The sequence below is a fragment of the Pelophylax lessonae genome, assembly GCF_965119305.1.
Source record: "Pelophylax lessonae genome assembly, chromosome: 11".
NCBI classification, from domain to species: domain Eukaryota; kingdom Metazoa; phylum Chordata; class Amphibia; order Anura; family Ranidae; genus Pelophylax; species Pelophylax lessonae.
This window is the reverse complement of record NC_138778.1, coordinates 163703120-163847298: the sequence shown is the minus strand read 5'-3', so window position 1 is coordinate 163847298 and position 144179 is coordinate 163703120. Positions and strand designations below refer to the sequence as shown.

Genomic DNA, 144179 nt, shown 5'->3' with positions numbered 1-144179 from the left:
AAATGGTGCCAGGAAAAACTCAATGATGGTAGTTCCCACCACCTCCGGACCACAGACTGCGTTTCCACGGCACTTCCAGTCAATGCCTCCTTCCAGTCCTGACGTCACTTCGGGTCACCGCGTAGCCACGCTCTGGCACGCTTCGTCACGCTCCGACATGTTTCGTCACATCCAACGTTGTCACAGGGGATGGCTACATGGTAAGGCAACAACATTTACATACCCTCCTTCTCCAAAAACTAACACCTCACCTGCCATGCAAAAAATAAAGAAGTCTACACTACTCCATGCTTTCGCACCAAGCAGTGATTCCCTCTTGGCAGTTATCCTATGTTGTACCAAACAATTTAATAGATCACAGCGGACCCTAACTAAAGCACTACCAAAAAATAATTGTGCCCAGTGTATACAACAGTGGATTTTGTAACCAATGTGTATAATAAACAATTCCTTAGTGATAATATTTAAAAAATAATAAAATTATTAAAAATAAATATTTAATCAAAAATAAATAATAATATAATATTTTATATATATATATATATATATATATATATATATATATATATATATATATGTATATATACATATACATATATATATATATATATATATATATATATATATATATATATATATATATATATATAAAGAAAAAGGAGGATTTATTAGGCATTCACTATCTAATTTACATATTATAACATACATCTCATTACACAGGTTAAAATAAAGAAAAACTCTTGAAAAAAAGAAAACAAATTCATGGACTGCTATGAATTACAATATATCACAATTTTCTTTTTAGATTTGCATATGCTTTAACCACTCACTGATGAGCCTAATGTACCTGGATTTGGTTCAGGCAAGTTTGACAATTATGATTAAAGTTTGGGTGCCGTTTCTGAACCCCGTTGAAGTCAATAGGAGCCGAATGTTGAAGAAAAGTAAAAAGGCCATGTTCCAGGATATTGTGCTAGGAATTGTCAAACAAATTAAACTGGGTATTCTGACAGCTGCTGGTGCTATCAGGTAATTGAAGTGCCATATCAAAATTCTGAGTCTGAAATGAAGTTTATTCCAAATATTAATTGGGTACAGCAGCCAACGTGTTTCAGGGGCCCAACATCGCCCCGTTCATCAGGGCTTAAAAGAATATGAAGTTAATAATCTGGGACTCGGAGGTAACTAAAGAATTTCACAGCACAGTGACCTTCAGCTTCCCATTTGAGAAAAAGCTGGTTGGGTGGTAGAGCTGTATACATTTCTGAACTGAATGGACAGAGATACAAATTATTTGGCCCGTAAAACAGCCTGCATACAGTGGGGAAATAATTATTTGATCCCCTGCAGATTTTGTAAGTTTGTCCACTTGCTAAGAAATGAAGGGTCTATAATTGTTATCATAGGTGTATTTTAAATACCGCATTTATCGGCATATAACACACACCTTTTCCTCCTAAAAATGGAGGCAAAAGCAGCAGTGCGTGTTATACGACGATATAAAAAAAAAAAGGGCAGGAAACATCGCCGAGAGCAGAAGGGGCGGGCCGGGCCGAGGAGAAGGAAGGACGAGCTGTCATAAGAGCAGAAGGGGGCGGGCCGGGTCAAGGAGAAGGGAGAACGAGCGAGCGCAGTCATCGGAAGTCCCGCCTATGACAGACGTCACACATCTCGGCAGAGGAGGTGGGACTGCCAATGACTGCTCGTTCTCCCTTCTCCTCGGCCCGGCCCGCACCCTTCTGCTCTTATGACAGCTCGTCCTTCCTTCTCCTCGGCCCGGCCCGCCCCTTCTGCTCTTGGCGCTGCTTCCCGGCCTTTTTTAAAACAGATTTGGATAGTTCTAATGGCGCTTGCAAGGCTGCATAAATGGACACTGCACTTGCGACTCTGCATATATTGACACTGCTGATGAGGCTGCATATATGAACAGTGCTGATGAGGCTGCATATTGTATATGGACACTGCTGATGAGGTTGCATATATGGACACTGCTAATGAGGATGCATTACTGGACACTGCTGATGAGGCTGCATTCATAGGCACTGGAGAGATGTCATTTGATTAAAAAAAAAAAAAAAAATTCTGAGTGTTCAAAGCTGTTTATTTTAAATTTAAGCTTTTTTCCTGAAATTTCTCTCCAAATATTGAGGTGCGTGTTATATGCCGGCGAGTGTTATACGCCGCCGAGTGTTATACGCCGATAAATACGGTAATATAGATAAAATATCAACCAAAAATCCAGAAAAAAACACAGTTGCAGTTCAGTGAGCAAAATAAGTTAACTTAGTACTTGGTAGACAAACCCTTGTTGGCAAGCACAGATGTAAAACCTTTCTTGTAGTTGGTTACCAGGTTTGCACACATCTCAGAAAGGATTTTTGTCCACTCTTCTTTACAGATCTTCACTTAATCCTAAAGATCTCTTGGCTGTCTCTTGGCAACACAAAGTTTCATCTCCCTCCATACATTTTCTTTAGGGTTAAGGTTTGGAGACTGACTAGGCCACTCCATGACCTTAATGTGCTTCTTCTTAAACCACTCCTTTCTTGCCTTGGTGGTATGTTTTGGGTCATGGTTATGCTAGAAGACCCATCCACGACTCAATTTCAGTGTTCTGGCAGAGGGAAGAAGGCTCTCATCCAAGATTTTACAATACATGGGCCTGTCCATTGGCCTTTCAATGCGCCAAAGTAGGCCTGTACCTTTAGCAGAGAAACAGCCCCAAAGCACCATGTTTCCACCTCCATGCTTAACTGAAGGGATTGGTGTTCTTAGGGTCATAGTGAGAATTTTTCTTCCTCCAAACATGGCGAGTCGAGTTAATGCCAAAGAGCTCAATTTAGATTTCATCTGATCACAACACTTTCTCCAATCCTTCTCTGAATCATTTAGATGTTCATTGGCATGACTGTACATGTGCCTTCTTGAGGAAGGGGACTCACTATGTTTGAAGGAAGAAAAATGCTCACTATGACCCAACTCTGAGTTGGCAAGCAACAGCCAAGAAACCTTGGCAAAAGCCAAGAAAGGATTTAGAGAAAATCTGTAAAGAGTTGGACCAAAATCCCTCCTGAGATGTGTGCAAACCTGGTAACCAACTACAAGAAACGTCCTACCTCTGTGCTTGCCAACAAGGGTTTCTCCACCAAGTACTAAGTCATGTTTTGCTCGGGGATCAAATATTTATTTTACTCACTGAGCTGCAACTCAATTTATAACATTTGTATCATGTTTTTTTTTTTTTTGGTTGATATTCTGTCCTTATTATTTAAAATACACCTATGATATAATTATAGACCCTTTATTTCTTTGTAAGTGGGCAAAATTACAAAATCTGCTGGTGATCAAAAAATTATGTTTACCACTGTATAGTGTATGTATTTCTTTTTGTATTTACTTGGAATCTCCATTGATCTTACTTGCTCTATAATTTGCCCATAGACACTGCCCAATCTGTGGTCATACCCCAGGATAATGCTCATGAAAATCCAGTTGAACATGTCTGATCTAGCTAGGCTTAAAACAAACAAAGTAAGACACCAAGATGTTACTACTACCTCCACTATGATTTTCTTGACAGCACTATTTAAGTGTAGAAAAATGATTTGTTGAGGCCAGCCCAAGGAAGCAGTGTGTCAGGCCATAAATTCTCAAAGGAAATAGCTTGACAAGGCCTTTCACATTAACAAATTTATTGCCAGGCATGCAGACGGTGCTGCCCACTTCAGAGTTTGACAAATGATGGAATGATCAGAATTTCTTGCTGCTTTAACACACCAACATTATAACTGCGTATCCAACGCTTACAGTAAACACACGTAGACATCTATTACCACCCCACACAAGACAAAAAGACAATAGGTGCCATAACATTAGAGATTAGTAAAATATGTTGTACATTTTTCTGTTTGAAAGATACAAGTTGTTTTTTTTTTTCTGAAATGTCATATACTGTGAACATTTTCAAAAGATTTTAATGGTTATTTTAGTTTGTAAAAACTGTGTGTAGGTGGAAAAAACACCTTATTTAGAGCTTATGATTTGTAAAAGTCACACCTGCCCCACCTTACACAGGCATCCAACGGAGCATTTTACATTATTTCACAAATACAGTCTCATATTGGCAATCTTAAACTGAAATATGGGAAAACATTAAAAAAATGACTAATGTGATGTAGCCTATCAATAGCATTAACTCAAAAGTTTTTGTTTTTCTGATAGTTTTTACCAGTTGATCTTACAAACAGATCTGTTATCTTTTCACTTCCTTTAACAAGGTGACAAAGCAGTGAACTCACACTGTAGTATTGTCTTGGATAGGATAGTCTCAGATGGACACGTAGTTTTAAATGGATTTAAATTAAGAGACAAACACTCGTGGAACCACGGTACGTGACGTCATCATGCTACTAGAAGTGATCTTGGATTTGCGAATGTCCAGTTTTGATATTGATAATAGAACAGTGAAAAAGGACATTTATGATATAGCCTATCAATAGCATTAACTCAAAAGTTTTTGTTTTTCTAATTTTTTTATATTGTTTGTAGCACTGTGATTCTTTTAACTGATGTGAATGCAAATGTGTTGCAATATATGTATTTATTTGTTTTTAATAAATTAAAATACCATATTTTATCCTAGGTGTAGAGCTGGTCTCCTTTTTTTCTTTGAGTAATAAGGGATCATGGACTTGAGGACCTTTATTGGGTGGTGTTCCCTGTTGGCTGCTCTTTTGAATATAGTTTGTGTCCTGCCTACATGTTATTGCAATTGTGACATCATGCCCTTAGATGACTTCTCTTTTTTTTGAGAGTCATATCCCTCTGGTAAGCCTTAGCTGTGCTTTCTTTGTATTGGAGTGGGATGCATCACTTTTGAGTTTATATTATTCTGAGTTGGTTTTTCGCATTCGTTTATTGATATAATATTTTATGTTGCACAGACATTTGATACAGTGTTGATATTGTAGACTAATTAGGCGTAGCACATCTGGGTATGTTTTTTTTTTTTTTTTTTTGAAAATTCTGTTTATTGAGTTTAAACACATAGAAAAACAAGGCCATAAGGGGGCATACCCCGGCCAACAGACAATAACATAACCCCAGAGAACCACCCAAAACAACCCGCAACCACACTGCTCAGCACCCTCAATCAGGAATCAACATTAGCAAAACAAACCAATACTTAGACAGGAACACCTAGTCTCTGTTCTCTCTCCCCAAGATCCCACCAGAGTTTAAGCCGTGTCAGACTCGGAGTCTCGCTCGTCGACTGTGGACTTGGAATCCACCCAGGCTCGCCAGACCTTTTCATATTTTTTAGGGCAATTCCTGGAGATATAGGTCGCCTTGTATAGCGGAACCACCGCATTAACCAACCCTTTCCAGAAGCCTAGGGTCGGAGAATGGGGAGACTTCCACTTGAGGACTATAGCCTTCCTGGCATAAAACAGCAATATTCTGATAAGGGTCCTTGTCGCCCTGGCCGTCCCCAACTGGCCAAGAAGACAGACCCCCACAGTCGTCGGAACCGAGAAGGATGTCAGACTGGACACAAAACGGGTCACCTCCAGCCAATAAGAAGTAATCTGCGGGCAGTCCCAGAAAATGTGCGAAAAATCTGCAGAAGTGCATGTGCATCTCCAGCAGGAGGCCGAGACGCTAGGATAGATACGGTGCAGCTTGTGAGGAGTGTAATAAATCCTATGTAGAATTTTAAATTGGATCAGCACGTCCCTGGTCGCTATGAGCGGCTGGAACAAGCTATCCCAGATGTCCTCCCAATCCTCATCGTCCAGACCCTCCTCCCCTGCGCTCCACGCCGCCCGCAGTCCCGTCAGTCCAGCATGGACCGAAGGTAACAAGACCTTGTAGATGGTGGAGAGCGGCTGACGCATACCAGGGTCCCATAACTGGGACTCAAAGTCGCTGCGCTCTAGACCAGCCACAGGCACGGGAAACTGCGCGCGGTAGGCATGACGGAGTTGGAGGAACCTGAAAAAGAAGGAGTTAGGCAATGGGAACTTAGCCTTTAGGTCATCAAATGTGGCCAGAGTCCCGCCGACGCTGATGTCCGCCAGGGACTTGACGCCCCTAGCGGCCCACAGGGCCGGGTCCGGGATGGAGAGAAATTCCCCCAAGTGGGGGTTGAACCAGAGCGGAGTGTCCGGAGACCAGCGGGCCAACTTCCTCTCCGGGGCAACCACCAGTTGGGTCCACACCCGCACCACCACTCGCACATCTTGGTATGTTTATTCATTGAGAAGTGTCCCTTTGTGCTGTGGCTGGTCTTTTAGTTGAAATCTGAAGTCTGGGGGGGGGCGGATAATATGATTAGACTTATCATAGACACTTATCAAGAATGCCATGCCTACTATGCCTACTCTTTCTGCCCCCTGAAAAGCACTCTATGAATGGAAGATAAGCTAATAAATTAAAAGTCCACCTCCTCCATTCATAGAGTGCTTTTCATTGATGGAAGCTATAGCACAACTTTTATGAATGCAGGAGGGGTGAGGAAATGGCAGGCATAAATTGAATGAGTACCTGTGAGTTTTTTTTTGGAGAAGACATTTAAAACATATTAACAAAATCTGATAACTGTAAGCATCCCTACTGGGGATAAATGCCTTTTTCCTACTACGCTAACTGCCAAAATTGCTGGACCGCTTGGTCTGCTAAAGTGGAAAATAATGGATGTAGGTAAACAAGAAGGAGAAGCGCAATTTTAATAGAAATCTTGCGATTGGCAACTAACATATTATCAGATAAAAACAGGCACATCTTATGATATGGATATCCCAAAGATCATCAGTAGACATGGAGTCCATTCTCTAGTAGCGCCATGAAGACCTTGTGTAAATAATGGATGTACCAGCAGGATTACAACAGGTGTGTGAAGAGCTCTTGAGAAATATAAAAAACTGGCAGACGGTTTAATAATAAGGCACCCACCAAAAACTGAAATATTAGCTTTGGAGGACTGACCTTTTCAAGGAAAACACAACATTTTGAAACTCTTGTCACGTACTTGAAAGGAGACCAAGATAACAAGGGCATCTTCTCTTGTATCTCCTGCCCAAGCAACCCTGAAAGTGAGACAGAAGGTGCAAAGAGACAGGAGGAACATAAATGCTGGTGGATCTAGTTTGAAGAACCCCAAACTGAAGATGCTTACCAGGAAGATCCAGTGGATTGTGCCACCAGGAGTGTCAGGCAAGGAGTAAGCAGGATAACAAGCAGAGGTTAAAAGGGAACGCTGGCTTTCCTAAGGATTCAGGATCAGAGGGCTCACTGATGACACTAGCAGACATGTAGAAGGACCATACATAGAAGTAGCAGTTCGATCAGAACGTTGGAAAACTGGCGTGGAGCAGTAACGGGGGCAAAAGTGAAGTCACAGATCAAGCTGAGGTCCCAGGGAGGCGTGGGACCCTGGATTATGGCAAGTATTAGTGTGTGTTAGTCCATCTCTTAGAAATAATGAGCAATGGATTCTTCATCAATTGGGGTAGGCAATTTAAACTATTTTTTTCATCAACTGGAATTAGGTTTTTAAATAATGCATTTTCCTGGTTCAGGAATTCAGCTTCCCATGTCTCCTCCTTATTGGACATTTAATCAGGATCATCACATCGAGCGAGAAGGAAGCTTACCTAAAACAATGCTGATGCAGGAAGCAGTAATATCACTGAAGGTAGCAGGAGCCTACCTGCATGGACCATCTGCAGAAATGCTAGAGTATTATATGCTCCCCTGCTTCAGGGGTTCATCACCCCCTTACACACTTTTTATGGACTGAGCTTAGTGAATTACAGGACAAGGACTCGGAGTTGATTAAACATTTCCACCTGCACTGATTGATGACCCTGATAAAGCAGACACTCTCCGGGAAACGGGTAGCTGTAAAAAAAAAATCTATTTCTAGCTGTAATGTATGATGACAGGTTTTACTTGCTGTGATTTACCCAATGTTGTGTGTGATATTTTGTTGACGTTGATTTTGGAAACCATATCAGCTGGTAAAGATGCATCAGATGTGTCATAAATATAGAAATAATGTTTTTATAATAAAATGTGTTTTAATGATTCTTTCATTTAAGACAAGAAACATGTTGAAAATACTGTAAACAGTATTTATTGTACTTTGTGGTATCTTGAGAAGTCCCACTGGGGGTTAGGGTGGGGGCTGAGCTAGCTGCTAGCCAGTCCATTGGTTACCTGAAAGAACACACATGGAAGGCTGACAACACTCCTGTTAAATGCAAAAAAAGTGACTTAATGTGGTTGTAAACCCCCGGGTACTGTTTGCACCTATCGGTAATCCTATGATAAGGCTTACCTATAGGTACTGTAAATATCTCCTAAATGTGCACCTTTATAGGAGATATTTACATTGCATGCAGCCGATGATGTCATCGGCACATGTGCTCTGAAGGAACGGCTGCCCCTTGCCGTTTCTTCAGAGCCCTGTGCCGTAACCGGCGGCTCCCGTGTTGCAAACTAGCACATTATGCATTTACAGGTGGTCCCCGGGTTACAAACATCTGACTTACAAACGTTTCCCACTTACAAATGAAGGGAGACAACAGGAAGTAAGGAGACATCTACCCCTAGGAAGAGAAATTCACTCCTGTAAGAGTTATCATGGGAAAAAGGTGTCTCCACTGAAGCTTTATCACTAATCCTTTTTCCACAACAACCCAAAATTTTCAAAATCCAGTTGTCATAAGGACAGAAAGTGAGGATAAATCTTCTAAACAGGGGTAGAGGCAGCAAAACAACAAAACAAATGTTACAGGGGTGTTAACCCTTCCCTATGCTATCCAAAAAACTTATAAATTATTCTTTTGGCTGAGGCTACACTTAAAAAATGTACCTTTTCCGACTTACAAACAAATTCGACTTAGGAACAAACCTACAGTCTCTATCTTGTTTGTAACCTGGGGACTGCCTGTACTTTGCAGGTAAACAAAAATATTTTTTTTTCTAGACTTTACTCCCTCTTTAATGCTGTCAGCCTGTAGCAGGAAGTTCTATTTCTGGCAAGAGTTCCATTTAGGAAGCAAAAGATTAGAAAAGACAACTGTATCCTCTGAGACATGTTGCCAAGCATATTGAAAAAAAGATTTGGGTTTGCTTACACTTTAGTTGCTGTGTAACAATCAAAGGTCTCCAGACACACATAAACCTCAGGACAAAGGATCATTTAAAAAAAACTCCTCTACTACATATACTTTTCTGCACACAGAATACAAAAATGTTTGTCTATACCTACATTAAAGCAACTCTCTCAACTCCTCTTAAACAAACCCATTGGTCATGTTCTTAGAAATGTGCATTTATTGCAGAGATGTACTGCAAGTGTGACATCATCCAATCAATACACCTAAATTGACATAATGGTGATGACGGCGCATGTTGATCTCACCATGTTCATCATGAAAATGGGAAACAACAAAAACACTGGAGATGGTAAGAGTGTTAGTTTTATAAGAGTGTCAGTTTTATCTAACAAGGTGTAATATATTCAGAATCTGCTCAACCATGGAAGAGTCTGAGGTACACGTGTACATGCAAATCTTTAGTGCTTTAAGTATAAAGTTTGCTCAGTAAAGGTTGCTGCTGAGATCATTAACCCAGGAGTTCAGTCAGCGGACATATGAAGAAACCCTTCTAGGAGCATCAAAGAAGGTCAAAGACACAGCAGAAATAGTCTCACCTAATGAGGTTGCTAAAGCATAATAATGTGCTCACAGCAGATTTAGGGCTCTTTCACACGGGCGTTCCTTTTTTTTTGCCCGATCAGGTCCTTTTTTTTTTTTTTTAACGGACACGGGTGACACTTGTGTCATCCGGTCCGTATGTCCGTTTTTCATCCCATCCGTTTGCGGATGAAAAACTGACATAATGCATGTCTATGTAAATACGGATGTCTGCGGATGACACCACTGACATCTGTTTTTGCTTCAGTTCCGTTTTTTGAAAGGAAGAAAAAATAGGGTTCTCCTCCGTTCAAAAAAACTGAACTGAACTGAACTGACAAAAAACGGATGTCAGAGGATGATCATCCGATGACATCCGTATTTACATAGAGATACATTATGTCAGTTTTTCATCCGCAAACGGATGGGATAAAAAACGGACATACGGAACGCCCGTGTGAAAGAGCCCTTAGGCTTCTTTCACACGGCCGCTCCGTGTGTCCGCAAATCATCCAATCCGTTTGCGGATGATTTGCGGACATAATGTAAGTGAATGGCACTGCGGGTATCAGCGGAATACCATCCGCTGACACCCGATTTTCCTCCTGTCAGTTCTGTTCCGTTTTTACGAATGGAACAGAACCCCATTTTTCCTTCCGTGTAAAAAACGGAAAGGAAGGAAAATCGGATGTCAGCGGTGTCATCCGCTGACATCCGCAGTGCCATATACTTACATTATGTCCGCATATCATCCGCAAATGGATGGGATGATATGCGGGCACAAGGAGCGGATGACACAAATGTCATCCGCTCCGTGGAAAAAAAAAAAAAAAGTCCCGCAGCGGACCTTTCACACGAAGCGGCCGTGTGAAAGGAGCCTTAGTATTTCAAACAGAGAAACAGCAGGACCATCATACTTCTTTTTGTTCAATAGAAAGTTATGATTTCCACTTAAAAAATTACTTTCTTTGATTTGGCATTTCTTTAAAGTGGATTAGACTTCACCATACCAGGTGAGACTGTTCAAAACACTCTTGGCTATTACACTCCATGACCTTAAAACTACACTCCTTAAACAATATTACACAAACCCATGGAAACTTTAAATTTATGGGTTAGTATTATGATAGTTATTATATATCTGCCATATGTCAGTGATCATTTCCAATAAAATTTATGTTTATGAGCTGTGTCAGCAACGGTCATAGCCCGAGGGGGTATCATATGAGTACGCCGTGCTACCTTGTGCAACTTGACAAAGTTGGAGAAGCACTAATACTGGTTAGAAAAGGATTTTTAGAAAAAATGTGCGGTACTTAAATGCTGTGTAATAATGTGTAATGTGACATAAATTAGTGTTTAGCTGGGATTAGAAAATTCTTAGTGATATAGCTTACACTGGGGCATTGCTGTTGGAGTATTTTCAGTGTCTACATTATTTAGCACCAAGTGGTGAAGGGGTGGATTTACTAAAACTGGAGAGTACTAAATCTGATGCAGCTCTGCATAGAAACCAAGGTTTTATTGTCAAAACTTATTTGAACAAACTGAAGTTAGAAGCTGATTGGCTACCAAGCACGGCTGCATCAAATTTTGCTCTCTCCAGTTTTAGTAAATTAACCTCAAAGTCTGTTGTGCTTTGTGCAAAAGTTAAACTGGTCACAGACCTTACAACCTGAATGTACCATATCTTTTTTGATATGTCAAGAAATATGTAGCACTAGGATTGACTTCATTGAATATATTGAACTTTTTATTAAAATATTCATGAGGTTCAGATAACTCATCTCTACTGCACACAAACCAGAACATACACTTAGTTTACCTTAAAGTGTTACTAAAGTATTTTTTTTTAAATTAAAATAACAAACATGTAAGAGCCGGTTCACACTACCCTCAAGTCGCCCCAAGTCTCTTGTCATCACAAATTCAATGTAAATGAATGAGAGCCGTCTTAATATGCACTACTGAAGTCGATCCGACTTCAGAAAAGGTTCTTGTACTACATCAAGGCGACCTCTATGCGACTTGTGCACATAGACTTCAATGGGAGTCGCCTCTAAGTTGGATCCTTATCTATTTTCAAGCGACTTGTTATCAGACTTTCCAGGAAGAGATTAGCCAGGCATTCCCCACAGACAAAGTCACCTATCATGTAAGTCTCTTCAAAGTAGTGCACAAGTCTCTTGTTCCCCAGCTGTGTGTCCATTGACACACACAGCAGGACTTAACCCCGCCTTCACTTCCTCCTCAAAGATGCAGCCATGTACAGCGCTGAATCTCTTCTTCCCAACACAATAGGATGTACACTGCAGAGGAATGGCATACAGCGGTGTTGTTCACAAAGGAAGCCTCTCCTAAAGCCCACGCACAAAAAAGCCCACCTAGAATTTGCCAGGGCCCATGCTGAAAAAGAAGAAGACTACTGGGATTATGTACTCTGGAGTGATGAGACCAAGATAAATGTTTTTGGAACTGATGGCTTCAAAACTGTATTTCGTTGCAAAGGGGAGGAGTACAAAGAAAAATGCATGGTGCCTACAGTGGAACATGGTGGTGGCAGTGTCCTTCCGTGGGGCTGCATGAGTGCTGCTGGTGTCAGGGAGCTGCATTACATTGATGGTATCATTAATATACAGATGTACTGCTCTGTATTGAAAAAGGAGATGCTACCATCACTCCGTGCCCTTGGTCGTCATGCACTTTTCCAACATGACAATGATCTAAAACACACATCTAAGGCCACTGTTGCATTTCTGAAGAAGAACTGGGTGAAAGTGATTCAGTGGCCAAGTATGTCTCCTGATCTGAACCCAATTGAACACCTATTGGGAATTCTGAAGAGGCAAGCTGAGCATCACTCTCTCTCCAGCATCCAGACTCTAAAAGAGGTTGTTCTTGAAGAATGGAAAAAGATAGATGTTGCAATATGCCGTCAACTTGTTCATTCCGTGCCTAGAAGACTTGGTGCTATCCTTACAAATCATGGAGGTCATACAGAATACTAGATGGATTAGTTTTTGTTGTGGGGCGTATTAATTTTTGCATCAACTAATTTTAGTAAAACTGAAGATTTTGTATTCTAAGTCATATTATTAGCCTTACTGTAATAGATCAAAACAAATGTTCTATAAAAATCAGTTTTTTCGTTCCGGCGCTGAAGATGGCCACTTAGATCTTCAGCTCCGCTCGGCCACCCGGGACATCGCCTAACTACAGCCTCCACAGCGGGATTAGAAACCTCCACGCTCTCAATACTACCTCCGGTCACCATGAGGAACAAGAAGGGTGCCGCACAATCGCAAAAAACTGGACGGATTCCTCCTTTCCAATTCGGCGGGACTCAGGCAAGATGGCGCAAGATGGCGCCGCACGCTTCTTCCCGGCAAGGGAACCAGCAACACAGGTCACAGCCGCTCAGGCAAGTAGCCAACCCAGACAGCGGGAACTCCTCCGGCGCATCCACCCCTCCTTCTCCCTCCTCGAGGAGCCCGGCGAAGCAGCGCCCACGCTGGGGCTCTCCCCCCCCCCCGATCCCTCTCAGCCATGCGGGATGGAGCAGGCGGCATCCTCTCCCTCGGAACCCGGAGGCATGAGCACACTGCCTGCAGACCCCTTCGCTGCTTTCCCAGTGGGAGACCACCCGATCTCTGGTACACTCTTGAAAGGCATGCTTCACTCCCTATGGTCCTCTCTGCACACAGACGTGATGCAGAGCCTTGCTCAAACAAGAAAAGATGTCCAGCAGCTGGAAGTGAGAGTGGACAATGCTGAATCCTCCATGTCCAAATGCACCTTGTCTCTCAATACCCTCATCACAGCCCATAATGATCACACGGATGACATTAACTGGATCAAAGACAAACCGGCGGACCTAGAGGACAGGTCCCGAAGAAATAACTTGAAATTAAGGGGCATCCCGGAAACTGTCCAACCCCAACACCTGCGAAAGATGGCTACAGACCTCTTTTCTGCACTGATCCCTTCCCTGACTGCGTCTGAACTGGAGATAGACAGAATCCACAGGATTCCTAAGCCTCACTTTGTAGCTCAGGACCTGCCTTGGGATGTCCTTCTCCGTGTGCATTTTTTTCAGACAAAGGACAAAATCCTAATGGCCTCAAGGCAACTTCAATCTCTTCCTGGGGACTTTCCGCAGGTTCAGATTCTGCCAGACCTCTCTAGGCACACGCTCCAGAAGCGTAGGAACCTTGCCACCATAACCAAAGCCCTGAGGAATCACCACATAGTGCACAAGTGGAAACATCCAGCTCAACTATCCATCACCCACCAAGGCCGCACTGTCACGATCGCTTCTTTGGAGGAAGGAATGGCCCTTTTACATCGCTGGGGAATCATCCCGGAGCCTCCATCCGCCTCGTCGCGGTCTTCCAGATCTCCATCGCCACAGGCCCTCTCGGATGATTGGCATGTTGTGTCCCGCAAAAGGTCTAACTCTAGACACTCCTCACCTGGAGGTGAACACCAGCACCCGCCTAAACCTGCTCAACGCTAGTCCCTGGCCAAGGTATCGTTGACCTACTGGCCCCTCTGTCACTGTTGCAGGTCGCACCTGCCTCTAGACTCTTTTTTACTCTTTGTCTGGCTCCCCCAGCCTCCCTGCCTTCCCTTCCCTTCCCGTTTTGGTGCTCCAGTCGGATTAATGGACTTGTGCTTATTGAAATGCCTGCACTCCCCACGGCCCTCGTCCAGATGACCCGTTTTGTCTCTCTGTAGATACCATGACCATCAAGTTCCTTTCTCTAAATGTAAATGGTCTAAACCACCCAGTCAAGCGATTCTCCCTGTGGACAGAGCTTAACAACAGTGGGGCTGATGTGGTATGTATCCAGGAGACCCACTTTAAGCAGGACCACCAGCCTAAGTTCTCGCATAGGAACTTTCCTACTCTTTTTTTTGCCAGTGCCCCCGTGAAGAAAAGAGGGGTGATGATTGCTCTGAGAGACTCGATTGCCTTCTCGCTCCGCAACCTGACTCAAGATCCTGACGGCAGATTTCTCATCCTTCAGGGTGACTTTAACGCAATGCCATTAACCCTGGTGGCGGTCTACGCTCCCAATACTCACCAGAAACGTTTCCTTTCCAGATTGATGAAGGAAGTCTCCAGTAATGTCTACAGTAACCTAGTGGTGTGTGGTGACATGAACTCTGTGGTCGACCCAGGGCTTGACACCTCGGTGCCCGCCCGGGGTCGACAAATTTCATTGAGCTCTCTTTGGCTTCGGAACAGTTGTTTGATGTCTGGCGCTGCCAACATGGTTCGGAAAGGGACTATTTTTATTTTATTCCTTTAGACACAAATCGTACTCAGGTATTGATATGTTCTGGGCTGACCTCCCTTTACTGGGAAAGGTCTCCTCCTCGGCCATCAGAAGCATCACGTGGTCTGACCACGCGGCTGTAGAGATGGTTTTAGAGGAGTCCGGTCCCAGGGAACGGACGTCGGTCTGGCGATGTGATGTTAAGGTGCTTCAGGACCCAGCTGCTGGTAAGTCAATCCGAAACCAACTTTCTGAATTCTTTAGCCTCAATGTTCCCTCTGTGTCAGACCCCTGGGTGCATCCAACAGACAGCTAAACTCCGTAAGGCATACAGCCGCAAGCTCACGGCTCTCCTAACCGAGATCCGTGACCTTGAGAAAGTGCACAAATCTTCTCCCACCCACGACCTAGCCTCACAGCTCTTCCGTGCGAGGGACTCTCTGAAGTCCCACCTTATGGAACGCTTCGACCGTCATCTGAGGGTGCTTAAGCTTAAATACTATGCGCACGCGAATAGGGCTGGCAAGTCTCTAGCAGCCAGGATTAAGCAACTCAGGGTGTCCACGCGTATCTCCCATCTCTCTCAACGACAGACTGGCGCTAGACTGACCCATCCCAGGGACATCGCGAATGAATTCGCCGACTTTCATGGGTCCCTATATAACTTAGCCCGAGACCCCGACACTATCCAACCGACTCCAGCTCTCATACGCCAATTTTTGGACAAATTGCACCTGCCCTCCCTGACAGATGAACAGAGACAGTCCCTGTCATCCCCGTTCACTCTGACTGAAGTTTCCAAGGCCATTAAACTACTCCCCAATGGGAAATCACCAGGTCCAGACGGACTATGCAATGAATATTATAAAATCCATAGCGACACCCTGGGTCCACACTTGGTAGTGGTATTCAACCAGGCCGCCCGCAAAGCTGCATTCCCAAGTGAGATGTTGAGTGCCTACATCACCACTATCCCTAAACCCGGCAAAGATGATAGCCTTCCAGCAAATTACCGACCCATCTCTCTATTGAACAGTGACCTCAAGATTTACGCCAAAATTCTGGCGTCCCGACTTCAGCCCCTCCGCCCTCTGCTTGTTAGAAATGACCAGATGGGTTTTATGCCAGGCAGGCAAACATTGGATGCTACCCGGCGGATCATGAATTTGGTCCACTTGGCAGAGGTCTCTAGAACGCCTTCTCTCTGTGGCGGCTGGTGCTCAAAATTTTTGGGGGGGCGCAAAAAGAAAAATGTAATAGGTATTGCTTCGCGTCAAAAAACGCAGTAAAAAATTGCGTGACTTTGAAGTCATGGTACAGGCATGGCACAGGTGATGGTATAGGCATGGCATAGGTGATGGTACAGGCATGGCACAGGTGATGGTATAGGCATGGCATAGGTGATGGTACAGGCATGGCACAGGTGATGGTATAGGCATGGCACAGATATGGTATAGGCATGGCACAGGTCATGGTACAGGAGATGGTATATGCCCCCTTTCAATGCAGTGACCAGCGTACATGCCCCCTTTCAATGCAGAGACCAGTGTACATGCCCCCTTCAATGCAGAGTTCAGCGTGCGTGCCCCCTTCAATGCAATGAACATTGTGCTGTGCCCCCTTCAATGCAATGAACACTGTGCTATGCCCCCTTCAATGCAATAAACACTGGGCTGTGCCCCCACAATGCAGAGTTCAGCGTGCATGCCCCTTCAATGCAACTGTGCTGTGCCCCCTTCAATGCAATGAACAATGTGCTGTGCCCCCTTCAATGCAATAAACACTGTGCTGTGCCCCCTTCAATGCAATAAACACTGTTCTGTGCCCCCTTCAATGCAATGAACACTGTGCTATGCCCCCTTCAATGCAGAGTTCAGCGTGCATGCCCCCTTCAATGCAATAAACACTGTGCTGTGCCCCCTTCAATGCAATAAACACTGTGCTGTGCCCCCTTCAATGCAATAAACACTGTGCTGTGCCCGCTTCAATGCAATAAACACTGTGCTGTGCCCACTTCAATGCAATGAACACTGTGCTGTGCCCCCTTCAATGCAATGAACACTGTGCTGTGCCCCCTTCAATGCAATAAACACTGTGCTGTGCCCCCTTCAATGCAATGAACACTGTGCTGTGCCCCCACAATGCAATGAACACTGTGCTGTGCCCCCTTCAATGCAATAAACACTGTTCTGTGCCCCCTTCAATGCAATAAACACTGTGCTGTGCCCCCTTCAATGCAATAAACACTGTGCCCCCTTCAATGCAATGAACTCTGTGCTGTGCCCCAACAATGCAGAGTTCAGCGTGCATGCCCCCTTCAATGCAACTGTGCTGTGCCCCCTTCAATGCAATGAACACTGTGCTGTGCCCCCACAATGCAGAGTTCAGCGTGCATGCCCCCTTCAATGCAACTGTGCTGTGCCCCCTTCAATGCAATAAACACTGTGCAGAGTTCAGCGTGCGTGCCCCCTTCAATGCAACTGTTCCGTGCCCCCATCAATGCAGAGTTCAGCGTGCGAGCCCCTTTCAATGCAGAGCGCCACAGCATTGTCCCCAATCACTGCAGAGCGCCACAGCATTGTCCCCAATCACTGCAGAGCGCCATAGCATTGTCCCCAATCACTGCAGAGCGCCACAGCATTGTCCCCAATGATTGCAGAGTGCCACAGCATTGTACCCCAATGATTGCAGAGCGTCACAGCATTGTCCCCCAATGATTGCAGAGCGCCACAGCATTGTCCCCCAATGATTGCAGAGTGCCCACAGCATTGTACCCCAATGATTGCAGAGTGCCACAGCATTGTCCCCCAATGATTGCAGAGTGCCCACAGCATTGTCCCCCAATGATTGCAGAGTGCCCACAGCATTGTCCCCCAATGATTGCAGAGCGCCACAGCATTGTCCCCCAATGATTGCAGAGTGCCCACAGCATTGTACCCCAATGATTGCAGAGTGCCCACAGCATTGTCCCCCAATGATTGCAGAGTGCCCACAGCATTGTACCCCAATGATTGCAGAGTGCCAGCATTGTCCCCCAATGATTGCAGAGCGCCAGCTTTGTCCCCCAATGATTGCAGAGTGCCAGCATTGTCCCCCAATGTTTGCAGAGTGCCAGCATTGTCCCCCAATGATTGCAGAGCGCCAGCATTGTCCCCCAATGATTGCAGAGTGCCAGCATTGTACCCCAATCGATGCAGAGACCAGCGTGCGTGCTCCCTTCAAACTTACCTGGCGGCGGGGCGGCTCAGCTTCTTCCTCTTCTGCGGCGGGTCGTTCTCCCTTGTCTCGGCGGCGGGAACCGGCGGGCAGCCTGCTCCCTTCAAACTTACCTGGCGGCGGCGCGGCTCAGCTTCTTCCTCCTCTTCTGCGGCGGGTCCTTCTCCCTCGTCTCGGCGGCGGGAACCGGCGGGCGGCCTCTCCTTTTCTCTGAGCGGCGGTGACGGTGAGTGACTGACGCACGCACCGGCACCGCCCCCATTGCGACGTCAGCGATATCCTGGCGCCCCCTATGCACGGGCCGCCACTGCCTTCTCTGCTCCTCACTCTGGATGCAGAGAAGGCGTTCAATAGGGTGAATTGGCTTTTCATGCGACTTACACTAGAAAAATTTGGCTTCTCGGGTGACATACTCTCTGCGATTCTTGCCCTTTACTCGTGCCCCTCAGCAAAGGTCCTTACTGCTGGTATAACCTCGAATCCGTTTAAAATCACTAATGGCACCCGCCAGGGGTGCCTCCTTTCACCTACGATCTTCAACCTGATGATCGAGCCCCTGGCGGAGGCCATTAGATCAGATGATGAGGTGATGGGGTTCCGGGTGGGATCCACATCCCACATGGTCAACCTGTTCGCAGACGATATCGTAATCGCCCTCACAAACCCTACTCGCTCACTTCTGGCTGTCCATAGAATTCTCTCTGAATTCAGCTCAATCTCTTACCACAAGGTGAACACATCAAAGTCATTAGTATTGAATCTGGGAATTAATACACGGGACGCTGACCGCCTTCAGAAAGACTTCCCCTATCCCTGGACCGAAGACTCTATCCCCTATCTGTACTTATAACTCCCACTATCAAACGCCTCCTCACTGTTAATGTAGACGCCTTATTGAAAAAGACTGCTAAAGAGATGGTAGCCATGTCCAAAGTGGAGCTCTCCTGGGGTGGCCGGATGGCCGCCTATAAAATGTCGATATTGCCCCAAATCTTATATCTTTTTCGTGCCCTCCCTCTAACCTTTCCTAGAAAATATTTGGATGCTCTTTCCAGGAACATACGTGACTTTATCTGGGGTGGTGCAAAGGCCCGAGTAGCTGCCTCCACCTTGGCTCTACCTAAGTCCATGGGTGGTGCCAAACTTCCTGACCTTAATCTGTACCTATGGTCCACTAGACTGGTCCAGCTCCGTATGTGGTTCTCCAATTCCAACACCCTCCCTTGGATTCAACTCGAAAGCCACCTAGCCCCCACTGGAAACCTCCGTCTGCTTCTCCTCGGTGACCTATGGATCCCATGGTCGTTATCTCAGCTGCCCCCCACGTCCCAGTCTTCGGTCTTGGCGTGGCGCAGACTGGCTCTCGCCGGCGGGAGGCAGGCGGATGGACACTCCCTAAATTCCTTGTCACTCCCAGTTCCCATCCTGGCCGCCCACATTCCTTCTCTCCAACTGACCCAACTGGCTAAGTTGGGTCTGACTTCACTCTCGCACTTCTACGAACGTGGTTCTTTGCGCTCTACGGCTTCCTTGATGAAGGACTATGGAGTCCCTCCCATGCTGATCTTCTCGGTTCACCGCATACATAGCTTCCTAGCTAAGCACCCTCTGACGACTGTTCATCTGCCTGCAACACCCTGGGCGTTCTACCACACTGATTCACGCACAACCAAGGGCATCTCCATTTTTTATGATAGCCTCCTTAACCTAGCGGATGTCCATAAATCTATGCCAATGCTTAGGTGGGAGAAAGATTTGGCGCTCACTTTTACCACAACGCAATGGTCCAGAGCTCTGACGTCCACCTATCGTTTTTCACACTCCACCTCCCACTGGGAACTTATGCTCAAAATTACAAATCGGTGGTACTACACACCCTTCAGGCTCTCAAGATTGTTCCCCTCCACCCCAGCACACTGTTGGCGTGAATGCGGTGGCATAGGAACCCTGTTGCACATTCTCTGGGAGTGCCCCTCACTCACAAGTTATTGGAATAAAATTTTCAGTTGTATAGCGGATTGTACGGGGATTCTAAACCCTCCGAAGAAAGAACTGGCGCTGTTGAATCTGGGTATTGATGAATACCCAATTCAATTTCGACAGATGATATTACATATCCTACTAGCGGCTAGAACACTTATCTTACGTAGGTGGAAATCACTGGAGATTCCAGGTTTCTCTGAGTTGGTCACGTTAGTGAATGATAATTATCGCTTGGAGAAGGCACTGGCAACCAATGATATTATGCTGCATAGATTTGCTGAATCTTGGCAACACTGGAAGTATCACAAGCAATGACCGCGGTGCTGGATGGTGCGGTGGGGTCGGCCTCCTCCCTGACGCTTATGTTCCCACCGGGATGTCGGGGAGGTGGCTGTCATCCTCTCCGTGCTTACCTGGCCTCGTGGTCTTTATCCCTCTTTACCGTTACCCTAGGCTCACTCGCCACTCAGCTGGGTCCTGGAGTATGATTGTCGCTCAACAGGTACCTATTGCTCGATGCATGTACTTTGACTGCATTAGACTTTGTTATTGATGATTGTTATTGATGATTGATGTTAAACTTGAACTTGACTTTGTCCTGTCTGGAGTAATGTCCTCCTTTCCCCCCCTCTCCCCCCCCTCCTCCCCCCCCCTTATTGCACTCACGTTTGGCCTTACAAGCCTTGTTACAATTGTTTGTTCTCTGAGAATGTTTGTACTATTTTCTTTTTCCTGTAAGAAAACTCAATAAAAACTATTGTTAAAAAAAAAAAAAAATCAGTTTTGTCAAAATTTGGGAAATTGTTCTTGTGTTCATTGATTAAAATTGTACTTTTCAAAAGGAGCGTCTTTCTGTTAACAAGAGATAGCTTTAAGTGCACTTTTTGTTTGATGCAGAATTAGAAAGTTAGTGTTTCTAGTAGATATCAGCTAATTCAAGATCTGTGGAAAGTCAAGTCGGCCTAACGTTTTGATTTCATAATCTAGATCCCTTCAAACATTTACACCCTTATGTTTCCGTGGGACTTTGGGGAAAAATTCTTACAATGCCGCTTAGGGTTGGTGCAAAACCTCATTTTGCAGGAGATCATCAGCTGTCACCCACACCACTCACTCAGCTGCCATTACCTGGGATTCTGGGATCCACCATCTGCCCGCCTGGACAAGGGGAGACACCTAGCTCAGTGGTGGGACATGGTCAATCAGTGCCCAGGGCGAAGATGCCAATTTGCGCCCCCCCCCCCCCTTCCCGAACGCATGAACTACCCCCAGCATTGATGTCATTGAAACAAATTATAACTCCCACCATTGATGTCAGTGGACATTAATCCAACCCCCCACACAGGTATCAGTGGATGCAATATTAACCCCCAGCACAGTTATTAGTGGACGCATTAAGAAACCCCAACACAGGTATCAGCTGCATCTCACAGCTCACTTGATTCGGGAGTCATCAAAATCCAAAGAATGGGCAGAGACAGGAATATTAAGACTGTACATTGAAATGTATCAGTGACTATACACCTGCTGGACGAGATTATTATTCTAAAAAAGGGTAATTATAAAACCTATTACAATGCCTGGGTGAGCTGGCTACATTATAAAAATTTGAATTCCTATAATCTATTGCTGGAGACAATCCTAACTCTTATTTTAAAGTAGAACATGTTACATTGTATACATTGTACTTATCAACATAAATATGAGGTGGCCCATTAAACAGGGCCATAACACGAGCGAGTGATTAATGTAAAAAAACAGTAATATAACTCATCGCCACCCACCCCTCACTTGTATATATTGTTTGACTTAATGTATTTTTTGTTTGAATATTTTACTTCTTTATTGTTTCTGGGCTCTCAATAATGTTCTCTTCTAAGTTATACTGCTAAGGAAACTTGGGCACACCTAGACCATGCAATACACAATGAAGCTATAATACTTCATTACTGTTAAACTTTGTATTGGGAAAACATGTTGCCTTTAGTATATTTTTTGTTCATTTTATGGATATAATGTCAATAACATTTTATGAGGAAAAAAAGTTGTTGTTTGATGGCTGAGGAATCCGGGTTACTGGTCACAAGAGGTTTTCAAATAGTGATCTTTGCCTAGTAGACTTCAACTATGCCTGGTTAAAAATCAAAAGAAGAGAAAACCTGGCAGGTAGACTGAATTCCTTGCTGTTTTTATTTTAAAAACATAATTATTATTTTGCCTGGATTGTACTTTTTCCTTTTCACCTAAAGAATGCACTAAAAAGTCTATAAACTAGAAATAAAGGGTTTTCAAGCAAACCACATCAAAACATAATATCTGCCATAAAGTGGCAGGTCCTCTAATTGTACTGTGCTGTGGAAAGTATTTGCCGTCCTTCCTGAGTTTTTATTTTTTTGCATATTTGTCACACTTAAATGATTCAGATCATCAAACAAATTAATATTACACAAAGATGACCCAAGTAAATACAAAACAAAGTTTTTAAATGACCATTTAATTTATTAAAGGAAAAAAGTTGTCCAAACCTGCCTGGCCCAATTGTGACCAAGTAATTGCCCCCTAAACCTAATTTATTGTGCCACCCTTGGCGGTAACAACTGCAATGAAGCGTTTGCAATACCTGGCAACGAGTCTTTCCCTTTTTTTTTTTGAGCCATTCAGAGGTGGACTTGCTAGTGTGTTTAGGATCATTATCCTGCTGCATAACCCAAGTGCGCTTGAATCACAAATTAATGGCCAGACATTCTCCTTCAGCATTAGAGCGCAGAATTCAGGTTTTAATCACTTAGGGCATGTCCTCCAGGTCCTAAAGATGCAAAGCAGTCCCAGATCATCACACTATCACCACAGTGTTTGACTGTTGGCATGATGTTCTTTTTATGAAATGCTGTGTTAGTTTATGCCAGATGTAACAGGACGCACACCTTCCAAAAAGTTCAACTTTTGTCTCATCAGTCAACAGAATATTTGCCCAAAAGTCTAGAGCAATAATCAAGATGTTTTTTGGCAAATGTGTTGCCGACAGCTAAAGCCATCTAAATTATCTCCCCCGTAATCCCAGGCAGAACGCCTGAGAGGCACCGTTACTTCCTGGGAGGCGCATGGCTGCTGCTGATGGCATCATGCACCTGCGCAGTCCGGCCGGACTAGATGGGACTTTCTCCTATAGCTTCCTAACACTTTGATTTGCAGATGACAGGTGTATACATACTTGTACCCCACTTTTGTATTTTACAGTCCTCTTGGGGCTACCCCAATTTTTAACATCCATCCATCCTTATGTGTCCATCCACCCTGGGCTAGGTATGCCTTATACACATATTCTTCTCATTTATTATTATACAATACTTAAATAGATTTAATATCCAAAATTGGTTACTTATATTACATATTCTTGTCTCATTACAGCATATTTCACTCTTTCATATGTCCATTAACTGCTGGCTGAGTATGTTCTACATAGAACCCTACTGGTTCATTACAATAAGGTTATTGAATCCACAATATATTAGTATAATGATTTTGCATCTAGACATACATGTGTATGATTGGATTCGCACTGCCTCCGTTTGGCCATTCTTGTTCCCCTCCCACCCTGGGTTGCTTGAGTTTGTCTTCATGCCGGGGGCCCCATAAGATGTGCTGCAAATTTTCCTTTTGTGTTTTGTCCATCTATCTATGTGCTTTAAATTTGAGGATCTTTGCAGTGTATGGTTACTGTTATTGTTTTGTAACACAGTGGAACCCATATATACTGGCTGTCATATTTTTCATCCTTTTGGAAATATCTCCACCCTATTAATCACTGAAGAAGACTAAGCAAGTTGAAATGCGTTGGAGAATTTTGGTGGTCATGTAAATATCAGATTATGTGTATGTTATCTCAACCCCCCCCCCCCCCGTGAGGAGAGTGAGGAGAGTATGAGATAAAATCTAACACTAGACCAGGAATTTGATAGTATAGACTAGATACATTTTATTCTATTGTATAATAAAAATGTTCTACTTTTATACAAAAGTAGAGCAGCTGTCCTAAATTATATGAACCACTTCAGCAGCAGAATATAGTGGTAACAAATGGATGGATAGGGCATGATGTGCTGTCTGATAAAAAAAGAGCATGATGCATCAGGTAAGCCCTACGCGTTTCATGGAATCACTCCACTTCCTCAGGGGCAGATGCATTAGACAGCTGTAAGAAGACATAAAAACCAATATGGTCTCATGTTATATACCAGACTATAGGAAAAGATTATAACAGAGAGGAGGAAAATAACCCTCCCTTTGAAATACTCACATTTGGGCTGAATATGAAGTGAATGAGCCTGCAACAGGAAAGCCACTCATGGAGTCTGTCCCAGGATCTGTGGTATAGGGGCTCAAGGAACAAGTCAGGAACAAACAAGTATTCCCTAAGAAAAAGAATGTCCAGGGGTGGTGTGAGGGGGCTCCATTCTAAAATTAGAAAAACGGGAAGTGCATATAAGAAGTGGCTCTGAATACAATGCTGTATCTTGGCCTAGGCCAACAAGACCCAGGCCTAGGGTGGCACTTGGCAGAGGGGGCGGGGGGCCAGGCAGCAAAAAAGCTGCACCCCACAGGAAAAAAAAACAGCCTCCTCCTGGCTCCCGCAGGAAAAGGGTCCCCACCGGCTTGCGCTACACTTTTAGTATAGTGCCAGTCTTATGGGGCGAATTGGGCAGGGTCCAGGAGGCAAATCAGTCTGGCACCCCCATAAAGCGGTCACACTGCTATCTGCCGATATGATAATACCGGCCGGTCAGGATATTCGGACTTAATACAACTGGCCGACGACCGCCAATGCTAATAAATGTGACACTGCAGCCTTTTGCTCCGCCTACCCTCCTCTGCCCCCAGGTATGGCAGGCATCATGTCAATAATATCATTTCATTTCTTTAAACATCCTTGTCCTTGAGCGAGCATATTGATTTGCATCATATACAATTAAGACTTTTAATTGTATACAATTTCAATAATATTTTGGACTTGCTCACCTCATACGTGCTATTGCAATATGTCACTGGGCTGGAAAGATTACTCCAATCTTATAAGATATTTGGACTTGCGTTTGCTGCCACTGATTATTTCACTTATTTATACAATGACTATGGACGTCCTAGTCATTATACAAATAAGTGAAATAATCCTATGATTACAATCAGTGGCAGCAAACATAAGTCCAAATATCTTGAAAGAAAGGAGAAATCTTACTAATCCAGTGACATAAGGCTGCATTGATGGGCACTGATATGCTGCACTAATGGGCGCTAATAGGCTGCACTGATGGGCACTAATATGCTGCTCTGATTGCCACTGATGAGGTGGCAATGTTGGGTACTGATAAACTGCACTGATGGGCACTAATAAGGCTGCACTGATAAGGCAGCACTGATATGCTGCATTGATGGGCGCTAATAAGGCTGAACTTATGGGAGCTGATGAGGTTGCCCTGGTGGGCACTGATAGACTGTGATTGTGGTCTGCGGTTTACAGATGACAGGGTGAGTCATAAACAGGAAGGGGTGTGGCCTTTACAGGAAGGGGTGGGTCATATTTAAATGATGGGATGCACAAGTTTAGTCAGGCCTAGGGCAACACAAAACCTAAATACACCACTGTCTGAATATATTGCATTATGATAAAGTGTGAATGAATGGAACCCATAACCAAGTAGAAGGAAAAAGTGCAAAAAGGAAGAAAGTGCGGAGCATAGGCGTGCGCAGGGGGTGTGCCGGGTGTGCCTGGGCACACCCTAATCACTCTATGCGGTGCAGATTCCCTCTACTGATATTTCACCAAAGCCCTCCCAACAAGGCTCCTACAAAAAAACTGTACGAAAATAAAAAACTACTAACACTGTCCACTGCCCTACTGACACCAACCTCTGCCCTACTGATACCAACCTCTGCCCTACTGATACCAACCTCTGCCCTACTGACAAGTCCACTGCCCTACTGATGCCAACCTCTACCCTACTGACACCAACCTCTGCCTTACTGACAAGTCCACTGCCCTACTGATGCCAACCTCTGTCCTACTGACACCATCCATGTTTTAATACATTTGGGGTGCACACCCTAATGCAATAGGCTGCGCACACCTATGGTGCGGAGGGTAGGTATATCCAAGGTAAGCATGACCATGAGGTGAAAAAACAGAAAAAAGAAATTAGGCTTAAAAAGTGTAATGAAGAAACCCCAATACTAGGATGGAGATGAGTGCTCAGCGATGTAAAAATGATGATAATAATAATAAAAAATTCCCAGAGTGGTTACCTTCACACAGGATACACTCAGTCTACCAGTACACCATATTAAACATTTCCAACCAATTATGGTAAGTCTAGCTCTGAGTCTGTCTTCTTTTAACCATGAGGGTGCTTTCTGTGACATGTTATTAAATTTAACATTACAGTCCCCCCAGTTCTTTTGTGAAGACCGAGGAGAAGAATTTATTTAGACTCTCTGCCTTCTTTCTGTCCTTTATGGCCAGATTCCCTTCATCATCCTTTATGGGGCCAATATGTTCTGGCCTCACCTTCTTACTATTCATATACTTAAAGAATTTCTTGTTTTTTTTTAAATCTTTTCCGCTATGTACCTTTCGTGTTCTATCTCCACCGCCTTGATTGCGACCTTACATTTCTTATTGCATTCTTTGTAATGTTAGAATGCTGCCAATGACCCCTCAGCCTTGTATTTTTTTAAAAAGACCTTTTCTTTATTTGCATTTTTACGTTGGAGTTTAGCCAGCGGTTTAGACATTATGGCCGTGTGTTGAGTTATTTTTGAGGGGACAGCAAATTTACACTGTTATACAAGCTGTACACTCACTACTTTACATTGTAGCAAAGTATAATTTCTTCAGTGTTTAAATAAATAAATAAGTAATAAAAAATGTGAGGGGTGTACTCACTTTTGTGCAATACTGTATTTATACTATTCTTTCAAAAGTATTGGGGGACCTGCTTTTACAAGCTCATGAACTTTAATGGCATCACAGTCTTAGCCCGTAGGGTTCAATATAGAGTTGGCCCACTCTTTGCAGCTATACCAGCTTCAACTCTTCTGGGAAGGCTGTCCGTAAGGTTTAGGAGTGTGTCTATGGGAATGTTTGACCATTCTTCCAAAAGTGCGTCAGGTCAGGCACTGATGTTGGACAAGAAGGCCTGGCTCGCAGTCTCCGCTCTAATTCATCCCAAAGGTGTTCTATTGGATGGAGGTCAGGACTCTTTTCCTTCACCACAAACTCGCTCATCCATCTCTTTAGGGACCTTGCTTTGTGCACTGGTCCTAATCATTTAGTGGAGGGGGGATTATGGTGTGGGGTTGTTTTTCAGGGGTTGGGCTTGGCACCTTGGTTTCAGAGAAGGAAACTGTCTTAAGGCATCAGTTTACCAAGATATTTTGGACAATTTCATCCTACATAAAACTTTGTGGATGGCCCCTTCCTGTTACAACATGACTGTGCACCATGAGCAGGGGGCGGGTATCTGCACTAGGGGGTGCGGCCGTTTGGTTGATGGCTTTCGTCTGTGCCGTGTCCCCGCCCTTGGATGTTTCTCCATCATGGGCGTACATGCTAGTGCAGAGGACATTTCCGGGTCACATGACTGGCAAACTTTGCGCATGCGTGACCCCTCTCCCCCCCCCCCCTGTAATATCGTCTGCATCCCGCCATGACATATACACGTCAGTGGGATGTCATGGTGGAGGCCACATTGCAGGAGTTCTGGGGAGCTGGATGGTCCATACGCTGCAGGCAGGTTGGAAACTCAGTTTTTATTTTTATATTGTATACAAACTTTGATCGATAAAATGGTGCACTAACTGATGGCCTATTTTATCACTCTTTAATAGAATCAATTGGGTCCAATGGGACCATAGGACTGTTTGGCTGTTTAAGGATTTTGGCATCTCAGATAGATTAAGCTCAGTACTGCCTTACCAAAGGTACAGTGGAAATCAAATTGTCATGGGGGAAACATAGGAATTTATAGTCTCTTATAGCCTTCAAGGTATGCAACACTGGATGTTGCGATCACCTCTCAAAAAAACTTTTGAGGAATATATTATGTGTACTACTTACTCCTAATTATCTTTATTGCTATCATCTTGGTATATTATAATAGTATGTATACATCTCTTTATATATATTGTTACAGTATCCAAGAACTATCTATGAGATACCTAAAGCCTCCAGCAGACATCCTTGCTTCCCTTATGTGTATCTTTATTCCGATATAAGTAAGTATGGATCATATCAGGAAACTATCAGCTTCACTACAGGAATAACACCCTGTTGGTTTACTCTCCTCTCTTGTCCATCTGTCTATTAAGAATTTGGATTTTCATACTCCTCCCTGCGGGAGACTCGACACATGGGAGTGTTCGCCCATGAAAGGCATATCAAGTCACATGAACAGACTCTCTACACTATACATGCCAGAGGGCGGGGCTGAGGTTGGGTGATGTAATTTTGTATTTTTGACTGTACTGTCATTTACAAATTTGGTCTTTGTATTGCTTTATGGATTTTGCCAATATGTATGTATATATTCTCTTCTGTTTAGAAGTTTAAATGTACCGCGCATTTTCCTGAAGAAGCCTGTATGGCGAAACATGTCAAAATAAAAGCGCATAAACATCTAACAACTTCAAAATACTACAGCTTTGCATGGTGACAATTTGATGTGCCAATGATTTTATAGATTTGCGTTTTGATTAATAAATATAAATATTTTAAACAGTGTTGTAAAATGACATAATTTAGCAAAAAACAGCACCTAAAAGTCCCGCATCTCGCTTTCTTTTGTTTTCAGTACAATGGGATGTTGGTGCCATGTATTTAGTTAAGGTTTAATCCTGATTTCGCCCTCATAACCAACAAAAACAGTGCACAATGCAAGGTGCATAAAGACATGGATGAGCGAGTTTCGGGTGGAAGAATTTGATTGGCCTGCACAGAATCCTGACCTGATGTGCATGTAAAGGCAGGAGTCCCAATACTTTTGACAATATAGTGTATATCTATACACCATAATCATCAACCACTAATTAAACTGGCAACTTTGTCACAGATGATCACCCTCTTATAGTCCAGATCATCCACACCAATGATGAACCATACTTGATCCCATGTAAAATCCCCACAATTCATCTGTGGAGAAAGTGTTTAAAAATATACCTACAATACGCCCCTCTTTCACACAGGAATTTATTTCACAGTCCTTCTGGTGATATCCTGAGAACGTCTTCCATATCTCACAGCAGGATGCTCCCTCACAGAGTAGAAGTATCCTCTTGTGAGATTTGGGATCCTCATCTTTCACAGAATATTTCCAGATGAATTGTGATATCACCTTTGTATATTTTTTTACATTCCTCTACAAGTGTATTTTTTACAGGTGTAATTCAAAATGTTACACATACAATACTGTGCAAGAGTTTTAGACAGGTGTGAAGAAATGCTGTAAAGTAAGAATATTTCCAAAAGTATATATTTTAATTGTTTATTTTAATCAAAGTACAAAAAAATAAAGTGAGCGAACAGAAGAAATATCTCAATCAAATCAATATTTGTTGTGACTACCGTTTGGCTTCAAACCAGCATCATTTCTTACACTTGCACACTTTGTACACTTCCAAAAAGTCAGGGATTTTGTAGGATTAGAGTCAGGTGTATGACTTACCAATTATACCAAGCAGGTGCTAATGATCATCAATTTCATATGTAAGTTGAAACACAGTTATTAACTGAAACAGAAACAGCTGTGTAGGAAGCTTAAAACTGAGGAACAGCCACACCCTGCTACTAAGCTGAGGTTGTGGAAGACAATTTCATGTCACAGGTCATATACCATGGCACAGCAACAAGACACAAGGCAGTTATACTGCATCAGCCAAGTCTCTTCCAGGCAAAGATTACAAAGCAGACTGAGGTTTCAAGATTTGATGTTCAAGCGCTTTTGAAGAAGCACAAAGAAACGGGCAACGCTGAGGACCATAGAAGCAGTGGTCGGTCAAGGAAAGTTATTGCAGCAGGTAGGATTTGAGCTTCCCCCAGGAATCAGAAGCAAGAGAAGAGTTCTGAGTTTGGGGAAATGATTTTGGCTAGCCCTGTTGTCCTGAATCCACTGAGAGGATTGCAGATCGCCCTGAGGTGAGATGTGGGGGTGCACCACATAAAGTAATAGGCCAGGAGCTGAGGCGTAGCCTGGGCAGAGGGCCTGCATGTCTGGGGTTTGGACATACAGGCTAAAGAGCTAAAGGGTTAAGTAGGTGAAGGTTTATATAAACATAGGACTTACCTTATTGGTGGAGGTCAGGGTGGGGCAGGGTGTGGTCTCAGGGGGTCTTCTGGGGGATGTGCTGCTTGGGCTTCATTCCAGCAAAGGGACAGCGTATGGATAGATTCTCCCGCCCTCCCGCCCTGTTTTGTTGTCTTGTTTGGGTTGGGGTTTTTCTTCGGTGAGGATCTCCGGGTGCAGGTATTGTCAGGGCAGCAGGCAGAGGTCGCTGGGTTTTTGAAGGCAGGGTATGGTTAGGCTCTTTGGAGAGCGGGGGTCTGGGCCCATCTTCGTTATGGGTGTACCTGCCCTAATAAGTGGTGGAGTTAATATTGAAGTGTTGTAAGCTGGCTGTATCGGTTGGAGGAGTTATAAACGTTTGTCCCGAGTCGGTGTAATTGCGGCTGGGGGCCTATGGTGACACTAATGGGGTGCCAGATACAGCCGGTTGGTCAGTTAAGGGTGCCTTCAAAAATCTTAAGACCTATTGGAAGAGCAGGTAGATATATCAGGCTGGTTATCTATGTTATGTATGTTATGTTTTTCACAAGAATGTGATATGGTGTAATGAGAAAAGTGGTGATTTATGTTTTGTTAATAAAGAGGCTGCTTTGGCCATTTTATACCCAAATAAAGAGGTTGTGTGAAGTCATTTATTGGGGTACAGGGAAAGGTATGTGGTGGGGTTTGGTAGGCCCTGGCAGTCGTAATATTGGGCAACACCCCCAGTCATGTCTTTTCTTCAAAAGTTGGTTAATGTGAAACTCACTCTACAAACTCCAAGTGACTCTCGTTGGAGCTCAGACAATGCAAAAATCTATTTCCCCCATCTGTTGGTGCTGGACCAATCACCAAACACTAGAGCTGTAATGGAAGGAACTGCATTAGCCCCTATTTAATCCTTAGTTAAAGTGGAACTAAAATAAAAAAATAAATAAAAATAAAGAATAAAATGCAAGGAGGGCAGGCTCTTTATTCGAAAAAACATCTCCCTCAACAGTGTTGTCATATTCTCACTGGCTTCTTCTGGGTTTAGGATCTTTGGACAGCTTGATTGGCCTGGCAGGGATGGCAGAACTCGCAGATGCACAGGAGTTTACCTTGCAGATCCTGGAATTTTATTATGAGCTGCACAGGCTCAGCTCAGCGAACAATTTAAAGCGGAGTTCCTTTAATTTTTTTGTTTATTAAAAGTCAGCAGCTACAAAAACCATATCTGCTGACTTTTAATAAACACACACTCACCTGTCCCACAATTCAGCAGTGCACTCATCCCAGCTGTTTTTTCCCTATGTCATTCCTCAGTGGTGTCGGCATCTCTACTATGGGCACCCGACTGTGACAGCTTATGGGTTTACAGCTGGATACCCATTACGCATGCGCGAGCGGTGCTGCACTCTGTGACTGGTCCTGAAGTCTTCTAGGACCTGTCATAGATCTCAGAAGACTTCGGGAGGTGACTGGAACGGAAGTTGGAGCAGGTACCGCCTTCCTCCCCAAAAGCTCAGTTTCACAAACAGGAGCCGGAGGAGGCCTTAAAGTGGAAGTTCCACTTTTGAGTGGAACTCTGCTTTAAGACATTTGCAAAGAGGAAGGTAAGAATATTTTATTGTAAAAGAGACATAGTACAATATGTTTCCTCTGCAAACAAAAATACCATTCCTTCTCACGAATATTTACAAGTACACTAAGGTTCTGCTTTAATCCTTTAGTTTTTGCAAACTCCTTCATCCACTTTTATTGTTGTTTTTACTATTCACATGTGAACTTTGGTACCTTTGCCTTGGTGCCAGAGGATCTTACCTTAGCACTGTGACAAAGCATGCCCCCTTGTTTTCTTGGAGAAAGCAATGTAGGGAGAAAATGGAATTGTCAGAAGGTGCAGAGGTGCAATGGTCAGCTCTGATCCTACCATATACAGGTGCATCTAATACAATTAGAATATCATCAAAAAGTGCATTTATTTCAGTAATATAGATGTGTTACATGCAGAGTGATATATTTCAATAATTTCTTTCTTTTAATTTTGATGATTATGGCTTACAGCTAGTGAAAACCCAAAATTCAGTATCTCAGATAATTATAATATTACATTAGAATTACATAAGAAGCAGGTATTGATACTTTTGGCAGTGTGGGCAGGTGCCAAGTCCTTCTGGAAAATGAAATCAGCATCTCCATAAAGCTGATCCTCAGAGGGAGGCATGAAGTTCTCTAGAATTTCCTGGTAGAGGCCTGCGCTGACATTGGACTTGATAAAACACAGTGGACCAACACCAGCAAATGACATGGCTCCCCAAATCATCACAGACTGTGTAAAATTTTGCATTTCATTTGGAAATTAAGGTCCCTGAGTCTGGAGGAAGAATCCAAGTTGCATGAGGTCCAGCGTGAAGTTTCCAGTCAGTGATGATTTGGGGAGCCATGTCTTCTGCTGGAGTTGGTCCACTGTGTTCTATCAAGTCCAAAGTCAGCGCAGCCTCTACCAGGAAATTCTAGAGCACTTCATGCTTCCCTCTGCTGACCAGCTTTAATGAGATTATAAATGATTTCATTTTCCAGCAGGACTTGGCACCTGCCCACGCTGCCAAATGTACCAATACCTGGTTTAATGATCATGGTATCACTGTGCTTGATTGGCCAGCAAACTTTCCTGACCTAAACCCCATAGAGAATCTGTGGGGTATTGTCAAGAGGAAGATGAGAGACACCAGACCAAACAATGCAGACGAGCTGAAGGCCGCTATCAAAGCAACCTGGGCTTCCATAACACCTCAGCAGTGCCACAGGCTGATCGCCTTTATGCCACTCTGCAGTAATTCATGCAAAAGGAGCCCCGACCAAGTATTGAGTGCATACTATACAGTACATAGACATACTTTTCAGTAAGCCAACATTTCTGTAATAAAAATCCTTTTTTTTTTTAATTGGTCTTATGTAATATTCTAATTTTCTGAGATACTGAATTTTGGGTTTTCACTAGCTGTAAGCCATAATCATCAAAATAAAAAGAAAGAAATCACTCTCTGTGTAACGCATCCATATAAAATATTTGAGTTTCACTATTTGAATTGAATTACTGAAATAAATAACTTTTTGGTGATATTCTAATTTTATGAAATGCACCTGTATACAGTATATGCGCTATGGATAATATAAACAGCTACTTTTTCATTAATAAAGAGGAAGTCCATCCTAACACTCAAATTTCTACATCTATAGACATCCACATTCTAAGACTAACCTTTCTTTTTTTTTTTTTTCCAAAACAATTTTATTAGAATTTTTCATACAGGAAATGAAAATTCAACAGCATATGGTTCATACAGTCTGGAGCAGAAGATGATGAACAGAGAATTGGTATTACAACATGAGAATTAACATGTAGTTGACAGCGGATTTTATAATCAAGAATCGCACACTTGTAAACAAGAGAACTATGAAAGTGTGGGATAATGTGGCCTGAGTGAATTACAACAGACAATCGATGTGGGCAGGCTTTGCAGTTTGGGATAACGTTGAGTTATAAATCGAGCACTGAAATTTGCAGTGTAAAATGACTAAAGAAAAAACCTACAAAACTGTAGAGTAACCTGTTAGTACAATGCATAAAACATGAGAAAAAACTATACCATACTAGAAATAATGGTCGGTTGTTCGACCATGACTAGAAAACAATATTAACCCGTCTCCTTAGGGAGTAGACAGTCAAAATCCGTATCATGTTGGAGCGGAGGTTTTCAGATTGGAGGGGAGAAGTATATACTCTACAGAGAGACTGTAAGAAGTATTAAACCGTAAGGAGAGGGGTCACTTCCTTGAAGGGGAAGGGAGCCCCTCAAGTAGAGGTAGAAGGGAGGCGGGATGAGGTTGGTTGGTGGGGGGGATATTTGTGGTGGGGAGTAAAGATCAGGTCTCGGTCTCCGTCCCTGGGGGGACATCCCGGCGGGGAATTGAAGGCAAATGTAAGTGGGTAGAGTGGGGGAAGGAATGGAAAGGGAGTGCTGGTGGGAACGAGGGTTTGTTAGGGAAGTCTCCCACTAACTGCCCAGTTTTAGGGGTGGGAGATAACCATCCGTGGTCTCGTCTTAGGGTATTAGGACACGTTCCACATGGGGATGTCAAGTAGGATGGGAAGGTAAGCGGTACGTCAGGGTATTGAGTGGGCCTAAGGTGAAAATATATTTAGGTCTGAGTTGTCGTGGTGGTATTGTGTGAAGGTGTGGAGTGTATTTGACGGAAGGACGTGGAGTTTGTAAACAAGGTCCAAGAATGCCATGTGTTGGCATGGGCAGAGTTTTTGTCTTTGGCAATAGCTACTAGTTCTTCTAACTTAGCAATTTTTTCAATTTTCTTTATCCATTCTTGGATTGTGGATACTATGTCTGATTTCCAGTGCGTGGGGATGCACATTTTGGCAGCATTGATCAAGTGAGGTGCTAACGATTTACAGTATTTGTGTGGAGGAACTGTGGTATGGTGCAGGAGATATTGTGCTGTGGAGAATCCACGGTATACCAATCCAGCAAAGATTCTTCAAAATAGCAGCTTTTGCTGATGACATCCTCCTCTTTCTCAGCAAACCTCTGATCTCCATATCTGCTCTTCTTCAAGAGTTTAAACTTTTCCAGCACATCTCTAACTTTAAGATCAACTTCTCCAAATCACACGCCCTGAACGTCTCCCTCCCCCCTCCCCTAGTTAGCCAATGTAAAACAAATTTCCCTTTTCTCTGGAAACAGGATGCAATAAAATATCTAGGCATAAACCTTACCTCCAACCTGTCAGACCTTTTCCGTACTAACTTCCTCCCAGTTCTGAAAACAATTAAGGAAGATATCCATAGATGGAATAAACCACATTTTTCCTGGTTTGGTCGTGCAGCCATTCTGAAAATGAATGTCCTACCCAGACTTCTCTACCTCCTCCAAGCATTACCTATTAAAATACCTACCTCATTCTTCCTTTCCTTCAAAAGCATGTGCACCAAATTCCTTTGGAACCAATTGAGACCCAGAATTTCCTTCTCCCAATTGACCAAACCCAAAACTCAGGGCGGCATAGGCCTACCCGATCTGAAGAAATATTACTGGGCCTGCCATCTTACATGAATAATAGATTGGCTTATACATGGACACAATAAAGATTGGGTTCCCCTAGAGAATGCATTCACTCCCCTGCCACTACAGATTTTACCTTGGATAGCCCCAGACAAAATCCCGCAATCGGTTAAAAAACACCCGCTTATAAATAACACCCTCAACTCCTTTAAGATTACCTCAAAATCACTCGCAGTATCCTCTAACCCAGGCCCCATGACTCCGATTAAGCCCAACCCAGATTTCTCTCCAGGACTCGAATCTTCTTTTCTCGCAACGATATGGAGCGATAATATTATCAGAGCACATAGCTTTTACAAACACAACTCTCTCATTGACCGGTCGGCGTTACGTCCTCATCCTCACTCACCCCCCTTCCCCCCTTGGGCTTATTTCCAGATTTGTCATTTCCTGAACTCCCTTAACCGAACCACATCACTCGCCAGAGATCTCACTCCATTTGAAAAACTTTGTTGTAGTACTGCTCCCCAACACCATCTTATTTCCACTATCTATACACTTCTTGTTTCAGAACCTTCAGAATACACTAACAAAACCAAACTGGCTTGGGAATCAGATCTCGACATGTCCTTCTCAAACAAAGAATGGGAAAACATCTGTTACATCTCCCACAAAAGCTCGCTAAAAGTAGCAGTCCAAGAAAATTGTTATAAAACAATGACTAGATGGTACAAAACTCCATCGCTCCTACATACTTACTACCCAGACATGCCAGATGAATGCTGGAGATGCCATGAACACCCTGGTACCTTGCTCCACGTATTTTGGAACTGCCCACGAATCCAGTCGTTCTGGGAAAATGTGCACAGAATCATCACAACCAACCTTAACATACTTATAACATAACCTTTCTAGCCCTGTAAAGAAGAAATTGTTATACAGTACATATCTTTTCTAAAGTTGATCTGGTCTGGTCCCACGCTGATCTGTCAACAGCGGCCTTTCTGTGGAGGGGGGTGCAGAAGAGGCAGCAGACAACAGAAGCCCCATAGTAACTCCTTGGGGGACGTCACTTCCCATTAATTTCTCCTCTGCTGAGCTTCCCCTGCTGGAGACCCGTATGGATCTAATTAAAAAAAGGTATATATACTGATTTATTCTTTACAGGGTTAGATAGGTTATGTCTTAGATCCTGGATGCCTGTAGATGTAGCAATTTTAATGTTAGGGTGGACTTCCCCTTTAACTTTTTTCTGTAAGAAGAATTGTGTGTTACCAATAATAAACTTCATTCATAAACTAAGGAATTTATTAGGCATACTGGCTACCTGGATTCAGTATTGCCCAGCCCTAAAAGCAAAGCAAGAAAAAAAATAAATAAATAAAAGACATAAAGGCAAAAGTAAGGAATAAATGAAGGACAAAAATAATTCAGGTTATAGGTCTGTTTGTACAATAGTGCACCGGAGAATAGATGTAGACACAAAACAGTGTGTAATAGACTTCCAAGGTGTGTAATTGGATAGGAAAGCAAGCAAGTAGAATTAATAGGACTCAAAGGTTATATTTGCCTAGTATTTTCATACCTTTCTTATCAGCAAAGAAGGCAAAGTGAGCTTTTACAAGCCTAGGAGGTGCTGTAGTTCCTGTATATATAAAGAGTTATACACGCAACATTATTTTTTCACACTGCACACCTTGGCCAGGTCCACATTCACTTGCTAGTCAGCAGCAGATAGCCATCATGTCCTACAGCCAAGTCACATACAAGAGGTTGGGTTCTATCGATAGATCCCCATTTTTGTCTGGCGGAGGCTACAATAAGGTGGTCAGCTCAAGATACGCTGGCAGTGTCTATGGCGGCGCTGGAGGATATGGCACCAAAATTTCAACAGGTCCAAGTTTTGGCTCAGGTGGCTTCAGCAGCAGCCTCCAGATCAACACTAATAGCGATGTCTTGCTTTCCGGGAATGAGAAGGAGACAATGCAGAACCTGAATGACCGCCTGGCAACCTATCTGGACAAAGTACGTTCCTTGGAGAAGGCCAACTCCGAGATTGAAGTACGCATCAAAGAATGGCATGCCAAGAATTCCGGTTTTGTAGAACGCGACTACAATAACTACTTCCAAACAATTGAGGGCCTGAAAAATCAGGTAACACCAAAATTACTAAATTCTACTGTCATGTTGTTTTTTAATTTTAAAAAGAAAATAATAATTCACAATAGCTTTCATTAAGGAACACACCCACTGATAATCATCTTTCTTTATTTCAACCACAATAGACATATAATGTGAAACAAAGAAAGTCTTTTCACTTTTGGTGTGTTGATTTTGGCATCATGCGGCTAGCTACTGGGTATAATATATTAATTATTAATTAGCAGTAAATTGTCTAGTGCAGACATCACATTATGTTATGTTTATTTTAATTTGTTTAATTTACTTGTGTCTAGAGAGCCTAGCTTATTTTATTACATAGGCAAAATGCTATGGCTATGTGTAAAGGGTATTTTTCCAAAGCAGCAAAAAAAGAATAAATGTTTTACCAATGCCCAAATTCCCAATTTTCCTGTTAATTGGTTAACTGATATGGTTGGTTGCTATGGTTTACTGAAAAGTGCACACAGTTTTGCAATCTTTACTGCAATTTTGAATGTAAACCATACCTCCCAACTTTCTGGGACATGAAGAGGCACACCTTTAACAAGAAGTATGTAAGTAAAGGACACACCCCTTCCACACCCTAATTACGCAGACCATGAAAGATTTATATACCCCAAAAAGATTTGTTAAACCTACAAGTGATTTTTTTTCTATCACTTCTTTTTCTTTAAATTAAATTTTTATAAAATAACAATAAATGCAATAAAAAAATAAATGCAATAAAACAGAGGCTGGAGGAAAGGTCTAGAGCAGGGGTCTCCAAACGTTCTAAACAAAGGGCCAGTTGAGTTTCCTTCAGACTTTAGGAGGGCCAGACTGTGGTCAATGAAAGTGGAAATTTTCCTGGCATCGATGGAAGTAATCATCGCCACATTTAGTTTTTGGAGAGGAGTAGTGCCTCATTGTTGGTATCATAGGGAGGAATAGTACCTCATTATTGGTGTATACGCCCTGGGCCACAGTTTGGAGACCACTTGTCTAGAGCAATATGACACCTTTGGCATTAAAAGAGTAAATTTTTACTTACAGAAGTCTATACACCAGACAAAAATGAGGGACAACTTAGTTCCCTAGGATAAAACTTTATCAAAGTAAAGAAAGAAAACTCTAACCCTTGAGATGCCTGATCCCTTTACAGCAGTCCCCAAAACCCTCGTCAGTTGCTGAAGCCCCAGTGAAAAATTAAGTATTTTCAGGTATGGGGAAAGTGTGCCATTCACAATACAGTGCTTAATCTCTGAGTGGCCAGTCTCCAGGTCCAACTGCAATTACATATAACTTTAGAAAATACAAGGTTTCAGGAATCTGGTATTTGAATAGAGTTATTTTTTTATTTTATTTTTGTGGACCAGGGCAACATTGTCTTTGTAGGGTCAGGTACAATATGTTGTTCAGCTCTTGGCTTGCTCTTTTTATCTTGATTTTGGTTTACTGACATGAAGCCATATCACTGAATGCAGCTCTTGAACCAAAAGCTGGTTAGCAGATCTGGACCTAGGATCTGCAAATGCTTGCAAAGGCCAGAAGGGTTAGTTTATCAGAAGGGGTGAGAGTACCTGTGGGTTAAGGGCTCACATGGGTGAATTTACTCCACTATCTTATCATATATTTTAATATAACAGCAATATATGCTATGACTAACAGTTATCCTTACCCCTCAGTCATTAAGTTAGGTATTAGTGGTGTCCAATAATTCTGAGAAGTTTTTTTTTTCTCATTATAGTGTATACTTGAGCACCACTTGAAATTAAATCCAAGCAGGGGGACCAAAACATAGTGGCAGGTCATATTTTACATTCTTATACAGTACAAATTACATTTTTATACCCCACACAGATCTATACTGATCTATACTGCTGCATTTTAAGCTCAGTAGATTGATTTTACACTGCATAGACATAGACTACAAATTAATCACAGTGTACAATCAGTGTGGTGCTGCCCATAAGACCACTCATGGAGGCATGGTGGATGTAGGTACTGGACACTCCATTCCCAGTGCATGTTCAGACCTGTGTATGTGCACAGCACAATTGGTTGGTATTATTATTTAGTATTTATATAGTTTGCACAGCCTTAGTGTGGTGCAGGTTGCCACTGCAACCAATGCACAACATCCTTGCACCCAACAACATTGGGATGGATGGCAAAAATGAAAGCCTAAGGCAACATCCACCCCCAGCACAGCCCTATGTACATTTCACTGTTTTTTGTGGTACCTTGTGTCCTATGCAGGATTAAATATGCATTAAAAATAGTATTCTAAAGGTTTATATTGAAAGTGCTGCACTGCATAGTAAGCAATTAGATTTCATCTTTTATACACTCAGTGCAGTCAAACATGGGAACAATGCAAGCTGTTTGGTTGCCTTGGGTTACTTTACATTTCGCACTACTCTTTGCTTTAATATAATGGAGTAATAATGATTATTGATCAATAATGGTGACCCAGAGCAGCCAATCCCAGATAAACTTTTATTTGACAATACAGCAAGTAACTGATATCTAGTTGAATCCAATTAATTAGTATTATTTACAAAAATGTTTATGGATTTGCAACAGCAGTTTTGGCTCATGATATGTTCTGTACATAGAAAAAAATGGAAATAAAACCTCTGTATTGCCCATAGCATCCAATCAGGTGCAGTTTCAATTTGTCTAACAAGAATAACATCTGATAATAACAGGTTTAGCTTAGTTATTTATTGCGCTTATAAATTTATGGCAGGAATATTTTGGACTGTTCAAACAATCTGTACTCTATAAACATAGGTAGTATTTGCTGATCAAAAATGTTGGCAATGCCAGTACATACCAAGTAAACCAAAACTAATTACCGATAGTGACTGGGTTCATTTTATTTCAAACAATATTACATTTGTTAGCTGAAATGTTTATTATTATTTATTAATTATATTATACTAGGGTTATTTTTTTTTTATACATCTGCAGCACTTTAGATGCTAATATTCAATAAGTCAGGGAAAAAAAAGTCATATGCAATGCCTGACAAAGAGAACTGAATATTCTCGAAAGCTTGCACAATAAAACATATTGAGTTAGTCAATGAAAGGTATCACTTATATTTTTACTATCTATGGCTAACAGAGTATAATACTTTATTACGTGCAGCAACCTGAACTCTGATTGGCTACTACACCTTTTTTTTCTGTATTTTACTGAATAAACCTTTTAATTCTATTTACACAGAACTTGTGGGACATGGTAGGTGCCTGCATGCAATGTTTTGGAAGGTGCCTACATGCAATGTTTTGGAAGGTGCCTACATGCAATTTTTATATCACAGTGTACATAATAGAGGGGAGTCTACCTTTTAAGTTCCTGATTTGAGAGTATGATGACATCATGCCAGGAGTGATGTGATGTCACCTTACACCTGGGCCCTTTCCGCCTTTAAAGGTTCGCTTGCAAGGATTTGGGACACTTATCACGTATCACCATAGTGATCTGTCAGATGAGACTGTGGTGATATTTTTGCAAGTTAATGCTATTCCAAGTCGCCAGATGACTTTTAGTTCCTTTATAATGAAAGGCTTATATCAAGCATTTCAGACTGACAGATTTTTTTTTTTTTTTATTCCATAAGGTTTGACAGATTTTGAACTGAGTTTCATGAATGGGGTTTACATCCACTTTAATTTACGTGATTGTAAATGCATTTTTTAAATAACAAACAGATTTGCACGGAGCAGCCCCAATCCTCCTCTTCCCGGGCTTACTCGCCGTCACTCTTGACTCCTCCTCTCTTGCAAGTGCCCCATAGAGAGACACTTTATATGGAGGCACTCGCGTAGGCCTGCTCCTAAACCTCACTGTCTGTATCTATAGATGTAGACAGTGGGACTCAGCCCCACCCCCCACCCCCCCCCGGGACATGATTTCCATGCCTTCCCCTAGTAAAAGCACCTCCCGCAATACACTAAAACACAGTGTTCCCTTTGATCGCCCCTGATGTTTAACCCCTTTCCCAGCCAGTGTCATTAGTACAGTGTATATTTTTAGCACTGATCATTGTATTAGTGTCACTGGTCCCCAAAAGTGTCCGTTAGTGTCCGACTGTCCTCCGCATTTACTAGTTTAACCGCTTTTGGACTTCTCCACGTACATATACTGTGCAGGGCGGATCTTAAACGCAAAATCACATACCTTTACGTGATTTCTTCTTCCTGGTCTGGGGCACTCGCACGCGCCACCAGAGACCCGCTCCTGCTGTGATTGGACACAGCGGGAATCAATCAGCAGGCCTGATGGACCCAATGTCCGCCGGGAACCCAGCGAACGCTTGGAGAGAGGCAAAACGGTGGTCTGCCTATGTAAACAAGGCGGATCGCCATTCTGCTAGTAAAAAAGACAGAGATCTTGTGTTTCTGTTAAGCAGGATCTCTGTCTTCTTACAGTACAACCATCCCCCACACAATAAGAAAGCACTCCCAACACATTTAACCCTTTGATCGCTCCTGATTTTACCCCTTCCCTGCCAGTGTCATTAGGACAGTGACGGTGCATTTTTTAGCACTGTATTGCTGTCTCCGGTCCCCAAAAAATGTCACTTGGTTTCAGGTTTGCCCGCTGCTAAAAAATCATTGATTGTCACCATTACTAGAAAAAAATATAAAAAAAATAAAAACTCCATAAATGTATCACATAGTTTTTAGACATTATAACTTTTGATCAAACCAATCAATATACGTTCATTGGGATTTTTTTTTTTTACCACAAATATGAAGCAGAATGCATATTGACTTAAATTTACAAAATTAGATTTTTTCAATTTTTTTATTGGATCTGTTTTTTTGTTTATAGCACAAATAAAAACTGCAGTAGTGATCAAATACCACCAAAAGACAGCTCTATTTGTGGGAAAAAAGGAAATAAGTTTTATTTGGGTACTGTAACAGAACTGCGACCCACAATGTGCTTGTGGGCTTCCGTCAGAATACCGCTTCCTTCAGTCTTGAACATAGATATAAAATATTCTAGCTGCCCCCATACAAAACTAGCTGAGAATAGCTTGTATAAGATCTGGAACATTTATTGAACAAACTCACACCGGATATACTGTATACCCCACCAGGTCACTTGCCTGATTACATTATCATATGCAGATGAAATTTTATACTGAAACATAATTAACCTGAGCTATTTACCTAGCCATCTGGACAGAAACAATAGGTGAGCTAATTAACAATTAACAATGAGACAGACATAGTAGAAAACACATCAGACCTTAATACACAGACAATAGCAGGAGACCACCAGTAACAGACTGTCCGTTTCTTACATTGAAGAACATGGAACAGAGGCCAATGTGTCCAGCTCTTTCAATGAAAATGTTCAGAATCAAACAAACCTGGAATAGTCTTCATATATTTTTCGAGAGATATTGCTCATAAATATGACTATCCCATTTGCAGTAATCCAAACCATATTCTCAGTGTCACTGTGACGGTACTCACCGTCACTGGGAGTGAAAGACAGATACCTAATGGACACTGAGAATATGGCTTGGATTGCTTCTAATGGGTCTGTATTTACACTTATGCTAATGTGTATTGTACTTCAATGGCAGAGACAGGCTCTCCCTATTGTTTGTGTATTGAGATGTGATGTGGATCCTGTTAAGCCTGTCTGTCCCATTGTTAAAAGGTTAATGAACATGCATATTGTTTCTGTCCAGATGGTTAGATAATTAGTTCAGGTTAATTATATTTCTGTATACAATTTCATCTGCATATGATAATGTAATCGGGCAACCCCTGACCTGTGTGTGGTAATCAGATCAGGAGGGGGAGGTCCATGCTGTATATAAATTCTGTGTGACTGCTCAATAAAGAGAAGATTCCAGTACAAGCTAAGTTGTTGGCTAGCTTTGTATGGGACGGCTGGCTGACGGAAGTCCACAAGTACAGTGCGGGTTGCGGTTCTGTTACAGTCACCCTGTGCCCCTAATAGACACTGGGTGACTTACATGTAAGAGGGGCCTAGGGAGCTGAGAGAGGGATTTCCCAACCTCTCTAAGATAAGCTGGGTTCCACAGGCCCCCCCAACCAAAATGACTCCCGCCACAGGTACATTGTCACACGACCATGCAGTTGTAAGTTAAAGTAACGCAGTGCCATATCACAGAAAATTGCCTGCTCCAGGTGGCTTGATTAAATAATGTATTTATTACATGCTTAGTTGTCAGGGGACTATCTAAGTGTTAGACAGCTGAAGAGTAATAGGTGCTATACATACTGATAAAACATATAAAAAAAATTCACATTTAACTTTTATGGGTATAAATAGTATACAGTATGTGCACATAAAGCCTGGAAGGAATGTATAGGATAAGACGTGCTTGCTCTCTTTCCATGTTTAGCACTGCGCCCTCTTTCTCAGCACCTGTAACCTTATTTGGTCATAAAAACGGCAAATTGTTGGTGTGTACAAAGGGTGGTAATTATCTGTCATCCAGTATTTTCCAAACACTTTGCACTATAATCACCTTTGAAACATGACAGCCAGTATATAGTTTCTTCTGAACCTACTTCCTTTTTTTTATGTTTCAATGGAATACTTTAAAAAAGTTTCAGATTACAGGGGAATGCTTATGTCTTGCTCATTGTTAGCCACACATGCTGTAATTCTCTCACTACCTTCTTATTTTCTGTGCTTCTATTCTATAATATTGTATACAATTTGCACACATACAACTTGTTTGACACAATCATCACTATCATCTTGTTCAAAAGATCAAAGTTGACCCCATATCCACTGGACATCATAGAGAAGGTCAAATAGGACCCCATTTGATTTTTTTGCCCTAATTGGATGAATTGGATACTCTTTCAGCACTGTTGGAATACATTGTTCATGTATTTTGTGCAACAACTACATCAGCCAATAGATGGCAGTGTTTATAAGTTTTGAGCTGCATCTATGGTAACTCTATGTCTTTCCTCTGTATAATAAAAGTTCCTGTTTCCTGTCTGCAGTTAAGCCCATGTGGACTGTGCACTGTCTGTCTGTTCAGGGTGGCTTCTTTCTCATGCAGCATCCTATGGAGCGACCCTTGCATGTAGGGGACTAGTGTTGTGTCTCCCTACACCATACCTCCCAACTTTTTGAGATGGGAACGAGGGACACCTATTAGCAAAGGACACACCCCCTGCCATGCCCCCTTAACAGAGAATTATATATAAAAAAAAATGATTAGTTAAACCCACAAGTGCTTTTTTTTTACCACTTCGATTCCTTTATAATTGCTATTGAAATGTACAAATGCAGCAATTTTGAAAACAGGATTAAAGGTTAAGCACTGGGAAGCACTTTTTGAAAGATAAACAGCGCATTTTATGTACAATTTTATAGATCAGACCAAAATGAGGGACAAATGAGGAGGAAAGAGGGACAAAGGGACTTTGTTCCAAATCAGGGACAGTTGGGAGCTATGCCCTACACTGTGTACATCAAAAGAAACACACAGCCCCATAGCCGAGGATGGCAAGGCACTACCCTGCTCCTCCTTCCTTATCCCCCCTCCCTTTCCCCAAGCTAATAGAATGAATGGAGACTGCACTGTCCGTTGTAAACGCTTTCCTATGATGACTGGAAGTTTAGGAATGCAGCACTGAACAGCCAGCAGCATTGAAAGTTATAAACTGCAAGTGCTGGGCTAACAATTTTAACACATAATTTTCTAAGGAATGGTATTTTATTGAGCTTGATGTGTTAAAGTGATTGTAAAGGAAATTTTTACAAAAATAACAAACATGTGTATACTTACCTGGGAACCTCATATTTTTGGGTTCCTCACCGGCGCTTCTGGCCCCTCCCCTCTGTCCAGTGCCCCCATGGGAAGCCACTTCCCATAGGGGCACTTGTGCGTGTTCACTCCCGAGCTCCGCTGCTGTTTCCATTGACACAGATAGCGGGACTCGTCACTGGCTTTGATTGACAGCACTGGAAGCCACTGCCCCCCCCCCCCCCATTCCCCAGCAAAGCCAGTGAGACATGGAAGTGAGGGGAGTGAAGAGCTGCAGACGTGCATAGCGTTGAATCAAATAAGGGGCTCAGGTAAGTAAAACAGGGGGGGGGGGATGCTGACACCTAAACATTTTTACCTTAATGCAAGGAATGCATTAAAGTGATTGTAAGCAATCACCTTGTAAAACAACCCATTCAGTTTAAAATAGAAATGAAAGGCAAAACATTTGTGTATAGATATAAAAAATAAAACATTATAAAAACCTTTTTTTCCCCCCTTTTTTATAAGTGATCACATTCCCTCTGTTCTCAGCTGCATAAGAGCCGGGGGGAGGAGAAGCAGTAGTATACTGCGCTTGCCAGTGAATGGCTGTGAAATGGGGGCATGTCAGGACAAGTCTGATCATTGGAGGAGAGCACACTGAGTTCCCATCATAACTAGGGAACTGACCACAGTGTGCTCTCCCGCGTAGTGTGGTCAGTTTTTAATAGGCAGGATCACAAGTAATTTCACATAAAGGAAGCAATACAAAGAGAATAGGATACTTTCTCATACAAGTACATGGTACAGCAGGCATATATCAGGAATATGACGTTTTGGGGTAACAAACACTTTAAGGTATATAGCACCCTCCTAGATGGATGCTAGTGAGAAAGTATAGTTTTGAGCCTTATCTGCTTACCAGATGGGGTTGCAGGTAAATCTATATTGTTCTCTGCCTACCAGAGAGCAGGATCTGTTGGTGAGGTCTGCTCATTGTGCTCATTATGTCTGGAGAGTGTTTCACACTGGTCCAACAGGGAGGCATGTGGGACGAAACCTGACAAATGGGTGCATAGGCTTTTGATACAGTCCTGGTGATTGGCAGAGGGCAGGTCGCCTCGGTGCACTCTGGGATAGTGTAAAAAAAAGCCAGGAGCACATGTGCTGTGGGGTCTTTGGCTGGAGAGCAGAGTCCTGGAGGGAGGGGGCAGCTGCCTCCTCCTTTGTAGCAGTGGCATGTGGTCACAGGAGGTCATCCGGAGGGCCGGAGCAATGGATGAGAGGAGCTGAACCCAGAGGTCCAGGAGAGCATACTGAAGGGGAGACACTGGAGACCCTGGAAAAACAGTATCGTGAGTACAGGGACTCGTGTCAAGGGGCCTGACCTGAGGGGGGCCACTCCACGTGTAGGATAGTCGGCAGTGAAGAGAAAGAGGATGCTAGTGAGAGTGTCCTGAATATAATTGCTAGTCCACCAAGTCATCTTAGGAAAAGAGACTAAATTCCCAAATTCACCCATAGTGGCAGGATGAAGCAACAGCCTGGCTGTACCTGAAGATAGGAGTCCTCAACCACTTGTGCATAGTTAATTTGGAGTATCCCACTATTCCCTTCTCCTATCCCTAACTTATAAAAAACACAAAACAAGCAAAAAATTCTTCTGGACTGATTATTGGAGCGAGCCAAGGAAGGAGAAAGTAAGGACTTGAAACTGTCATTTTGTATGCTGGTAACTCAGGGGGACCCGAAAAGTGTGAATCTGACAGTCCTTGGGGGGGCAGTGCTACAGGTAAAAAAAATGTTTCGGCTTTGCAACCACTTTAAGCTAAAACACAGAGGGATTAAAATTACTTTAACTGTTGTGGTCTTTATAATCCAATTACTTGTTCAAGGAAATAAATGATGCAGTGTTTTCTAACACATGACAGAGGATGGTATGTGTGGGTTCTTTGTAATGATTAAATGGTAGCATCGCAACTTGGTCTCAATGTTTCAACTGACATATTATTAAAGCTACAAGGATTAACTGGAAACCACAACTTAAATTGGTTTACGTTTATTTATGTTTTTATTTGGAAACCATTCAAGAAATATTAATCAAGGAATTTCTAAACTTCTAAATAATCAATGCCATACCTGTATTCATCCAGTAGCTTACATTGCTATAGTGTTTACCTATGAAGCAGTTGCAAATGCTGCAGACGCAAATGTAATTTGTAGGCTTTGACATCAAAAGGTTGCAGTGACAGATTGTGGGGAATGACTTATGAGATAGTACAAGTGTTTTTCGGGTCTACATGACAGTGGGTAGGGGTCCCAGCAAATGCTTGACCCACAACTAAGGTAGCACATAGCCCAGCAGGCTGAACAAAGGTTGGCTGTAGAGAAGTAATTTCTGTACAACCACTGCCCCCATACACGGATCGAAATACAACTGATCCCTGCTGAACCTGATGAATTTCAGTCCATGTGTGGTCAGACAATTAGGCTTATGATGTTTTCTTGGCCATTTTCTTTCTTAAATAGGAGGCCTTTGGTTGCAAAAACCCACTGTGGACAGCAATGGTGGGGGAAGCTACTCACAGGCAGCCCTGTAGCAGCATGAGACTTTAATAGCCACAATAAGTAAACAACTCACAGGACCATAGTAGGTTATGCTCGTCAGGTAGATAAAAGTCCCAGCTGTGGGTGACTGGCTGACCTGCGTTCCTCATCAAAGGAAACCGGTGTAACGTTAGAAAACCATACCTCGTGAAAATTCCATACCTCGTCACTTCCGGTACCACTTCCGGTGCACATGCATCATGGAACAGCTGAGCAGGTTACCATTGCGCATGCTCAGAGGTCCGGAGGGTAGGGAATTTTGATGGGGTAGTGTGATGTAACGCTACTTTGCATCAGCTGTTGCCGCGGTAACATTAAAACATCTTGGCTGCAACATGAAATCATCTCCGCTCCTTCCCCTGTCACTTCCCTGATCTTGGCTCCTAAATGTAAAAGCGGCGGGTGTATGAAAATATAAATCACGGAGATCTCGGCTCCGTGATTTATATTTTCATAGACCCGCCTCCGCTTTTACATTTAGTATGCCGAGATCAGGGAAGTGACAGGGGTAGGAGCGGAGATGATTTCATGTTGCAGCCAAGATGTTTTAATGTTACCGCGGCAACAGCTGATGCGGTGTAACGTTACAACACACTACCCCATCAAAATTCCCTACCCTCCGGACCTCTGAGCATGCGCAATGGTAACCTGCTCAGCTGTTCCATGACGTAGGTGCGACATAGGTGCACCGGAAGTGACGAGGGTAGGGAATTTTCATGGGTAGGGTTTTTTCACGTAACACCGGATCCAATTTCCCTTGAGGAGGAATGCCGGCCGGCCGGCTACCCATAGCAGGGTCCTTTATCTACTTGACGAGCATTACCTAATATGATCCTGTGAGTTGTTTACTTATTATGGCTATTAAAGTCTTATACGGCCACACTTAGATGGCGCTGCTTTTTTTCTTGTCCTCCCTGCAGATTTATCTCTAGCTCCTCTACAACGGCTGCCACTCAGTTAGCACTTTGGACTTTTTCCTATGTGACTGTTCATTGTTTTATTGATTAACCAAGTCGGTTTTGGTCTAATAGCTTCCAGTGCACTGGATCTCTCCCCTCTAGCCTTGTAGCAGCGGTGTCTACTAAAATAATTTCCAAATTCCATGGGGATCCCACAGGTATCGAACATACATACTTACATTGGTCCAAGAATGACCAATGTAACTATGTGTAAATGGCCAAACCTAAACTTCAGCTTTAAGTGAACCTGTTTCTTTGTCCTGCTTGGCAGAGCATAGAGCCACTTTAAACCATAAAGATATCATACATCTCTATGAAAAATAATTTATAAGCATTCTCTCTCACATTTATTCACAAAAATGTACCACGTTGTGACATACAGTAATTCTATGTATTTGTATATACTGAATAGTAATCAAAGTTCTTTATTTCTAGCATTATATGAGAATGAAGAAGCAATCAATAGAGTCAAATGACTAAAACCTGACTAAGCTTGGGGTTGTTTGGACTTTGATATATGATCAAACACAGTAAAAACAGTAGACTGCAATAGAAGCAGGTGAATGATTAAGGGAGGGGAACTTTACTATGAAAGCACCATTGTACAAAAAACCTTTCAGCCAAAGTAAAATTAGGGGAACCTTAACACACCCATCTATGCATCACCTGTCTCATATCCAAAGTAACTCAGAGAGATAGTCACAAAACAATGGTTGTCTGCTATTAAAATTTTAATCGATAAGCATTGAAAGCTGTAAATGGGGACTGCCAACTTTTGTTATAGGAATATAATTACGTTTTGGCAAGCCAGGTTGTATTCTACTAATGAAAAGCTCCCGTGTTTCCCCATGCTGAAATATTATACAATACTTACTCAATACTTTTCCTACTCAGTCAGTGACACCACTTTCTAATAACAAGTAATTATGTGTTTGTTGACACGTTAGGCGTTGCTTTAGTAGTTGCTAGGAGCATGCATGAAGTTCTGGCATCAAGTACCAAAAGTAATCCATTAGATAAAGATTAAAACAGAGTTTAGCTCACCAAGGCTCGGTTTTAAGCCAATGCAAATAATCCCTTGTACTTCATATGTCTATTTTAGTCCTTGGATGTTGAGATTTTGTATTTCGTTCTTAGGAATATATAACTCATTTAGGTGTTCTCTATTGCCCATGTTTCTTCACTATTTGACACATATTAGGACTTGTCATTGACCATCGAGCATGGTCAGACATGTACAGTATGCTTATGATGTCTTCTTGGCCAATTTCTTTCTTAAATAGGAGGCCTTAGGTTGCGAAAACCCTACAGTTGACAGCAATGGAGGGGGAAGCCACACACAGGCAGCCCTGCGGCTGGGGAAATTAATAGCTGTCCCGTCCGATTGCTTTGTTTCTTGAGAACACTCATTTTGGCCTCTACGATTAAGCCCCTGCTTGGCAAAACATGTTAGAGGAGGTTCTCCAATGAGTAGGAGACCAAGCTGACGCCATTTACTAATAGGAGCTTATTGGACTGAAGGACTTATGAATATAAGCATAATTAGTTCCAGAAACATGCTTGTAATCCAAAGCACTCTTATATCAAAGGGAATTTCCCCATAAGAAATAATGGAAACTCAGATGATTTGTTCCACAACCATTTATTCATAAGTCTTTCAGTTTATAGTCCATATAAAAAGATTATAGCAATGTGATAGCTTGTGTAACCATAAAATGTCCATCCACAAATGGCGCCTCCACAAGGGGATTAGAAGCAAAATCCAGTAGGAACAACTGAGTATAAAAGAGAACAGAGGTGCCTCTAAGTGTAGCAATATGGTTACATTTAATGAAGGTTCAACATTTAGCAACTCACATGGTTGATGATTAAAAGAGGTCCATTTAAGTATGCAGGCACCTTGGGTAAAGCGGTCCACATAGACCGTCTTCCTCACCGCCATCAGTCTGCAATCATGACCGGGAAGACTAGCCTGCAGTTGAGCGATATGATAGCGAGGCTTGAAGCGCTTGTGGAGCACAGTGTGGAAGGGATGACGTCGATGGTGGTGTGGAGCACAGTCTATGTGGACATCTTTACCCCAGATGCCTGCATACTTAGATGTGCCTGTTTTAATCATCAACCATGTGAGTTGCAAAATGTTGAACCTTCATTAAGTCCCGGTTCACACTACCGCGACTTGTCAGGCGACTGGTCAGCCTGACAAGTGGCAGTTCATTCAGTGCTACGGGAACCGAACCGTTCTAATAGGACCGACTCAAGTCGCTCCGACTTAGAAAATAGTTCCTGTACTACTTCGGGGCGACATCGGAGCGACTTGCATTGACTTCCATTATGTGAAGTCCGTGCAAGTCACGCTGAAGTTGCGGTGCACGCGACTTCACAGGTCGCCCCCGAAGTCGGATCGCCATAGTGTGAACCGACACTAATTGTAACCATATTACTACACTTAGGCCCCTTTCATAAAAACTAATTAAATCTCTGTATATAATTAAAACAACTCCAAAGACATGCTGGTAGGTTAATTGGATCCTGTATAAAATTGGCCCTACTATGTATGTATGAATGTGAGTTAGGGATCTTAGGTTGTAAGCTACTTGAGGGCAGGGACTGATGTGAATGTGCAATGTATATGTAAAGCGCTGCGTAAATTGACAGCGCTATATAAGAACCTGAAATAAATAAATAATAAATAAAATAAAAAACAAAGTAAGGCTTTTTTTTTTTTTTTTTTTAATTTTCCTTTACTCCTTAGTTGTGATTTAAGAGGAAATTACATTTTATCTTGTTTCTTATGGAAAATTGTTTTTTTTTTTTTTTTTTTGCCATTTTCATAATTTAAGATTTAAATAAACATGGACTATACTAATAATGTTGTAATTCAATATTAATTTGTGTTTTTTTTTTTTTTTTTTGCAGATTCTCAATGCCACATTAGACAATGCCAAAATCCTGCTGCAGATTGATAATGCTAAATTAGCTGCAGATGACTTCAGACTCAAGTAAGTAAACCCATATACATATTATTAGGTCTGAGAACCAGGCTGGACTTCCATTATAGGCATGCAAACTTTAGATCTCTAAAAATGTCCCTCTGCTATGATTATGTTTTTGCAAAGAACATATTTTTTATTGGTTTTTACCTGGCTTAGAATATTGTTACAATGTATAAATAATCTTATACAAGGGAACTGTTTCTTTTCATTTAAAAAAAAAGGGGGATGGGGGGGGTTTAAACCCCTTAACCAGTTCTGGACCGGAAGATTTTCCCCCTTAATGACTAGGCCCTTTTTTGCGATTTGGCACTGCGCTACTTTAACCACTTGCCAACTGCCCCATGCAGATTTACTGCTTAGGGCGGCTCGGCTGCACATAATCACGTAGTGATCATGTGCACGCAGACTCGCCGGCGCACACCCGTCGCCGAGACCACGCTCCTGCTGTGATTAGACACAGCAGGAGTCAGGCAGTGGGAGGAGCGGCGCTGATTGCCGCCGGCCTCCCGCGATCATCAGAGAAACTGACAGAAGACCCGCCTGCTTATGTAAACAAAGCAGGCAAGTCTTCTGTCACACAGGCAGAGAGAGATCAGAAGTTTCAGTTAAGCTAAACCCCGATCTCTCTGTGCCTGTCACAGAACCCCCCCCCCACACACACACACAGTGAGTAAGCATTATTAGCCATATATTAACCCTTTTGATCACCCCCAGTATTAACCCCTTCCCTGCCAGTGTCATTTATACAGTAAAAGAGCACATTATTTAGCACTGATTACTGTATTAATGTCACTGGTCCCCAAAAAGTGTCAAAAATGTCAGTTAGGGGCCCGATTTTGTCTGCCACAATGTCACAGTCCCGCTAAAATATCCCAGATCACCGCCATTACTAATAAAAATAAATAAATAAATAACTAAAAAGTCCAAAAATCTATTCCGTAGTTTGTAAACGCTATAACTTTTGTGCAAAAATACGCCTTTTGGGATTTTTTTTACCAAAAATATGTAGCAGAATACAAATTGGCCTAAACTTATAAAAAAATTTGATTTTTAAAATTTTTTTTATTGGGAATGTTTATAGCAGAAAGTAAAAAATATGGCGTTTTTTTCAAAATGTTCGCTCTTTTTTTGTTGATAGCGCAATATCTAAAAAACGAAGAGGTGATCAAATACCACCAAAAGAAAGCTCTATTTGTGGGGAAAAAAGGGACATCAATTGTATTTGGGTACAGTGTCGCACGACCACGCAGTTTTTTTGTTAATGTAACTCAGTGCCGAATCGCAAATGGCCTGGTCATTAAGGGGGTAAAACCCTCCGGAGCTGTAGTGGTTAACAGATAATTGTGCGATCGTGCGACGCTGTACCCAAGTAAAATTTATGTTCTTTTTTCCCCTTTAAATAGAGCTGTCTTTTGGTGGTATTCGATCAACTGTGTGGTTTTTATGTTTTGCGCTATAAACAAAACAAAAGCAACAATTCTGAAAAAAAAAATATATATATATATATATTTTTTTCACTTTTTGCTATATAACATCTCCCAAAAAAAAAAAAAAAAAAAGTAAAATCAAATTTTTTCATCATTTTAGGCCAATTTGTATTCTGCTATATATTTTTGGTAAAAAAACAATCCCAATGAGCTGTTTTGATTGGTTTGCGCAAAAGTTATCGCGTCTACAAGCTAGGGGAAAGATTTATGTCATTTTTATTTATTTATTTTTTGTACTAGTAATGGTGGCGATCTGCGATTTTTAGCGGGACTGCGACATTGCGGCCTAGGTGGTGTTTTCTAACTGTGAGGGGGTGGGCTTGTGAAATCAATACAGAGACCTGTGTTCCTAAATAGGAGGAACACAGGAACTCTGTATTGATTCCTGTGAGAACAACAGTCTGCTGTGTTTACAACAGCAGACCGCCGTTCTCGCTTCATGGGGAGCGATTGCGGGTGCTCGGTGGCAATCGCGGCCACCGGCCCCGTGGATTGGCTTTCCCGCTGGCGCGCACTCAGGGTCGCTCCCATGGACAGTGGTACAGCTAGGTACGGTGATTTGCGGGAACCTGCCGTCGTATAACAGCTGGGGCTGGTCGGCAAGTGGTTAAAGAGAAGTTACCTTTTTTCCTAGAGTGCCTGTTCCTAAATCCAACCATGATGACAATATATGATACCATAGAACATTACCCTGAACATTGTTTCTTAAATATTAAAGAAGAACTCTGAGCAAATAGCTAAATGCACAGTTGAAATGCAAATGCTTGCTGTTTTACCTGCCATTTCTGATCCCTTGCATACACTCCAAAATCGTACTTATTGTGTGGGAGGTGATTCTACCAAGTGAAGACATAGATCCGTGTTCCTGCTTAGAAGGAACACAGGATCAATGTCTTACCTACTGACAGAATGGCGATCTGCCTTGTTTACATAGGTAGATCGGTGTTCTGCCTCTGTACTATGTAATCGGCGGGCACCGGCGGACATCAAGTCCGTTGTACCCGCCGTTGGGATCCCACTGTGTATAATCACAGCGATAGTGGGTAGCTGGTGGCGCACGTGTGCACCCCAACCCAGGGGTGTCAGAGTGGCACAGAGTGGCCGCCATGCCGCAGTAAATGTACAATGGACGGTCCGTGGGTGGTTTAGCTGTGTAGAGGGTCAAGATCAGGTGCATAATTGTGGACTATGGTACTTCACGTGTCAGGGTTGGCTTTCTGGCCACTCCAGTATAAAAGACATAAATGGTAAAACTTACCCTTTTACTGAAAAGGTTGTGGTACATTTAATTATACACTGAACAAAACTTTTGTTTTTGCCCCCATTTTCCTTTTACAAAGATTTTTATTGAATGGCAAGCATAGGCATACAACAGGTCCATGCAAATTGACACAATAGAAAATGGAACACATAAACAAAAATAGAAAACCGCATGAGAAACAAATGTAAAGCATAACCACACCAAAGATGTCATAGGCATATGTAGACATACAATTGAGAACAAATGAGTGGGGGCAAATAGTCCCCCACCAGCAGGCAACAAACACTCTTTTTTTCCTCTTTCCCTTCAAGCGAATGAGGAGAGCATGAGAAACATACCGAAGGGAATAAAAAAGAACAACAAAAAGGTTTCCATTGGCTATGGGTAGACATGCTCATGGAACATAAAACACAGAAACGTGACAGGACAGGCAAGACACAGAGGAGAGAGATAAAGAAGGAGTGGGAAAAGAAAGAAAAAGAGAGAGAAAAGGAAGGAGGAAAAAAAAGAGCAGAAGGGAGAAAAAAGAAGGAGTAGGTCCTGTGGGGCGGAAGCAATGAAATGGAGAGGAGTGCAACGTGGAACCTGGATGGGGTAACACATGAAATCCAGGGATCCCACACCTTGAGGTTGCCCCCATTTTTCATGAGCTGAACTCAAAGATCTAAGACTTTTTCTATGTACACAAAAGGCCTATTTCTCTCAAATATTATTCACAAATATGTGTAAATCTGTGTTAGTGAGCACTTCTCCTTTGCCGAGATAATCCATCCACCTCACAGGTGTGGCATATCAAGATGCTGATTAGACAGCATGATTATTGCACAGGTGTGCCTTAGGCTGGCCACAATAAAGGCCACTCTAAGATGTGCAGTTTTATCGCACAGCACAATGCCACAGATGTCGCAAGTTTTGAACGAGCGTGCAATTGGCATGCTGACTGCAGGAATGCCACCAGAGCTGTTGCCCATGAATTGAATGTTCATTTCTCTACCATAAGCCGTCTCCAAAGGCGTTTCAGAGAATTTGTCAGTACATCCAACCGGCCTCACAACCGCAGATCACGTGTAACCACACCAGCCCAGGACCTCCACATCCAGCATCTTCAGCTCAAAGATCATCTGAGACCAGCCACCCGGACAGCTGCTGCAATAATCGGTTTGCATAACCAAAGAATTTCTACACAAACTGTCAGAAACCGTCTCAGGGAAGCTCATCTGCATGCTCGTCGTCCTCATCGGGGTCTCGACCTGACTGCAGTTCGTCATCGTAACCAACTTTAGTGGGCCAATGCTCACAATAAATGGTATCTGGCACTTTGGAGAGGTGTTCTCTTCACGGATGAATCCCGGTTTTCCTAGCTCTTTGAGTTCAGCTCATGAAAAATGGAGGCAAAAACAAGTGTTACGTTTATAATATGTCTGATGGTAACCACCTGGAAGTGGTCAATCATTTATGTGACAACATTTGTAATTGAGTTATATGAAACTTGTTATATTACTTTCCTTTATTAAGTGCTTATCATTACCCACAGCTGGCACATTAGAGTGGTGCTAAACATTATCCTAAAGTCCCGTACACACGAGTAGAAATTCGGCCGGGAAATTTGGTCCGACGACCGATCTGCCGATTTTTGGCTTGTTAGTATGGTGCTTCCGACAACCAGCTGCGACATTTCGGCCAAAAAAATCCTGGTGTGCAGGCTATATAATTTTTGTCGACTGTCAAAACACGTCCGATTTTCATCTCATTAGTACAGATTTCGATGGGGAAAAATCTTATGAGCAAGACTAGGCATGCTCAGAGATGAAAGAACACATAGAAAGCAATTCAACACATGACATCACTTCTGAAGTAGAATTCTGTCGTGCGGGAAAATTTGTGTGCAGTCTAGAGCACATTCCAACCAACAGACACCACTCTGGACAAAAGACGGACGACCGGTTGGCGGAAATTAGTTGTGTGTGTACGAGGCTTTAGTCTCCAAAAATATCCCATACACAATTACGATTTAATGACTCTCTAATTTATTTTTCATTAAATAATTTCTTACTGGTTTTATGCTTTCTTGTAGCATCCTCTATGATATCTCCTTTTTACTCCCAATTCCTTTTGTTTGCAACAAGTAGTGCACCTTAGCGGGTGGCTATGTTCTTTATGGTCCCACTGTATGTAGGAACAAAGCCACCATCTCTTGCTCCTGAGATGGACTAGGGCCATTGACTATGGAATTTGTAGTGTGCCTTGTTCTAAACCCAATACAAATCCAAACCATACTCCATAATCCATCTCGGTTACTAGTAAGAGAGGGTCGTTATGTTCTAACAAACAGTGGGGCCATGGAGAATGAACATAGCTACCTCTTAAAAGTTAGTTGGTCACCGCAGCAAAAAGGTGAATTTGGAGATATGGAGGAGGCTGAGAACAGTAGATGGGACTTTTTAAGTTAAGAATGCATACTTGAATTGAATTTCATTTTTTTTTTAAATTAAATCTGAGTTATTTGTCGCTTGCAATTCAGAACTTGTCACAAGTAAAAGTCCATCTGGACCCTGCCCTAAGAAGCATACAGTCTAATCTTCACACATAAAATAAAACACCTGCAAAGTACTCAAAACATTCAGGTGATGGTGTGGCTTGTTTGCCTGGAGCCCTATAAGGGACAACAAAGGTATTGGTCACCTCCCATAGAGCTAGCTACTGACTGTACAAATGTTGTAACGTCTTTTAAAGACGAACGCCAGTTTATCCAGACAGTTGCTAAACTCCAAGCAAACAGCTAAATGCAAAGCTGAATTACTGCATGGAAACTTAGGATTGGTAAATCTGTGCAGCCATTCTTGATTACGTTGTGATTCAGGCACCCCTGCAGACAGCTCAGCCAGGTCCTAGACCTCCCTGCAGACCACTCTGTAGATAAAACTGAAGTTGCAAAGCATAGACTGTGATTAGACAATGAAGAATGGACAGTACACCAATGAAGACATCACTCTGCCAAGTGTTAGATGAGCCGCAGTGTGCAAAAACAAAAAATGTGTGTAATTATATCACCTCCTTAGCACCTCTTAACAAAGGGAACAAAAAACACTTAATATTTTTAATCCAGTAGAAAAATAATGACTGTGCTTTGTGTCTCAGCAACGCATTTGAGGAGCAGGCATATACGTATATAACAGACTCCACTGGCTCCCAATGACCATTAGGAACTGGGTGTGCAAAAAGAAAAACTCCAAAAGTAGAACATAAAAAAGTTAAGATTTAATTTTATTTAGACTCTTGCATCATATAAAACCTTTGAAAGGTAGCTTTGAAAGGTTTCCGTTATTCAGGGATGAATACTCCACATACCGCTTAACCAGCACATGAAGCAATCATCCTTGGTGAAAGTGGACCCTTTTAACCCTGGAAACGGGTTGTTTTGTCATGATACAAGAGTTCAAATAAAATGAGATCTTGACTTAATGTGTTTTGCTTTTGCGCTTTTCTTTTATGCTTCATCTAGTCTTCCCTGTTCACCTAATCCCTACTCCGGCAAAGAGCCAACCTTCAGCCACCACTACTGGAAGATCTGCCTAAGAATAAAGAATTCCCTCTACACTACTTAAGAAAACATAGAAGAAAACAGAAATCACCTACGGCTTTAGGAGATCCAGCACATTTCATCTTTCTTCTGTTTCCCAAAAATCACTAGGCAGGGCTGTCACAAATGTACACTTACTGGCCACTTTATTGGATACACCATGCTAGTGCCAGTTTGGACCCACTTTTGCCTTCAAAACTGCCTTAATTATCCATGGCATAGATTCAACAAGGTGTTGGAAACATTTCACAGAGATTTTGGTCCATATAGACATGATAGCATCACGCAGTTGCTGCAGATATGTCGGCTGCACATCCATGATGCAAATTTCCCTTGTTTCACCACAAAGGTGCTCTATTGGATTGAGATCTAGTGAGTGTGGAGGCCATTGGAGTACAGCGAACTCATTGTCATGTTGAAGAAACCAGTGGTGAGATGATTTGAGCTTTGTGACATGGTGCATTATCCTGCTGGAAGGAGCCATCAGAAGATGGGTACACTGTAGTCATAAAGGGATGGACATGGTCAGCAACAATACTCTGGTAGGCTGTGGCATTTAAATGATGCTCAGTTGTTACTAAGGGGCCCAAAGTGTGCCAAGAATATATCCCCCATTACACTCCACCATTACCCCAACAGCCTGAACCGTTGGTACAAGGCAGGATGGAGCCATGCTTTCATGTTGTTTATGCCAAATTCTGACCCTACCATCTGAATGTCGCAGCTGAAATCGAGACATTTTTACAATCTTTGAATGTCCAATTTTGGTGAGCCTGTGCGAATTGTAGCCTCAGCTTTCTGTTCTTAGTTGACAGGAGTGGCACCCGGTGTAATCTTCTGTTGCTGTAGCCCATCTACTTCAAGGTTTAATGTGTTGTGTGTTCAGAGATGGTATTCTGCATACCTTGGTTGTAACGAGTGGTTATTTGAGTTACTGTTGCCTTTTCCGTTACCTCAAACCAGTCTGCCCATTCTCCTCTGACCTCCCACATCCACACAACTGCCGCTCACTGGATATTTTCTCTTTTTTGGACCATTCTCTGTAAACCCTACAGATGGTTGTGTGTGAAAATCCCAGTAGATCAGCAGTTTTTGAAATACCTAGACCAGCATGCCACGCACCACACCAACCATGCCACGTTCAAAGTCACTTAAGTCTCCTTTCTTCGCCATTCTGATGCTCAGTTTCAACTTCAGCAAGTTGCCTTCACCACATCTAGATGCCTAAAATCATTGAGTTGCTGCCATGTGATTGGCTTATTAGCAATTTGCACTACCAAGCAATTGAAAAAGTGTACCTAATAAAGTGGCCAGTGAGTGTAGTTCATTATATTTAGAGATCTAGTCTTTCCCAACAATAGAAATGTTTTTGGTTAGAATGCACCTTTGAACTGCTAAAGAGAAATGTTTCCATATTCGAATTCCACTTAGGCTTCTGAATACTTTTCAGTATTTCGTTTTTCTGGGGTTGGGTGTTACGTAGGCTGCTCTTTCAATGGAAGTTCTTTTTCAGACATAAATAGGCCCTCTTCCAGCCTTTGGGCCCCATGGCAGCCAGATCTGCTATGGCTGTAGCCATGCGCTTGGATAACTACGATTTCATATTCAAGATGCAGCACAATTTTGGGTGAACGTAAAATGACTCTAGATCATGGGGCAAGGGCTGGTAGCAATAGCAACATACTAGTGGATACATTTGAGATGTTTCATGGATTTATCTGTAATGATTAACTAATTGGGTAAACCAGGCATAAACCACTTTCGGGTTAATTACGCTGCAATTGATGTAGTTACCAAAAAGACCTCTCTACATTAATTGGGAACCAGTAATATTCTAGTCGTTCTATTGTTGTGATGAAGAATAGATGTTGTGTTGAATTACTGTTTTATAGTTTGTTATACGTTATTAGGTTTACTTTAAAACTGGTCTTCCAATAGTTCCCTCATCACTTCATTTATCACCAGGTGGAGGAGTAGAAGCTCTGTATTAGCTACTAATTAATCTTAGTTGATCCAAGTTGGAGCTTGCTATAGGGTTGAGAGCTCATACCTCTACCAGATTTTCCCTGAGCAGTCAATCTTCACTCAAACCTATCCTCCCTCGTGACAGAGATGGTGAGTCCTATGCCTCCCATGCTTAGAATTATTGGGTATTTTTCTTCCCTTCTTTCTTAGACACTTAACCACTTGCCGACCGCCGCAAGTACATATACTGCAGCGGTCAGCCCGGCCAGGCAAAGTGACGTACCGGTACGTCACTAGCCTGTCACTGGCTTGTGAGCCAATAGCGGGCGAGCGCGCGCCCGCTGAGGCACGCGCCCACCGCGGCTCGTTCCCTAACAAGTCAGTGCGTGTGACCGGCGGACCCGATGTCCGCTGGTCACTCGCGATCGTTCGCCGGGAAGGGAGAAAGGCAGGCAGCTAATGTAAACAAGCCGCCTGTCATTCTCCCCTGTGTAAAAATGGAGATCAGACGGTTCTACTATGTAGGACCGTTGATCTCTGTTTTTACACTAGTAGCCATGTCCCATCACAGTTAGAAACAAGCCCCTAGGGACACACTTAACCCCTCCCTCTCCAATACAGTTAACCCCTTCCCTGCCAGTGTAATTTTTACAGTAACAGTGCATATGTATAGCACTGAATACTGCAGTAATGTCACTGGTAACCCCAAAAGTGTCAAAAATGTCAGTCAAGGGTCCGATCTGTCCGCCGCAATGTCGCAGTCCCGCAAAAAAAATCGCAGTCCGCCGCCATTACTCGTTAAAAAAAAAACACCAAAAATGACAAAAATCTTTCCCTTTGTTAGTAAACGCGATAACTTTTGCGTAAACCAATCAAAATACGCTTTTTGCGATTTTTTTTACCAAACATATGTAGCATAAAACAAATTGGCCGAAAATGTTAAAAAATTTAGATTTTTACATTTTTTTGGGGGAATTTCATATAAACAAATGTGAAAAACATTGTTATTTTTGCAAAATTGACGCTCTTTTTTTGTTTATAGCGCATGATCAAAAAATCGCACAGGTGATCAAATACCACCAAAAGAAAGCTCTGTTTGTGGGAAAAAAGGACGTCAAATTTGTTTAGGTACAGCGTCGTACAACGGTGCAATTGTCTGTTAAAGTCACGCAGTAAAAAATCGCAAAAAAAACCCTGGTCAGGAAGGGGGTAAAATCTTCCGGGGCTTAAGTGGTTAAGCTGGCCATACACCAGTAGAATTTTGGTAAAAACAAAATTCATTTTTGGAACATTCGCTCAATTTTATAATGGTTAATGGGGTCAAATTGTTTGTTTTGACTGTAGTAACAATATTATATACAGGAGTAGAATGGAAAGTTTTTCTGAAACTAACAAATGTCTAACTTTAATGTAATGAAACATGTTTAATCTGTCTAGGACCTCTATATGCATATTTTCAGTGGGAGGGCATCTCTGTGCAGTTCTGGGGCGTACTCCATCAGCATCCTCAGAATTGTGACCGAGATGTCACCAACAGCTCATGGTCGCATCGGGAGCTGGTAGGATTGGCTCCCAATGATGCAAGCACTGTGAAGTCTGTGCAGAAAAATCGGGAGCCCCTCTTACCAGCCTTGGGCATCAGAGTCCATTTATAGACATGGCTGGAATAAATAGGAAATTGTGTGTGGAATTCCATTTAAAAAGGTCTAGGTGAAAGGCTTTAAAAAGAAAAGAGTTGACTCAATAATGTTATAAAAAAAAATGTTCTGAACAACTTTTTTTTATATGAACGTTCCAACAAATTTCTTATCTTGTATGGCCAAGTTTATCAGCGGAACATGTGTACCACCTTGAATGATTTCCCCTTTAGTTCTGTTTTGATGACAACCCAAAATTTGGGATTTTCTCTTTCTTTTTTATGGTCACCAGGACAAACCGACAAAGTGAATCTCCCTAACAGGAACAAAGGCAGTATTAAAAACCTGATGGTGAAGGGTGTAAAATGCCTGCCATTTTATTCAAACTTAAAAAAAATAAATAAATAGATTTTAGATTTTTATTTTTTTTTTGTAAAGTTCTGACTTCTGTCAACTTATGTGTTATAGGTTTGAAACTGAGCAGGCTATGAGATTTGGAGTAGAAAAAGACATTGCCGGTCTTCGGAAAGTGATTGATGACCTCAGCCTGACTCGAGCCGAGCTTGAGCTGCAGATCGAGACTTTGCAAGAGGAACTGGCCTACCTGAAGAAGAACCATGATGAGGTCAGTGTCATTTTCACAGTTCTATTGGTGGGGCATTTCCAGTTTTCACCCTCGAGGAAAGAGATTTTAGAAACCAGTGGGGTGAATTAGAAATAAACCGAGGTGATACGACCAGAGTTTAGTGATCTTCTAAATATGGCCCTTTGCTTTTTTGTTTTATCCGGCCCTTGGGGCAATATTTCATCCTCTGACACCAACATTGGGGCATACATTCTCCCACTGACACCAACAAAGGAGCACAATTCCTCCCAATGACCCCAATGATGGGGAACAGTTCCTCCCAATTACACCAACCATGGAGCACAGCTCCTCCCAGTGACACCAATGATGGGGTATGATCCTTCCCACCAAATGTCACCAATGATGGGGCACAATTCCTCTCACTGACACTGACAGGTTTTATGTAAAAACAAATGTCAGTAGCATATTGATGAAAGAAAAAGGGTGGAACCAGGGAATCCAAAATGTAAGCAGATTAAGCTTTAACATAGAATGTAATTCTAGCTAAAATTAAAAATTTTAGCTAGAGCAGAAATGGTAAAACCCCTGTCATATTTTATTTTATTTTATTTATTTATTTTTTGCTTTCCTTTTCTCATTAGAGAGATTTACCTTCACTTTTGGTCAAATAATCACAACAGGAAGGTGGTGGAAATCTCTCCAGACTAAAGCCTTGTACATACGATCAGATTATCTTTCGTCCGTTATTTGTTGCATGCTAGTCTCATATCGAAAGTGAATTACTTTTATAGGAAAATTCTCGTACGACAGAATTAAACTCCAGAAGTGATGTCATGTGTTGAATTGTTTTGTATGTACTCTTTCGTTTCCGGGCATGCGTAGTCTTGCTCTTACGATTTTTTTTGGACGAAAACTGTACTAATTAAATGAAAATCGGACATTGTGTTCACGTACGATAAACATTTTATAGCCTGCACATCCACTTTTTGACATCCAAAAATTTGGCTGTCGAAAGCCCTATACTAATGATCTGATAATCAGCAGATCGTTAGTCGCACAACATTTTACTTCCGGTTTTCTTATGTGTACGGGACTTTGTAGTGAATTTCTTCTAAGACTTTTTTTTCAGACAATGTATCCCCGAATGAAGGACTTCCCCTCATGTCATGTCTTGAATAAAAACCATCCTATTGCTTCCTATGGCTTTCTGTTCTAGTAATAAAGGCCACCATCAAGACAATTAGATTTTTTTTTACTAAGGCTAGAGAGAGCAAAATTAGTCACAAATCTGCATAGAAACCAATCAGCTTCTAACTTCAGCGTGTTTATTAAGCTTTAGTAATAAAACCTGGAAGCTAATTCGTTTCTCTGCAGAATTGTGATAAATTTTGTCCTTTCCAGCTTTAGGCCCCTTTCACTTGGGCTTTCCGATCAGGTCCGCCTGTCAGTTTTTCAGGTGGACCTGATCGGATGCTCCATGCAACCCCAATGGAGCGGCAGATCTCATTGGTGACATCTCCGCTGACACCCGCTGCTAACCGATCCGATCCTGTCTGTGAAATCCAGATGAATGGAAACCCTATTTTCCATCCATCTGGAGAATCGGATCGGATGAAAATAGACAGACGGTCCATTTTCATCTGATCTTCCATAGAGGAGAGCGGGGCTCTGACAGCTCCGTCTCTGCAAAGTTAGTGGACACGGAGCTGTCATCCGCCTGCTCAGCAAAACTGAGTCCGACAGGCGCACCGTCCGTGTGAAAGGGGCCTTAGTAAATAAACCCCCTAGGATCACTCCAGTGGAGATGTAGACACCACAAAAAAATCGAGCTAGAGATAGTTTTAAAAAAGTTAACTCTACACAAGTACTTACAGCACAGGCTTAACACTGGGAAGATAGGTTTTACCTCAGCCAGCTCTCAGGGCAGCACAGGGTTAAACCCTGAGTTTTTCATTACCCAGTCAGCAGCGGGCTTCTCTCCCGGCAGGCAGCAATGACGACTCCTGTGTACAGACTCCAGGCTCTAGCTAAAAAATGTTTACCTGGTCTGCACACAGCAGAGATGATTGAGGGGGGATGAGAGCTCTAATGCCGAGAAAAAAGGCATGGCCAGCCGCACACCTACTTCCCAGGTCCCAATCAAATCTTCACTTGGAGGGCTGAGCAGTGGAAAGGCTAAAGCCTCGTACACACGTACCGATTGACGGCCGAACAATCGGCCGTCTTTTGTCCAGTGCTGTCGTGTTGGTGGAAAAGTGCTCAAGACTGCACACGAATTTTGTCGGCCAACAACACTTTCCGTGTGTTTTTTCTTCTCTGAGCATGCCCAGTCTTGCTCATCTGGCTTTTGTCGGCTGAAATCTGTACTGACTGACGAACAATCGGCCGTTCTGGTGATGACCAACAAAAATTTTATAGCATGCACACCAGATTTTGTTCGGCCTAAAAGTCGCAGTCGGTTGTCGGAAGCATCATACTAACAAGCCGTCAATCGTCCGATCGGACGTTGGCCGAACATTTACGGCCGACAATCGGTACGTGTGTACGGGGGTTTGGGAAGGAAACATTCCTGCATACCCACACTCCCCTGTGGTAGTACATCCAGGCTGTTCCTCCCTCTCTGCATGGCAGACTCCACAGGTTCGGCTCCTCCACAGACACTGATAGCCAGGGCCAGCTGCCCCTGGTTGTGTTTAAATTCATCTGTTAGCAGGAACCCTGCTGACAGATGAATGATTCATTAGTTGTTAAGGATGCGGCGGCCCCGCTCCTTAACAACCGGTAATTGCTGCATTCTTTTTTGTACATTTCAATTGTCAGCGGGAGAATCCAGAAGGTATCGGTTTTAGGTATCAGTGCATTTTCACGAGTACCGATACTTGTGTAAATGCCTAGTATTGGCATTGATACCAATACTGGTATTGGTGCAACCCTATTTATATCACTGTCCCACCATTTCCAAACAGATAATGTTTTAATGCAAAGTGTTCCCTAAATGGCACCTGTACCAAGTGAAGACCTGCAGCAGGGCAGCCGCTTGGTACTGGACCCAGAAGCTAGCAGCAATCACTGTAGTAGCAGCGCCCACTACAGTGATTTCCAGCTTTCACGGGGATCCCACAGGTATGGCATATACAGTACATACTTACATTGGTCCAAGTTGGATCAATAAAATATCTGTAAAAATTGCCATATCCAATATCAGATTTAAAGCCCAAACTTTAAAACTTTATTTTTTCACCTGAACTACAAAAATGGTGACACGAACATCATATACTGTATATCCTACAAACTTGCTCAGAATGGAAACTGCTATCATGGTAAAGATTTCAGAATTCAAGTCCTCTATTTTTTTTTTTTTTTTTCATACAGGAGGTTCAAGCTCTCCGCAGCCATGTTGGAGGAACAGTCAATGTGGAGATGGATGCAGCACCTTCTGTGGATCTGTCCAAGGTCTTAAATGACATGAGACTCCAGTGCGAGACAGTGTGTGAAAAAATACGCCAAGATGCAAGAGATCAGTTTGAAACCAAGGTATGTATCCTTATCACTGGGCTTTATTTATTTTTGTAAGGGTCTAGAATGTTCAGATCAGAAACACAGTCTCTTATACAAATGTTTTTGGTGGGTGTACTATACCTTATACCAAGTTAACAGGTACACCCTGACCTACAATTATCAGGGAACTGTGGCTTTTATATCTCAGAATCTGAGGAAGAGAGCAGAATAAATATTTTCTCTGCCTCATTTATTAGTGTGTGTAAATTTAAACTTGAGCTATTGGGATCTGTACACAATAGGATTTCAACAGAGATATAGTTACATAGTTACATAGTAGTTGAGGTTGAATAAAGATCATAATCCATCCAGTTCAACCTGTGTAGGTGTGTGTGTGGCCGTAATCATTTCACATACCCCTGAATGTTTTGATTCTTGAGATGTACGTCCAAGAGTCTTTTAAAAGTAGCCATACTCCCTGCAGTAACTACCATTTGTGGTAGAGAATTCCACAGTCTTGTAGCTCTTACTGTAAAGAACCCCCTGCGTAGCCTGAGGTTAAAATGCTAAGGAGAGTCTGGTAAGCATGAGAAAAAAAAGCTGAGAACTCAATTTGCTGGCTGAATATAAAATACAATATATTCAGATGCAAGATTTATTATTTGCAGGACTATTGAATGTTATTTTTTCAGTCTAACCAGAATGAATAAAATATACACAACGCCACTATATGTTTCTTTTAATACAGTTAAAGGGTATGTAAACCCTAACAATGAACCACTTTTTGATCTGTTATTAATTATCCATTGAAAGTCTTTGTTTAATAAGTACAACAAAATACGTGTTGATCCTACCAGAAATCTAGTATTTGATAACTTCCTGTGCCTTCTTCCTCTGCTGATTTACATGAGTTAGAATTTTTTTCCCAGCTCTCTCTCTCTGGGCTATAAAACACCCCCATGTTATGAAGAAGAGGAGAGGGGAGGTATTCTGTAGTCCTGTCCTAGGGTGGACAGTGATGCTCCTCCAAAGATATAGTAAGGTAAGGGAGCGTTGTCACCCTAGGACAGGAAGTGTGTTACTGGCAGGATGAGCAGATACAAAAAAAGAGAAAAAAAATAAAAAAGAAAACAAATGCAGCCATGAAATATAAGGACTGCTAATCTGCAATATAATTTATGTTCTTAAATATCGCCTTATCGATAATTTGAATTTTTATTCTCGTGGGTGATTTTGTAGGCGTGGCCCAAGTGCACAGCATTGCCCAGGGGCCTATAATGCTCTTAAGATGCCACTGTTTACATCCACATTAAATACAGCTAATCAGCATTGTACAAACTACATGATCTGATGGAGAGCTCACAACGGAACTCAGAAAAAAAGATCCATGCTTTTTATCAGCTTGATACTGGGCACATTTTACAAAATATTATTTTCCCTATCTTATGGGCAATGTTTTTTTGCTGCTTTCTAGATAGAAGTGGTAACCAGGGAGATCACAACCCATACCGGTGAACTGGAAGAATCCAAGACGCGTATCACAGAGATACGTCGCAGCGTACAAGGCCTGGAGATAGAGCTGCAAGCGGAACAGAGCAAGGTATGGCTGTTAGCATCATTGCTACCATTTCTGGAAAAGACTGTTTTATTATATGGAGATATTGCACTTTCAACGTGATTGAAAATTTTGTTAGAAAAAAAGTAGACCAAAAATTGCTCAAATAGGGACAAATAAATTGTAGCTGATTTTATTCACTAAGATTTAGTTAAAAAAAAAATTGAATATTTGATTTTGAGGTGTGGCCTTTAAAAGAGGGTGTGGCTTAGACTATGTACTGTATAATTACAGGCGAAAGAGTTGAGTTATGAATTTGGCTTTAGCTAGCTTAACACCCACCACCCCTTTTCCTTAACATAGAGAATACAAATTTCAACCTGGGGTGATGTATGCTACTAAAAATACAGCACAACTTATAGATTTTTATGTTATTTTAGTATTTTTTATGCATTCCTGCCTCTGATCTCCAACACCTTTCCCCATGCACTGATATCAGTAACCTTTGGGAGCCAGCACATTAGATTAATTGCAAACCTGTGTTTCTCTCATGAATCCCCCCACAACTTTCCTCTCCCCCTGCCACTTTGATTTATTTGACTCTGAGTTAGTTTAAACAGGGCTGAGGGCATTCTTTCCACCCCCTTGTGATAGCACTGGTGTAATTATGGATATGTGCAATTATTAGAAGTTCTGGGAATTTTCTTTACTGAATGGAGTGGTGGGGAGGTGAAAGAAGGGCAAGTGTTTCTCGTGGGGAAAACACAAGTTTGCTTCTTTAACAGGTCAATAATTGGGCAAAAGCTTGTGGATCTCTCAAAGTGCCACCCAAACCACACTTCTTTCCTCAGTAGCTATCACTGATATCATTTTCTGATATAGCAGGCTTCTTCTGCAGCTAGTCAAATCTGCAGATCAAAACAAACCACCTCCTCTCTAGGGCATATGACTGCCGACGTAAGCTACTGGTTGGTCTGCAATTTAAGACTGGCATCAAGGACATGTCCTAGAGATAAGGTACAGACTGGTGGTACTTAAGGGCCACCTACCATGTAAGCAACTGGGAAAGACATGGGCACTGGGCAGACACATGGAGAAAATAAATGAAAGGCTAGAGTGTTTTGCATGGGTAAAGCACAGGCTTCCTTCTAAAATGGTACTGAGGTAAATAATTGAGCAAAAGCTGGTAGATCTTTCAAAGTGTCCCCCGAACAATACTTATTTTCTCAGTAGCTATTATTGACATCATATTCTGATGTGGTGGGCTTCTCCCGTAGCTAGGAAAATCTGCAGTTCAAAGTCAAACGTCCTCTTATCCAGAACATGATGACTGCCCACACAAGTTTTATCTTCACTACTAGACTGGCATCAGTTACATGACCTGGAGATAAGGAAGTTTTACTCCGAGCTACAGACTGGTCGTAGGACTTGCGTCCACTGCATAAACAATTAAGAAAAGGTAGACAGACACACAGAGAGATTTACCAGCTTTTAATGTGCTGGAAAAATATCTTTCTACCAGCATGGTACATAAAATATCAGCCTGATGATTGGTTGGATAGACACTTAATTTGAATCCCACCCATGTATTAGTAAATGTAACTTATTTATTATCTGTTTATTCTTCTTACAGAGAGATGCTTTAAGTGCCACCTTAGATAATATAAACGCACAGTATGCTTCACGTCTGGCCCAGATACAAGGAACTATTAGCAATTTAGAAGCTCAACTGATTCAGATACGAACAGACAGTGGACGTCAATCTCAAGAGTACGAGCTTCTTCTGAATGTCAAGATCCGGCTAGAAATGGAGATCGCCACATACCGTCGTCTGCTGGAGGGGGAGGAGACAAGGTGAGATAGAAATGGTTTTAATTTTAGTATAGGACAGAGACTTATATGTAGGTACAAAGATCATAGTAAAAACAATAATCAGTATTCCATTTTAGAACATGCTGTAAGGTGGTCATTGAACATGGCCTTATAATCCGGCAAATGTTATATCTGTGGTTATTGTCATACGACACTGTTTGTTCTCAATGTAGAGCTAGCCCCATATGGGGCAACTGGTAATACCTGCTTCTTCTCTATAAAACACAGAGGCGCCGCACCGCCACAAGCACCAGTCCATTCACACTGGCTCCAATAACACAGTCTAGGGAATATTTTTAAAATATTTACTGCAGGATACTCCAAAATGATTATTAGCAATAATGGAGGGCAAACTTCTCATTAATCTTCTCCCAGCAGCCTTTCCTGGAGGTAAAAGGGTATAGACAGTATATCTAAGACTCTATTCCAGGTAGCAATCTCTGGCACATACATCACTTCTAGTACAAGCACACCCAAAGTACACAGCAAAGTCTTTACCTACAATGTAATTGGAGCCTCCACAAGTAGATCCTCAGTGAGGGAGATAAAAAGATCCTACCCCAGACCCAGGACTTCAGAACAGTGCTCTCCAGCAAACACTTGTTTGGCAGTCTTCCCCGGGCCCTCAGCCCAGCTCCTGCTGAGATACAGACTGCAATCTCCTGTTTCAGAAACTCTCTCCTATGGGCAGTAGCCCCCCAGGAGGCTGGAACTCTCCCTGAAGAGGAAAGACACTTACCGCTTTGTTCCCGTCCTCCATCTGGCAACCACTTGTCATATTAAGCGTCAATAAAAAGGATTATTGGAAGTGCAGCTGTCCGGAATCATTTCCTTTTATTTCACAGCATACAAGCTGGGCTAGCATCTGACTAGTGTGTGTAGGGATTAACTAAAGACCCATTTTTTGTTTCATTGAACACTTACCCAGAGCTTCCAAAACATTTATCGCCTTCCCAGCCACCTTATGGATGCCTCCTTCTAGGGATTGGCTGGGGCTGGATAATATTGGTTATCTGCATCTCCCTGTCCTATATTCTAGAAGCTTCTGTCAAAGTCAGGCAGGATAAATAAAACACCCAGCTCAGAAAACCTTGAACAGACAACAATCACTGCTCCACTCACTACAGTGAAACCGAAAACTAAATTTACCTTGCAGCCTAACTAGGAGGGTGCTACATCAGGATAATAACTAAATGGATGGCTGTGAAATTTGTTTCCCCAGGATAAACAGAAGGGTCTAAAAATAATTTTGTTAGCGGTCAAGAATGTTTGCGCATATGAATTTACCAATCGTTTAAGAAAAATTCTATTCATGGCTGCATGCAGTTTCTATTCATAAAAATAAGGTTGCAATGTGTACCATAGCAGAGGGAGCTTGCGATGAGAGAAGAGCTGATCATGTGACAGGTCACATAACCTGGATCCCCTACTATGGATCTTTTTTTAACAGACCTTTCTTTCATTCCTGGTGACTTAAAAGTCTGGAGTCCATAATAGAAATGAGTGAAAATCTCCAATAAATGAAGGGAAATCTCTCTATCAGATCCCGGACAACATTGAAAACATGACAAAGTGCTGATCTTTCCATACTTTATCAGAAACAAGAAAGAAGGGATATGTAGATTAGCCATTTGGGAGAGCCCCCAAAAAGACCATGCTATTCTTTTTTTTTTTTCTGAAAATTATTTTTATTGCTTTTCCAATGATAATACAATTACAAAAGATAAACAGTAGACAGCACAAAATAAAAGACAGTAAAACAAAGGTGTTTACAGAATTAACTCAGCCCTCAAAACCTTATCAAATTTTGCAGACAATCCTCTATGTGCGTAGATAGCTTTATAAAATGGCAGAGCCTTATTGACCAGGGCCTTTTAAGATGACAGAGTAGGCACAGCAGCCCATTTCCTGGACAGAATAATACATTTTTCTGATGTAGAAGAACAAAAGTGTAAGCAGAGTATGGATAGTTTTTATGGGAGCCTGGGAGTCTACCAGACTTAAAAGACATACCTCTATGGTAGGAGTAATAATTAATGTGTTACTAAATCCACAACAGTAAAATCAGTCTGTATATGCAGTAAAGCATGCTTGTTATACTTACTGAAGAATCTATGGGGTTAATCCTCTGCAATGTGTAAAAAGGCAGTTTGATCCTGTATTCTCTGATCCTCCCCTTTCTGCACTGTCCCCCTGGTCAAGTCCAGAAAAGACACAGTGAGTGGAGTCAGGCTGCACATGCTCAGTTTGGTCACTATTGCTGGAGAGAACATTTCCTGTTTGATCTGAGCTATTCAGGTCACATGTATTGAAATCACACATTTGGGCGTGTATACAGATCCTAAATAACAGCCCAGTCCCTCCCTCCTCCTCCATGCCCAGTAACTAAAAAGAAAACAGTGGGCAGGATGTCACATCTTAATTGATGGATGATTCACCTCCCATAAAAGCATGAGGACACAATGCTGTAGTGGATTTCAAGAGGCAATAATTCCCATAAACATGCTAACACCACTGTACATACTACTGCACTGTTCTATATTACACATGCAGCAATCAGCTATGATGTCCATCCCACATGGCACCCCACTGCCACCTTGCTAACACCCTACATCTGTCATCCTCATCACACCTGGCACCCCACTGCCACTTTGCTATTAACACCCTACCTCCTGTCATCCTCATCTTTATCATACCTGGCACCCCACTGCCACCTTGCTAACACCCTACCCCCTGTCATCCTCATCACACCTGGCACCTCACTGCTACCTTTCTAACACCCTACCCCCTGCTGTCATCCTCATCCTCATCTTTATCACACCTGGCACCCCACTGCTGCCTTGCTAACACCCTACCCCCTGTCATCCTCATCCCCCCTATAACTCACTGCCAGCTTCCAAACACCTGCACTGACAAAGCAGCTTATTCCAATCTTGAGAGGACAAGGGTCTCTTCCCCACAAATGTGTTGTGGTGGGTAACGTAGTCTGTGGACGGGGGCTTATTGAAATATGGAACACTACGTTAACAATAAATATGCCATCCCAGGTGAATGATTAAAGTGTTACTAAATCCACAACAGTCAAATCAGTCTGTATATACGGTAAAGCATGCTTGTTATACTCTGTGGAACCTAAGAGGGTAATCCTCTGCATTGTATAAAAAGGTTGTTTGATCTGGTCTTCTCTGATCCTCCCCTTCTTCCACTGGCTCCAAAAAATAGCCTGGTATTTACAGAGTCTATGGAGTCAGGCTGCACATTCTCAGTTTGGTGTGTATTGCTAGAGAGTTTTCTTTTTTTCTTGGGAGAGTACATGTGATCAACACAGGGCCAATCAGCACTGTCCATACAGAGGATCAGGGGGTCCTACATCCTGACAGGACAAGCGTAAGAGAAATGAAAACTCCTACTAAAAGCTCTCATCACACATTGATAGAAGTCACAAGACTGCTATTTACTGCTGATGAGAAAAGGTATTTAGCAGTTCATATTTACTAAAACTATTGCATTTCCATGTTCTGTGTACTGTGGGAGACAAGATATATTGAATGCAGGCTCTGGGTTTAGTAACACTTTAAGTTAGTTACCAACTGGATACACTGTACAATCTCCATCCAACAATGTTTAATGGTTGAGCACTAACCAAAAGATGTGCATAAAGATGGCATGAGGAGAGGAGCAGTGCCAACAAGTGGAGAATTGTGTTCTATACAACCTGGCCATTTGAGCTAGGGTCAGGTAATAAATGTAAAAACTTGGAGTGAATCAACTGGTCCCTGGCCGTCACTAATCTTGTAAAGGTAGCCTCCCACATATCATCCCAGTCATCATTATCGAGTCTAGAAACATCTTCACTCCAGGCATTTCTACATGGTATGAGAAGTTTACAGTTTCCACAAATAACTGCTTATAGATAGTGGATAGAGCCTTAGTGAAGGAATCATCCCACAGCAATGCCTCAAGGTCACTAGATCGGGGGAGAAGCCTAGTGCACCTAAACTGAGCCTGAGAGGCATGACGGAGCTGCAAAAAATCAAAATAAGTGAGTGTTGGATAACTGGTACCGAGACTTTAGCCCATCAAACTTCAACATGACCCCATTACGGATGACATCAGTATGTTTTTTAATACCAAACTTCCTCCAGGTGACAGGGTCAGGATAGAAATGTGGGAGTAATGAGTTCTTCCAAAGTGGTGTATGGGGAGAAGTGGGGAGCCATTGGCCACCGCTCTCCTCGCCACATCCCAGGCTTGCACAGAGCATAAGGAGTTTGTGAGCAAATACAGAGATTTGCACGCCAGGTACATGAGATGGAACACAGCCTCATAAGAGTCAATTGTGCTTGCCTCCAGAGAAACTGCAGCATCGTCTAGGGGATTGGTTAACCACTGGTGAGTGAAGACCAACTGGCCAGCCAGAAAATACAAAAATGAGATATCGCCAACTCCCCTCTTTCCACAGCTGCTGCAGCACCGCCAACCTAAGTCTGAGATTATCCCCCTGCAAGAGAAAGGCCCGAAATGAAATGGTCAAAACTCTTAAAGATGGTTTTGGGAATCCAAATTGGGGAATTGCTCAAAAAATATAGAAAAAGGGGAAGAAATGAAATCTTAAGAAGGTTCATTTTGCCACTAAGGGATAAGTGGAGGCTCTGTCAGACATGTAGTCTGTGTTTTAAGGTCACTAGAAGAGGAGAAACATTGAGAGGTATAAAATCCTAGACCAGATTAGAAATAGTGAATCCAAGATATTTAAATTGATCCATCGACTGTAAAGGACAATCTATGGGAGAATGAATCATAGGGGGAGGTATTCAAAGAGGCAGAATTTTAAGTTTATACCAATTAACTTTATGACCAGAAAACTTTGCAAAGGTATTTAAAATAGACTGGGCAGCTGACAACGAGCGTCCCAATCACAAAGAAAAAGGACCATGTCGTCTGTTCTTTTTTTTTTTTTCTTTTGCCCAGTTATACACCTTAACTTCTACGGTTTTAGTGTATTTGGATCACAAGGCACACATGGAAAAAACTTTAGTATAAAGGGAGCCTGTTACTCCAATGAGACTTAAAATGCTTCCCCAGAAGAGATTACAATCAAAAGCTTGTATAAACCTGAGAAATATATATTTATGCTATGCAAAATATAATTCTCATATTTGATATTTTTCTCTGAAATAAATATAAAATCTTTATAATGAATACCTTTATTTGTCAGATATTATAAAAAAATATATTATATTTTTGACAATTGACGTTTTTAACATATTTTTATTTTACAGTATAATAACTGAGGACGAGGAAAAGCTAAAAGGTATGTAAATAATTATTTTATTGTTAGCTATTCTTTTTTAAGTAAGCTCACTGATTGTTCCTAATTAACAAGGAGCTTGCATCCCTTTGTTAATTAGAATCAGCATCTGCTCAATTCTTATGTTTAGAAGAGTGGTGCAAGCATTGCGCTTGTACCATTCTTTGTTAATTCTATCCTATACTTGTATATGTTGTCTTCCATTACACCTTTTTTGCTCCCCTCTGTAATACAACCAAACAAACAAGAACAGGTAGCCTCCGAACTGCCATGTGTACTGCTAAAATCGACCTGTACTTCACATGTGTTCCAAAAGTTGACATTAGCCCTAAGGTTGCATTCTGGCCTGTTTCACTTCAAGCTGTATCTTGTTAAAGCTGTCAAATGGTAAAAAGTAAAAAAAAAAAAAAAGATTTCCCAGTATTTGCTGCCTGTTTTTTTTAAATTATTACTTGTTGACAGAAAAAGGAAACAGGATGGATCCACTTTGTGTGGACCCTCATGCCCTCCTGGGAGATTTTATATAGTAGAGATGAGCTTCAGGTTCAGGTCTAACATGAGTTTAGAGTTCGGTGAACTGCTGAACAAACTGATCATTTTTTCCGAGTTCACCCGGGGGAAGGTCTGGATGCTGTTTTTAAACAAACCAGCTGGACAATATTATTACTGGGTGGAGGTGCAGCAAGTCATCCTGGCGATGAGGCAACATTGTCGGGGGGTGGGCCATCTTGATTGAAGGTTGCTGGAAGAGTTTATTGATGCTAAATTTACAGGTGCATCTCATGAAATAGGAATAAAATCAAAAAGGCAATTTATTTCAGTAATTCAAGTCAGAAAGTTAAACTCATATGTTTTATATAGATGCGTTACATTCAGAGTGATATATTTCAAGCATTTTTTTCTTTTAATTTTGATGATTATGGCTTACAGCTAGTGAAAACCCAAAATTCTGTATCTCAGAAAATTAGAATATTACATAAGACCAATAAAAAAAATAGATTTTTCATACAGAAATGTTGGCTTACTGAAAAGTATGTAAAAATGGAAGAGAATCTGCGCTCGGACAGCAAAATAACGGTGAGGAGCAATAAAGATCAATAAAACAAATGTGTGAAGGCAGCCAACTAAATGATGGATTACAGATCAAATAGGCATATAAAAAGGTGTAGTAGCGCCAAACACTTGGTATAATAACAATAAACTATCAATGTGGAGTGTCCACAGAAAGTCCCAATAGTCCAAAAGATGAAGAAATAGTGGAGACCAATTCCCAGTTTCGAACTGTGTAGATGAAAAGAAGCCAACACCCAAGCGTGGAGTAATGCCAACTGCTTACCAGATGTTAATGGATAAAAGCGATGAAATAAACTCAGATTGGGCCATCAATCAAAGACAGTGCCAACAGTGTAGTCTCATCAATTCCAATGCCTCAACAAATCATGGATACAGGGCGATGAAGTAGGCTCAAATCATACCACCAGATAAAGCATGAGATCTCAGCAATTCCAATTCACTTTCCCACTGTCCTTCAGAACCAGCAGAGGTCGCCATAAAAGGAGCAGTTAGCATTTCCTGCCGCTCTCCCAGTGTCACGCGCTGACAACACCCGTCAATAACGCACCTCAGCCAAGCCTTTCCCGCAGGAAAACCTGGTTTAATGATCATGGTATCACTGTGCTTGATTGGCCAGCAAACTCGCTTGACTTAAACCCTATATAGAATCTGTGGGGTATTGTCAAGAGGAAGAGACACCAGACCCAACAATGCAGATGAGTAGAAGGCCACTATCAAATAAACTTGGGCTTCCATAACACCTCAGCAGTGCCACAGGCTGATCACCTCCATGCCATGCCACATTGATGCAGTAATTCATGCAAAAGGAGCCCTGGCCAAGTATTGAGTGCATATTATATTGTACATGGACATACTTTTCAGTAAGCCAACATTTCTGTATGAAAAATCCTTTTTTTTATTGGTCCTATGTAATATTCTGCTTTTCTGAGATACTGAAATTGTAAGCCATAATAATCAAAATTAAAATTAAAAGAAAGAAATGCTTGAAATGTATCACTCTGTGTGTAACGCATCTATATAAAATATACAAGTTTCTCTTTTTGAATTGAATTACTGAAATAAAATAACTTTTTGATGATATTCTAATTTTATGAGATGCACCTGTACATAGTGGGACATTATTTATATTATTGTACCCCATAATCATTCCCCTGAGGGGGCAGATATCTTATTATAATATTATAAATGGAGTTTCCATATTCTATTAAGCCCCTGTTCCCCTAACATGGAGGCGAGGTACTTTGCAAGGAGTTAGGATACTACTCCTAGTGAAAAAAACTAGTATTAGTCAAGGAATAAATCACATGTCTAGACATTCTAAATATGCATGAAGAGTCATGCTGCATATTAGTCTTTGAATGATAGTTGTGAGAAGAGAAGGAAGAAAACATTGTTCTTAAATCACTGATCTCTATGCAATTTGTACTCTTTGCCCTCAGGATATCCGTTATGCTTGTCTGTAGCTCTTAAACTAACATACTTGACCTGTTACTCTCATTTTAGAGATGATGAGAAGTCGCAAAATAAAGACTATCGTAGAAGAGGTGATTGATGGGAAGGTTGTGGCCACTGAAGTTAAAGAAATTGAAGAGAAGCTACCAAGCATATTGAAAGCACATTAAAAGTGAAAATAGTGCATACAACTGTTTATAATGCTGGTATACATGCCAGTATCTATAAGACTATATATGACTTGACATGAATTGACAAATAAAAATCTTAAGAATTGTTTATCTCTTTGCCTTTAACAGTCTATAGTATTCTGCAACTAGATGATAGGGCATGAATGGAATGGCAGGAAGGAGTTAACCTGAATCTGTCAAACCATATACTGTAAGTGTCCATTCACACTACCGCCTGACAAGTCGCGGTCCGTCGCGGTCCATGCAGTGCTACAGGACCCATTCTAATAGGAGCGACACAAGTCGCTCCGACTTAGAAAAAGGGTCCTGTACTACTTCGGGGCGACCTCGGAGCGACTTGCATAGACATTCATTATATGAAGTCCATGCAAGTCGCGCCGAAGTCGCGGTGCACGGGACTTCACAGGTCGCCCCCGAAGTTGGAGCGACCTAGTGTGAACCGGCACTTATTGTTATACCATTAAGATAGGAAATAAATAGTAAACAAATACATAAATATTTAAGAGAAAATAAGGCAACTCAGACAAAATTGTTTGGATGTATAAAGGCCGCGGCTGTTTATTAACTGGTTAACAAAACATAAATAAAGTCATCAAAATATATAATTTAACATCACAACCACAACCTAGCCATGAACAACTCAGGTTGTACCATCAAAATATATCCACATAAATATACCATCCTTCACCACTTTACAAATCGTCCCCCTCTGCAAAGCAGAGGTGACCCAACCAGTTAATATTGTAGCCGCGACAAACCAAGGGGAGGGGGGAGGGGAACGCTGGTAAGAGATGTCTTGAGGGGATTGAACCTTAAGATAATGGAACCCTGCTTAAATAGCCCTAAACTGAGGTACTGGTGGGCTCATAGGGCGGGAGAGGGAAGACGGGAAGGGGCCTCATTCGCTGCTAAACTTAGAGAAGGTTGAAAACTGCCCAGCTACCTAGTCTAAGCTGCCCAGATACGGGAAAGAGCAGGATCCTCAGAGCGGGAAAGGGGGCTAGTAAAGCTAGGGAGTCAAAAGGTCACTACCTCATATCAAACTAACTAACAATATGGCTGAACTGAACCTAATGTGTCCCTGATTAAACTACCTAATAATATGGCTGGACCAAGCTAATGTGTCCCTATTCCCTTCCGCCATCCCATGGGTAGAGATGTACCGAACGGTTCGCCGGCGAACAGTTCCCGGCGAACTTCGAACGTTCGCGTTCGCCGCTGCGGGCGAACATATGCGATGTTCGGTCCGCCTCCTATACATCATCATTGAGGCAAACTTTGACCCTGAACATCACAGTCAGCAGACACATTCCAGGCCAATCAGCATACCTCCCTCCCACACCCTCCCACCTCCTATAAATAAGCAAGGGCAGCATCCATCTTAGATCATTTCTGTGTTACTGAGAGCAGGGAAAGTGCTGGTGCTGCTGCTGCTGTTATAGCTGGAGACAGTTCCCGGTCTTGTTAGCCAGTGTTCTTGGTACACTCCTGCTGTAAGGACAGCACCCCAAAAAGCCCTTCCTAGGGCTGGTATTTGAGGTTTTTTTTTGGATATATATATATATATATATCTATTGTCCCCAAAAGCCCTTTTGAGGGATGGTATTTGTGTAATTTTTTTTGTTCTGTGATATATATATATATATATATATATATATATATATATTGTCCCCAAAAGCCCTTTTGAGGGCTGGTATTTGTGTAATTTTTTTTGTTCTGTGATATATATATATATATATATATATATATATATATATATATATATATTGTCCCCAAAAGCCCCTTTGAGGGCTGGTATTTGAGTATTTTTTTAATATATATATATATATATGTAGCATGTCCAGAACCAGAAAAAAAAGATCATATAGGTGTAAAAGGGGTTCCCACCATCCATGCTCTACTGAAAAATTATCTTTTTTTTCTGAGCTGAAACTTCACAGGTACACTTTTTAGACCCCCTAGACACTAAATCACACAAAAAAAGTTCTTAAAAATTGTCATTTTTGATAGAGAGCCAATTATTGGAAAATTTAAAAAAAAAAAAAAAAAAAATTCTTTGGATTTATTGTTTGGGGGGTCTAAAAGGTGTACCTGTGAAGTTTCAGCTCTGCAGCATGTCCAGAACCAGGAAAAAAAGATCATATAAAAGGGGTTCCCACCATCCCTGCTCTACTGAAAAATTATCTTTTTTTCTGGTTCTGGACATGCTACAGAGCTGAAACTTCACAAGTACACTTTTTAGACCCCCTAGACACTAAATCACACAAAAAAAGTTCTTAAAAATTGTCATTTTTGATAGAGAGCCAATTATTGGAAAACTTAAAAAAAAAAAAAAACTTAAAAAAAAAAAATTCTTTGGATTTATTGTCTGGGGGGGTCTAAAAAGTGTACCTGTGAAGTTTCAGCTCTGTAGCATGTCCAGAACCAGAAACAAAAATAGAATCAGGGTTAGGGCTAGGGTTAGGGTTAGGGTTAGGGCTAGGGTTAGGGTCAGGGCTAAGGTTAGGGTTATTTTTAGTGCTTAGGGTTAGAGTTAGAGGGGTAGGGGTAGGGCTACTAACTCTAACCCTAAGTATCTCACCGTAACCCTAACCCTAGCCCCTAACACTAAACCTAACCCTAACCCTTCTAACCATAACCCTAACCCTCTAACCTTAACCCTAACCCTCTAACCTTAACCCTAACCCTCTAAGCCTAGCCATAAAAATAACCCTAACCCTAAACCTAACCCTAGCCCTAACCCTAGCCCTAACCCTAGCCCTAACCCTAACCCTAGCCCTAACCCTAATTCGTAATTTTTTCTGGTTCCGGACATGCTACAGAGCTGAAACTTCACAGGTACACTTTTTAGACCCCCCCAGATGCTAAATCCAAAGAAATTTTTTATTTTTATTTTTTTTTAATTTTTCCAATAATTGGCTCTCTATCAAAAAATTACAATTTTTAAGAACTTTTTTTGTGTGATCCCTCTCCGGCATGCCACAGTCCAGGTGTTTGTCCCCTTGAAGCAACTTTTCCATTACTATTGTGGCCAGAAAGAGTCCCTGTGGGTTTTAAAATTCGCCTGCCTATTAAAGTCTATGGCGGTTCGCAATGTTCGCCGGTTCGCGAACATTCGCCGATGTTCGCGTTCGCCGTTTGCGAACAGCGAATTTTATGTTCGCGACATCACTACCCATGGGAAAGGGGGGCTATAGAAGCCCCCTTTCTCATATTTTCTTAAACAAATCTGGAAAGCTACATCATTACCGTCATACCCAATATGCTCACTGGTGGGTAAAACTAGGTTAAGCAATTCCTGAGCGTTTCCGCACCGCATTGCAATTGCATTATGTTTGTGGTCCAGTGTGGGTCTCAATACAAAGCTACACGACACCCCAAAAGGATCGCAAACGCAGTGCGGTTTGTCCGTACCGGATAGCATGGTACAAAACAATCATGCAATGTGGTTGCGGTGTGGCTCTAAAAAAGGTGCCTGTACTTTTTTAATGAATGGCTAAAATCGCAGCGCACTGAATCGCATGTGAATTGCACAGGAATGTGGTGGTGGTTCCTGTGCGATTCACTCGTGGGCTATAGTGTGGACTGGGGCTAAGTTATAAAGCAAAGGTCAATCTTTTTTACTGGTTCCATGTAATTTTTTGATGAATAGCTTCACCATCAATGAAGTGGATCGCTTTATAGCTTACGCAAAACACCAAATAATTGTCAATTATGCAAGCACTATGCAACTATGTCAAAATGTTTTTTGGCACAACACTTAATAGGAACATTTGGGTCACACCAGTGTTTACACTAAGGCTTGCCACACATTATACAATCTACTTGTGCATATTTCCTTTAGATATACCGAGACCATATAATATGAGGTCAAACCCAAACACTCAATTTGAATGCAATCAGGCAGGTCCTGTTGAAGACATAGTTTAAGGTAAATCCAAAGGAATTTTAATAGGAAATTTGTGGAATGAATGAATAGCTTTAGGCTCTGGTGGGAGGTAAGTTAAAACAGACATACTCCAAACTGTCTTGATGCTATCTTATAATTGAGGAAATATTTGAGGAAACAATAGTGATCCTAAAAAGTTATCTAATGTATGCAATATAAACCCCTCTCCAGGATCTGTCAACCAAGACTTTTGCCAGTTGCCCCAAAAAATATAAAATGGTCAGACCAGGTTTCTTTTATGTAATGTGTATGGGCACCTTTTCTTACCTGAAGAAAAGCACATTTTAAAATAGCCAAACAGTACTCTTTAATTTTTTGTACAAAAACAGCCAAAGCCAGTAAGACTATTATCCACAAAGTGAGTACCATTAAAAACAGGAACATTACATGACTATCGTAGAACAGATGTGACTATAAACCTGGCTGAACGGTCAACCCACCACCCACTTGCACCCTTTCACCTTTACCTTATCCCAATAATCGAGACGACACCGTGAGTGGAATAAAATTGACCATAGCAGCCCTTTTATTAATTCCAAATTAAATTAACATAAATTAACATAAAGGAAAAAAACATTCCTTAAAACAGAAACGTCAAAAAACAGTTAAAGCTTTTGTTGGTCTTTGAGGCCCCCCATTTAATGTTCTGATAATACTACACTGCGGGCCCACTAAAACATAATAGGCCTCCAGCCGCAAAACGCCAGCTCGGAGACAACACTCTACCCGCAGTGTACCCATTTTTCCTTCCATTCAAACTGACCTCAACTGGAACGCACCAGAGGGAACCTACCACCAGTGGGTCCTGAACCATTACCTTGACTTAAAGGTTCTTGCACCTGCCAGCAAAGACCAACAAAAAACGCCACAGCTACCACGACATCCCAGGCAAACCTGTCAAAACAAAGAAAAAAGAACAAACCCCCACCAAGGAACCAAAACAAATAGACTTGAAACAATAGGGAGGGAGGGAGGGACGCTTCTTCTGCCGAGTGAGGGGACTTTTTTGGCGCCCCCAGCAGATCCCACCTCTTCCTGCCTGCCAGCCCCACCTCCCCCTAAAGCTAACCTAAACAACTTAGGCTCCCCCCCCCCCATGACACACCCTGTCTGAACTTGTGCTTCCTAATTTAACCCCTACCACTCTTCTGTCCCCCTAGTCATGCTGGCCCTACGATATCTCTCCGCTCCTGCTCCGGGCCTCACTTTTAGAACCATCCATGAATGATAATAACTGTGACATCATTATCGGTATGTCAAAAAACATCTCACCCAGCATTAGGCCCGAATAATCTGCCCATAATCAGATCCACCAGGGCGAGCCCAGGAACATCGAACCATGGATCCCATAACTGTTTGTACTTTCGCAGGCATCCCCTATGCTATACATTTTTCCATCAGTAGTGAATTACCAACTGTAGTAATCCATTTCCTAACTGTAGGTGGGGGGGGGGGTCCTCTGATTTCCAATGTACCATTTTTAACTTGTGGGCTAAAAATAGGACTCTTATTCCTTCTCTGTTGTAGTTCTCCCAATCAAATTTGTCTAATATACTAAGCAAATATGGTTTGGGATCTAAAGGAAGAGATACCTGATATACCTTGTTCAGGGTGTCCACCACCCCGCACCAGCATGAGTGTATTTTGGGCATCTCCACAGTAGATGGATCAAATCCTAATGATCATGTTTACATCTAGAGCACATGGGCATGGATAGAAGTCCCATGGCATGTAGTCTGTGGGGAGTGTAGTACACCCTCAAGAGAATATATAACTGAGTCAGCCTCTGTGTCACATTTAACAAACAAAGTGAAGAAATGTCATCAGCACACCAAGGATTTCTTAAAGGGTCCAAAGATTTATTACGTGGTCATGTAGTAAATATACAGCAATGTTTCAGAGCCTCACAGGGCCCCTTTGTCACTCGCCTGACGAAGGGGCCCTGAGAGGCTCTGAAACTGTCATGAATATGCCTGTACTGTCTGCTTACCTGTTTGGCTTGTGTATCAGCTTTAGGGACCGTGCTCTCACACCTGTGTGTTTAAGTAATCTTCTCTCAGCATGGCTCCACCCCAGCCTCTAACAGGAAACATTATTACCTGCGCACTTCAAGCCATCCTTGTCCGAGCAACAATTGTGTGAAGGCTTCCCTGTGTGTTTATTGTCGTGTGCACTACATCTGATATCTGTGTACCAACTTTGGCTTGTTCACCTGTCCATCCTTGTCCGCTTGTTGCCCCCACACTTTGGCTTGTTCTTCTGACTATCCCTTGTAGCCCTGTATTGCTGCTTCCTCCCCATCCACCAGAGCCAGCTGTGAGCGTGAGCTGGGAGACCCTGGGGGCCACGACCTGGAGTCAGCTGCAGCCAAGTCCATCCTCACCATCAGAGGTTCTGGGGAAAACTTGCTGGGTCTTAGACTCTGTGCCCTGGGGAATCTTATGTTCTAGCTCCCTGTCCAGGACAGTGGTTGCGACCCTGTGTAGCTGCTTCTCTGAACCATTGACCCTCAGCTGTCAGCCGTTGGGTTCACAACCACCGTGGTGCGCTCCCCGTCTCTTGCTGATACCTACAGAAACATTGCTGTATATTTACTATGTGACCACGTAATAAATCTTTGGACCCTACCAAGGAATCCTTGGTGTGCTGATGACATTTCTTTACTTTGAGTATCCATGGTATCCAGCCTATGGTCATTGCAGCACCCAGCATTACAGCAATACTGAACAGCCGGTTTTCTTGAATGAATGTGTGGGGAATATTGCATTTTGAATTGACATTTAACAAACAAGTCACCACTGATTGGAGGGCTTCCTTCCACTGATCCCCAGTGAGCTGACCCATGTCCCCTTCCCACTTCTCCAAAACTTCTAAAGGGTATTTCTTCAAGAATGACTGAAGCAACATAGCATTGTGTAATGAATCATTTAGAGGACTCAGCATCCTTGTTGGAGTATTGGCACCTTTAGTCTGGCCTTTGCTGTCTGATTTCCCTAGCAAAGGTGGTCATATAAGCAACATCAGCTCTGTTAAAGAGCTACTAAAGCTGATTTAGTAGAATCAATAAGTAACTTGGTAATGAATGACACCAAGAAGACAAAATTAAGTGTCACTCAGGTAGAGATGTAAAGTCCAGCTAGACCGCTGTGAGTTCAGGCAGGGACAGGGAGGTCATCTTAGCTCCAAGCTACAGCAATGTCAAAGGAAAAGTTCAATAAGCCGCACATCATTAAGCAGGTATGATGATTAAGCTCCAAGGGGTGGAGCGAAATACATTGGGGGAGCAGGCTGGCTTGAGTCTGGGCTGAGGCTGCCATTCATCTCACCTCATGCTCATGAGTCTGCTTCATGATGTGCAGCTTATGGATCTTTTACTTTGAAAACGAATGAGACCGGTAAATATTAAATTTGAGCATAAAGTGTAAAGTCAACCCCTCCACCTCTTTATAAGCTTCCCAATACTTTCTATTGCTGCTCCACCACTCTTTCCTTTTGGCTACCACTGTAAAATATCCAATGCTTTTGAAAATGGTGTGGGTATGGATGACCTCTTCCCATGATGCAGTAATCAAGCCTACCAAGTGACACTGTAACATGACAGATGGGGTGATGTTACTACTCACTCTGAGCACTCGTGTTAGCTGACACCAAGTATTTTGGTGGCTGCTGTGTTAGAAGATAGAACGATGAGGGAGCATGAAAAATGTGACTATATAGTGGCTAGGATGTGGGCTTTACATAGATACTCTTACTTGGACCTGAATAGTCAGAAAGCCCACTCATCTTAATCAGAGGGTGGTGCTGGAAATCTCAAAACCACTACATTTTCACCAGTATTATTTCATGGGTAGTACAAAAATCCTGTTAGTACCAAATTCCTGTATGTCACATAGCTGATGATTGAGCCTAACGTGAAGAGGAAGGCTTCACTTACAGTTCTGACTCAGGAGTGACCGAGATTGGAATAGTGCTTTCTGTCAAGAACGTGGCAAGGTATTACAGGAGTGCCTGTAATTAGGGATGATCGGACGGTTCGGGTCGACCATCGGTTCGACCCAAACATTGGCTGTTCGAAATTCGGCCGAATTCCGAACTTTTTTCCGGTAAAAGCCTGTGATTGGACCAGAAACGTCAGTAAAAGCCAATTGAGGGGGCAGGAGTCTGCTAGGAATGTGATTGGAGTGACTACGGGGTCCAGAGGCCAATCAGTAGTGAATACGCCCCCCAGTATATAACATAGCCCCGCCAAACCTCTAGCACTGTAATACAGGGGCTGTGGAAGAGAGTGGAAGCATTAGTGTTACTCCTGCTGTATGGAGCTGTTCTTTTAGTGTGAGGAAAGGGATATGCAGTGTAGTTAGGGTACTATATACCACTATAGTTAGATTCAATAATCTAGTTTCTGTAGGGATACCTTTAAGTGTCAGGGTGACCGTAGTGTAGTTTAGCTGACTCTGCCTGAGGCTGCCATACCAGAGTGACCGAACTCTGCCATGTCAGGGTGACCCCACTATGCAGATTTTGGGCTAGGGGTACACACAGGGCTTTTTTTCTCGGAGAATAGGTGCAGAAACTCCCCCCTTCTGAGTCACGTATTTGTCTCCACCCACTACCCACCTCTGAGCACTGTCCCTTGGTTCCGCCCCCTACCCAACTCCCACGCACAATATACCTCACCCAGCAACAAAAAATCCACCCCAGCAACATTAGACCCCCTCCAGTAGCAAAAACAGCTCTCCCAGCAATAGACCTCTACCTCAACAGGAGATCCCAACCAAAAACATAAGACCCCCCCAGCAACAATAGATCCCCCAGCAGCAACAACACACTTACACAATAACAGATCCCTAATAGTGACAATAGATCCCCAAGCAGCCAGCATCAAGAGACCCTACAAACACACCCCACACCCCTTGCTATTACATACATTCATTGCTGGAGGTGCCGGAACTGCGTTCCACCGCGTTCCTGCTGAAAAAAAGCCCTGGGTACACACACATATATATATATATATATATATATATATATATATATATATATATGTGTGTATATATGTATATATAAACACACACACACACACACACACATATATATAAATATATATATAAATCAAAAAGTAAAACACACCAAACACACTGATACATTGGAAAATAAAATAAATTCACATTAGTATGCCCCCCAGTGCCCTTTCCTGCATTTTTACTGCACTTTTTTATGTACAGTATATGTATATGTATATATCTATATATATATATATAGATATATACCCCTATACAGAAGTTCAGATGTCATGCCTGCCTCCAAACGCCCAAAAAAAGCCTGAAACAGGTGTGAAAGGAGGGTAACACCATCCCTGCGCTACTGAAATTCTAAGAAAAATAATCTGTTTTTTTTTTTTCTGGTTCTGGACATGCTACAGAGCTGAAACTTCACAGGTACACTTTTTAGACCCCCACAGACACTAAATCCAAAGAAATCCAATTTTTTTTTCAATAATTTTTTCAATAATTGGCTCTCTATCAAAAACGACAATTTTTAAGAACTTTTTTTTGCCTGGTTCATAGTCCCTGGGGCATGACCCAGAACCCTAGGCACTTTTTAGGGGCATTTATTGGGTTTTATGGCTTCAAAATTGTGTTTTTTGATTCCAGAAGTTCGGGTCCCATTGATTTCAATAGGGTTCTGGAATCCGAACCGAACTTTCGAGAAGTTCCGGTGTTCTGGCCGAACCGAACTTTTCAAAAGTTCGATCATCCCTACCTGCAATGAGTCCAGTAGTCCATGCTGGTTGTAGCTGACACTTCACCAGGAAGAAGCTAGGAGATGGGGACAGCTGACAGCAGACAGATGAAGTAAGCAGAGGGCTGGCTGGTAGACTTGCAGGTCCTCATTTGGCTGGCGACAGGCTGCAGATGCTTGGCAAGAGAGCAGGGACCAGATAAAAGTTTACTGGATTGGAGATGCTGCAGCAGGCTGGGTGAGGCTGGATGCAGGGTTCAGCATGCCGGTAACAGACAGACAGATCAGGCATGAATGGCAGGCAGAAGAGTAGTCAGGTAACAGGCCAAGGTCAGCAATGGTGAAGCAGATCAGGCAAGAACAGAAGACAGAAGCAGATTCAAGGGATAAGCCGAGGTCAGGGCAGGTAGTGTACAAGCGTGGTCAGAAGCAATCCAGTTCAGGATCAGAAACAGGCAATGGAGAAAACAGACCATACAGCAATGACCCAGTGCTGCAGTCCCTTTGGCATGATTATTGGTGATTGGTGATAGGCGCAAGACTGGGCATGTGTGCACGCATTGTATAGTTTGCTGGAAAGGGTGTATAGCAGTGTGCATAGAGTTCATCCAGAATGTGCGTGCATATGCACACAACTGTGCCCAACTGCCTAGCCAGTTGCCAGCCTGCGCATGCGCACACGTATGCACCTGAAAAATTGTCTGTGCTATGGCCAAGTCCACACTGTAATTGCCATTTACTTGCTATTCACTCTGTGAGGCAGGCTCCACTGTCCTGCTTCAGGGCTGTCATTCAGAAAGTCTTCCATGTCTTGCCAGCTACCCAACAACTGGTGAGTTTGTCAACAGTGGGTTGGACCAGCCTTTCACAAAATGGCAACCTGTTTTACAAGCGTCCATCCTTCCTTGGGATTACCTCCCCTCTGGGTTGAGGGGGGCTGATTGAGAAGGTTGTATTTCTGGTTTGAGGCTCCAGTGCTGGACCTGGGATCTAGAGAATGAGGCTTCTGGAAGCCATGTGGATCTAACTTTGTCTATACTACAGTCATCACTGGAACTGAAAAACAATAAAACCTCCAGCTGTGTATGGCTATGTTCACCAGTTTTATGTGGCACTTCAGAATGCTGAGACCCACTCAATGTTTTCTACCTAAAGCTGTCGGAGCTCGACCATCAATTTTTGGGGTATTTCTCCACCTCCTATCAAGTTCATTATAAAAGAGTTAAACTGCATTCAAACCTGGACCTGCCCTTCTTCTCCTATAGAAAGTAGACACACAATTATTTTCATTGCATTTTACCTGCCAGTCAGTTTGTTGTATTTCAGAACATCTTGCCAGTCTTGTACGCTAGCCATCCCATGGTGCGTTCATCACCAGTGTGTTGGACTAACCTTTGACACAACAGCTGTTCACTGTTTTTAATGGGTCCAGACTTCCCATCTGAGCAGAAGGTGGCTGATTTAGAGGGCTGTGTTGTAGTCCAAGGGCCCAGGGCTGGACCTAGAGGGTGACATCCCTCTTAAGATCATGTTGTCTTAATTTTGTCTATGAGGGAGTCATTACTGGAACTGACAAACACTAGAATATTACGTTTTGTGGGGCTATGCTCACCAGAAGAAGTTCTGTATGATGCTTCTGAACACTAAGATCCCCCCGTTACTTCTAACTAGAAAAGCTTCCAGAGTCTGACTATTGAGTTTTGGGGTATTCCACCTCCTATCAAGGTTTGTGAATAAACAGTCAAACTGCATTAAAGCCTGGTTTTGCAATTCTTTATGTACTAAAAGTATAAATGAAAAATGAAATATATCCTTGGGACAAGGTGTTCCAGTGAGGGTATCCCCCTCATCATCATAAGGGCCTTTCTGAACAAGATTCACAGACTCAGATATACCACCCTATAATCCCATTTAGCTGATGTTCAGGATCCCATTTGCCTAGGTTCTGCTACAATGCTGGGTATAAATGCTACAAGGAGAAGGACATCTCACATGACACCCCTTCCCAAAAACAAAAGTTACATAAGCAATCACGTCAGGAATAAAATATAGGCACTCAGCAGGTAGAGTGTCTCTGATAGCAAGCAATTGTGCTGCAAGTTTGAAAATTACTTGCTATAGTATTGGTAGACTTGCCAGGCTTCACAACTTTGTTGCACAATTGCAGCAAGTCCGCATTACTCCAGATCAACTTTCTTTGCAAACAATCTGCAAGTTTTCTGCAAGTTTTGGTTCAGTTATGTTGTGCAATAGTTATTCCACCACAGGGGTCACTGTGGCTGAATTTTCATGCTGTAGACTTGCAGAGCTCTTGCTGTAGACTCACCGCTGCAACTTTGCTCTTGCTAGAGACTTTACACACAAATTTGCTACAAATTGTTAAGTGTCAACTAGAACTTGTGCTTAAAGTGCTCTGCGGGTGTACAACTTGCCAGTGAAAGTGTGCAGCAAGTTAATCACTTGCCAACCTCCCGTTGCAGATATACTGCAGCTGGTTCAGCTACGCAAACTGATATATAGGTACGTCCGTTCCCAGGAGCGCTCCTGGGGGCGGGCATGCACCCCCATTAGGCAGCAGGGAAGCTGATCCAGGGGGGCGGCTGCCGCAATTGCTGTCGGGCACCCGTGATCGCCCCCCGTGTGGCAAGTTATCCTTGCTTTCTGGGGTGTGAATGAAATGTAAAGCTAAAACTTGTCTGAAATAAACCAAAAATAGGCCAACTGATGAGCCGACAGTTTAAAATTCATCCCAGTGTAATTCTCCTGCCATTGCAACCTGTATTAAAATGTGCTCCATTTTAACCTTTCACAAGTGAACGAGTCTTAAAGCAGACATCAGAAGATGCTTAAAATTAGGCCTCATGTACACTGCTACTTGTAAACGACTGTTTTGGAGCAGTTGGGCGTTTTTTTCAGAAGCCCCTGAACCCTCCTCTATGTTATCTTATCTGTCCATGTACACTTGGTCGTTTACAGTCATTTAGAGGCAGTTGATTTCAGTGTCGTTTTTTGGAAAGCAATTATTTGTGTTCAGGATGTTCAGAACGTGTGTTTACCGGCGTTTCAAACGTAAAACGCGAACACGACGGGACGCGGTTACCCGCATTTAGCGTTTGCGTTTTTTCTGTTTAAAGGGGAATGATTTTTTGACCTCTAAAAATGGATCTGAGCGCAAAAGCCCGCTAAACGCGACTGCAAACGCGACACAACGGACGTTTTAAACGTCCTTTACATAGCTGTTAAATTCCAGCGTTCAAAGGACTTTTTAAAACGTCCCGTGTAGATGTAGCCTTACCTTCACCAGCCAGAAAATTAGTGTAAAATGTAGTCATATAATCAATTATATTTTCTAATTATAATTATAAAAAGAAAAAAAATTGCTATTAAACCTAAATGCTTAAATATTTAAAATCCCCCCCCCCCCAGCTGATGAAAAATATATTGCTCTTTTTCGAGGGGGTGGGCTAACATACAGTACATAAATACTTGCATTAGGCCACGATCCCACAACAGCTGGTGATCAGTTCTCCAGCACTGGATTGTGGGTGGCAGCTCCTAATTTATCACATACAATGTAGGAGTAGCAACACTGTTATCAGGATTGGGACCGCTGGTTCTGCATGATGACTGCAGTGAGAGGGGCCGCGACAAGGCCAGTCAGATACTGGCAAGAAGAGTAGTTTCAGGGGACCGGTCTTAACAATTGGAACCGACAGGAAGGAAGGCCATTGAACATGGGATTAAAGTGGTTTCTAAATTCATTTTTTTTTTTTTTACCTTAATGCATTACATGCATTAAGGTAATAAAACCTATCACTTATTGTTTCTTTCCCTCCCCTCCCTAAATATTTACCTGAATTCTCTCTTGATCCAGTGCTGTACCCATCTGCAGCATTGCTTGTTTCTCTCCGTGCTCTTATAGGATTGACTGAGGGCAGCAGGAGCCATTGGTTCCTGCTATTGTCAGTCAAATCCAGTAAGAAGAAAGTGGGGGCATGGCCAAGTCATGCTGAACGCACACAGCCTGGCTCAGGAGCATACCCACAGGTGTGTCCCCATTTCCCATGGCTTGCTATAGGGGCACACTCAGGAGAGAAGGAGCATCAGTGCGGCAAAGGGACCCAGAAGAGAAGATAAGGGGCTGCTCTGTGTTATATAATTGCACAGAGCTAATAAGTATAAACCTCTTTTTTATTTTAGGGAAAAAAGTGAGCCTTTAGTATAACTTGAAAGCTGAGCCTTATCTCCAGTCATGCACAGTTGCACAGGTTCCTCTCCTGTACTGATATTATTTACTTTGACTTCATTGCACACTGTAAGCTTCAAACAGTGCACATTAGATGCTGCAGAAAGTCAGATAGAGTCCTCCTCATTTCGTGTCTGGAGATTGTCCAGCAACATCCAGCCCAGGGGTCTCCAAACTTTCTAAACAAAGGGCCATTTTTTTTGTCCTTTAGACTTTAGGAAGGCCGCACTCCGGAGGAGTGGACATTTTCTTGGCATTAGTGGGAGTAAACATCACATTTCATATCAGGTGCAGGAATAGTGCCCCATCGTTGGTATCATTGGGAGGAATAGTGCCCCATCGTTGGTATCATTGGGAGGAATAGTGCCCCATCGTTGGTATCATTGGGAGGAATAGTGCCCCATCGTTGGTATCATTGGGAGGAATAGTGCCCCATCGTTGGTGTCAATTGGAAAAATGGTGCCCTATATTTGGTGTCCATTGGAGAAATGGTGTCCCATTGCTGGTGTCAATAGAAGAAATGGTACCCCATTGCCACTGCCAGTTGGCAAAATAGTGTCTTGTATCAGTAAGAGGAATAATGCCCCAAGGGCCGGATAAAGGCAAGCAAAGGGCTTCATCTGGCCCCAGGGCTGCAGTTTGGAGACCATTGATCTAGCCCTTTCCTCTCCTGTCTTACTGTCTCTGAGCCCCTTTTATTCATTGGATTTCACTTATTTCAATTATGTATATTAACTACATTTGTGGGTCTTACCTAAAGTGGTCCACATTGAAATTCAGTCTTTCTAGGAACTCCTACTTCTCCAGACTGTTAGAATGTAATATTTATAAAACTCCTCCTAAGAGGAGCCCACTAATTATATTAGCGTTGAGGACTCTTGAGGGGAGTACTGAGGCAGGGTACTGTGATTTTTTCAGCAAGCTATGTGCAGCACCGTGTGAGACCCTACCACCAGTAATAATTGACTTGCGTTGCATAGAGAAGCACAGAGACCCAGCGAGGACATCACTGAGTCTAAAATAAAGAATATAATAAAAACAGAACATTTTTATTTTGAAATTCCGTTAGCATGTTAATGAGAGGGAGGGAAGAACCCAGAAAGGCAAAACATAGGCAGAATAAACTTTAGCTTTAAGGTTAAAATTACTCTATTTTAACCCACCCTCTAAAAACACAAGAAATACAATCTTCATCAGTTGGGGGAGGGGACAATTTAAATTATTTTATCACTTCTAACTTACAGTTTTACCAGCTCAAGCCATGAAGCTCATGGTAATCTAATTAGTAACCAATGGCAGCAAAGCCTATATATTAAAAAGGTAAACCAAATACACTGCTCAAAAAAATTAAAGGAACACTTTTTAATCAGAGTATAGAATCAAGTCAATTCAACTCCTGGGATATTGATCTGGTCAGTTTGATAGCAGAGGGGGTAGTTAATTAGTTTCAGCTGCTTTAGTGTTAATGAAATTAAACACATGTGCACTAGATGGGCAACAATGAGAAAACCTCCAAAACAGGAATGGTTTTACAGGTAGAGGCCACTGACATTTTGTTTCCCTACTCATCTTTTCTGAACGTTTTTCACAAATTTTGCTTTTGGCTAGGGTCAGTATCACTACTGGTAGCATGAGGTGATACCTGGACCCTATAGAGGTTGCAAAGGCAGTCCAACTCCACCAGGATGACACATCAATGCGTGCCATTGCTAGAAGGTCTTAAGTCTTAAGAGCATGGAGGAAATTCCAGGAGGCAGGCAGCTACTCTAGGAGAGCTGGACAGGGCAGTAGATGGTCCTTAACCCATGAGTGGGACCAGTATCTACTCCTTTGTGCAACGAAGAACAGGCTGATTACTGTCCTAGCCCTACAAAATGACCTCCAGCAGGCCACTGGTGTGAATGTCTCGGACCAAACAATCAGAAACAGACTTTATGAGGGTGGCCTGAGGGCCCAACATCCTCTAGTGGGCCCTGTGCTCACTGCCAGGCACAGTGGAGCTTGATTAGCATTTGCCATTGAACACCATAATTGGCAGGTCCGTCACTGGCTTTTCACAGATGAGAGCAGATTCACCCTGAGCACATGTGACAGAGGAGAAAGGGCCTGGAGAAGCCACGGAGAACGTTATGCTGCCTGTTACATTGTTCAGCATGACCAGTTTGGTGGTGGGTCAGTGATGGTCTGGGGAGGTATATCAATGGAGGGACACACAGACCTCTGCAGGCTAGACAATGGCACCCTGACTGCCATTAGGTATCATGATGAAATCTTTGGACCCATTGTCAGACCCTATGCTGGTGCAGTGGGTCATGGGTTCCTGGTTCACGACAATGCCCGGCCTCATGTGGCGAGAGTATGCAGCCAGTTCCAGGAAAATAAAGGAATTGATAACTATTGAATGACCCCCATGCTCGTCTCACCTAAATCCAATAGAATACCTCTAGGACATTATGTTTCGGTCCATCTGACGTCACCAGGTTGCACCTCAGTCTGTTCAGTCGCTCAATGATGCCTTGGTCCAGATCTGGCAGGAAAAACCCCAGGACACCATTAGTCGTCTCATTAGAAGCATTCCCCAACATTGCCATGCATGCATACAAGCACATGGGGGCCAAACAAACTACTGAGTATCATGTTGAGTTACTGCAATGACATTTCAGCAAAATGGACTAGCCTGCTGCATCATTTTTTCACTTTGATGAAAAATATAGATTAATCAGTATAGGTAGCCAGCATGAGATTTTTCCCCATTGAGATCTGATGTGTTTTCAAAGTGTTACTTTTATTTTTTTTGAGCAGTGTATAATTTTTCTGGTGGGGATTTTACAAGTCAGCATTAAAAATGAGTTGATGGCTGACCCTTGAAATTCCACAGTTGTTACCTAATAGATAGAAGAGCAAATAAAGCATTCTCGATACAGACCAGTGACCTACAGGAGATGACACCACCAGACAATGATACATGTCAACTTATCATTGTTTAAACATACCATGGAAAACTGACCATTTAAATTCAGTTAGTCTAAAGTTAGGTAACCACAGTCGCCCAAAGAAGTCTTACTTCTGGTATATCCAAAAAAGAGCTTGGTATTTGCCTATTTTTATCTTTTTTTTTAGAAAATGTACAGTCAAGTTGGTTTCAAGAAGGTGACCACTGTTAAAGCTGGCTCTGCCCAGGGCTCCAGCATTGGTGGAATAAGTTACAGAAAAGTATCAGCAGGTGGGTATGCTTCGAGTGTTTATGCTGGAGCAGGAGGTCTGGGCACCAGAATTTCTGCTACTTCACACAACACAGTGACTACAGGGGGTCACCTACAGCTCAGAACCCAAGAAAATAGAATTTTTGGGAATGAAAAGGAGACCATGAAGAATCTGAATGACCGACTAGCCTCCTACATAGATAAAGTGCACTCTTTGGAAAATTCGAATGCCCATCTAGAGGCACAAATTAGAGATTGGTACAGCAAGAATACTGGGAACTTGGAAAGAAATGATGACCATCATTTTCAGGTTTTAAGGGATCTGCAAAATCAGGTAACTCAATTTTATTTTAACGGTTTTGGATTATAATACTGATGTATGAAGAAGGTTAGAAATATTACCTGCTACTCCCTGAATAGACTATACAGAGTATGTGGGGCATAGGTCAGTGGTGTTAAAGTATAACTAAAGGCAAAGTTGAGTTTTAGTTCTGGATAGAGTGCAGAGGGATTAGAACACCTGTCAGTTTTTATCATTGTCTGTGCCCCCATTAACCACTTTACCACCGGAGGATTTTGCTGTCTTACGTCCAGGCCACTTTTTGCGATTCGGCACTGTGCGACTTTAACTGACCATTGCGCGGTCGTGCGACGCCATACCCAAACGAAATTGACGTTCTTTTTTTCCCACAAACAGAGCTTACTTTTGGTGGTATTTTATCACCTGTGCAATTTTTACTTTTTGCGCTATAAACAAAAAAGAGTGTAAATTTTGAAAAAATAATATTTTTCACATTTTTTTATATGAAATCCCCCCCCCCCCCCCAAAAAAAAAAATGTAAAAATCTAATTTTTTTAAAAATTTTTGGCCAATTTGTTTTCTGCTACCTATGTTTGGTAAAAAAAAAAATCACAATTAGCGTCCTTTGATTGGTTTGCGCAAAAGTTATTGCATTTACTAACTAAGGGAAAGATTTTTGTAATTTTTGGTGTTTTTTTTTTCTAACGAGTAATGGCGGCGATCTGCGATTTTTTTGCGGGACTGCGACATTGAGGCGGACAGATCGGACCCTTGACTGACATTTTTGACAATTTTGGGGGTACCAGTGACATTATTACTATAGTAATCAGTGCTATAAATATGCACTGTTACTGTAAAAATGACACTGGCAGGGAAGAGGTTAATTTTATTGGAGAGGGAGGGGTTAATGTATGCCTGGTGCTTACTGACGTGTATGGGGAGAGGTGACTGAGTGACACAGGCACAGATCACATGTTCAGCTATGCTGAACCCTGCAATCTGTCACTGTCTGTCACTTAGGAGATCCGCCCGCTTTGTTTACACAAGCGGGCGGATCTCCACACTCGATCCCTAACGATCGGGAAGAGCAGCGGTGATCACTGCCGCTCCTCCCCTGGCTCGACTCCCACTGTGACTGAATACAGCGGGAGCGAGCCTCCGGCAGCGCGCGTGCGACGCCCACAAGGGGAGGAGTCCAGCAATGTACTAACCACTTTGCCGCAGTAGAGCTCGAGTGAGTGGTCGGCAAGTGGTTAAAGAGATTCACCCTCTCTATTTGTCCTGTTTACCATCATTACTAAAAGAAAAATCCCCAAATTTCAGTTGTCCCCAGAAAAGTAATAGATGAGAAATCTTCCAATGAGGGTGCTATTTCTGGTGAGCTGGGGGTCCCCAAGGAATTACCTTAATTTGCAGAGATTTTTTCTCACATCCTTTTTGGCCAAGAGACAGGAAGTGAAGGCATATGTACGCAAATGTACGCAGATGATGAAAAAAAAATCTGACAGAAGTTATAACCCTCCCTTGCTCTATCCAAAATTAAAATTAAAAAGTTTTGCCTTTGGTTGTGCTTTAAGTCTTTTAGATTTAGAAACCCAAATGATTCTGTAACCTCCAAAGAACCTCTTAGGCTGATGAATCTCAAAAATAGAAATTGGGCAGGGGGGGGGGGGGCTATTTCATAAGCTCTGTCTAGCATAATTTTCCCTACATTTTGTGATATAATAACTCTTGATATGACATCTACCAATCTGATAATTTTATAGTAGCTGTGGCAATGAATAATACTTTGTATAATAAAGATACCTGCTAATATTTTACCTTCGCAAAGCCAATTTGATTCCCTTGAGGCTCAACTTCCCATTCCTCCCATAAAATCACTCCCATGGTGCTTTATGTACCATCAGAAAAACAAGGCAAAAATTTATTTTTTGTAGGTTTGAATAGAGTTGTAAGTTGTAATAACTCCTGAGGTTGAGTTTTTCCCTCTCCTGGTGTCCTGGTCACCATTATCACAGCGATTGAAAGTGAGGGACAATCCAAAATTTTGAGTTTTCTCCAGAAGAGTAGAAGATAAAGAGGAAATCTTGAGATCGGTTCTGCTAACAATTATCTAAGAAGGGATTTTCTCACTTCTCTGTAGTAATGTTGTAACTGATGGATGGAACCACAGAGCAGAGTTGGGAATACCAACATTCTACAATCATGAGAGTTTTGAACATAGAAGTTTTCTTTTTTAAAGCAGGATTCAATAAGCTCTGCATAGTTCTGCAGTGTGAACAGCAGAACAGTTATTAACTGTTTTGCAGGGAGTTGCTGATTTCAGGTTTTAAAAATAGCAACAGGGTCATTTTAACCACTTTACCACCGGAGGATTTTGCTGTCTTACGTCCAGGCCACTTTTTGCGATTCGGCACTGTGCGACTTTAACTGACAATTGCGCGGTTGTGCGATGCCTTACCCAAACGAAATTTACGTCCTTTTTTTCCCACAAACAGAACTTTATTTTGGTGGTATTTGATCACCTGTGCGATTTTTACTTTTTGTGCTATAAACAAAAAAAGAGCGTAAATTTTGAAAAAATAACAATATGTTTCACATTTTTTATATGAAATTCCCCCCAAAAAATGTAAAAATCAAAATTTTTTTAAATTTTTGGCCAATTTGTTTTTTGCTACCTATGTTTGGTAAAAAAAAATCACAATAAGCGTATTTTGATTGGTTTGCGCAAAAGTTATTGCGTTTACTAACTAAGGGAAAGATTTCTGTCATTTTTGGTGTTTTTTTTTTTAACGAGTAATGGCGGCGATCTGCGATTTTTTTTGCGGGGCTGCGACATTGCGGCGGACAGATCGGAAGCTTGACTGACATTTTTAACACTTTTAGGGGGAACCAGCGACATTACTGCAGTAATCAGTGCTATATATATATGCACTGTTACTGTAAATGACACTGGCAGGGAAGGGGTTTGTTTTATTGGAGAGGGAGGGGTTAATGTATGCCTGGTGCTTACTAACGTGTGTGGGGGGAGGTTACTGAGTGACACAGGGACAGATCGCAGGTTCAGCTATGCTGAACCCTGCAATCTGTCACTGTCTGTCACTTAGGAGATCCGCCCGCTTTGTTTACACAAGCGGGCGGATCTCCACACTCGATTCCCCGACGGTCGGGGGAAGAGCAGCGGTGATCACTGCTGCTCCTCCCCTGGCCCGACTCCCGCTGTGACTGAATACAGCGGGAGCGAGCCTCCGGCGGTGCGCGAGCACCGCCCACAAGGGGAGGAGTCCAGTGACGTAAGTCTACGTCGCTGGACGGGAACGGGCCACTGTGCCGCAGTAGAGGCACAGTGAGCGGGGGTAAAGAGGTTAAGGGTTCATGCACACTGGCTTAAAAAATGATAGTGCTTATGGCAGAAAAAAACACAAATTTTATGAGCGTTTTTGTACTAGTGTTTAGGATCGCTTTTTTTTTTTTTTTCTGCCAGAAAACTGCTCTCGAAAACACTAAGGAGAAGGGTTTTTTTCTGCCTCAAAACACTAAGCTTAAAATATACCTGACCTAAATGACCTAATGTGCATGGACACATAGTATAACATTAGTTGCTTCTATAAGCAAAACGTCAAACTCCTCTAGAAGTAGTGTTTTCTTTAAGCCAGTGTGCATGGACCCTAAGGGAATTTTTCCCAAAATTGCATTTCAGTTTATAATCAACACACCAGTGTATGGTCAGTGAATAAAAACTCAGCTCCAGTGTGTGCATCAAGACCATTTGGCATCACCATCTCGTCCTTTAAAAAGAAAAAGTCTGCTATCAGGACAAACCATGACATCTCAGACCTCCTTGTCTTTCACAGGACATGGATAAGAAAAAGTTGGGGAGTCATAGAAACCTCTGTCCCTCCTGTGATAATCATCACTGATTTTAGCGGGAAAGGAGCAGTAGATTTATGTCAGCCACTCGGGAAAATGGTCAGAGCAGGAGAGGAAGGCTTTGCTACTGACTTTTGACAAAAAGTCAACATTTACATATCAGTAACAAACTGTTTTGTCTTGTTGGGCTACATGTTTTGGGGAAGGAAAGATTGTGTCTGAAACAGCTGATGTAGGTATTTATGAGGATAAAGCAAAGGTATGTTAACATGATTAGTGAATGAAAAGGTTTATTTTGGGTATCAAGTTCTCCATAATTCTACCCATTCAAACTCAATATTACAAATAGGAATTTGCTATAGCCTGGAGGTATGCAGGGATGGGATGGGATTTTAGAGTTTTTTTTTTTTTTCAGATTCACATTTTTCCAGATAATAATATATTCTATTGGCATTTTTTTTTTTTTTTTTTTTTTTTTTAAGCTCCTCAAACTATTAAAACCAAAAAGAAAATGGTTGAACACTTGCTCATTCATATGCTGTAATTAGCATTTCAGAAATATTGTAGGTGCCATACATTCTGTAACAATACATTTTCGGAATACAGGGGACACAATTCCATTTCTAGTACATATACCTTAAGGTCTTAGAGTTTGTAGAACGATCTTGTAAAGCATAATAATGTTTTATTATCATACCATAGTTGGTAAAATGCTGTTGGCTACTTTTTTCTTTGAAAAACCACTAAGCTTTTTAATTGCAATATACAGTATAGTATCTACATGACAGCTTTACAAGCACCACCATAATCCTTCCATTTGAAGTGGTTCAGACTCTGGAATACACTTCGTTTAATTGATTTTTGTAGTGCTTTGAAAGAGTTTTATTATGTTTTGTTTTCTTTGCCATTTAATTTTGTTACAAAGAAATTAGATCTTTGATTATTAAATAATGCCATTTTCTCTCTTGATAAATTTGGGGTTAAAATGACTTAAGTACTGGAAAGTGTTTGTTGTGTCCTTGATAAAACAAATTTTTGTATGCTAATTATATTATATACTGAATTTTGGATAAAGTCAGTTAAAAAAAGCTTGCATTTGGCTGCAGGACTGCCTTCCAAATGCAATCTGTTGCATGAATTTTGCATTGCCGCAACTGCAGCAGTGTGCAATAACATGGCCGCTTTTGGTGGGGGGTGGTAAAACCACAGCCTATTTCACCACCCCTTGGCTGCCATGTAAATGAAGCCTAACTCCCGCACATGTGCCAGGGAGTTAATGCATCCCATCAACAAGGAATGCCAAGACTGTACACTGTGCTGTGCATGTGCAGTTCATTCTACAATCTTTAAAAACCTGCTAGCAGGTGCGTAAGACCCTTTTATCAGAGGAGACATACAGAGACGATTCTGCAATAAAAGCCTTCCTGGTAGCAAGTTTCTTTTTCTACCACTTTAGATAATACACAACATTCTGAAGTATTTGCTCGTGGATCTGGCAAACTTTTTAGTTCAAGGGTAATCACAGATTATGGATGGCATCCAGATGTGGGAACGCAATTGTTCCTAAGAAAAATACCTTTAATTGTTTGGAGGAAAATGTAGACTGTGGCCATGAAAATCCCAATCAGTTATTGCATTTTCCCTCCACAGTGCAATCATAAGGAATGACTGTTGTAAAGATATAATATTACTTTATCTATTCTAGGCCCGCAGAGGGCAAAGTGACAGTGCCTGTGTAAATCTTCCTCTTTCCCGATCAACTGATTCATACCACTCCAGCACTCTCCTCGGATCCGCTCAATCACAGCAATGCCCAGAATACTTGGCTTTGGTTGATGTCAAGCCAAGAGGGAGTAGTGCCGTCACCCTCTTGATTATGTAACAGTGCTTGGCCTCAGTAGCCTGCATCTTTGGAGAAGGTCACATATTTCACCATATTCAGGACAGGGTATTTTGTGGCAAAGGACAGAGCAGTGGGGATTGCTGGAGTAGTAAGTATCAATGGGTTGGGGGGGCTTTAAAATAACACCGTCTCTTTGGCCTGAAGGGGAAAGTGTTCTTGGCCAACCTAAAAAGACACTGTCAGTTAGAAATCCAAGACGTGACTGCTAGCTTTGATACTTTTGGCTGTAAGAAGAACTGGTCAGTTGGCATAATTGTTAGCGTTGAGCCGATCGAGGAACAAATGGAAAAATAGCTTCCTATCTAGTTGCGGGATTATCTCAACGGAAATAGTAGCAGTTGGACAACATTTCCCAACATTTCCAATCACTTTCTTCCCTAATCATGGTTGTGCAGGGCTCTTTGAGGGTGTCTAATATATCTTCACCGATCCAACTGATAATGCTAACCAATGTCTATCAGTGCCTTAAGTTTGAAGATATCTATTGAGTTTTATTACTAAATTACTAAATGTAGCCAAATATATGATTTGTTCATTTCAGTTGATGTATATGTTGTTTATCCATGAATTCATAATTTAATAATGAATTAATTTGCTTCATCATGCTAGATCATAACAGCCACTGTGGAAAATGCCAGCATAACACTCCAGATAGACAATGCCAAGCTGGCAGCTGATGACTTCCGAATAAAGTAAGGAAAATTTGATCTTTATTCACCCCTGTGAATTTGCTAACTTAAAGCAAATCAACTTACCCATAAGAGGGAAATCAAGAGGTTGGGTATAAGGCCTCCCTGCACACCTTTTTTTCACCCCTCCCCCCCTACACAATGTAGTTGCCAGGAGAAAAAAACACATTTAGTACTTCTGGTTATGGAGTAGCATATGTCTCACTGCCTTCCCTCTTAGGTAACAGCACTGGTGCCTTGTAATTGGCCCAAATGTGTCACATAGAGGTAGGATAAGAGTCCCTAGCCCTGTGTATATTTTAACAAGGGCATACAAGGTTCTTTTCCACACTGGTTGATTGTAGAAACATGGGAGTAATTGAAAAGTGAATACCTTTTACATTATTGCTCTTCAACAGAAATTATTGATAAATTAGGTACAAAATTTTGCCCAGATCACTATGGATCATAGCGGTGCAAACACAATGAATTGATCCCATGGCTTTGTATAGGCAGCAGTATAGATGGGCCAAACACTCCTCTGTTCGGGAGTTCTGCTGCAGACCGAACAGGGGGAGTGTTTGGCCCATCTCTAGTGCTGCTTATACAAAGAAAAGTTTCGCCCTGGCCTGCAAACTCCTTTTGAGTCTATGGGAGCCGAACATGAGACATCAAAAGTGCCAATTTTGAAGGCTTATAAGCAAGTAATTGGCCATAAAGGGGTATGGGGGTCCAGATATGGGGCCCATGGGGCTCATGTATCAATGCAAAAAAAGTTTTTAAAAACAATTGTTTTTTTTTTTTCAGGAGCACTGATTTTAATGATGCTTAAAGTGAAACAATAAAAACTGAAAAATTTCTTTAAATATAGTGCCTAGTGGGTATAGAACATGCTGCACCAAAAATGACATACTGTATCTAAAGAAAAAAAAAACAAGTCAAATCACATTTAGGTTAACTGGTGGTTACAATTGACAGCACCCGGGTATTTAAAAAAAGAAAAAGAAAGAAAAAATGTGTGTGGGAACCCACCCACCCCTTCTTAAAGGGGGCTTCCAGAGACCAAGTAGCCCCCTGCTCAAAGAGACCCTTGTTCCTATCAACATCGGGACAAGGTGCTTTGGGGTGCTTCAGAGCCCTTGGCGCCAAAGTACCCACCCCCCATGTTGAGGGCATGTGGCCTGGGGTATGGTTTAGGAGCGGGGGGGGGGTTAATCATCTTTCCCTGGTCTGCCAGGCTTCACACTCAGATAAAGGTCTGGTATGGATCTTGAGGGGGACCCCACGCCATTTTTTTTTTTAAATTTGGTGTGGGGTTCCCCTTAAAATCCATACCAGGATTTTGCTAAGGATTGGGCAAAGCTTTGCCCAATTAGGGCGCAGAATGCACTGTGCAGTGAACACATGCCGAATGTCCTACAATTTTGGGTGTTTTGGGGAGAACAGCCAATGTTCAGCCCAATCCCATGCTTAGGCTGAATCGTTGGCCCAAAACTAGGCAGCAGAGGTGGAACATTCCACTAACATCAAAACATTGCTGTATCTTCTCCTACGCACAGAAATTGGCTGTCTTCACAGTCTGCTCCCATCTAGAGCAGTGGTGGTCAACTTACTAGAAATAGGGGACCTCAACTGTAGCCCCTGAGATCCTATGGGAGCTGCACAAAATATATATTGTGTGCTGCAGAGGATTGTCAGAGACTGATGACACAATTCTGAATATGATAAGAGACAGATGTAGTTGAAAGCTGGAGACACCCTGCAGGAGACTGTGAGAAACTGTGGATATGTTACATGAGACCTCAAGAATCAATGCAAATCAGTGCTTCCACTACTAGCAGCTGGAACACAAGGCTGCACAATAAGTACCAAAGGACCACATGTGGCACTCGGGTCACAGGTTGGGCACCAGAAATCTAAAGCATCTGCAGGAATTCCTCTGCCTAGTTTGTACCTTTAGAAATAGATATCAGGGCACTTTGATCTGAATTTAAAAGTAATATTTGTTACTTTCACAATGTATTGCAATGCATGTACTGGGGGATTACTACTGAACTATTTCTTTAATATGATGCTTTGCCTTCCATTTTCGAAATGAAAACCGATATCACGCAGAGTCAAAAAATTATGCATGGATAAATTGTAGTTGCTGAAGGAAAAAAAGATTGTTTTAGAACTATACTGTAGCATTTGTAACCAGACAATTTCTTTCCCAGGTTTGAGAATGAGCAAGCTCTCCGTTTCTTAACAGAAAAAGACACCTTTGACCTGCGTAAAGCTATAGATCAGCTCACTCTTGCCAGGGCTGAGCTTGAAACGCAAACAGAGAATCTGAATGAGGAGCTGGCTTACCTCAAGAAGAACCATGCTGAAGTAAGTGGGGATAAAAGGAGAAGTGCGTGAAGTAAATAAAATAAACACGCCTACTCACCTATAATGCAATTCCTGTAAGCCTGAGTGATCACATGACAGCTGATTGATCAGTTCTTGTGTCCACTCTGAGCAGAGAGCGTTGACTGTCAATCACCACTCTGTGCTCTGCCCCTCCAGCACTCACTAGAGCGCCCGTCAGAAGAGGAGGCAGGAGTGGCTGGCTCATGCTCACAGTGGTACACTGAAAAGCCAAATCAGCCGCTGTTAGGCATCTGGGTGGATCCAAAGACTGGAGTGGCTCTTTGTCGTCAGCCAACAGCAGGCTTTAGCCCACTGTTGGTTAATTCTGGGTCACAGGAGTGCAAAGGTAAGTGCACTCCTGTGATCCACATGAAAAGCATAACCAACCATGCAGTGGTAAAAATATGTATATGTTGGTTTATTAGGCAGTTGATATTATTGACATTTGGCTCAAGGTTAGGGTGAAAATTGCTTTATTGTCTACAGGATTGAAAAACTAGGTTGTATGAAAGCTGAATTTAGCAAGTCCATACATAGGTACATTGCACAATGAATATATATCTTACCACAGCCCCATGTTGCTAACAACAATGACCATGTTGGCCAAGGACCCCTCCCGTCACCGTCCTGCTCAGGAATCATCTTCGGCCTCTCATATTTTCCAGGCCTAAAGCACACCTCTAGAAATAGAAAATATCCACAAGTACAGCCTTTTAACAATTTTACTGTAGCAGAAGCATAACGACCAGTTCTTGGTCAGCACACCCTTCACGTCCACCCTTTCTGTCCCAGCATCAATAATTCTGCACAGTTCATTAACATAGGATGACCACTCTACTCTTGCATTGTCCTTACTCCAGGCCCCAATAGGTGGGTTCTCCATTGGGGCCTGTTCCAGGCATACACTGAAGGGTTCAAAACCTAAGGCTCCAAGCTTACATGGCAACATACTAAGGATAACTTTTTCCCTCTGCTCCAAGCTCTTTGAGCTCCACATTATTAAGGACTAAGCTAGCCCCATCCACGAAATCCACCCAGGTAAGTGGTCTCCCTTAAACGGGGTACTAACGCCTACCCACATATACATAGAGAGAGGGACAGAGAGAGAGATAGAGTATCTCTGTTCAATGAGATCCTATATCATCAACCTCAAAGTCCAATTAAACTTCTGAAGTTTAAATTGAAGGTTAATGCTTACCTCACCTGCTGTCCTTGCTGTCTACTGTGGTTCCGATCAATGGCAATCATTGACTGACGTCTGTGCAGGAATCAACACTTCTGGGATCTGTTGTATCTCCAACAGCACTCAGTGGTTCCACCCAATGATTTCTGCAGGATTCCTTTGGTCACAACAAGATGACATCACCAAGCCAGGAACTTTAAAGCTGAATTCCAGACTGACTAATCAAAAATTAAATTGACACCCCTACAAATTCAAAATATAATGCTCATTTTATCCAGGGGGATCTAATAAAGAAGAATACTTAGCCTAAAGTATAACTTGGATAGAGCAGAGAGGGATTAGATCATCTGTCAGTTTTTATTGCTGTCTGTGCACCTTTTAGGGAGTATTACCCTCTCTATTTGTCCTGTTTACCATTATCATTGAAAGTGAAAGTAAAAGAAAATCCCACATTTTTTGTTGTCCCCAGAAAAATCACAGAAGGGAAATCTTCCAATTAGAATACTATTTCTGGGGGTCCCCAAGAGATTACCTTGATTATCAGAGATTTCTTCTCACTTCCTGTTTTGGCAATGGGACAGAAAGTGAAGGTAAATCTTCCTTACTCTATCCAAAATGAAAAAAAAAAAGTTTTGCCTATAGTTATACTTTAACCACTTGCCAACCGCCGCAAGTACATATATTGCGGCAGTCAGCCCCTCACAGGCAAAGTGACGTACCGGTACGTCACTAGCCTATGAGGCTCTGGGGAGCGAGCGCGCGCCGCCGGAGGCAAGCTCCCGCCTCCACGCGGTCACGGACCCCCCCGCGCGTGTGAGCGGCGGACCCGATGTCCGCCGCTCACTCACGATCGTCTGTGACAGCGGGAGAAAGGCAGGCGGCTAGTGTTAACAAGCCGCCTGTCATTCTCCCCTGTGTAGGAACAGTGAACATACGGTTCTACTATGTAGGACCGTTGATCATTGTTCCTACACCTAAAGCCACAGCCAATCACAGTTAGAATAACGCCCCTAGGGACACACACAGCCCCTCCCTCTCAAATAAAGTTAACCCCTTCACTGCCAGTGTAATTTTACAGTAACAGTGCATATATATAGCACTGATTACTGCAGTAATGTCACTGCTAACCCCAAAAGTGTCAAAAATGTCAGTCAAGGGTCCGATCTGTCCGCCGCAATGTCGCAGTACCGCAAAAAAATCGCAGATCGCCGCCATTACGCTTAAAAAAAAAAAAACAACAAAAATGACAAAGATCTTTCCCTTTGTTAGTAAACGCGATAACTTTTGCGCAAACCAATCAAAATACGCTTTTTGCGATTTTTTTTACCAAACATATGTAGCATAAGACAAATTGGCTGAAAATGTTAAACAATTTTGATTTTTGATTTTTTTTTTTGGGGAATTTCATATAAAAAAATTTGAAAAACATTGTTATTTTTGCAAAATTGACGCTCTTTTTTTGTTTATAGCGCATGATCAAAAAATCGCACAGGTGATCAAATACCACCAAAAGAAAGCTGTTTGTGGGAAAAAAGGACGTCAAATTTCTTTTAGGTACAGCATCGCACGACCGCGCAATTGTCCATTAAAGTCACGCAGTGCCGAATCGCAAAATACCCCCTGGTCAGGAAGGGGGTAAAATCTTCCGGGGCTTAAGTGGTTAACCATGGTACTGTGGCAGCTGGCGCTCCAATCAAGCCTTCAACGTCTAATAAATGAGACTAGTAAAAAGCTGTTTAAAAAGTTGTGTTTTTTGGACAGAAAACAGGTTTTGTAAAGTTGAAATGAGCTTTTGTAGTCATCAGGGGCCATTTTAGGCGCTCTTCAGACTTTTAAGGGAAGTAAATGCAAAATTGTTAAAGTGGAGTTCCACCCTCATTTTATACTTACCTCCATCTTCTCGCTCCGGGTCACCTGGAAAAGAAATGGCTAATCGCATTTTTTTTTTTTTTTTTTTACTTACCTCGTAGCGAAGAAAATATACTTACCTTACTTCCTTCTTCCTCCTTCCTCGGCCGCGGCCCGTCGTCACTTCCTGGCTCTGCAATGATTCCTGGGAGCTGAACATCATAGCTCCCAGGAATCATTGCGCCTGCACCGGCCCCGACGTCAGTTCCGGGCCGCGCGCGTCATCCCCTTCTAAACAGCTTCTGGGCATGCCCAGAAGCTGTGGAGGGATGACGCGCGCGACCCGGAAGTGACGGCGGGGCCGGCGCAGGGCATCGTGGGACCGAAGAAGGCGGAAGAGGACGCTGAAGAGAATCTCGCTGGCTTCAAGCTGCCCACACCTGAGATGGCAGCGCTGGGCAAGACGTTTTCAAGGTAAGTATTTGTCCTAACAGGTAAGTGCAACCCGGGACAGATCAGAGGCTAGCCATTGTGGAATGCACTAGCCCTGACTGTCCCGGGGGTATTTAAAAAAAAAAAAAAATTCCAGGGTGGAACTCCGCTTTAATGTTCATTATATTGTACATTTAAGTGATTGTAAAGTTTTTTTTTTTTTTGATTAAAATAACAAATGTTATACTTACCTCTGTGCAGTTGGTTTTGCATAGACCCCTGGCCCCTCCCTCCTGTTCAGTACCCCAACAGCAAGCAGCTTGCTATGGGGGCACCTGAGCCAAGCCACAGCTCCCTGTGTCCATTCAGATGCAGAGCTGCTATTCAGCCCTGCCCATTTTCTCTCTTCTGATTGGCAATGGCTGGAGCCAATGGTGCCCCTGCTGTCTCAGCAAATCAGGAGAGAGAGTGCCGGACGGCTGAGGCACTGGTGGACATCACTGGATAAAGAGGGGGCTCAGGTAAATATCAGGGGGACTGCTGCACACAGAAGGCTTTTTATCTTAATTCATAGAATGCATTAGGATATAAAAACCTTCTGACTTAACTTTACAACATTTACAGCATTTTGTTAAGGCAAACCATTCATTTTGCATTGGTTGCCAATGCATCAGCACCAACAAAATAAATGCACATGAAGTATTTTCCTGGTGCAGCGCACTACAACACTTGGCGGTGCATTACTGCGCATTGCTTTTTTGCTATTCAAAGTGAAGGTGTGCATGGTACAATATAGCGTGAAACAGTAATACAAAGGTATGAAGCCAGACTAAAGCCCATTGCACCATTGCAAAATGGAAATTACTTTCATCTTCTCCTATGACTTTAATGCTTTTTGCCAAATAAGGACATTTTGCTGCAGTTTTTAATATTCTCCAAAATTAAAACTCTCGATTTTGCTCATTCTTAGTCTTAACCTTATAATTGCCTAGTGTCTCAGATAGCCTCTTAGTCAGTATAATCTGTTATTAGGGCATAGCCTATTTTGGCAACTTTATTGACATCTTTAAATAGGTAAAAATAACATAATCACTAAATTACACAAAGTTAATACATGATTGTCAGTCATCGCTGTATTTACTGAAATTCCAGTAGATATTTTAAAAGGAGTGGTAACTAAACATAGCACAATGTAATGGCATTTGTATTGTCAGCTCTGTCTTGAATAATTATGATCAGGTTCCATAAAATATGTAATATTTGTAAAAAGTGCGTCACTGAACCTGAACATCCTCTGATAGCAGACTGGTAACCTGGCATTTTTGGTATTGACCAGGACAGGTGTGACTGACAAGATTTATGCACTAACATTGTGTATGTCAAGAAAAGATAAAGAAAAAAAAACATGTTCGGTACATGTCTTCATTACATAGCCCATGTTTTATCACTTTAAAAATACTGCAAGTACAGAAAAAGACCTGCTTATCTGCCAGAAATCCAGTGCGCTCCTAACTTCCTGTCTGGGCTGACAACACAGTGCTCTTGCTGCACCAAAATCCCAACCAGCGTTGTCAGCACTATTTCAAGTGTGAATATTGATTTTTTCGCCACTGGTAGATGAAAGAAAAAAGTAAAGTGGCATATGCTCTAGAGCAGGGGTCTCCAAACCAGTTTACTGTCCTTCAGACATTTAAGGGGGGCCAGGACTGTGGCCAGTGTATGTAGAAAATGCCCTGGCCTCAATGAGAGTAAACAATGTTTGGATATAAAATTGGTATCAGGGGAAGAATAGTGTCCCATCACTGCTGTCAGTGGAAGGAATGGTGCCCTATTGTTAATGTCAGTGGTAGGAATAGTGCCTGGTATCAGCGGGAGGAGTGGGGCCCCAAGGGCCCGATCAAGACAAGTAAAGAACCAAGGTATCTATTTATTTTGCTGTATCTGACATGAGCTTTTGTTATGACTAAAGCCCACCTGGGCTAAAATGTGTCAACATACACTGTATGCAAGGTTGTATAGCGCCCTCTAGTGTGCAACTAGTGTCAGTGTAGGAAAAATTATGTTCTGACTCCTAGTTAACATGTGAGTCTAAATTGGGTCAGGGTCTACTGAAGGTCAGACTGGAAGACTCATACAGGCAGGTCGCTAAAGCCTCCCTCTGGTTCTAGAAGTTTGGAGGAATTTTCTAGACGTTAGTGCGCGGGTGCCAGGAGAGTTGATCTGCATACTTAGGGGAACTTGGCAAATCCCCAGGTGGTGGGCCTGGCAGAGTGGCTGAGCCAGCCCTTAAATATGGATGAGTCATGCCAGAAAGGTTGTCAGGTAAAGGTGGAGTGCTGAGGAGACTGTTGGAGGCCTTGGAGGGGGGCCCCTGTGTCTGGGGGGCTCTGCCTCAGGCTGGCTTGGAGGGATCCTGACAGCAGTGCAGTTTTAAAGGAATCTTGCCTAAGGAGCAATGGGAGCAAAGAGGACAGTGTAAGTACTTTAGCACACCCATGGATTCGCAAGGGGAGAGACTGCCACATGTAGCAAGCCTTTCAGGAAGACAGCGTTGTGCTTAATCTTTCCTTTCCCTTGCCCTGGAAGATCTTCGGAGCAACCTGGGTGGGCTGGTGAAGAAGCAGCCAGGTGGACTGGTAGTTCCTCCAGGCAGTAGAGCTGGGATCAGTGTCTACAGTGGAGTTTAGATAATCCTGGATGCAGCCTACAACACTTTGTGCTACTTTCTAAGGCAGTGGTCCTCACCTCCGGTCCTCAGGGCCCATTAACAAGCCAGATTTTAAGTATTACCTTGGGGAGATGCAGAGTACGGCAATCACTGAGCAGCAAATTATATCACCTGGGATGTATTTCAGTTATCTTGCAAACCTGGCCTGTTAGTGGGTCCTGAGGACCAGGGTTGAGGACCACTGTTCTAAGGGACTAAGAGTTCCTAGTCCCTAAGGGGATTTTGCATTTTGATTATCAGAGAATGTCAGTGTCCTGGAAGGAGGACAGTTCAGGATCATGTACATAGGGAGGAAATTGTCCCTGTTTATTGTTGCAGTAAAGCCCCATATTTCGTGTTCCCCGTCCAAGTTATTTCCCCTAATAAACAACAATAAACATGCTCAATGACTGGTACTTGTGTCTAGATGGAAGTGAAAATGCTTGTTGCCTGACTGTGCAGGAGTGGGGAAACCCGTCATCTGCAGCCCCTGTGCTACAGTTGTATACTCCTGTTGAGCCTTTAATGACCATACATACGGTGAAGTTAATCTATTTGAATGGGATTTTTCTGTGACAGTTGTATACTTTAATGTGGGTTCTTTGTTGTGGGTTCTGCAAAGCCTCATTGGTATCCATTAATAAGCTATTCTGATTTATATATTTAACCCTATGCAGGAGATAAGTGAACTTCATAAGCAATCATCTGGTTCCATTGATGTCGAAGTGGATGCTGCTCCATCTGTAAACCTTGGCAAAACCATGGAGGATATGAGAGAGCAGTATGAGAACATGATTAAAAAACAGCGTATTGAAGTAGCGTCCTGGTTTGATAAAAAGGTGAGAAGGTCATTAGAAATGAATATTAAAAGTAACAGATAGAAAAAATTAGGAATTACAATGATAACAATTTATTAGTGGCAAGCATATTCTCTTTATGCACCTGCAGTGCAGCATACTACAATGTACACGTCATGTGTTGCACACAGTGTTGTTTGTTGGAAAAAAAATGCCCCATGTCTGATTTTGGCTTCTCTATGGTAGGTTGGCAGTATATTAAAAATTAACATGCTGCCCTAACATAATGCATGTTATTGCATGACCCTACATGCATTAACAAATAGTGTGCTCATGGGAGATCACTCCAGAGAGTGCCACATCCCGAAAATAGACAACAATAAAGAAATTCCCCTTGGGGTGGGACTTTATAGGTACGTAAAAAAATGCAAGAAAATTTATTTCGACATAATAATAATAACAAAATTTATTGAAAATTATAACATATACAAAAACGAGTTTAAAAGAGTATGGCAAGCTGAGTACAATTCGTATAGTCATAAGGCATGGAGATACCGCTGTATTGAAGGTAAGTGCCCGACGCGTTTCAAAGATATAAGTCAAAGCTCCTTCTTCAGGGGAAACCTTAAAGTAGCGGTCTGTAAGTGATCAATCACAAAAGTAATTTAATCAATGATGTATATGAAAAGTATTACAAATATACAGATTATACAAAATATACAATGCAATATAAGACATTCATCACAGGGTAAAACAGTCCAAATAGAATGTCTATATGTAAGAAAGTAACAGAAAACACTTACAGAATCTGCCGTGTGACTGTTTAGAGTGTATGCCTGCCAATAATGTTAAAAGCAAATGGCTGGATTGATACATGCATTAACGCTCATTCATTATTGCAGCGCTGAAGTATCTATGAGATCCTAATGAACTCAAGAGTATACAGTAAATATACATACATAAGTTTTAACACAAAAATCAGAAGTAATACAAAAGGCATATTAAATATCTAAAAGAAAGTATTGCAATGTTTGTTAATGTACTACATACAATTTTCTTCTTTCTGTACTGAGAAAATTTTCAATAAAACATGTTTGTTAAAAAAAAATATATATATATATATATATATATATATATATATATATATATATATATATATATATATATATATATATATAAATGAATATCTAAAAAAAGAAAATGCTTGTCTGATAAAAAAAAAAGTGAAAGCTTCTGGAGGTACTTCATATACCTACAGTACAGGGTGCTTTTAATGGTAAAGGATCATCCAAATAAGACTCCTGAACATATAGGAGATGTCTGTGAGTTCTTTGTACTCCATAGTGTTGCTGTGTAGATGATATATTTCTGAGTTCAGCATTAAAATGCCAACTGGTTCCTAGAGGAACTAGGATAAGGATGCTTACAATAAATCAGAAAGAGGAACAGACTGACTAGATTAGAAGGTGTGCCATTGAGCAAACACAAGAAATTTCAAGTGCAAGTGTTGGATGTCTGTTGGTTCTATGGACTCTATGGACTCGTGTAGGTGGTATACTGTATTTCTGAGTACAGCATTAAAATTCCTACTGGATCCTTTAAATTAAGGTAAGGATGCCTACAATACATAAGAAATAGGAATAGTTCGGAAGGATAAGTGTGTTGTTGTTGTTCAGTCATTTAGTCATATCTGACTCTTCGTGACCTCATGGACCATAGTGCGCCAGGCTTTTCTGTCCTCCACTGCCTCCCAGTGCTTGTTTAACCTCATGTTCATTGTTTCGATGATGCCATCTATCCATCTTGTTTTTGTCCTCCTTTTCTCCTTTTTCCTTCCATGTTTCCCATCATCAGGGTCTTTTCCAATGAGCCCTCTCTTCGCATTAGGAGGCAGAAGTATTCAAGTTTCAGCTTCAGGATCTGTCCTTCCAGTGAATATTTAGGGTTGATTTCCTTCAAGATTGACTGGTTTAATCTTCTTCCCATCCAAGGGACTTTTAAGAGTCTTCTTCAACACCATAGTTTAAAAGTGTGTGTACATTTGAGCAAATACAATGAATTTGAATGGCAAGTGTTGGATATCAATATTATTATTTTTTCATTGCAGGTGGAAGAATGGAATGAGGAGGTGCACATCAACACCACTGAACTAGAGAAGTGCAAGAAGGAATTAACAGAGATCAAGCAAACCGTCCAACAACTGGAACTAGAATCCCAGGCTGAACTTAGCAAGGTAATTGATCTCTAAGACATAATGTAGTATACACGGTCTTGTCTGCATTGTTGAAAAATATTGGTCTGGAGAAGTAACTTTACATTCTGTTGAATGTCTCAGGTATCAAGGTGGCATCTGAATATTAACCACTTGCCTACTGGACACTTTTACCCCCTTTCTGCCCAGGCCAATTTTCAGCTTTCAGCGCTGTCACACTTTGAATGACAATTGCGCGGTCATGTTACACTGTACCCATATGACATTTTTATCATTTTTTTCACACAAATAGAGCTTTCTTTTGGTGGTATTTAATAACCTCTGGGTTTTTTATTTTTTACAAAAAAAGAAAAAAGACAGAAAATTTTGAAAATAAATACATTTTTCTCCTTCACTGATGTGCGCTGATGAGGTGGCACTGATGGAAACTGATAGGCTGCATTGATGGGCACTGATAAGGTGGCACTTATGGGCAATGATGAGGTGGCACTTATGGGCACTGATGAGGAGGTACTAATATGCCGCACTGATGAGCACTGATAGGTGGCACTGATAAGCGGCACTGATGAGCACTGATATGCGGCACTGATAGGTGGCACTGCTGGGCACTGAGAGGTGGCACTGCTGGGCACTGAGAGGCGGCACTGATGGGCACTGAGAGGCGGCACTGATGGACACTGATGGGTGGCACTGATGGACACTGATGGGTGGCACTGATGGGCGGCACTGATGAGCACTGATGGGCAGCACCATCAGTGCCCACACTCAGTGTCCATAGTGCTGCTAGTCAGTTCCTATCAGTGCCTAGATGAGCAGGCACTGATGGGCACTGACTGGCAGCACTATGGGCACTGATTGTGGGCACTGATGGGGGGCACTGATCGCGGGCACTGTGGGCAGTTATGGCATTTTTTTCTCCTCTTGTGTAATCAGGGCACTGGTGATCAGTGCCCTGAATACATTCCTCTGTGTCAGCTTACCGCTGATCGGCTCTCCTCTTCCTCACACTGCAGTCTCTGTGTGAGGAAGGAGAGCTGGCGATGAGAGATAATCTCATATGTTTACATATGAGATCATCTCTCATTGCATGGTCCGATCACGTGGTGAATGGCCGCTGTGATTGGCCATTCACCACGATCTGTGATTGGCTGTGTCCAAGGGACACGGCCGACACAGATTTTCCCTGATGCGCGCTTGCGGGAGCGCGCGGGGAGCCTGTCACTGGGAGGCTGTATAAAGACGGCCTCCTGGAAATTAGAGCCCGCGCTGTAGCCGCCTTTCGGCTATAGCGCGGGTGGAAGGAGGTTAATAAGTTCCCTTTATTCAGTCTTCTTTAATCAATGTTCCCCAAAAATGACATTTTCATCCACCAATTAGTTTCAGACTGTTAAATTCTGTCATAAAACTAGAATTGAATTGGTGGCCATGGAAAACACAGTTGGTTATTCAAATATATATATAAGCCAAATTTGTTTTTGTTTTTTCATTTTGGATAGAGTAGATATCTGATTGCTGATATTTTCCTTTACTCCCTGTCCCTTGTCAGCAGAACAAGAGGGGAAAGTAAACCGCTCTAATGGAGCCTTGGATAGCAGTAAAAACCCAGAGTTTTAATTATTATGCAATCTATCCAAAACTAGAAAAAAAAATAAAAAAGAGAAATATGTTTTAGTATTTTTTTTTTTTTAGTTTTGAAAAGAATGTAGAGGGTTTAGATTCTCTATGTGGTTTTTCTTGCTGCTTGTGTCTCAGGTAGGGTGAAACCAATGGGATACCAGTATAAAGGGGATGGGGTCATCAGGACAGGAGGTTACACAAATACATTTTTGGCTGGAGTTGCTATTTACCGTAAATTCTCTTTCACACAAACAATGAGTTAACATTGTGAGCTTCAAAAAGTTTGGATTTCAAGAGGAACTTCCTGGAACAGGATGGATTTAGATTTTTTTTTTTGCAATTTTTCACTTTAAGTTTTGTCCATCATAGTATTTGTTTGAGCAATGTCATTATTCTGTCACTTCTCTGTCTGTTGAGTCATAACTAATGACACAAACTGACAATTACATTGAATTATCTATAAATTTGTGTTCAAAATGTCCACACCCATCTTAGCTTCCAAGTTTTTACTTGGAATCAGAGATAAAAAGTTGACACATGGTTAATTGGTAGAAGGTGTTTCCATTACATGAAGGCTTTTTAAAGATACCCTGTTTCTAGGTTTAATCTATTTGTATACTTTCCTGTCTTGCAGGCGGCAGGTGAGTCCCTCACTCTCTCGTAGAGTTTCTGGTGTCACTGTTATAATACACTTCCAGGTGTGGCCCCAACTGCTAGATGTGTTTTCTCCCACAGCCAATGCATAGTCTATGGAAGGAACCACAGCCAGGAGCAGAAGACAAGCTACACGATACACTGTTGGGTAGCACCCGTGCCTGGAGCAAGCAATTTACCCCCCAGCCACTGAACAGATTGGCATTTATCCTATTTTTTAGACATAGGGTTGCTTTAACCAGTTCTCGCCCGGCCTATGGCAAGATGACGCCAGCGGGAACATATCGTCGATCTGGGTGGACGTCATATGACGTCCTCTCGGATTGCGGGGCTGTGCAGCCGCACGATCTGTCACTGGCTGCGTCCACCGGACACGGCCGATGACTGATCACTGTACTGGCCTGCTGCCGGTAACAAGTGACCACTATAACCAATCACAGCAGGTCACATGACAGTTTTAAACAATGGATGGCTTTCTTTCAAGCCATCCATTGTAAATAATTGTGTTGCTAGCTGTGATTGGTCAGTGTGATCACATGGTAAAGACAATCACAGCCCACATGTACCATGTGATTAGCTTTGGCCAATTTAATTTCTTAATTTTCCAAAATCTTATGACAAAAAATGACAACTTTAAAAAACTTGCCATGCCTCTCACTAAAATCCTTGGACTGTCTACATACCGAAAAGGGTATGAGGGGTATTTGTACTGTCCTGAGATTGTTAGGCCTCAAGAAAAAGGCCATCATTGCATCAGGATTGATCAATTTTCAGATATACAGTATCTTACAAAAGTGAGTACACCCCTTACATTTTTGTAAATATTTTATTATATCTTTTCATGTGACAACACTGAAGAAATGACACTTTGCTACAATGTAAAATAGTGAGTGTACAGCTTCTATGACAGTATAAATTTGCTGTTCCCTCAAAATAACTCAACACACAGCTATTAATGTCTAAACCACTGGCAACAAAAGTGAGTACACCCCTAAATGAAAATTGGGTCCAATTAGCCATTTTCCCTCCCCGGTGTCATGTGACTCGTTAGTATTACAAGGTCTCAGGTGTAAATGGGGAGCAGGTATGTTAAATTTGGTGTCTTTCTCTCTCATACTGGTCACTGAAAGTTCAACATGGCCCCTCATGGCAAAGAACTCTCCGAGGATCTGAAAAAAAGAATTGTTGCTCTACATAAAGATGGCCTAGGCCATAAGAAGATTGCAAAGACCCTGAAACTGAGCTGCAGCAAGGTGGCCAAGACCATACAGTAATTTAACAGGACAGGTTCCACTCAGAACAGGCTTCGCCCTGGTCGACCAAAGAAGTGCAGTGCACGTGTTCAGCGCCATATCCAGAGGTTGTCTTTGGGAAATAGACGTATGAGTGCTGCCAGCATTGCTGTAGAGGTTGAAGGGGTAGGGGGTCAGCCTGTCAGTACTCAAACCATACGCTGCACACTGCATCAAATTGGTCTGCATGGATGTTGTCCCAGAAGGAAGCCTCTTCTAAAGATGATGCACAAGAAAGCTCGCAAACAGCTTACTAAAGACAAGCAGACTAAGGACATGGATTACTGGAACTATGTCCAGTGGTTGGATGAGACCAAGATAAACTTATTTGGTTCAGATGGTGTCAAGCGTGTGTGGCAGGAACCAGGTGAGGAGTACAAAGACAAGTGTGTCTTGCCTACAGTCAAGCATGGTGCTGGGAGTGTCATGGTCTGGGGCTGCATGAGTGCTGCCGGCACTGAGGCGCTACAGTTCATTGAGGGAACCATGAATGCAAACATGTACTGTGACATACTGAAGCAGAACATGATCTCCTCCCTTCGGAGACTGGACCGCAGGGCAGTATTCCAACATGATAACGACCCCAAACACAACTCCAAGAAAACCACTGCCTTGCTAAAGAAGCTGAGGGTACGCAAAGTCTCTAACATCCACCAGCTCTGTGATGTCATCATGGAGGAGTGGAAGAGGACTCCAGTGGCAACCTGTGAAGCTCTGGGGAACTCCATGCCCAAGAGGGTTAAGGCAGTGCTGGAAAATAAAAGTAACCACACAATATATTGACACTTTGGGCTCAATTTGGACATTAGTTTGTTGACTTTTCTACAGACTAAAGAGTAAACACTGATTTGGGTTATTTTCACCAAAGAAATTTAGGAGAATACATTTAGGCCTACATTCATGAAGAAAGACTATTTATTTGAAACAAATTTTAACAGACAAAAAGAAAAACTTGTTTTTTTTTTTTAATCTGTTTTTTTTTTTTTTTTATTATTTGTTTAGCATTAAATAAAAAACCCAGTGGTGATAAGTTACTACCAAAAGAAAGCTCTATTTGTGTGAACAAAATTATAAAAATGTCATATGGGTACAGTGTTGCATGCAATTGTCATTCAAATTGTGACAGCACTGAAAGCTGAAAAAATTGCCATGGGCAGGAAGGGGGTTAAAATGCCCAGTATGGAAGTGGTTAAAGGATAACTTTGCTTCCAAAACATATTAGCTCTTTTATTATATCCAGCAAATAACTTTGTACATAGAACCTCGTAACTCTCTACTTTCAGTACTATTAGAGAGCCAGGCTAGTTTAAACCTTGTTTTATTGACATGCAGCTTGTCTACAGTCTGCACTGTATCTGGGGTAAGGACTGAGAACAGTGTAGATATTGTTTCCATTCATCTGTTTACCGTCTTTGCTACCAGGAGCCATGAAAGATCATGTATATGTAATGTACTCAAAGACACTCATGACTTCACCTTTATGTAGCATTACCTTAGCCCCTAGATCAGGGGTCTCCAAACTTTCTAAACAAAGTGCCAGTTTAATATTCTTCTGACTTCAAAGGGGGCAGGCTGTGGCCAGTAGAAGTAGAAAATGTTCTAGTGTCAGTGGATTCAGTGGGAGGAATAGTGCCCCATTATTGGTGCCAGTGAGAGGAATAGTGCCCCATTGTTGGTGTCAGTGGGCAGAATAGTGTACCATCCTTGATGTCAGGGGGAGGAATAGTCCCCCCTTGTTGGTGTCAATGGGAAGGAGAGTACCTCATCATTAGTGTCAAGTGGGCGGAATAGTGTCTTATTGTTTGTGTCAATGAGAGGGATAGTGCCCCATTGTTGGTGTCAGTGGGAAGACCAGTGCCCCAATGTTGGTTTCAGTGGCAGGAATTATGCCCCATTGTTAATGTCAGTGAGAGGAATGGAGCTCCAAGGGCCAGACAAAGGGCCACATTTCGCCCCTGGGTTGCAGTTTGGAGACCACTGCTCTAGAGGCTAGTAGGGACCCCCAGAAGTCAGGTAAGCTGAGATTGCACCTCGAGGAGAAGTCTTTAACTTATAGTAGGATTGTGGACAGATATGCACCAGTCACTTTAAAGCAACTGAACGCTCAGGGAGAGAGGGCTAGGGCACAGGACACAGAACACAGTAAACTTCAGGAAGTCATACTTAATGCCTTTTTAGGTAAAATGAACCAAACCGATATCCTGTGATTCTTGAGCACTTAACTGTGGAGAAGATGCAGCACAGACTTCCTGGGCATTACACAAAACTCCCTGTGAGGTCCAAGCCAAATTTCAGCTTCTTGGGCAACTCTGGCTGAAGTTCCTCGCTGGTGCTCCTTCCCAGTATTGGCTCCACTTTTTCAGGGTAAGCAAGGCAGGATGGGCCTAGACCCCAGACTCAGGCCTTGTTTCTTGAACACATGAGTACCCTCCCTAGGCTGCAGGCCTAAGAGGTTAAGCCTTGCAACAATTGCCCTTCACCAGGCAGGTACTTAGGGATAAGAGAGAGCTCACAAGATCTTCCCAAATATTTATATCCTCCCCCAGCATGCAAAACTGACAATAAAGCATCCAGTGGTTTGTCAGGGAGACCTACAGAAAAAAGTAACCCAGCCATTCTGAATCTCCTGAATTATTACCAGAGGCATTCCTTAACAGCAGAAAGTAAACGATAATACTGGATGTATATAGAACTATCAATTCATCTAGGCTGATTACAGTCTAGCAAGGCTAAATTTAAAGAGTCACTCCTGCCTAGGACAGGGTGTCTACACTTAAATGGTTCCACAGTCATATCTCTTTTACATCCCTTCCCTTACAGTCCAAGTGTGTAATACAGTCACTCTAGTTTTAAAATAGATCTAGCATGCATGAAGGCACACATTATTAATTGCATGGGTTAATAATCTATAGTTTTTTTTCTGTTGTGTTGCAGAAAAATGCAGCAGATGCAACTTTGGACAATGTAAATGCTCAATATTCCATGCAGCTGACAGAAGCGCAAGAAAATATTACCAATGTTGAGTCTATGCTTAAACAAACACGAAGAGATGTCAATCATCAGGTCTCGGAATTCACTCTTCTCCTAAGTTTAAAAACACGTCTTGAGGCTGAGATCGCAACTTACCGCAGCCTTCTGGATGGAGGAACTAGGTTGGTAATAACACAATGAACATTTTAAATGTTATTATTAAAGTTACTATTGGCAGCAATGTCTTGGTTCACTGGTCAGCTTCTTGTCCAATAAAGAGTTCTGTTCAACACCTACTGATGTTGATCCCAGGGAGTTTTTACAGACATTCTTATATTTTTTTTAGAAACTATAAAGGGGTTTTGTAAAGTTTTTTTTTTTTTACAAAAAATTGTGTTTTGAAAAATTGCTGTGATATAAAGCATTGCAACAAGTGCCATTTTATTTCCTAGGGTGAAAATATATATATATATATATATATATATATATATATATATATATATATATATATATATATATATAAAGTTTGGGAGTTATACATAATTTTCTAGCAAAAAGTACGGATTTAAACTTGTAAACAAAAAGTGCCAGAAAAGGCTTGGACTTTAAGTAGTTACTTGCCAGTGTCTTCATTGGGGGGATTCATTTCTCTATGATTCTTGGTGATTCTTGTGATCAGGCCAGAAAGTGAGAAGAAGCCCAAAATGTAATAGTTGTTATCAATGGAAGACTAGAGAGAGTACTTTTCATCGGGGACAACTGTCGAAAGAGAAATTTACCTTAATTTGGGGAATATTTATATTAATGTCCTGCAGTACCCATGTGGCAGGAAATAAAAATTCTAACCCTTACACTTGCCAAAAAAACAACCATTTTTGGCTGGAGCTCTACATTAAAAATAATTTAAAATTTTGCCCTTAAAGTATAACTAAAGGCATAACGTTTTTATTTAGTTTTGGATAGAGTGGAGAGGGATCAGAACACTTGTCAGTTCTTATTGCTGTCTGTGCCCCCGTTAGGGAGATTCCCCCTCTCTATTTGTCCTGTTTGCCATTATCATTGAAAGTGAAAGTAAAAGAAAATCAGAATTTTGGGTTGTCCCCAGAAAAGTAATAGAAGCTGGGGGTTCCCAAGAAATTTCCTTAATTTGCAGGAATTTTCTCTTATTTTTTCTGTTTGGCTATGGGACAAGAAGTGGAGGGAAAAGGTAGCGAACAAGCACACTGTGGGTCGTGTGAAATGCGTCTACCATCCATTTGCTGTACCTTGCATCCATATTTTCAATAAAGCCTTTCATCGTGAAGCCATAGTTTGGTGTGAGGCCACTTTTCTTGTATTCCTGTTTGCGGTGGCGATCCGAGGTCCTGCACCCATGGTTGGCTGTGGAGTTCCAACTGCCTGAGCGGTGTGCATATTTTCTTCTATAATAAGGGAACATCTCCGGAATGGCATTATAACCCTCCCTTGCTCTATCCAAAATTTAAAAAAAAAAGGTTTTGCCTATTGTTCTACCTCAATGGCTCTTTTATAGGAAACAAAATCCCCCCCCCCCCCATACTTACTTTTCATGCACTCCTATGCTTCTCAAATGCTATATTGAGCCTTTAATAATAAACACCCAAAGCTTCTCCCAAGATGTCGCCGTTGGGTCTGAGCAGCCAATTTCAAGACCTAAAAATCATCATCTGATGTGTAAAAGATAACCTTTTGTAAGTTCCGACATGATCAGACACAGAACGTACACAGGGTTAAGACTACTGTCCAACGGAACAACAGGATAGTGCATGGAAGATATCAGGGGGTTGGGGGGGTTCCTACAAGAACACTTTACCTGGAGTCTCTTTATTGTCAAATACTGTAGGTTCTATGGCATTAAAAAAACTTTAAAGTTCAAAAGGGTAAAAAGGGCCATTAAAAGATATTATGCCACTTAAATATTAGATAATCAAATATTAACAATATAACTACCTCTTTCATGTGTCAGAGCCCATAGTAATAACCATGACATAAGCCTTGGAAGGAGTAGGGGATTGTTTAGCATAGCTCCAGAACGTCAACCTTGAACCATAGACTTCTAATATCATTGTCTATGGGAAAAGAGAGGATTAAGGACAGGTGTGAATGACAGTGTCCTGACTTGTTTCCAAGTCTGCACTATACATAATCAACATGAGCCTTTTTTTTATTTTACAGCCTAATACCAAAATGAAGACATACTGAAAAGTTAATGAAAGGAAAACAGAAACGCTGAGGCTTACGCAAATAAACCTACCCAACATGGCTGGACTTTTGTATTCTTACTACATTCATATATCACAAAATGCTTTATGAAACTGTATAAACAATGTAACGACAGACAAGAAGTATTTGGCAGAGCCAACCTCTACTGCCAAACCACTGAATTGGCTTTATACCTGAATATGTTTTAAAGAACACTGTTATGAATGTGATTATCATGTAGAAGTTAGTACTGGTATTCTTTATCCCCATATAAATTATTTTCTCTTCTGAAATCCATTAGCTTTTATATTTTATGTATTTGTTTTCATTTTCTGTGTACTATGGCAAGTCTTAACTGCTACCCAACTTCCCTGTCTACACAGTGGGAGTTTTTGCTATAAAGCTTTTTTTGTTATAAGAGTTTATATTGTACTTTATGGCAGTGGTTCCCAGTGTGTAGTATTTGTACCTCCAGGGTAACATCAGAATCATTCAGGGGTTAATTCTATTTATCAATTAACCCTTTCATGAAGACCGTACCCCTCTGGACTGGGCTTTTTTTGCGTGGGGATGCATATTTGCATATCTCCCTTTGTGCTGGAGCGCTGCGTGGCACGCTCCCAGCACAGAGACCGGGGTCTCAGCAGGAGCCCTGGGCCCCGTACTAACGATTGGGACCTGAAACACCGACTCCAGGTCACCTGATCACTGTGATAGCCTCTGATTGGCTATCACAAAGATCAGTCACTGTGAAGCCCACCCCTGTGTTTTCTTTCTCTGTGAATGGAGGAGAAAGATACTAGAATCTGTCTGCTTGCAGAAAAAAATAAAACAAAAGGGCGTGTAAAAAAATACAATAAATAATTAATACTAAAACAATAAAATAAGAGCATACACAAATATCTAGATCAAGGTTTGATCTAAGTCAGTGCCAGGGTTAATGTTTGAGTCAAGGTCAGGGTCAGTATTTTTATTTATTTTTTTTAAGGATTTTTTTTTTTTTAATTAGTATCAGGCTCGGTCCACATATATGCGATGCGGAAGGCTGCGAATCCGCAGCCTGTTCCCGCATCGCACACGCACCCCCGGCAGTTCACACTGCCATATGCGATACGCTGGGGGTGTCAATGTAATCTTAATGACACCCCCAGTTTGATCGCATATCGCAGTGCGATCGTGCAGTTCGCACAGGATCGGATCGCACAAGTGTGAACCGCTGTGCGATCCGATCCTGATGCGGCTATAAAAAAGGGTCTTGTGCGTGTTTGGAGCGGCTGCGGTGCGAATTTAGCCATACAAACTGTATGGCTAAACTCGCACCGCACAGCCGATCGCATGTAATGTCGGAGCAGTGCGCTCCGACATTACATGCGAACCCCGCACACGCACAAGTGTGAACCGGGGCTTAGTGTCAGTTAGGGTCAGTGTGTTTTAGGTATAAAAAAAAAAAAAAAAAAAACACAAAATATGCATTGTTTTTGGGCTATACTACGGGTACATAAAAAATTGAACATACACCAAGGGCGTAACTAGAACCTTCAGGGCCCCGATGCAAAAAACCATGAAGGGCCCCCTGGACCCTTCCCTTCAAGCCTGGGGCTCTTCCCACTGATCCTGAGGCCCTTTAGTCTCGTTGCGAGGCCCTTTATTACGGTCCTGCAATGGGACCCTTTCACAAGTTCTGCAGTGGGCCCCCTTCCTGCCACCTTGGGGCCTCCCCACGGTGATAGAATAACAGGGCCCAGTCGCAAATGTGACCTTTGCGGTCCTGGAAGTTCACCCACTGGTGTCAGTAGTTTTATTAGTTTTTATTATTTATTATCATTTTATTTTATATTTTTACAATGTCACTGACTAAGACTCTCTCCATTCAGAAAAGGAAGGAGCTGGTAAATTACACTTTTACTGACCCCTTCCTGGTTCTCTATTGTGACACATCCCCTGCAGCAGCCGGCAGGAGAGGGAAGGGAGCACAGTGGAGGGGGGGGGGGGCAGCACAATAGGGGGGGGACCAGGGGAGCACACAGGGGCCCAGAGACAGCAGAACACAAGTGAACTGGATAGGAGGAGTGGCAGGGGCAGGATACAAAGGAACCAATCTCTTCCATTTTCTTCCTGCAGCTACAGGAGGAAAAAAGAGGACAATGATTTCTCTACATGCTGCCCCCACCGCCCCTCCTATCCAGGTGTACAGGGAAGCTGCACAGGCCCCCTGGAGCATGGGGCCTGGTTGCAATTGCAACCCCTGCAACCCCTGTAGTTACTGACATATATATATGTGGTATCGCAGCAATAGTCAAGAGCTGGAGAATTGAAATTGGTTGTTCTTTGGTGGAAGGTCATGGTAGTAGCAAGAAATATTCAGCTAAATTTAAAACATTTTTTTTTTTTTTTTTACTATTTTGGGCCAAAAAAAAAAAAAATAAGAGATATTCATTACCATTTGCCACCAAATGAAAGCCAGATTTGTCCTGAAAAATGCACCTGGCTACACAAAGTAGTTGTGATGATATGTATGGATTTACTGACACATGCCAAAATTGCAAAATTGTGCTTAGGCATTTAGATTTGTTTTAGCCTTAGTTGTGAAGGGGTTAAAAGTTGCTTTTCCTAATCTCCAAATTTGAAAATGTATAGAGTCAATTCACCTAAAACTGACATTTCAATGATTTGTAGATACTAGACTTTAAAGTGATTGTAAAGAATCACCTTGTAAAACAACCCATTCCGTTTAAAATAGAAATGAAAGGCAACATTTTTGTGTAAAGATATATAAATACCTTTTTTCCCTCTTTTATAAATGATCACATTCCCTCTGTTCTCAACTGCATAAACTGGGGGAGGAGAAGCAACAGTACACTGCCCTTCCCAGTGAAAGGCTGTGCAGGGGAGGGGGGTTGTCAGGACTTATCATTGGAGGAGAGCAGACTGAGTTCCTGCCAGTCCCTGTCTGAGTTGCCAGACAGGGACTGGCAGGAACACCAGGGATTTCACACGAAGGAAGTAATACAAAGAGAACAGGATACTTTCACATACAAGTACATGGTACAGCAGAAACATATCAGGAATATGAAATGTTGGGGTAACATTTAAAGACCTGCTTCACACGACTGTTTAACTGCATCTACCAGGTTTCAGCAGCAAGAATCAGCAGATCTTTGTGGATGAAATGACAGGTGGGACTATATCGTAGAGTTTGCTAAAGACAACAACATCATCAGCAGTAATCAGCACGGGTTTACAAATGGGCGTTCTTGTCAAACCAATCTCTTAACATTCTATGAGGAGGTGAGCTGTGAGCTAGATAGGGGCAGACCAATGGATGTGGTGTACTTGGATTTCGCTAAGGCGTTTGATACAGTTCCCCACAAGCGCTTAATTTATAAAATAAGGTCTGCAGGCATTGAACTCAAGGTTTGCTCTTGGATACAGAACTGGCTAAAAGGGCGTGTCCAAAGGGTGGTAAGAAATAGCGCATACTCAGACTGGTCTGAGGTGGTAAGTGGGGTCCCCCAAGGCTCAGTCCTGAGACCAACCTTGTTCAATTTATTCATAAACAGCATTGAGGTCGGGATCAGTAGTTCTATATCAGTTTTTGCAGATGACACAAAATTGGGCAGGGCAATAACTGCACAGCATGAAGCAGATATCCTACAGAATGACCTGGACAAAATAACAGAGTGGGCAACGACATGGCAAAAGAAGTTTAATGTGGAGAAGTGTAAGGTTTTGCACTTGGGGACTAAAAACATATAAGCACAATACACTTTAGGGGGGGGGGGGGAACCCTTGGGGGAATCAAAAATGGAGAAAGATCTGGGAGTCTTGGTTGATGATAAATTAGGCAATAGCATGCAATGTCAAGCGGCAGCTGCCAAAGCCAGCAGAATATTGGCATGCATAAAGAAAGGGATGCATTCCAGAGATAAGACTATAATCCTTACACTTTATAAAGCTCTGGTCTGACCACATCTGGAGTATTCTGTCCAGTTCTGGTCGCCAGTCCTCAGGAGGGATGTGTTGGAGCTGGAGAGAGTCCAGAGAAGGGCAACTAAACTAATTAGGGGATTGGAGGACCTTAATTATGAAGAGCGTCTGCAATCGCTTGATTTATTCTCCCTGGAGAAGAGAAGCCTGAGAGGGGACATGATAGCAATTTATAAATATCTCAATGGTGATCTCGGCATAGAAAAAAAAAGCTATTCAGTCGAAAGGATTGCATGAGGACTCGAGGGCATGCAATTCGATTAGAGAAGAAGCGTTTTAACCTCAGGCAACATGGGGGGTTCTTTACTGTTAGGGCTACAAGATTGTGGAATTCTTTACCACAAGAGGTGGTTTCTGCGGGAAGTATGGTGGCTTTCAAAAGACTCTTAGACGTACATCTCAAGGATCAGAACATTCAGGGGTATGAGAGATGATTACGGCCACACACACCTACATTTTTCCATGCCATTACAACCAGTGCATCTAAGCCTCAAATATTCCACCACCCACCCCCCCAATCAATTAAAACCCATAAACCAGGTACATGTGAGCGGGTTCCTCAAACTCCAATGAGTGTAAGGAATTTTTCTGAGATGAAGCCTATTTTTGTACACAAGCTCAAGGCAAATTAGTGTGACTTCTGTGCCAGTATGCCATAAGCCAGTAACAGTTCAGCTACCAATAATGACAAACTCTAGTTTGGGGTTGTGTTGTTGCCCCTCACTTTTTCACTGACAATCAGCACAGAGAAATGAGTGCTGGCTGTCAGGCCAGGTGCAATTTGCCTGTTCTGCTCAGGTGTTCTTGATCTGAGGCTATTAGCTCATGTCAGCTTGTTACCAAGAGCTCTAGGTTCTAGTCACTTGGAAGCTTGGCTCACAGGTGCAGCAGAGGTGCAACAGCCACTGGGAAAGCCCTGTGTTGGTCAAATACTTCAGTGTTTATGTAGGTATTGGTTACTTCTGCTGTAGCTTTGGCAATTTCAGGCTTCATATTAACACCTATTTAAACTAATCTGTAGAAGAAAGATGTATACTCAAGGGCCACTTTATAAGGTTCACCTTTCTAGTACCGGATTGGACCCCCTTTTGCCTTCAGAACTGCCCTAATTCTTCTTGGCAAAGATTTAACAAAGTTTTGGAAACATTCTTCAGAGATTTTGGTCCATTTCGACATGATAGCATGACACAGTTGCTGCAGATTTGTTGGCTGCATATCCTTGATGCGAATAGCTGGTTTCACCACTTCCCAAAGGGGCTCTATTGGATAGAGATCTGGTGACTATGGAGGCCATTGGTGTACACAGAACTCATTGTCATGTTTAAGAAACCAGTTTGAGATGATCTGAGCTTTCTGACATGGTGCATTATCCTGCTGGAAGTAGCCATCAGAAGAGGAGTACACTGTAGTCATAAAGGGATGGACATGGTCAGCAACAATATTCAGGTAGGCCATGGCTTTTAAGCGATGCTCAGTTGGTACTAAGGGGCCCGAAGTGTGCCAAGAAAATATCCCCCACACCATTACACCACCACCATCACACCGAACCGTTGAACCGGATTGAACCATGCATTCATGTTGTTTACAACAAATTCCGACTCTACCATCTGAATGTTACAGCTGAAATCGAGACTCAGACTAAATTGAAAACAGACCAGGCAAACTTTTTCCAATCTTGTTTGTCCAATTTTGGTGAGCCTGTGCGAATTGTAGCCTCAGTTTCCCGTTCTTAGCTGACAGGATTGGCACACGGTGTGTTGTGCGTTCAGAGATGGTATTCTGCATATCTTGATTGTAACAAGTGGTTATTAGAGTTACAATCCATATCATCTATGCCTCCAATTAACCCCCCCCCCCCCCCAATCCAGCACATCCATCCTCTCAATTCCTCCCCTCCCAGCCCACCCACTTAGGGCTGCCTTAAGACATGCACCACTCCACTCCTTAGATGTGCAGCAGGAGAGAAGTGGAGAGGGGCGGTCCCAGGCGGCTGTGAGCCTATGCGGGGCGGGATGTGCGGCAGGAGGGTGGTGGAGAGGGGCGGTCCCAGGCAGCTGACTGTTCCTATTTAAATGCCCACGCTGTGAGCCTGTGCACGGCTGGGGGGCACTGGCTTTACAACCTCGGGACAGCACAGCCCTGTTCATGCTTGCAATCCTCGTATTTCCACTCGCCAAATATGAGCAGGCGAGTGGAAATTTTGAGGGCTGTCCTAGAATTTGACCTAACTTCCAAAATCATCCTTCTCAGTAGGCAATTCTACATAGGCCTCCAGCCCTGGCATCAGATTTCCAACTCTCCTGTTTCTGGGGCAAGTGGTACTGTTGACATGTTTTTTAAAGGATAACAAGTCAGTATCAGTTTTACTATTGTTCTCCTTGACTGCAAAATTGGCTGAGTGGCTCACAGCCAAAAGTGTTTCCCTGTGCTCAAGGAAACCTAGAGTTTGAGCCTGTCACTATCATGGGAGCTTAGACAGACAGTTTCCCTTTCAGCCTGATGCTCCACAGTCTCTCTCAGCCTGCCACTTGAAAAACTGTAGGTATGCCAAACGACCCTGAGACATTTTTTACTTTGCAGTGCTTCCTACAGCTAGGAGGATTAATGTTGGGTACACACATTCTAGTGCTTGCATGCTCAGGCTGTGGACTGGACGGTCCATTAATTTCAGTTCCTTAGATTCTGTCCTTGTACCCTCAACCGGCTCGACTGTACTAGAACACTTGTACCTGAGGTAGATGGAACCCCATTTGCTCTAGAATCTGCCTTGCCTGGCTAATTGCCTTATGTTAATTATAAGGCAAGCCCTCCCTTGTTTTTCCATGTGTTTCAATCTGCCTTGCTTCGGACACATTCATCAGTTCATCCTTGTTCATTCTCTTGTATTCTACTACAGTATACATGATTGCAAAATAAAATATAGGATAGAAAAAACAACAAAAAGGAAGAAACTGTTAGGCTCCATGTACACGGGACGCTGGAAATGGCCGTTTAGGAGCAGTTGGGCATTTTTTTCAGAAGCCCCTGAACGCAGCTCCATGTTATCTTATCTGTCCATGTACACCAGGTCGTTTACAGTCATTTGCAGGCAGTTGCGTTCAGGGACTTTTTTTAGAACGCAATTATTTACGTTCGAAACGTGTGTTTCCTGGCGTTTCAAACGCAAAAACGCGACCGAACGCGATGACCCGCGTTTAGCGTTCGTGTTTTTCCATTTTAAAGGGGAATAATTTTTTTGACCTCTAGGAACGGTTCTAAACGCAAACGCCCGCAAACGCCCGCTAAACGCGGGTACAAACGCGACCGAACGGACGTTTCAAACGTCCTAAAAATTCCAGCATTCAAAGGGACTTTTAACAACGTCCCGTGTACATGGAGCCTTAGTCATTGTCTCTATAGATCTAAAGAAAAATATATAATGCACCAATTTATCTCTAAGAACTACTTCCACTGAGGTTACAGTCATTTCACCCTTTAAATATTTTTCCTACAACTCGCTGGGTTTCTGGACACACCGAGGGAAAATACATATAAATGCTTCCCTCCCTCAAAAGTGGAAAGAGGCCACATTTGATGAGGCAGAGGTAGCTAGACAAGTGATGTTCAGCCAGGTGTGAGGTACTCCACTGTCAGAAACAACATGTGGGCAGCCGTGCCACAGCCTATTAGTACTCAGCTTCTCCAGAAGACTCAGTTCATGCGGAGCCCCTCCCTTATTTCTACCAGAGGTTTCCAGTGTGGTGGGCCTCCATATCTTAAGGCCTAAGATTTCTCTAGACATCCTCCAGTACCTTTATCAGAGCTATCCTGGAATTCACTGAGGGGGTAATAAGTGTAAAAAGGTGTTTGTGCTCTGAACTGTTTAACTGAATTTGTGATTCTCAGCTAGGCTCCCTGTTGTTATAGAGCAGGGGTCTCCAAACTTTCCAAAACAAAGGGCCAATTAACTGTGCTTCAGAATTTAGGAGGGGAGGCGACTGTGGTCAGTGGGAGAATACAATTTCTCATCTTTGTGTAGCATCTTTGGGGGCTGCTGAATTTCTCACCTTTTCGGGTCCCTCTGGGTTACCGATAGCAACTGCATACAGAACTATAACACTTTACTTTCAGTCAATGCTCAGTCTAGGGGTTGTTGTTTTGTTGTTTTATTTTAAATAGGGATGGGAGAAGGGAAGAGTGGGATACTTCTGCACTTGAACTATTCCCAATGCTGAGGACTTCTATCTGAAGGTGTGGCAAGGTCGCAGTTTCACCTTGCCACTAGATGAATCTGAGGTAAAGTCTCTGAATTTAATGCTTGCTTAGCACTTATCTTCAGGGTACTCGCCTAGCACCCCCTTTCACTCCACCAGCTGATACCCGTCTTCTGACTACTCTGCTTCGGGGTGGCCCCCTTCCTGGTCAGGCCCTTAGACACAATCCCCTTTACTCACAATACTGTTTTTCCAAGTTCTCCAGTGTCTCGACCCCTCTAGTCAGCTCTCCTGGACCTCTGGGTTCAGCTCCTGCCTTCTTGCTCACCAGGCTGACCACCTGTGACCATATACTAATCGCTGCAGAAGAGGAGGCAGCCACCACCCTCTTTCCGGGACTCTGTTCACCAGCCAAAGACCCCCGAGCACATGTGCTCCTGGCTTTTATACAACACCCCACAATGCACCGAGACAACCAGTTTGTGCCAATCACTGGGGCTGTATCGAAGCCTGTGTACCCATTGGTCAGGTTTTTCCACTGTCCATCATGCCTCCCTATTGGACCAGTGTGAAACACTCCCCTAGACCAGATGAGCACATTGAGCAGACCTAACTCACAGATCCTGCTCCCTGTTAAACACAGAGCAATATAGAATTTACCTGCTGCTCCTCTGATAGACAAACAGAGCCAAAACTATACTCTCCTATCTAGCACCTAACTAGGAGGGTGCTAAATTTTGTATTAAGAGTCACTTTGGTGTCAGTGGGACGAATTGTGCCCCATCATTGGTATCATTAGGAGGAATAGTACCCCATCATGGGTATCAGTGGAAGGAATAGTGCCCCATCATTAGTGTTACTGGGAGGAATAATGTCCCATCATTGGTATCAGTGGAATAGTGCCCCATCATTGGTATCAGTGGAAGGTATTGTGCCCCACTCTTGGTGTCAATGCAGGAATTATTGCCCCTTTTTGGTGTCAGTGGGAGGAATAGTGCCTCATATCAGTGGGAGGAATAGTGCCCCAAAAGCCAGATAAAGGTATGCAAAGGGCTGCGTTCGGCCCATAGACAGTCAAAAGTCTATGTTGGTGCAGCTTTCATGATCTGTTTTGTATCATTATACAGTGTATTAATGCTATTTACCTTTTTGATCTATTTTTTGCTTTACTGATTCTACTTTGGACCTATTTAGTAAACTGAAATGTACAGTTACTCTCTGTCTTATTATTCGGCTGATTATGCACCCTGTTACAGTAACAGCTAGTTATTGTAGATGCTTTTTATGTGTGTCTGCAGATTTATCACTTGGGAGTCAATTTATCAAATCTGAAAATTGCAATTTTCTTAATTCACCTTAGTAAATACCCATTTTTATTGAATAGTTCATGGAGCACAGTTGCCTCAGCTCCTTAATTAGGATAGTATGTACTCCTCTGTAAATAGCGATACATACGATAGATAGATAGATAGATAGATAGATAGATAGATAGATAGATAGATAGATAGATAGATAGATAGACAGACAGACAGACAGACAGACAGACAGACAGACAGACAGACAGACAGACAGACAGACAGACAGACAGACAGACAGACAGACAGATAGACAGATAGACAGATAGATAGATAGATAGATAGATAGATAGATAGATAGATAGATAGATAGATAGATAGATAGATAGATAGATAGATAGATAGATAGATAGATAGATAGATAGATAGATACGAATTATACTATTTCTTGTTGCTTTGTAAACAGAATGGAGAGGCCATTGAAAAAGCACTGAAACATTTTTTTGTTTGGGATACAGAAGGCAATCGTGCAGGTTTCTCCTTTGCACTCCAGCCATTAAGGACTATAAAAACCTGTCCTAATCCTTAAAGCTGTCAGCAACAGGTCTTAAGTGCCCTTGAGAGTAAGAAGCACTTCAGACCTGCTGTACATCACGTTTTACTTAGAATTGCAGGCAGAGCGCCAAACTGTGACGCGTGCTTTATTTTTCTAATTGTATAAACGTAGTAAATGTTGGCTAAAACCATTTTTAATCCCATTCCCACCCGCACTATAGCCAAATGACTGCTACAGCGTAGGTTTACTTTGCTGGGGAGGGCGTCTATTGACGTCCTCCCATGATTGTGCTGCCCGGGCACCCCCTGTGGTGCCCTCTGTGTTTGCTGAGTCCTTTGGACTCAGCTGATCACAAATAGGGGTAAAGGGCCAGCCAAAGCAGTCCTTTACCACGTGATCAGCTGTGTTCAATGACAGCTGATCACGGATGTAAACATAAGCCAGTTATTGGCTTTTCTTTCCTCACGCTGACGTGAGGAGAGAAGAGAGACAATAACAGGCTTGTGTTAAAGGGACATTGGCACTGATTATCAGTGTCCTGTTTATCAGTGCAATCCCAACAGTGTCCACCAATGTTTACGTGTATGGTGTAGAAAATCGGCGCTAATTCAAATCATAAATAAATGCGATACACTCTGTGACAATAACGATGTCCACCACTGTGGATAGTGCTCTATGTGATTAAACCTGATGCAAAAAAGTAAAATCAATCCTCAATATAAAACTGTAAAAGCGAGCCTATACACAAAAGATCTTCAGTGGATGACTCTGAAAAGACTGTGCATAAATAAAGTCCTCAAATAAATAAATAGTGTGTCAATCCCAAGGAAATATATATATATATATATATATATATATATAATGCAATCACAAAATCAATGCAATCGATGAAAAAGGGCGATGATCAATATAATCGTTGATGACTGATATGTGATGAAAAAATTCCAAAAAATATTTCATAAAACAATTCATATAAAAAGTTGTGTATAAAAATATAGTATCTGAGAAAATCCCACAGTGTCCAATATACAATCAAAGATTGAAATAAATCTTCAAAGGATCAACCAATCGTAAAATATAACATCAATAATAAGGATATCGATCTAATCTCCAACAAACAGGTGTGTAGTGGCCACTTACCTCCCACACACACTATCTGCACATGTGTATAATCCAAACAAGCCGATTGCTTTCCTTTGAAATGGGCTTCCGACCTCTCTCCTCTCTTGCGGGCATGTAATCACTGATGTTCACAGTACATCGATCTCCCAATGCAGTAACGATCTTCAGCTGCACAATATGCTCACTCCAAGCCGTTCCGCCTCATAGGATATAAAATGAGACGCTCATGGTGCAGTAACTTCAAAACCAGTTTAATTACAATAAAAGATACACTTACAATCAAATAGCAACAAATGAGCAAAAGCAATACACTGTAGAACCTCCGGCTACGGCCGTAAACACAGAGGTGACGTCACCCGGCTCTTCCTGACGCGCGTTGCGTCACTACCCACGTGACTTTATCAAGACATCCCTTGATAAAGTCACTTGGGTAGTGACGCAACGCGCGTCGGGAAGAGCCGGGTGACGTCACCTCCATGTTTACGGTCGTAGCCGGAGGTTCTACAGTGTATTGCTTTTGCCTGAAAAACAAATGGATAATCGCAATTTTTTTTTTTTTTTTTACATACCTTATTTAGAAGAAAATATACTTACCTTACTTCCTCTTCCTCCCCTCGGCGGCCACGGCGATTCGTCACTTCCTGGCTTTGCAATGATTCCTGGGAGCTGAACATCATCGCTCCCAGGAATCAATGCGCCTGCACCAGTTCCGGTGCAGGCGCCGTCATACCTTGCTAAACAGCTTCTGGGCATGCCCAGAAGCTGGGCAGGGATGACGCTGAGGCACCGGAAGTGACGGCGGGGCCGGTGCAGTGCATCGTGGGACCGAAGAAGACGGAAGAGGACACAGAGGAGGATCGCGCTGGCTTCAAGCTGCCCACACCTGAGATGGCAGCGCTGGACAAGACATTTTCAAGGTAAGTATTTCTTCTAAAAGGTAAGTGCAACCCGGGACAGATCAGAGGCTAGCCATTGTGGAATGTACTAGCCCTGACTGTCCCGGGGGTATGTTCATTAAAAAAACTTTCCCAGGGTGGAACTCCGCTTTAAATTGGGGTACCCTGCCTCCATTCAGTCCTGGCCTGCTTCCACTCAGCCCTGGCCCTGCCCCATCCTACCCTGGCCCCATTTTCATGCCACCCTGTCCCCACTGTGGAATAGGATCTGGAGAATTTGGAGGCCAAATCAAGTACTCAAAGCATTCTTGTACCATGTTTGCAGTGTGGCAGGGCGCATTATCCTGCTGAAAGAGGCCACTGCATTTAGGGAATACCATTTGCATGAAGGGGTGTACTTTGTCATCAACAATGTTTAGTTGGGTGCTGCTTGTCAAAGTAACATCCACATGAATAGCAGGACCAAAGGTTTCCCAGCTCAACATTGCCCAAAGCATCACACTGCCTTTGCCAACTTGCCTTCTTCCCATAGAGCATCCAAGTGCCATCTCTTCCCCAAGTAGGCGATGCATAGACACCTGGCCATCCACATGATGTAAAAGAAAATGTGATTTATCAGACCAGGCTACCTCCTTCCATTGTTTCTTGGCCCAGTTTTGATGCTCACATTGTAGGCACTTTTGGCTGTAGACACGGGTCAGCATGGGCACCCTGATCGGTCTCCAGCTAAGCAGCCCCATACACAACAAACTGCACATTTTTTCTGCTTTCAACACATCAACTTCACAGACAACATGTTTACTTGCTGCCTAATATATCCCACTAGCTTTCAGATGCTATTGTAAGGAGATAATCAGTGTTATTCACTTACCTGTCAGTGTTCATAAGATTATGTCTCATCAGTATATATACACTGTGTATGTATTTAAATATACACTGTATGCTGTATATATATTATATACTATGTATAAATATAAAGAATAAAGCCCCCACGATGTCTGACGATGTGCATATACCAAAAACCCACCACCTGTTGACATGTCTGAACTTAACTCCTGCAAAGGGATGGGGGTCTCCAAGTGACTTAATTGACTATACACAGACATGACCATACTAGGTCAATGACATCGCTGTGATCCCAGTTACGTCATTGACCAAGTATGGTCATATCCATATATGGTCAATGACATCACCCAGAGACCTCCACCGCTTTGCGTGTATTGCAGCAATGGGGATCCATAGATAATATTTGGCAAGAGCTAAGTGATGGGTTTGGATGTATCAGGGTTTTTTTCTTTTTGGTGGGTCAGAGAGTGTCGGGCATCATGATAGACATGGATCTGCAGAGAGAGAGAGAGATGATTTGGGGAGCCATGTTGTCTGCTGGTATTGGTCCACTGTGTTTTATCAAGTCCACATTCAGTGCAGCCCTCTAGCAGGAAATTCTAGAGCACTTCATGCTTCCCTCTGCTGACTTTATGGAGATGCTGATTTCATTTTCCAGCGGGACTTGACACATGCCCATACTGCCAAAAATACCAATACCTGGTTTATTGATCATGGTATCACTGTGCTTGATTGGCCAGCAAATTCGCCTGACCTAAACCCTATAGAGAATCTGTGGGGTATTATCAAGAGGAATATGAGAGACATCAGACCCAACAATGCAGACGAGCTGAAGGCCGCTATCAAAGCAACCTGGGCTTCCATAACACCTCAGCAGTGCCACAGGCTGATCGCCTCCATGCTACACCACATTGATGCAGTAATTCATGCAAAATGAGCCCCGACCAAATATTGAGTGCATTTCTGTATTAAAAATCCTTTTTTTTATTGGTCTTATGTAATATTCTAATTTCCTGAGTTACAGAATTTTGGGTTTTCACTAGCTGTAAGCCATAATCATCAAAATTAAAAGAAAGAAATGCTTGAAATATATCACTCTTTGTGTAACGTATCTATATAAAATATATGAGTTTCACTTTTTGAGAAGAATTTTTGAAATAAATTACCTTTTTGATTATTTTCTAATTTTATGAGATGCACCTGTATATTCACTTTACCTGTCAGTGGTCATAATGTTATGGTTGATCGATGTATATACAGAGAGAGAGAGAGAGAGATACAGAAAGAAATAGAGATACTTATAAAGAAAGAGAGTGAGAGAAGAAATTGTTTCTGTGATATGTTTATATCATGTGCAACTTCCCATTCTTATTCTTTTTATTATGTGAGACTAATAAAACAGGATGTGTGTGTCTCTCCAAGCCATGCTCTCCCTCCACCAGTCAAGGTGTATGGGCTGGAGAAAGCTGAGGCAAGCAGAGTGGAAAACTCATTCATGTGCCTTACCAACCCCTTCTATACAGGCACATAGTGAATGCAATGATGGGCTTGTAGTTTCTTATTAGCTCAGTGAACAACAGTCCCAGATGACATTGTCAGAAGGAATCAGTAAGCAGTAAGAGAAGCTTTGAATGCATCTTTGATAATGACTCAGAAAATGAGTGATGCCAGGACACAATGGTAAGAAAATTTAGAAGCTCTCAGTGAAAAGCATCTGTGAGAAGCTCACAGTGTGCAGCAAAATCTGACTAAGAATTTTCAGTATATGAGAGGGCTGAAGGTAATGTTGGAGTCCAGGTTTTAGGCTTTCAAAAACTGGTGATGTAGCTTCTCCATGGCCTCTTGTATATAGTAAAGTCTCACCAGGGCCGGTGCTAGACTATTTAATGCCCTAGACAAGACCAGCTACCTGCGCCCCCCCAAAAAAAAGGGAAGGGGTTAAAAACTCCTCTATGTGACCCTGATCTGATGGTTCCTCCATGTTATGCTGTCATACCCAGTGACCCCCCATATTCCTCCATTTCACACCTGGGACCCTAATGTCCCTCCATGTCACACCCAGGGACTTTGATGTTTATCCATGTCACACCCTGGGACCCCAATATTACTCCATGTCATGCTGCCATACCCACTGACCCCGATGTACCTCTATGTCAGATCCTGATGTTTTTCAATGTCACACCTGGGGACCCTGATGTTCCTCCGTCTCACACCTGGGGACCCCAATCCCCCATGGCACACCCAGGGACCCCAATTCCTCATGGCACACCTGGTGCCCCCAAACCCCTGTTAAACGCGGTGGCTCCTGGTGGAGGGAAAAGCAGCAGTCAGAGAGTTCCACACGTCCTTCATCACCAACCTCCTCAGACCATTCTGGTGCCTCGTCGCTTCTGCCCCAGTAAAGGTTCCGCCCTCCAGTGCCAAGCTCTGGCTCAGGTTCAGCTCTCTTCCGCTCCCTGCTTAATACCGACCCAGGGAAATAAACGGCTGCCCACCAGCTCAGTGCAGAGAGTCACTTCCTGCCCGGGGTTAAGGCCGCTCAGCTCCACCTGAAGAGGATCATCATGCAGGCAGCACTCTGGGGGGGCTCCCTTCTTGCCTTTTGGGGCCCCTCCAACAGTGGTGGAAAGCCAGGGCCTGGTAGTTCCGCCACTGCCCAAGACACTTGGCATCTTCCGCTGTCCCTTCTTCCCCCCCCACCACCGCCCCTCGCCTCAGCTCACAATAATCATTCATGATGGAGAATTCATGATGGAGAGAGAGTGCCGACTCCTGGCTGTGCCCCTGGGTGGCAATGCGCCCTAGGCGGCTGCCTAGTTTGCCTAGTGGAAGCCCCGGCCCTGAGCCTCACCATCCTGGGTCACACATATCTACTATGTCTCCAGGCCACACTATAGTCAGTGATGATTATGGCAAAAGCTACATGAAATAAATTCACATTATTATGACAGCAGACACAGAACAGCCCACATTACACAGGTACACCTTGTCATGTTGTCTGTACCTTCATGGCTGTCTGACTCTGAATAAGGGATCATTTCGTCAAGTGGAAAACTGGTTTTCTGGCAGTTGGCTTGAAAGCTGCAATAACACTGAGCCTCACCCGTCTCATCGATAAATCATCAGCCTCTTCTTGAGAAGTGTTGAGGAAAACAGCCAAGCATACCAAGAGAATATTTTGTGAAATCAAGCTCCCCCACCCAGGTACATAATGATTATCTCTCCTTCTATCTGTGTGGAAACTGTCAGGTTTCACAATATCAACACACAAAAACTTAAGAGGTGATGAAGCATTAAGGGAATGGCAGACGTACTTTGTTGAAGCCTCGCCCTGGGTGCACAAATTAGGATTACTGTCACAATTCGGAAAGACAAATATATATTGCCCATGATAATGCTGTATTTTTTAAGAAATTAAAGTATCTTAAATAAAGTTTGCATTTAAAGCCAAACTTCAGGCAAAGGGTCGGGCCAACTTTTTGTAGGATTTGGGATCTTCAGCTTTCCTAGGATCTCCCTAAATGCCTGTAATGTCACTCTTACCTAGGCACCGTGGGCAGAGGGCAAATGTAAGGCAAGTATCTTTTTTCCCCTAGTGTGTGCTTTTTTAATGTGTCATGCTGTCTTTTATCATAGGGGTAGGGGCTTTAAAGAATAAGCATAGCTTGCATTGCAAAGTTTTCTTTATTCATCAGGGGTCTAAGTACTTTTGTAACAGTTATGTTCCTTGTTGCCACATTTTATCTGGGGTTTGAACTTGCCCTTTTCTTGTCCCATTTGTCTCTAGGTTCTACACTTGTCCTCTTCTTGTCCCATTTGTCTCGGGGGTCTGAATTTGCCCTCTTGTTTCATTGTCTCTAGGGTCTGAACCCACCCTTTTGTTGTCCTATTTGTCTCTGTTGTTTGAATTTTCCCTCTTGTTGTTCCATTGTCTCTGGGGCCAAATCTACCCTTTTGTTGTCCTATTTGTCTCTAGGGTTTAAACTTGACCTCTTCTTGTCCCATTTGTCCCTGGCTCCAAACCTGTCCTCTTCTTATCCCATTTTTTCTCTGAGGTTTGAACCTGCCCTGTTGTTTTCTCATTTGTCCTTGGGATCTGAAATTGTCCACTTTTTATCCCATTTGGCTCTTTGGTCTGAGCATGCTCTCTTGCTGTCTCATTTGTCTCTGGCACCTGAACCTGCCCTCTTCTTGTTCCATTCATATCTTGGGTCCGAACCTCCCTCTTTTTGTACCATTTGTCTTGTGAGTCTGAATTTGTCTTGTTCCATTTGTCTCTGGGGTCCAAACCTACCCTCTTCTTTTTCAATTTTATCTCTGGGGTCTGAATCTGTATCTTCTTATCTCATTTGGTTGAGGTCTGAATTTGCCTTCTTCTTGTCCCATTTTTCTTCTGCGTCTGATCCAGCCCTTTTATTATTCCATTTGACTCTGGGACCTGAACCTGTACTTTTCTTGTCCCATCTGTCTCTGGAGGGTAAACCTGCCCTTTTTGTTGTCTCATTTGTCTCTGGAATCTGAACCTGTCCTGTTCTTGTCCAATATGACCCTGGATCTGAACCTGCCCTTTTCTTGTCCCATTTTTCTCTGGGATGTAAACTTGCCCTTTTTGTAGTCCCATTTGTCTCCGGGGTCCGAACTTGCCCTTTTTGTTGTCCCATTTGTCATTGGAATCTGAACCTGCCCTCTTCTTATCCCATTTGACTCTGGAACCTAAACCTGCCCTTTTTGTCATCCCATTTGTCTCTGGGATGGAAATCTGTTCTTTTTGTTGTTTCATTTGTCTCTGGGGTTCCGAACCTGCCCTTTTTGTTGTCCCATTTGTCTCTGGGGTTCGAACCTGCCCTTCTTTTAAAATCCTCTAGAGATTTCAACTGTCTCTATAAACTATACTGGGATATTCAAGATAGTATGTAAACTCTTAGGACACCGAAGAATTTCCACTGTGTTAGCTTATGTCCTGGAGAGTACTGAATGGAATAACCTTAAGCAAACAGCACAAGGCAGATGAAAGGATGAAAGAGAGTTACTTTTTGATTCAGTGGCTTGAATATAACAAGCTTCTTTGTGGGATCTTTGCTTCCATACAATTACTTAACTTAGCACAGAAAGTAATAAGATATTACAATCAGGCAGGATATGGCATCACTGCCACGTATATTGTAAACCAAAAAAAAAAAAAAAAACAGTACAGCCATAATTACTAGACCTCTAAACTCTGTTAAATGCTACTAAATTAAATTTGAAAAACAATACATTTTGTTTATGTGTGGACCAGCTAATTAGCTATATTAGCACAAAATTCCAATCAAAATCTGTTCCACGAGCCTGAAAATGCACCTTTGCCCATTTTTCTCTCTACGTTGGTAAGACCTGAATGTGAACACCTAGTTCTATCACTCAACAACACCACCTTTCCTCTACTTTCTGAAAACTAGAGACAGCACAGACCTGAATGTGGATCACTGTACCCTGTTGCAGCCAGCATCATGGGGAGCAAATTACTAGCAGGTGTTGTTGTTCAGCTGTTTAGTCATGTCTGACTCTTTATGACCTCTTGGACCATAGCGTGCCAGGTTTTTCTGTCCTCCACTGCCTCCCGGAGCTTGCTTAACTTCATGTTCATTGTTTCGATGATGCTATCTATCTGTATCTATCAGTACTGCTACATAAAGACACATACAGTTTGTAGGACAAGAAAGATTCATTCTCATTCTTGGACAGCCCAGCAGGAAAAAGAAGATAGAAAAGATGTTTTTAGAAAACCACACACACTCATCTGACATTGCTATAAAGGTACCTATAAATGCCAGGTACAGTATTTGTAATAGAATCAAAGATCCAAGCATTGCACTGAAATCTTACATTTTAAGATAAATGGCTATCCAGAGCAGTAAATAATGAATCTTTAGAACTGCAATAAAGGGTTAATCCACCCAAAAGGGATATTTAGTAATATACGGAGCCTGGTGGGCTGAGTCAGCCCATTTTTACAAGACTTGGATACTCCAACACAAGATCTCTTTGCCGTAACTCCTGGCTCTGTTCCAGTCCAGTTGGAAGTTTTGGATGTCTCTGCCCACCTTTGTGGGTTCCCAGTTACACACTTCAATATATTTAATATTAAAATGAATACTAATATTTATTTATTTAATATTTTAATATTAAAAAAAAAAAAAAAAAACAAGAGGTAGAGAGGGAACCCCTTTTAATTGGCACAACAGATATGTAGACCTGGGAAATTTAATGTGGCACTGACCCCAAAGAGATAAAAAACTGTTGGGTGGTAGGGTGATAGACTGTAGGTATTATTATTTCTAGCAGATTAAACAATAACATAACCCCCCCCCCCCCCCCCCCGCCAAAAAAAAAAAAAAAAACTGTTGGCTGGTTTGGCTAACTAGCTAGCATCCATCTAGCCCACATCCACCTGTCTTGGGGGGCATGTTTTTAAAACAGTAAATAGGACATTCACCAATCACAGGTAGCTAGTTATTTCCTTTCATATAAAACACATGCACACATGAGTGGCATTTTAGTACAGGTCACATGCACCAGGAATATTCACCGACAGTGAATATATGGTAAATGTCTCATTCACAGTTTCATAAATATGGCCCTCGGATAACCTGTCCCTCTAATTACTCTTATTGCACATAGACCAAACTACACCACCTTCCCTTTTGGATACTTACAACCAGGCCTTTTTTCTCAGAGAATAGGTGCAATAACTCCCCTCTTCTGAGTCACTTCTTGTCTCCTCCCCCAAGCAACAATTGATCCCCCAGCAACATAAGCCCAACCAACAACAATAGTTCCCCCACTAGCAACAATAGACCTCCCCAGCAACATTAGACTGCCACACAAAAATAAATGCCCTCCAGTAACAATAGGCCCCCCAACAGCCAGCAAAAATAGACCCCTCCCTCAACAGTAGATCCCTCCAGCAACAACTGACCCACTAGCAACATAATCCTCCCTCCAGCAACAAAAGATCCCCCGCCAGCAACAATAAAAGACCTCCGCCATACAAAAATAGATTCCCTCTAGGAACAATAGATCCCCCAACAGCCAGCATCAATAGACCTTCCAGCACACCTCAGCACCCCTTTCTATTACATACATTCAGTGCTGGAGGTGCCGAAACTGCGTTCCCACGCATTCCTGCTGTTTCTGAGCACTAGCTTGTAATGAGTAGGCTAGTGTGTTGAGAGTGGAGCCCCACCTTTTGAAGCACAGATTCGGAGCCTCCTGTCTGGTATGCTCAAAAAGTAAAAAAAAAAAGGCGCACGCACGCACAGCACCTTTTTAACTGCCAGTAGTCCTTGCAAACTTTGAATATCTGGATGTAAGATATGATGAATCAACTAAAAAGAAATAAAAGCAAAGTGGCACCAGGATAGGCCTTCATGTAACTCCACTTGGAGATTCCCTTTCATTGGTACTTCGTTCATCAGTGCCAGTTCATTACCTTTTCTATTCCTCTCCTCTCATTGGAGGGCAGAGTTTCATTGTACATTCCTGGTCTGATTACAGCGGTATGGATACAAGATGGGCTTGATGCAAGTACGACACTTGTAAATACCTTATTAATTTTTATATTTGTTAATAAATGATTCTCTGCATAATCTATTCAATTTTGGTTTTGGTTTTTAGTTGATTTATAATACTCTGTATTTTTTTAATGTTTAGTAAGAACAGAAAAAGTCTAACAAGTGACACTGTCATACATTATGTAATTTTCTTTCCTTCTACCATGGGTTGAAGGTTAGAAAACTGCTGGATTCCACCATTAACACTAACTGTTTGCCAGCTGTCAGAATACAATGATCACTGCTGGCAGGTAAAACCATTGCAGTGATTGAACATAAAAAGTAAATGGCAGACTGGTTGTACTGAAGTCAGGGGCGTACATAGAGCATTTGGCATCCAGAGTAGATCCTATATCTGGACCCCTTTAGATTGCACAGCCCCCACACCTCTGGATCCCTTTACATTACACGGCCCCCACAATTCTGGACCCCCTTACATTACACAGCCTCCACAACTCTGGACAGCTGTATATCGTACAACTTTGCACCTCTGGATCCCTTTACATTACAGAGCCACCCGCACTTCTGTACCCCTTTATATTACACAGCCCCCACACCACTGGACCCCTTTACATTACATAGCTCCATACCTCTGGACCCCTTTACATTACACAGCCCCCACCCTTCTGGACCCCTTTACATTACATAGCTCCATACCTCTGGATCCCTTTACATTACAGAGCCACCCGCACTTCTGGATCCCTTTACATTACACAGCCCTCACACCTCTGGACCCCTTTACATTGCATAGCTCCATACCTCTGGACCCCTTTACATTACACAGCCCCCACCCTTCTGGACCCCTTTACATTGCACAGCCCCCACACCTCTGGACCCCTTTTCATTACACATCCCCCACAACTCTGGACCCCTTTACATTACACAGCCCCCTCACCTCTGGACCCCTTTTCATTACACAGTCCCACACCTCTGGACACCTCTGGGAGACACAGCAGTGCTGAATAGGCAGGTGGTCCTAGCAACCAATCACCTGCTGGTTAACTCTGACAGTTCTCACTGTCCAGTCATTGCTGCTGTCTCTCTCCCATTCTGCCTCCTGCTCTGCTCACCTGTGTTAGTGAGCAGCGGAGGCAATCTGGCGGCCGGCCCCGGGTGTCACCCCTCTGGCGGGTGTCACTCGGGTGCGGCCTGACACCCCCCCCCTTCCAATGTGTGGCACCCCATTGGGGCAGGAAAAAAAAGCACTAGGCACTCTACACTTTTTGCTGTACTGAATATTTTTGTATTTTGTACATTCTACCATTGTACCATTCTATGTATATTACACTTTTAGAACGTCATTTACTTTTAAATTATTTGTTTTTTTTAGGCAATTATTACATATATGACTGCTATGTCAGTCATGGCATCACATAAAATGTAAGTTAGGAGATGGATTTTTTTTTTAAAATATACAATATAAGGTATGAATGTCATTGCATGATATTTTCAGGCTAGGACTGTTGCCAAAAAATGAAGGGTAATGCAGCTAGAAAGAGAAAAGGGACTGCGGGAGGTGGGAGAAAAGTACTTGACCAGTTCAGTCTAGGTGCCTCTAAGATTTTTAGGACACTAACAATTCCCCTGATAACACTGCATCTTGCACATTGTAAAACCCATATAGAAACCTCTAGCCATCAGCACTCAGAGAACTATAATATAATATAATTAAATATAGAAAAACAATTAGTAAATCTGATACACAATTATTCTACATACTGGAGATGTCTAACAAGGGTGCACAAATGTAACAGCAATAAGAAATAACACATACAGTGCAGCATGTAGAAATATTTAAAACATATATAACAGCATTCTAGAAATCAATTGAAGGCAACAAGACAGAGATGTCACCTATAATAAAGTCACCTATAATAAAGTATTTTTCAGGTAAGACTGTATAACATTTGCCCCAGACACCTCTAATTGCCTACTGATGGTCGTTAAGGCATAGAACGTGTCCTTAAAAGAAGAAAAAACAGAAG

General features: G+C 42.3%; 2 protein-coding genes across 2 annotated transcripts; both read left to right on the top strand.

Moving 5' to 3' along the window:
• Positions 1 to 37278: 37278 nt before the first annotated feature.
• Positions 37279 to 77481, top strand: LOC309567464 (keratin, type I cytoskeletal 42-like; the record flags this gene model as incomplete). The annotated part of the gene is made up of 8 exons (XM_082272853.1): positions 37279 to 37709; positions 51957 to 52039; positions 62432 to 62588; positions 65922 to 66083; positions 67522 to 67647; positions 69236 to 69456; positions 74757 to 74788; positions 77363 to 77481. The coding sequence occupies exons 1-8, from the start codon at positions 37299 to 37301 to the stop codon at positions 77479 to 77481; spliced, it is 1311 nt and encodes a 436-aa protein (XP_082128979.1). The 5' UTR covers positions 37279 to 37298.
• A 16977-nt stretch (positions 77482 to 94458) lies between these two features.
• On the top strand, positions 94459 to 122000 carry LOC309566827 (keratin, type I cytoskeletal 19-like). The gene is made up of 7 exons (XM_082272144.1): positions 94459 to 94973; positions 101323 to 101405; positions 103598 to 103754; positions 110623 to 110784; positions 112850 to 112975; positions 119452 to 119669; positions 121681 to 122000. Exons 1-7 carry the CDS (start codon positions 94560 to 94562, stop codon positions 121694 to 121696), a joined length of 1176 nt encoding a protein of 391 aa, XP_082128270.1. The 5' UTR covers positions 94459 to 94559; the 3' UTR covers positions 121697 to 122000.
• The last annotated feature ends 22179 nt before the right edge of the window (positions 122001 to 144179 follow it).

Bases quoted from the DNA above. Each gene is read 5' to 3' on its own strand.
- LOC309566827 (XM_082272144.1), top strand. From the start codon at position 94,560: ATGTACAGTCAAGTTGGTTTCAAGAAGGTGACCACTGTTAAAGCTGGC. The intron at 103,755-110,622 runs GTAAGTGGGGAT...AACCCTATGCAG, and splicing joins TCAAGAAGAACCATGCTGAA to GAGATAAGTGAACTTCATAA. The intron at 112,976-119,451 runs GTAATTGATCTC...GTTGTGTTGCAG, and splicing joins CCCAGGCTGAACTTAGCAAG to AAAAATGCAGCAGATGCAAC.